This window comes from Theobroma cacao, chromosome 8 (assembly GCF_053813885.1).
Source record: "Theobroma cacao isolate CCN51 chromosome 8, ASM5381388v1, whole genome shotgun sequence".
Classification (NCBI taxonomy): Eukaryota; Viridiplantae; Streptophyta; class Magnoliopsida; order Malvales; family Malvaceae; genus Theobroma; species Theobroma cacao.
Window position 1 is genome coordinate 6,026,916 of NC_142646.1, and position 123,744 is coordinate 6,150,659.

At 33.1% G+C, this 123,744-nt stretch overlaps 14 protein-coding genes and 1 long non-coding RNA gene across 19 annotated transcripts; 9 read left to right on the forward strand and 6 right to left on the reverse strand.

Annotated features, from left to right (window-relative positions):
* Positions 1-7,152: 7,152 nt before the first annotated feature.
* Positions 7,153-16,904, reverse strand: LOC18592269 (Pleckstrin homology (PH) domain superfamily protein). 2 transcript variants are annotated; one of them, XM_007018899.3, is made up of 10 exons: positions 15,881-16,904; positions 15,432-15,788; positions 12,395-12,494; positions 11,427-11,872; positions 10,939-11,094; positions 9,801-9,968; positions 9,581-9,721; positions 9,204-9,434; positions 8,877-8,990; positions 7,153-7,669 (listed from the first exon to the last, which is right to left on the reverse strand). In XM_007018899.3, exons 1-10 carry the CDS (start codon positions 16,466-16,468, stop codon positions 7,502-7,504), a joined length of 2,469 nt encoding a protein of 822 aa, XP_007018961.3. In that variant the 5' UTR covers positions 16,469-16,904; the 3' UTR covers positions 7,153-7,501. The 2 variants fall into 2 exon arrangements, with proteins under 2 accessions (XP_007018961.3, XP_007018960.3); XM_007018898.3 differs by having other exon boundaries at positions 11,427-11,875.
* Positions 16,905-28,124: 11,220 nt separating this feature from the next.
* On the reverse strand, positions 28,125-34,009 carry LOC18592271 (biotin--protein ligase 2). Of its 2 annotated transcripts, XM_007018903.3 has the most exons (10): positions 33,796-34,009; positions 33,450-33,720; positions 33,291-33,352; positions 32,996-33,144; positions 32,579-32,699; positions 32,006-32,161; positions 31,408-31,453; positions 30,240-30,306; positions 29,463-29,539; positions 28,125-28,423 (listed from the first exon to the last, which is right to left on the reverse strand). In XM_007018903.3, exons 1-10 carry the CDS (start codon positions 33,929-33,931, stop codon positions 28,381-28,383), a joined length of 1,128 nt encoding a protein of 375 aa, XP_007018965.3. In that variant the 5' UTR covers positions 33,932-34,009; the 3' UTR covers positions 28,125-28,380. The 2 variants fall into 2 exon arrangements, 1 of the variants encoding a protein (XP_007018965.3); XR_001929127.2 differs by lacking the exon at positions 31,408-31,453 and having other exon boundaries at positions 33,796-34,008.
* A 1,100-nt stretch (positions 34,010-35,109) lies between these two features.
* Positions 35,110-41,007, forward strand: LOC18592272 (histone-lysine N-methyltransferase ASHR1-like). Its single transcript, XM_007018907.3, has 14 exons — positions 35,110-35,512; positions 35,695-35,840; positions 35,922-36,056; positions 36,157-36,211; positions 36,316-36,434; positions 36,955-37,043; positions 37,123-37,204; positions 38,091-38,195; positions 38,302-38,392; positions 38,471-38,590; positions 38,835-38,941; positions 39,328-39,397; positions 39,791-39,854; positions 40,522-41,007. Exons 1-14 carry the CDS (start codon positions 35,413-35,415, stop codon positions 40,679-40,681), a joined length of 1,443 nt encoding a protein of 480 aa, XP_007018969.3. The 5' UTR covers positions 35,110-35,412; the 3' UTR covers positions 40,682-41,007.
* A 260-nt stretch (positions 41,008-41,267) lies between these two features.
* Positions 41,268-44,381, forward strand: LOC18592273 (histone-lysine N-methyltransferase ASHR1-like). 2 transcript variants are annotated; one of them, XM_018125442.2, is made up of 4 exons: positions 41,268-41,461; positions 43,261-43,400; positions 43,808-43,947; positions 44,124-44,381. In XM_018125442.2, exons 1-3 carry the CDS (start codon positions 41,356-41,358, stop codon positions 43,904-43,906), a joined length of 345 nt encoding a protein of 114 aa, XP_017980931.2. In that variant the 5' UTR covers positions 41,268-41,355; the 3' UTR covers positions 43,907-43,947; positions 44,124-44,381. The 2 variants fall into 2 exon arrangements, with proteins under 2 accessions (XP_017980931.2, XP_017980930.2); XM_018125441.2 differs by lacking the exon at positions 44,124-44,381 and having other exon boundaries at positions 41,269-41,461; positions 43,808-44,104.
* A 2,288-nt stretch (positions 44,382-46,669) lies between these two features.
* On the forward strand, positions 46,670-51,828 carry LOC18592274 (histone-lysine N-methyltransferase ASHR1-like). Its single transcript, XM_088809209.1, has 13 exons — positions 46,670-46,847; positions 47,520-47,662; positions 48,830-48,964; positions 49,505-49,559; positions 49,655-49,773; positions 49,904-49,992; positions 50,083-50,164; positions 50,284-50,467; positions 50,546-50,677; positions 50,884-50,990; positions 51,202-51,271; positions 51,375-51,438; positions 51,509-51,828. The coding sequence occupies exons 1-13, from the start codon at positions 46,739-46,741 to the stop codon at positions 51,654-51,656; spliced, it is 1,437 nt and encodes a 478-aa protein (XP_088665335.1). The 5' UTR covers positions 46,670-46,738; the 3' UTR covers positions 51,657-51,828.
* Positions 51,829-53,318: 1,490 nt separating this feature from the next.
* LOC18592275 (histone-lysine N-methyltransferase ASHR1-like) lies at positions 53,319-57,297 on the forward strand. Its single transcript, XM_007018911.3, has 13 exons — positions 53,319-53,485; positions 54,047-54,192; positions 54,728-54,862; positions 54,976-55,030; positions 55,112-55,230; positions 55,458-55,546; positions 55,637-55,718; positions 55,813-55,996; positions 56,073-56,204; positions 56,342-56,448; positions 56,655-56,724; positions 56,828-56,891; positions 56,964-57,297. Exons 1-13 carry the CDS (start codon positions 53,377-53,379, stop codon positions 57,118-57,120), a joined length of 1,449 nt encoding a protein of 482 aa, XP_007018973.3. The 5' UTR covers positions 53,319-53,376; the 3' UTR covers positions 57,121-57,297.
* A 7,356-nt stretch (positions 57,298-64,653) lies between these two features.
* On the forward strand, positions 64,654-68,080 carry LOC18592277 (histone-lysine N-methyltransferase ASHR1-like). The gene is made up of 9 exons (XM_088809047.1): positions 64,654-64,761; positions 65,051-65,139; positions 65,230-65,311; positions 65,482-65,665; positions 65,745-65,895; positions 66,006-66,120; positions 66,392-66,461; positions 66,566-66,629; positions 68,011-68,080. The coding sequence occupies exons 1-9, from the start codon at positions 64,654-64,656 to the stop codon at positions 68,078-68,080; spliced, it is 933 nt and encodes a 310-aa protein (XP_088665173.1).
* A 1,998-nt stretch (positions 68,081-70,078) lies between these two features.
* Positions 70,079-76,530, forward strand: LOC18592278 (histone-lysine N-methyltransferase ASHR1-like). Its single transcript, XM_088809048.1, has 14 exons — positions 70,079-70,208; positions 72,347-72,489; positions 73,263-73,397; positions 74,077-74,091; positions 74,320-74,374; positions 74,470-74,588; positions 74,722-74,810; positions 74,901-74,982; positions 75,109-75,292; positions 75,368-75,497; positions 75,695-75,809; positions 76,082-76,151; positions 76,248-76,311; positions 76,383-76,530. Exons 1-14 carry the CDS (start codon positions 70,079-70,081, stop codon positions 76,528-76,530), a joined length of 1,479 nt encoding a protein of 492 aa, XP_088665174.1.
* Positions 76,531-80,869: 4,339 nt separating this feature from the next.
* LOC18592279 (histone-lysine N-methyltransferase ASHR1-like) lies at positions 80,870-82,351 on the forward strand. The gene is made up of 7 exons (XM_007018917.3): positions 80,870-80,912; positions 81,005-81,147; positions 81,431-81,571; positions 81,681-81,735; positions 81,833-81,951; positions 82,037-82,125; positions 82,210-82,351. Exons 1-7 carry the CDS (start codon positions 80,870-80,872, stop codon positions 82,349-82,351), a joined length of 732 nt encoding a protein of 243 aa, XP_007018979.3.
* A 366-nt stretch (positions 82,352-82,717) lies between these two features.
* LOC148761135 (uncharacterized) lies at positions 82,718-83,235 on the forward strand. Its single transcript, XR_016027856.1, has 3 exons — positions 82,718-82,798; positions 82,899-83,005; positions 83,213-83,235. It is a non-coding gene; the product is annotated as an uncharacterized LOC148761135 (long non-coding RNA).
* A 1,571-nt stretch (positions 83,236-84,806) lies between these two features.
* Positions 84,807-90,575, reverse strand: PPK1 (putative protein kinase 1). Of its 2 annotated transcripts, none has more exons than XM_007018918.3 (6): positions 90,244-90,575; positions 89,512-89,889; positions 88,287-89,266; positions 87,405-87,605; positions 86,041-86,202; positions 84,807-85,706 (listed from the first exon to the last, which is right to left on the reverse strand). In XM_007018918.3, the coding sequence occupies exons 1-6, from the start codon at positions 90,386-90,388 to the stop codon at positions 85,137-85,139; spliced, it is 2,436 nt and encodes an 811-aa protein (XP_007018980.3). In that variant the 5' UTR covers positions 90,389-90,575; the 3' UTR covers positions 84,807-85,136. The 2 variants fall into 2 exon arrangements, with proteins under 2 accessions (XP_007018980.3, XP_017980819.2); XM_018125330.2 differs by having other exon boundaries at positions 88,287-89,335.
* A 2,701-nt stretch (positions 90,576-93,276) lies between these two features.
* LOC18592281 (uncharacterized) lies at positions 93,277-95,121 on the forward strand. The gene is made up of 2 exons (XM_007018920.3): positions 93,277-94,110; positions 94,432-95,121. Exons 1-2 carry the CDS (start codon positions 93,417-93,419, stop codon positions 95,061-95,063), a joined length of 1,326 nt encoding a protein of 441 aa, XP_007018982.3. The 5' UTR covers positions 93,277-93,416; the 3' UTR covers positions 95,064-95,121.
* Positions 95,122-101,789: 6,668 nt separating this feature from the next.
* On the reverse strand, positions 101,790-110,327 carry LOC18592283 (O-fucosyltransferase 10). Its single transcript, XM_007018923.3, has 10 exons — positions 109,730-110,327; positions 108,766-108,868; positions 108,355-108,422; positions 108,027-108,115; positions 107,745-107,942; positions 107,296-107,500; positions 107,029-107,196; positions 103,943-104,110; positions 102,876-103,066; positions 101,790-102,594 (listed from the first exon to the last, which is right to left on the reverse strand). The coding sequence occupies exons 1-10, from the start codon at positions 110,153-110,155 to the stop codon at positions 102,432-102,434; spliced, it is 1,779 nt and encodes a 592-aa protein (XP_007018985.1). The 5' UTR covers positions 110,156-110,327; the 3' UTR covers positions 101,790-102,431.
* Positions 110,328-114,405: 4,078 nt separating this feature from the next.
* On the reverse strand, positions 114,406-118,388 carry CCP2 (ubiquitin-fold modifier). Its single transcript, XM_007018924.3, has 4 exons — positions 118,202-118,388; positions 117,998-118,095; positions 116,516-116,548; positions 114,406-114,610 (listed from the first exon to the last, which is right to left on the reverse strand). The coding sequence occupies exons 1-4, from the start codon at positions 118,267-118,269 to the stop codon at positions 114,543-114,545; spliced, it is 267 nt and encodes an 88-aa protein (XP_007018986.1). The 5' UTR covers positions 118,270-118,388; the 3' UTR covers positions 114,406-114,542.
* Positions 118,389-119,296: 908 nt separating this feature from the next.
* On the reverse strand, positions 119,297-121,210 carry LOC18592285 (Pathogenesis-related thaumatin superfamily protein). Its single transcript, XM_007018925.3, has 3 exons — positions 121,100-121,210; positions 119,971-120,634; positions 119,297-119,543 (listed from the first exon to the last, which is right to left on the reverse strand). The coding sequence occupies exons 1-3, from the start codon at positions 121,146-121,148 to the stop codon at positions 119,405-119,407; spliced, it is 852 nt and encodes a 283-aa protein (XP_007018987.1). The 5' UTR covers positions 121,149-121,210; the 3' UTR covers positions 119,297-119,404.
* Between the last annotated feature and the right edge of the window lie 2,534 nt (positions 121,211-123,744).

Genomic DNA, 123,744 nt, shown 5'->3' on the forward strand with positions numbered 1-123,744 from the left:
ATTTTTTTGCGTTGTTGTCTAAGACATGTCGAATTATATTGACCTTTCAAAGAATAATATCTTGAAACATTAAACCCTTGGTGTTTTTGAATATTGAATTAATCATAATAATTTTTAGGAGTGACCAAATAAGTGGATGAGTGGTTTAATCCACCATACTTAAGGACTCAATGGACCAATCAATTTTAAAAATTTGATCAAATATAAAAGAAAATCAAACCAATCAAATATAAAATTGGTTTGGTTGTTCCGATTTTAGACCAATGGATCAAAATTTTTGTCATTTTTTTTACAAATTATAATATTAAAACTTATAAACTTCATTCATAATTATATATACATGAAATTAATGATATAACTTATATGTTATAATATTTTATATCAAAATTTGTATAAATAATAATTAATTATAAACAATATGTTATGAAATCTAAGATGATGGCTAATAAACTTATTAAGTGTAATCATATAAATAAAATTTATTAGAAGTTATAGCAATGCTTATATATAAATTAAATATATGTATATATAATATATTACTTTCTTATATATATATATATATATAATTAATGATACAAATTATATGTTAAAATATTTTTTATCAAAGTTTGTATAAATAATAACTAATTATAAATAATATGTTATAAAATCTAACATGATAACTAATAAAGTTATTAAGTGTAATCATATAAATAAAGTTTATTATAAATTATAGTAATATTTATGTATAAATTAAATAGATGTGTATAATATATATATATATATACAATTATATATATTCATAACAATTTATATTACGAGACATTATTAAGGTGTAATAATTATAACATATTAATATGTAAGATATATACTATCATATATTATAATATTAACATATAATCTAAATCATTTAAAATATATAACTTGTAATTTCATATAAATATAGATTTATAACTAAATAAATAAATAAATAAAACTAATATTAAATTACTATGATTATAATTTGTATATGTACATATAATACCTTAATATATGCTATTAATTAAGTTTACTCTCAATTCTTCTTAATATATATATATATATATATATATAATATTTTATATATTAATGTATATATAAATATATAAAAAATTAGTTTGATTTTTTGGGTGGATTGGTCCAAAAATTTTAAAATCAAGAACCAATCAAAAAATCAATTAGACCAATAAGATCAAACAATTTTACTCAAATCACATTTAGTTTGAGTGGGTAATTAATCTGAATTGATTTTACTCATACCTAATAATTCTCATAAAATTAAACTAACATATCTCGATGTTCATGAGTTTCATTGTGTTGATAAATACCGTGGAATTTATTGAAAATTCCCTTTCGATACTCATCCTAAGATAAGAGAAGTGAAGGGCTAGGCTCAACATGTTTGTTAATCTTTTTTAACTCATTGATTTCATCGTCACTGCAAAAGTATAAGATGCATGTATTTTAAATAATAAAACCAACGACTCTCTAAGACCTAAGACCATGTTTAAGGGGCCAAAAAAGAAAGGCCAAAGAGGAAAGAAAAATGTGGAGGAAACTGAAAGGAAAAGGACAAGCAATTGGAGCACGGCCATAGCTGGCTGTCAGCTGTGCATGGAACATGAAGACCTAACCAAAAACCGCAACAATTTAACATTAAAAAAACACGGAAAACAGAATCAAAAGGGTCCCTTGAGATGTTAGACTTAGACAATTACAACACCTAGATATCGATCAGATAGATTAGGCAGAGGTTTTTAGATCACAAAAAATTAATTGAAGTCTTTCGAGTGGTGAAGACAAGCTCCTAACTGGTCCACCATGCATGTGATGATCTTTTCTTCTTAATTTTATTTTTCTCCCACTCTTTTATCTTGTAACGTTGAGTTGCTATTGTTAAGGCAAGAGGTCACCAACTATTAGTCACAAGGCAAAGCAAAGAAAATGTATTCAGGGTCCTGTCAGGCGACTGGTTAATTAATTAGTTGTTTTCATGTGAGAGAGAGCGAGAATTAGACCGTTTTAGGGTTTGGAACAAAAACAGCTGGCGGTGTTCCCTCATCCCTGCCTGGTCTTGCTGGACATACAAGAAAACTTTAAATGCAAAAGGTTTTAATTCAAGGGTGTTGTCCCTGAATCATGACCCGAAGATAATTTCTTCTTCTCTCAAATGAATTGATGTTTTCGTAGTAGTGATGAAGTTTTGACGTATGCATCAAACCTTTCAATTCTCAAGAAAGATTTGTACATCTCTATTCCCAATCCAACATGATTGAGCAGTGCAAGTTTGTTTATGTCTGGACCTGAGAATATAATTTTGAAACAATTTATGTTTAAAATATATCTAGGGAGAGATGGGTTCAATACACTTTTTTAGTAATAATCTTAGCTACATATGAAAATGAAAATGAAGCGACAGCACCTCAATTGATTTTCAATTGTTTTTCTTTGGTTGTTGCTCTAATATTTTAGATATTATCCTGATGCTGCTAGTATTTATTTGGTACAGTGACTGATGCTGATGACTTTTATATTTTGTTCTGGGTGTGATTTTAATCTAATTTTGATGCGGTTAGTTTTATATTTTGGGTGCGGTCTAAGTCTGATTCTAGTACTAAATGATTTTTATTTATTTCGTTTGGTAAGGCGTTCAAATAGTTTTTTATTGGAACGTTGGTTAACTTGTTTTTGATTTGTTTAGTTTTGGCATAGATATGATTTTGTATTTATTTTTTATATATAATTAAATGAAATCATTTGATTGTGGATAAAAAAAATCTAAATTGATGTAACATTTGCTTTATTTAATTAGATTTGACAATTCATGTTTTTATATTTTAAACATGTTAGATATGATTAGACACGAAATATAAACACGACAAAAATAATATTTGTGTCTTAAATCTGAAACATATATAAAAATACGTTTAATAATCGTGTAACACAATACGATAAACACATTTATTAAACGTGTCAATATACGACACGATACGATTAATAACACAATTATATAAAAATATTTATAATTAAATATAAATTTATTATTTTAATTTAAAATTAATCATTATAAAAACAATTATAACAAAATAAAATATTTAAAAATTAAATATAATAAAATTAAAAATATTTATTAAAATAATTATTTAAAATTATTTAAAAAAAAACTAAAATAGTATTTGATTATTAAATTTTAATAAGTTGATAAACTTGTTATGTATACACATTTAAACACGATAATACGATGTGTCTTAACATATCAAATATGATTATATACGAAACACATTAAGGTTAAATCAAAATCTGTTTAACCCTATGCCTTATCTTATTGTGTTAATGTGTCGTGTTCAAAATTACTAAAATTATGTTTAGTTGCTAATATTAGTATGGTAGCAATTTTTTTTCCTTGAATGAAAGTAAAAGAATTCAAACTCAATAATATTCTTCAATACTATATTTGAACCATAAAATCAAAGATTTTTGCTGGCCTAAATTTTTTTTTTAAATTAAATTAATGGTGTTAAAAAAAAAAGCTGAAATCCATGTATGTGGGATTTCTTCTTTTCTTTTTGTTGGTTTGATATTATATTACAAATTTACACGTGTAATAAAATTGTTGGATGCTTTTAAATTGAACATGCTAATAGTCAGACACCCTATGATAAAAATGCATAAAAAGGATGACTTGTCGATCCTAATGGTTGGGCACTTTGAAATCTTCTCATTCGAGGATCATCTCTGCTCTTAACCAATCCTTTCAACAAGATGTTGAAAGCCAAAGCCCAAGCAACCGCGATCCCATCACTGTCGGGAACAAATTCAATACTAGTCGTAAATATATATTGACAACAATGCTAATTTTCAATTACAGTAATTAAGTTACGGATAATGCTTGTCTCATTGCAATGATTCTCAAAAGTTCGTAGATAGTGAATTTCATTGATGTTTTCCTTTTTTTGTAATTAAAATCTTTTTAAAAGGAACGAGAAAATAAAAATAACCGTAATTATATGAAAATAGAGGATTTTTATTTTATTAATAAATGATTCAAAATAATAAAAAAAAAGGTGACAAAGTTGGTAAAGTTAAATAGTTAATGTTCTCTTTAGGCATGACAAGTTAACAGTAAAATTTCGTGATAAAAACTCATCTAGAACATTAATGATGAATGATATTCGAACATCAGATTTAAAGATGAATACAAATATGTTTTATGTCAAAATAAATAAATAAGTGATTTGTCCCAGTTAAGCATTTTGAATAATGCAATTTGCATGGGAAGTGTGAAGATTCTTCCTCAAAGGGGAAGTTCTGATCGATTTGGCATGTCAAATTTAGAAAGGGAGTCATTTTCTATGGTCAGAGAGAGAGAGAGAGAGGGGTAAATTAAGAAACATTTTTCACATCAAACACCAACCTTCCCAACCATCTGCCCACTTTTTTTAGCATCCCGTAACTTCGTCTTGTAATCAAGCCCAAGTGTGCCATTTACGTGTAAAAGAAAAACAAAGCTCAGTTAAAGACGACTCACTGCCTGCTCAGTGCTTAATCAAAGGTCACTCTCATAAGTCATAGCTGTATATATAATAGAGGAGAAAGTGAATATTCTCTGGTTGGATAGAATCGTTTCATTGTCTTTTGTGGCTCCAAACCGTACTCCTCCTTCCCGCTTTCCTTCACGCTTCCATCCCAGCTGCCTGCCGCCATTGTTTCTTTAGGTTCTGCTAACAGGAATCAAATTATATGTTAATTACCGTATTTAATATGATAATTTTTCTATATACTTTGAGTGTCTAAATTTGCTATTACCTTTTGGTTGAAAGCAATTCTTAGGGCGGTTTGTATCAGTAGTCCTTTTCTCTTTTTGAAGCTGTTGTCTTTTTCTTTTTTTCCTCCTTATAAACATTACGTATGTGATGAACTCTTCGGCAATCTAACATAGTAGTTCTATACCAGGAAAAAACAAAGAATATCTAAATCTAATTAATACCTGGCCTTGTGTAGTGGGGTTATCAGGTCATATTGTATAAGATTTTTAGTAAAAGAAATTAGAGAAAAAAAATTCCACCAATTATTTGGATATATATCTTAAAACGGCAGTTAGGTTACTGTATAAAAAGTGTTAGGAAGATTCTTTTTTGGGCTATTATTGAGTTAAGAAGACGATATTTTAATCCAAACTTAAAAATATTTTAGAGTTTAAGATAATGAAAGATTTCTAATGTTAAATCTCGAGATAAAAAAAATGAGATTAACGGATTTGAAAATGGTTATTTCTTATGTTGTATAGTTAAATAGTATAATCTAATGGATATTTATATTTAAAAAGATAAAAGATTTACGAGTGATTACATGCTGTTTTTTTATTTTTTATTTTGTAAGTCACAAGATAGAACTTAGTGAAGGTAATAAAAATTTGAGATATTGATGATATTTATAAAAAATAAAAATAATTATCTCTTATTATTATTATATCCTTCCAAGTGAGCCGCGACCAACTCAAAATACCATAGCTGTTCAAAATTCCAAAACCCATCTGCAAATCATGTTACTTTACACGTGATTGATGGAAAATCCAAAGAAGTGCATGTAAATGTATGTTTTGTATTTCATAGGAATGGGGTTCGGCTAGATGTTGATACCAGCACTGGACGGTCACTCAGTACTTGTCAGTGAAGAGCCCAACATGAGCGACCGACCCAGCCACCAAATGGCGAATGCTGAGTCGAAAAGCCACCCTACAATCTATGCTTACTGCCTGCACCCAACACTCAAAAGCTGATTCTATTTTTGGATTCATTTTTCTGTCTTTAAAATAGGAAAAAACCCAATTGACAAATTTTATTTATACGAACATAAAAAAGAAAAAGGGCAATATGAAGTCTGAGACGAGATGACGTAACAAAAACCGGCTCGCTCGTTTGCCGGATCCTTCAAGTAGCAGCTGAGGGAGTTTGTTTTAGAGGGATAAAACAACTGAAAAGGGAGAAGCACCAATCAAATCCAAAACGAAAATCGGATTCTCCAGACGTTTTTCTTCACATTGTTGGGCTAAGGGAACAGAGAGAGAAAGGGGGTCCCCTTGTCTTTTTCTTATGAAACGTGATTGAACGGTCAAGATTGATTGGACGGTTAGAGATCATGTTTTTGGATACGTTTGGTCACCCATCTGTCATCGTCTATCATTTGGTTTTTCTTTCTTTTTTTTTTTTAACGAAAGAAAAAAAAAATCAAGGAGCAAAGAACATGGCAGCAGAACAACAGCTGGGGATCTTCCTCTGTCAGGAATCAGAATACAAATCCCCATTGCGTCAGCATGTCAAAAAAGATTTGATGGGGTTTTAAAACTTTTAAAGCCTTGAGCTGAGCCCATGTATTTTCTACTAGCGGGGTCAAAAGACCTACTCTTTCATATATTACCATCCCTTTAGAATATGGTAGTAACAGAAACAGGGAGATTGATTCTGCACTCTGAAATTCTGGAAAAAGGAAATGAATAGGGAGGAAAATGCAGTATAAATTTATGATTTGGTGGAAGATTTGCTAGCTAGGCCCAGCTTAGTTATGTTTCGAAACTGAACAGCTGTTGGGTTTTCAGAAATCATTATCATGAGGATGGGCAATTCTTTCAAGTTTCCAAGACAGTGAACAACTTAGACCAAAGATTTAAGTTGATAAACATTGGGGCTGTCTGTGTTAATCCACAGGTTTCTGCGGGACATTCCATGAAAGGACAGGTCTCAGACCTGTATTGCTGCTAAAAAATTTGTTGTTTCTGTTTTTTTTTTTAATCAAGAAACAAGACATTAACCCCTGCACTCGGACTCTGTGCACTGTGCAATTCAATTCCTCCCCACTCAAGTCTCAACTACTAGTTTAGTTTTCTTTGCTGGATATTTTGATTCCACTCGACTGAACTTGAGCAATCTCAAGTTTAAACAGATTTTATTAATAGGCTTGTCCATAAATATTGATTAAGTCGGGGGATTATATATTTATGTAATAGAAAAACCCAAGAACATAAGAATGCAGAAGAATGGAAAAGAGTGGTATCAAAAATGAAAAATAAATCACCATCATAATCAAAAACCAAGAGTACCATATGCTATTGTTTTTTCTACCAATAAATGTCGGCGAAATGTACTTCGATGCTGAGGGTCATGACGAATGATTATGTTATCTCATTTAAACTTTACTTTAGAGAAAATTTTCTTGTATTCTCTATCAATACAAGTCTCTGTTTCTTTTTCTTTTTGTTTTTTTTGGTTACAATGAAAATTCCGCAATTGTAACCCAATTCTTGGGTCACACTCAAATCATCAGATATGAATTGAGAAGCAAGAGGATTGGGAAAACATTCTTCTTCTATTATTTTCTAAAACCCCTTTGAAACTACTTACATTGTTGTCATGGGTCATCCCAAACTCGTTGGCCCAGTGGATGTGTGCCCCATATCTCGTGAAAAAATTGAAAAAGAATCAAGAAGGAAAAGATAGGCAACTTGCACTTAGTCAAGGAGCTGATCAGAAGGGATTTGGCCAAAAATATCAGGACATGAATCCCACTTTCCCTGCTCTCTAGCCTCCCAATATCCACCAATATAACGGTATGTGTCACTGCCTTTGTCCTTTGCAAACCACCTTGGCTTCCAACCTCTCTCTTGCATCTTCCGAGCCTGAACCCCAATCCAAAATGTTACAATAAAAAACTATTTGATAAATCCTTTATAGCAATCAACAAAACAAGCACAGCTTTCTGCTAGACACCTCAGTAGGGTTTTCCTAATGGCCTAACTATAATTTACCTGCAATATATCTAAACGGATAACATGCATCATAGTAATGCTTCAAAACAAATTACAGTAGCAATAGTGCTTTAGATTTTGAACACTGTTTCGTTAATTTATAAATCGAGATACTGTTACCTGAATTCCAACACTAAATAGGAAAGTTACAGCAAGTAACCTAGTACTTCATTTGATCTTAGTGTGAGATTGCATTATTTAGCGGAAAACTACTGCTCAAAATGCACTTAGGTTGACTTCTAACTGTCTTGCTGCACAGATATGATCACAATAGTGTGATTTTCTTAGTAATCCACAACAAATGATTATCTAAATTGTTTTCATGTGCATAGTCTAGGATAAAATCTCTGCTTATGCACCTGCATACCTAAGATTGGAATAAAAAGTGATCCTACGACATGGTTACACCGTCCATGCTTAGTGAAACTTTACACTGATTGGCAGTCCTACTGACATCCTAGTTAGCAGTTGGGCCAGTTGCTAGATTAGTTATGAGACAACTTTCAAGAAGATGTCTTGCAAGCCATGATGGTTTCCAAAGATAATGTAGCGCACCGGTTTCTTAATGTATCAGGCTATTAAGTTCCAGAATATTGTGACATTATCAGAATTTCTTATTATAAATTTCACTTATTGGACACTACATGTTTGGCTCAGCTCATATATTCAGAACAGATTGAGAGAATTTAAATCATCAAACAGTGATATTATTCCTGCCGCTGCTATGCCTTCACATGCATCACTCATGGTTTATAATTTTAATGTACGTTATTAGTATTTACCACTTAGTTTTAAGAAGCTTTGGCATGTTCATGTCATTAACCTTTAATTCTCAACTAGGAGTCTAAAACTTGGAATGAGCAATATCAACTTTGGTTTGTGTATTTGCTTCATACTTTCCCAAAAGAACCAAACCAAGAAAACATTTCATTGTGATCTGTGTTCCTCACCAACCAACACATCCTCCACATGTTCATAATAAGTCAGTAGTTCTTTTAAACTCAAACTCATGCTTAGCCAATTTGTCCTATCAACACATGGAATGGACCACAAAGCAGAAATGAAACATAAAACTTACCTGCCGTTGTCGCTGCTCCAACCGCAACTTCTCTGAATTTGCCATTTCATACTCCCCATTTTCCAGATACCTTTGATCAGGTCTCAGCCTTGAATCTGTAGGAGGTAACTTTTCCTGCATACATAAGGAGATCCAAATGAATGTCTCAATTAATAACCCAAAAATGCAATGGAAACCAAACTGATATATATATATATGAAAGTCTGTGCATGCCTCCCTGTGCCTATGTAAGAAGTGACATAAATCAGAATGGAAGTTTCATACCACCAACTTAAGGCATTAGATGGGTACCGAGTTTAATCCAATCAAAACTACTATAATAATCACCTTCAGACCAGGTGTGAGCTCATTCAATGTGATGGCAAAACGAGTTAAGTTATATCTGGTGGCATATTTAGGAGGCTTGCTCCGCTTCCAAAGCAAACGGGATTCTGATAAAGACTCTTGACCTTTTCCCTTAGCAGAACAATCTCCATTCACATAATGCATGCTCTCATCCCATTTTCCAAATAAGGTAGCCACTGTCCTTCCATTCCTATCTTGTACTACACCGTGTACCTGAAGATCAAAAATGTTTTATAAACTGATTAATGTCGATGATGGTTGAAAAGAGGATAATCAAACAGTATTATAATTCCATGAAAATAAGAGTTGTTAATAAAACATTGAATAAAAAGATTATTTTGAGGAAGAAAAAAGATCACCTGGTGAGGGTTTCTGTCTATGATAGATTGCTCCTTGAATTTCAGCTTACATGAATATTCACGATTCCCCTCTATTCGCATGGTACCATAGTGATCGCAGTACAACTTTCCCAGTATGAGATTGTATATTGATGTTGTAACCTGGCAAAAGAAAGTCAATTTCCAAACTGGATACTACAGATACATATATATATTTCTTCTTTAACTGTAGGAGTTATACCTTACTCCACTGGAACACTTCTCCATCATCAAACTCCAAGGTCAAAACACCAACAGGATCCAGCTGAATTGAGCGACCCCAAAATTTGCTCTTTAAATTGCTATCACCCCACAATTTCCATCCTGTACCCTGACAGTGACATGCTACAATCATAGGATGATGACTGACCTGACACCAAAAACCTAATAGTTATTGGCAACTTCATAGGATGAACTCTGGAAAAAAAAATAGTAAGCAGTATGCTGTTCTTTTCCCAGTACCCAAACACTGTAACAGGTATCAATGCCTCTCCAATAAAAAGAGCCACTAGCTTTACTACTTCTTAAAACTTGCATGCATAAGTTAATGTTTTAAGATCATCTATCAATTATACTTGTTTCAAATTATGAGGTTCAGAGTCGTCAGCACACAGTCCTCTTTCCCTTCCCTCAGTAATTTGACAATTGTGAGGCTGACTCCAATGGATAGGAAGCCATTAGCTTCATTCATACTTAGGCACCCAAACAATATCATTTTGATTGACGATCTACCAACTGTGCTACCTTATTCCTTACCACCCTATTTATTTGGTCTGCTAAAGTTGAAGCAAAAAGATTTTCTAAAAGGTTTTCAACTAAGCGAACAGTTGTTTCAGTTTCAGCAAGTTTTTCTATGAGAATCTAAGACAAAAATAAAAAGGAAAAGAATGAGAAGAAGAAACAAAGAAAGGTAAGCCAAGAGAGGAAATCCTCTATCTGTCTTTTCTACGCACCAAAGGAGCAATAATGTACTAAATTTATAAAGATCTTGCAGTATGATACATCAATTTTGACATCAGGCATTGGAAAGTAGGTTGAATTTCACATCATTGTAATAACCAGGTGAACTGATTTTGCATAGAACGTAAAAGATAAAATGCAACATTCTTATGTCTGAGATTTACACGTGAAAAAGGTTTTAACTTTTGCGCATATTGAATTTGATGTTAAATCGATATTCTGAGTTGACCAGGTGAACCATGCACATTCTTCAGTCAAAACATTGACCACAGAAGCGATGTTGATATGCTTTGAAGATTGAATGACAATGTGTTGTAAATGAAAAAAAAAAACAAAAAGTAGACATAAAGGATAGACTGTCTCCTGAGTATAGAACAAACCTTCTCTGAGAAGAAGCGTACGCCTTTATCTGGGAAGTCAGCCTCATATGTTTCCCCCAATAATGGATTAAAGGGTTTGCAAATTCTTCCTTCTGTTGAAGAATATCCAGACACAGCAAATGCAGCCACATTAAGAATTCTCATGAGGCTATTGCCCTGCAAGTTTATGAGGGAAAATTCATCAGTTTCAGGGGAATCTTGACGAAAGATTCAGATTGTCAAAGTTTAAGAAGGAGTGAACTGCTATAAGCATTGCAACTAGTCTTTTGCAAGGTCAAGTATGCAGGCGTATGAAATAAATAAATAAATAGCCAAAACAGTTGTAAAAGAGAGAAAAGAGTAAAAAAAAACCAGACAAAGGCAAGATGTATAACTAGATTAAAGAAGGAAGTGGTATGGTGATACAGAAGTTGCAGAATAGAACAGCTTCATATTGCAACTAATGCTCTGTTTTCTCAAACAAAATAATATGGAGTTCTTAGACTTACCCTTATTCCCCATTCATGCGCACGGTCTAGCAGATATGAATATTCCAAATCCTCGAAGCACTTTTGAAGAGAAGAAAGAGGCTCATTGAAGTAAACAGGAAGACAAACTTTTGTAAGGTCTTTCCCAATATTATCCTTAATCATTGACCAAAGACTTACACCCTTCTCCTTTTCAACTGGGTCAGGCAACTTTTTCCGACGTTTAATGTAAGGAAAGTTACTTCCAACTGATTTGATGGAAGGATCGATGTCATCTTCAGAATCAAAAGCATTAAGACCATCATCATCTGAAGAGAAAGATGATGTCCGGAAATCAGATCCGTTGCTTTTGAAAGAACTTGATGATAAAAAGTCACGAGTATCAAAGAAAGTGTGGTCATCTTCATCAGTTTCTTCTTCAGCAGCATCAACTCTTTCATTATCATCATCTGAGTCGGTTACACTTCCTTCTGAGCATGAATTTAAAGCAAGCAAAAAGAAAAAAAAAATCAATGAAAGATAGTGATGCTATAGAAAACAATAAAACAATAACAGACTTGAATGCAAATGAAACCAAAGAAGTCAGCATAAGCAATATATATATATCCAAGTAATAACAAAGAAAAGGCACAAACATGAACCAACTAATATTTTAATAACATAAAATGATGTCCTTCATTCGAATTTAGGTTGGCAAGTGCAGTTTGCCAAGCAACAATCAAAAAATGTGAGCTATAAATAAAAACCACATCAAGATAATATATGAACCTCCCCTTAGCAAGTATTATAAGTTGTCTACATAAAACTATAGGTAATGCCTGGGAACATTTCTGATAGAACAAAAAAAATAACTTCCTGAACTAATAGAAAACTGTGAACACTGATCATAACCATCAGCCACATATCTCAGCATATAACAAACAGTCCAGCATAAATTAGCCTATGGAACCAACAGAGATAATAAATAGTTTTACTGCATAATATCTTACCACTAGACTTGTCTTGCCTTATTATGGATGAAGCCCCTTGATCAGTCAATTTGTTTTGGCTCTCGTCAACCACTGTATTCTCCAAATCAACTTTTTCTGTCTACAAAAAAATAAAAATAGCAGTTTCTTAGCAGAACATTGCAAAAAGAAGTAAACTTTGTTTCAGAAATTCATCTGTAGGGATAAGAGCAATTAATGACTGCAGTAAGTAGCTATAGTTCACTTTAAAGAAGTAAAAAAAAAAAAATCTGAATCACAGATAAAGCCCAGTGCTTTTTGTGCATGCATGTTGCTGTAGCAACAAAAGACAACGATTTTCACTATAGCAAATAGTAAAATGAAACTCGACCAGGTGTAACATAAGCCTTACAACTAGCAGGACTCTTAGATTCTAATGAATAATGATATAGCTTCAAAACCCAAGACAAAATCTACATATACCCCTCAACATGCTTATGACCATCAACTTGTAGTGTTGTCACCCTCTTGACAGGCAATTGATGCTTCATCCATTGCATAATACCAGATGCCCCAACTATAGGCCATACAACAACAGAATTGTAGAAATAGCAAAAGGGTACATTTAAGGCCTGCTTGCAATGCCTAGCTCATAACAAACTATCAAGAGTTAACCTTTTGTTAAGCATTAACTCAAAGGCCAAAGCTGAAGTTAGTAAGCTTCCAATTAACTAACACTATGTTTGGATAGAAGTTGATAAAAGAAAGGAAAAGGAGGGAACGGAGAGGTTTTTAAAGGAAATGAAAGGATATATGTTTCCCTTGTTTGAATTGATAAAAATGAGTAAGGGAAAGGGAGAGAAGGAATTATTAAAATCCCTTGTTTGATTAATGAGTGGAAAGGGAAGGAAATAGTACACCATAATGTATTTTGCAATTATATCCTTCTATATAAAATAACATCAATTCAATTATGTTAAGAAATTTATCTTTTCTTTTTTAAATTGTTTTCCTTTGCAATTTGTGAGCATTACCAATTATTTAGTTAAGAAAAAAAATTCAATTTTTTTCATGTCAAGAAACAAAAAGAAAAATCCACTCAAAGAAAGTATACATGTATAAAGCAGAGGTAAGAAAAAAAAAAGAAGGTAAAAGCAGAGAGAGGCAATGAAAAATTACAAGTTTACCAATATAAAATTAAAAAGTTGCAGGGGATGAGATCAAGGGAGAAAAAAAGGATAGCAATGACTAGCTAAGGTGTTAGGAAGCTTTTAAAGGTCGATTCCTTGGCATTAAATGTAAGTAATGAGGGTATACAGACTTTTCTTTATAAAAAATTTTCCTATCCCCTCCTTTCTCACAGATTTGGGAATAATATCTACTCCTTTTAAGGGAAAAGGGGGTTTTTGACAATCTCTTCTTTTCCATCCTTGTTTTTTAAAGTAACCCAAACAAGGAGAGGGGTTCCTACTTTCCCTCCCCGCCCCTCAATCGAAACATAGATTTAAGGTACACGCTTCTACTCTTCAACAGGGGCTGCAATGCACTGTTACTGAACAAGATGGTACAAAGGTTTCCTTATTCAGCTCCATTTTACCCCAAATGTACCACCAAGTTCAGGGAGAGAGAGCAAAAGGAGATTCTTTTCTTCTAAAAGGAAGGGCAAACCTACAAGACAAGTATACATGCAAGAAAATGGAAGTACTTAAAGCTGACCCTGGTGACTAGATATTTGAACATGCTGGCATTTCAAAGTAAAACCACATGAAAGGGCACTCCATAAAAGAGAGAAACTCTATCCTTAATCCCCCCACCAACTCACCAAAAACAAAAAGCCAGCAAGATATTCAAGCATTGGACATTTGCTGTGTACTTAATGCTACTTGGTCAGAAGAATACTCAGTTGTGATTAAGCATATGAACTGCTTCTCAAAGAACTTAAAAATTCTTCCATCGTGAAGCAAAAACTTTAGAGTACTTAATGGCTCGTACACAGCTTATGTCCTCTTCTCCCAGTAACCTGCCCCAAATATCACTGATCCAACCACCACCAGCACAACTGCTACTGTCACCACAATCAATGTCATCATCAAAATTGCTACAAGCCCCAAACAAATGTCTCACAATTATTGATATATATTTATCTTGAATTAACCACAATACCACTGATGTTTAAGTAACTACCTCAAAAGACAGAGACATATTAGATTAAACAGCTCTCAACTTCTATGACATAGAGTATAAGCAAGAGGCAATACTGGCAACAACAAAAAATAAAAAGGCATATTAACAGAGAGCTTCAAAATTACATATTGCCTTCAGTGGGAGATAAGTCAGGAAACTAAATTTTTATTTCCATTAAAATCAAAATTTCATTATAATATTCCCTCATCTAATAATTCAAACTAGCATTCAAAAGACATTTATGGTTAGACAAACACATAACCCTCAGTCATCTCTACATATCATATATTTCTGCAACTGCAACATTAGAAATGCATTTAAAAATTGTGAACAGATAGTTCGTTTACCAAAATTCTTCTATAAACATCAAAAGATGAAAACCAATGGCAACCCTTCATGGATATACACACTCTTTCTAGGTACCTATAAAGAAAAACTACCGGTCCTGGTCTCAACAATATCCAATCTGCCCATTGATGGATTTCAACAGTCAACCAGAATCAACACCAAGTGCTTCCTATATCTATCAAATAAATAAAAGAAAAGAAAATTAAATGGTAGATGACATAATCCTTCAAAATTACAAATACTTCTGAAATTTTATTTGAAATATTATTAAATGTGACCTCTGATTTATTGACCTAACATACAAATCCTACATCAACTAACCCTTCTCCGGTTAAAATTCAACAAATGCCAATCACGAAAATATACAATTACTATATCCTAAAAACCACACTCCTTCATAATTTCTATACAAAAGCATAAAATAAAAGAATAACGAATCAATATAATTGTTTCGAAACAATCAATCCATTTCAATTCAATCTTTTTTTTTTTGAATTGAATGATGATTGGCAGCAGCATATTGTTTTCAAATTTTGCTAGCATGTACCTCTAACTGACGCAAGGTATCGATGAGAAGCCACTGTTTCTGTTTAAGCAACAGCAGCTGGCTCTGCAACGCCGCGAATTCGCTCCTCATGATCTGTTCGCTATCTTGGATAGCCGATTCGCTTACCCCTTCCATCATCAGCCGTTGCCTCAACTTCTCCGTCGAAACCGCCACATTGTCCACCGGAGCCATGAGCTCGCTATTGGACATCCTAGGGAACATATCCTTAACCGCCTGAAGCGCCTCCATCCACGCCACCCGATCTTCCCGCGTCTCGGCTCGTAAATGAAGCCTCTTCGTTCCAGTGAAGATCGAGAATCTCTTATCATCTGATCTACTTTCCCTGATAGAGGAAACCTGAGAAAATTTCAAAAATCAAATCAAAATTGTTTTTCCTTTACCCTTTATCTATTTATTTATTTTTGGTTAATCATTTGTCTTATTTGGACCTTGAGGTGGACTTCACCGAAGGGTTTGCGACGGGTGAGGGGATGATGAGAAATGGAATTGCGATGGCGGGAGATAATACGGAAAGACTCTTCGCCGATAACTTTGGATCCTTTTTCCGTTTCTTGGCTAACAACGATTTTATCAGGTCCGTGGATTTTGTAATAAGATAAAACTCCGTCTTGCAAAACGAACCATCTGGGTCTCCAACCTTTCCCGTAATTCACCCATTTGTAAAGCACTCCCGATATCCCGTTCCCTACGATGTCGTTTATCTTCACATCTACTTGCGGCGGAGGAGCCGGAGCCGTAGCCGGCAGAGCGTCTCTTCCCAACAACATCCCGTTTCTCAGGCTCAGCCGATTCAAATCCATGCTATTACTACGATGATGGTGCGGATCATGGTTTTGATTGGAGTGGCACTGGATTTGGGCCGTCGATCGGGCCGAGTTGGATCTGGTGGCGGGAGCGGAAGAAGAAGTGGTCGTTATGGTTGTTACAGGAAGAGGAGGCATGGTGATGACGTGGTCGGGTAATGGTTTGACCGGGGAATGATCTGATACGGTGGAAACACAGCAAAAAGGATGCATAGAGGGAATTGGTTTTTTTTTTTTAATAAAGTGAAAGAATGGGAAGATTCCGGGATTGAGAAAAGCTGCCGTGGCGACGGAGCACGGCGGATGAAGTGAAACTTTTCATGCTTCTATCTTTTCCTCTTTTGAGTTTTTGGATTGGCGTTTTGAGAAAGAGAGAGCGGAGACTTCCCCTTTTTTTTTTTTTTTTTTTGCGTGAGAACAATTTGCGGAAGACGGTTACAAAATGATACTGAAAACGACAGCGTTTGTGGAAAGGAATGGCCGTTGCCGAGAAGCTCGGCGGAGTAACCCGACAGAGAATCCGGTGAGCGTGATTACTGGTTAGGTTGGGTAAAGACTCGCTCAACCAAGACGCAACAAATTCATTGATTTTTAAGCTAAAAACCAGAGGAAAATAAAAACTCGATAAGTAGTTTAAATATGAAGCGGTCGTTGGGGAAATATAAGTGCGGAAGATTTTACATTTTCATTTAAAATTTAAAAATCAAATAAAAGGGCTACTAGAAGGAGGGGTTTGATCGAATGTGGTAACAAGTAGGGGAAGGGGGAGCCGGCGGCGCATTGAGAGCAAGACAAGTGGATGGAAGATATGACGTACACGTGGCGAGAGATGACTGGTGGGGGAATATTGACGGGAACTGAGCTGAAAGTAGGCTTTTGAGGGTACTAAGAAGGGAAAAAAGATGGTCTGGCTTAAATAGATGAAGGTTCGGTTCCGGCTAATAATGAATTTGATACGTCGATCAAGGACGCTGATTGCTGCTGCATGACTACGCTGAGTGGTCCTGACTTTATGCTTCCTGCAGTAGTACACGATCCTTTTCACAATATATATGTATATATTCTTGGGTACTTCCTCCTTTTCTTCTCATTTTGTGAGGTAAACCTCCCCAAAGTCAAATCTTTAATTAACTACAACTCGATGTCAAGTTAATTACAATTTGTTGGGCTTGACAATAAGAGACTATTTCAAGCCAGACGTTAATTTAAAGATCATAAATTTGGTCATTCTTGCCAACTACCATATTGTTTAATTAGTAGCCATAATTTCCAAATAATAATTGCAATTTTAGTAGCCATCATGTTCATACTTTCCTTGTCCACCCATCGCTGGCATTGTAATTTTATTATAAAAAGAAACAAAAAAAAAAAAGAAGTTTGATTTTCCAAGGGCATTAGAATTTAACCCAAATAAATTCAAAGGATGTTGAAACAAAAGCAAAGCACCAATTCTTTTGAAATCTCATCAAGGTTGCATAGAAACTGTGGGGTTTGAATTTCAAATTGAGCACGTCCAATAACAGGTGGATTACAGTAGTTTAAAAACTACATGATTGGTGTTTTTTCGCATCTGCGTCAATATCTTGGCTGGACTGCAAATGAATACGGCCTCTCATTTGTGGAGGGCAGCTTTGGCTGAACATGAGACTGCTTCTGCTTGACCCACTCAAATAGGCACAAAACCACCACCCATTTCTGTCCAATCTTTTCTTTTTCTTTTTGAATATATATATATATCACTTGAGTGATGAGGTACATATTTGTTCCTCAAATATTTAATATTAATTTTCAATTTTTTGTATAGCTAGTCCATTCCTACAAATTTTAATTAAAAACATAATCAGTATTTTAAAAACGCAATAAGGGTATGACAATAAAGTTTAGAGCATATATCTCTCTTTAGAAACCTAGTATCTTCTAAAGGGCAATGTTATGTCATTAGCAATTTCACATCAATGCATAGTTAAGGTCATTTCATAGGGAAGTGTACTTCAACCTAAGGACTGAGACCTCGCATATGTACATGTCGAGGTTACTTTTGATTCATCAATGAGTTAAAAAGACAAGGATGCTTTAAATTCCTTACTCGATTCAATATTGGAAATAAGGATATAAACAAAATGTGAAATTCTCAAATAATTTAAACTGCTTTTAAAAAATATGATAAATCTTTAAATTTTAAAAAGTAAATTAAAATTCATAAGAAATTTATTTATTTACGTAGTCTTTATTCGATCTCTAAGTCTTGCATTAATGAAAGGTTTAATGTTTTTGAGGAAAAAGGATAGAGACATTATGCCTTGAATCAATTTACAAGATGTCCAAATTAAAAAATTGCCATCAGCATGGTATTCAAAGTCAAACAAACCTTATAATCGTACCAAGGGATGACAGTAAGCATACCAATCTTGTAAGGCTAAGCTCACCAACTATCAATGAGGCTAAATCTTATATATCGGATGCTTGAGTACAGATGTGCATGTGAGCTCGAGGCCATGATGTAATACATTGTTGGTCATGTGTGCCCATTTTAGATTTGGAAGAGGAACTATTAATAGTAAACTATATAGTTAACTTATTCTTTATCCGCAGCTCCCCTTATTTGCTTCGTTGATTCATTTCAATTTTTCAAGAGTGCCATTTAACAATGCATTAAGATTTAACTTAATTCACAAAAACCCACAAAAATTAAAAATGAAATTGCTACAAAAGAATCTCATTGGGCTCCACCTTTTGGAATTGCATTGTCTACTTTGCAAGTTAAGCAAAACAGGGATTAGGACCCACTAGACATGCTTGATATCCAAGGGAAATTTCTCTTTAAAAAAAAAAAATTATTAAAAAACAAAAAAGCCCAAAAGTTTGGCCCACCATGTTAAGCTGCTTACGTGGCAGTGTAGAATAAGGCAAAAGAGCGGAACTTTCGGGGAGGATAAATTACATAACAGTTCGCAGTAGAAAATCGAATTCGAATTGTCATACTCAAAAGAACACACACCGAAAAAAAGAGAGTCAAAATAAACGCGAGGCGGAGTAACGCGTGGCTGTGTCCCTCTTTGATTGCAATGACTTCACGGCGCTCCACGTCAGGTGCTGCTCTTATAATATGTCGTCACCAAGGTTTATCAACTTTTTAGCGGAAACGGGAAACGGAGAGAATGTTCTTCTCTGCTTTCACCTGTAGGACTGTACGGGGGGGCTATGGCGAAAATGGCAGTACCAGTTAGGGTAGGATGCCCTAAGAGGAGGCTTTATAAGGCCCAGAATTTTTGTTATTTTTTTAAATTTTTGTTCTTTTCTGTTTGTTTTGAGTCTAGCGACTTGCCCGTACTCTTTTTTGTCTCTTTCTGCTTCTCTCTTCGGAAATTTTCCCTCTCAATCTTTTTTTATTTTTTTATAATTTAGCAAAAAGTTATCGGGTTTGAAAGGTTTGGCGTTGCCCCACGACACTCGGGGCTTCTCTCGGTTTTAGCCGCTGTAAGCACAATTGCACTGAGACAGCAATCCAACTTCCATTTACATTACAGCTTTTACGAATAGGCGAACAGCTAGCTGTTGCAACGTGTTGAATGCATAGCTGATGCCTTTTCGTTTTGTTTCGGCTGATCTAGCCGTTGCCTTTCACTCGGTGGTTTGTTTGTTGTAGTCTTGGATTCCATATTTTATAAGTTTATAATCACTTACATTAACTTTTCCCACTAATTTATTTAGTCTAATATTTTATTTTACCTTATTCTATTTATAATTCAAAGTTTGCCTCATAATACAATATTAAGATTTTTTTTCTTGTTCTTTTACTCATAAAATATTTTTACCTGTTTTTCAAAGGTAAAAAATAATTAAAATTATAAAATTTTCTTTGCTATTTTCTTGTATATGCAAACAAATTAAGGAATCTTATTTTCCTTTCCCTTAATTTTTTTTATATTTTTTCTCTCAAATTTTTCTTGAACCAAACAAGGCTTTAAATTAATGTCATAAATTTTATTTTAATAAAAAATTTATATAGGTATTTGGATATCATAAACATTTCTTTTTAAGCTTGAATATCATAATTAAACGTGATATGAAGGTTCATAAACTTCAAAGAGATATGTTTGACAAATGTGTTCGATCGCCAAATCGTCTATTCAATATTATCTTAAAAAAATTAGTACTGTTGCTTTATTTTTCTTAGACAACTTTGCTTGCGACAAAGGAAGTTTAAGATAATAGTAGGCTTAGTAAACATTGTATCAAGTTTGACCAAAAAAAAAAAGAAGAAGAAAAGTCTATGGAATTAGTCCTACTCAATGACTATCATTATCTAATGATTGTTGAAGCAAGAAAATTTTAAAGCAATGGGATGAGAGGGTTTTAGCATTTGGTAGACAAGGTGAGCTCATAATACATATCCAACCAATAATGTAATTATATACGCATGTTACGTATTGAAATAAATAAAATTTAAGTAAATTTATAAATTATGAACTCACATTTTCAACTTAAATAATATACATGATAAATAATAAAATATTTTTATTTATATATTCAAGACTTATCTTATTTATTATTGATGTAGGATCTGTTACACGCGTGCAAACATGTTTATGTGTGTGTCATGAGAAGAAAAATTTTAAATTAAAATTGCGTTAATTTTTTTATTAAATTATAAAAATAAGTAATTAATAAGGTTCACTTAAAAGAGTCATTTTAGCAAAACAAATGAACAGAAACTAGGAAGAAGCCATCATTTGTGACCCAATTAGGTAAAATAAATGACTACTGATTAATATGCAAGGAACTTATCCACCTATGTTGAAAATTTAGTGTAAATGAAACAACCGAGATAAGACCTTGAAACCAGGAAGCTTAATGAACTTTTCCGATCTAGTACTATTGTAAAACAAGACAAACAATGATCGGTACTATTGAGAAATTAATAAAACTATAACATTTGAAAAGCATTTGGAATGTGTATAAATTCTAAATTGGTACATATTCGAATAATTGCGTGGATGCAACAACTAAGACCCTGTTTAGGATATATAAGCTTCGATCAGTTCCAACCACCAAAGTGGAAAGCAATTCGATCTGTACATGTATTAGGTATTGGAATATTTGCAGACACCCTTTATTTTATTTTTTTGCAGTTATTCACAAATGTCACAGGCCACAACTAGAGAAGTCGTGTATAATTTTATATACACTAAAATTTATTATAGTTATAGATTAATTCTCATGTTAAATTAATTTGGAGAGTTTTGACTTATAATATCAAACTTCATTATGAATGAAAGGTTTAACTGTATTTAAATATTTAATTTAGTGATTGGTGTATGTTTATCTTGTTCAACAAATATAATATTCAAATTAAAACAAAGTTTCAACTTAACTAGCTGATCACGTTTCTTTTCGTGTTTATTTGCCTCCACTGCATAGGATTACCCCCAAATCATTCTCCAACTAAGAAAGGTCGTGGAAATTAACGTCCTAGTGCTTTTATTTAGTGGGAGACTTTGAGCTCAAGGTTGATGCTGTGGTGATGATTCTTTTATGCCGCTGTGCGTCTGCATCTGATTGGTAGACTTATTTCGGTATTTCTATAATTGGTATCAACTGCAGATTAATGAATGAGATTTGTCTTCGTGGAAAAGTGGCAATTAGGACAAACAGTGGGAACAACCGCGATAAGTTTCTATCAAAAACAAAAGAAAAAACCCATGATAAGTCTCCCATTTTGGATAGGACCAAATACTCCCAATGTGAAAAGTCTCCTTTAGACCATGTGTAAAGTCTGCTACTTATTTGCTGGTTATTCCAACAAATATTGTTCTTGATTTCAATTCTTCTGAGGTACCAACGTTTCAACGCAACTTGTTATTGTGTAAAAGAAGAACCAAACTTCCAATTAACGATCAAGATTAGATTAAACGTGATAAATTAACAGCATCCGATACGAACAAAATAAGTTGGCAAAAAGAATTTTTAATTATTATCATCAAGTGAGCATTGATTAATTAATAGAATGAAACATTGTAGCATACGTTTTAATGTGCACAATATGCTAGTTTAAATCATAAAGAATATTAATTTAAGCAAATTTGTTGAAATCTTTAAATTGGTATACTGATATCAAAAGGTCACAAAAAGTATAATATTAAACAATTAATATTGAAGTGTCATATAAAAACAAGAAGACAAATTAATAAAGGCTTACGCATTTGCTAGAAAGAATAAGGAATCTCCTTTTTAAACGATCCAATGATTTTTCATAGATAATTAGAATTTTAGCAATATTTTTAACCGAAACCATAAGGAATATTATTTTTGAAATACGCATAAGTTTTTTTTTTTTAATTTTTATTATTACTGTGTCATTTTCCACTACACGTGTTGAACCGTCGCTTTTTCTTTCGCTGTACAACTAGACGACGACGCACTGATTGTTAACGTGTACCGGAACACAGAGGATCACGGATAAACCGCGTTTTCTTGTTTTATTTGTCTACGTGTTTTTACGTGAGTTTTGGGGTTTTGACCGGAGGACAGTCAAAAAAGTGGCAGATGCTGATCTGGATAACACGTGGACGGCATTCACGAAATCATGATGGCGTCTGGTACCCAATAACTACTATGAACCGTCGTCGTGAACTGTAGTATACAACTTGGCTTTTCTGAATGCCTGATCACAGCGTCTGGTGCTCTGTGTTGTCGGCACTGGTACGGTGATTGTGTCGTTTGGAGGTGTACTGTGTACTTCCTCCTCAATGATCAAATGGTTAATTTCCTTCACCAGCCACCGTTGCTTCCACACTACTGTTTCCCCAGTGTCAAACAAATTTTCAAGACTTTCCATGTTCCTTGTTAGGCTATATCGAGGAACAGATGCCCCTCACTCCTCTTTAGATGTAGAGTTTCGGTTTTTAAATTTAAAACGTTCGAAGGTATCACCGTATAATACCTTATAATGAAATGGGTTTTTGTATTTCACCTTAATAAATACGATAATATTATCACGTCAAATAGGAACATAGATGAATAAATAAATAAATCAATAATATATAATTAAAAAAAATTTAATATAAAGTTGAAAGAAAGCTATATATGTAATCTTAAAACTTGTGAACTTTAAAAGCTTTTTTTATTGAAATAATGCTTGATTAATGATTTTTAGGATGTAATATTTTTAAAAAATTTAAATTATTTTAAAATTTTAAATAAATATTTATTTTTTTATTAAATTCAATTAAATTTTTATACTTTTATTTTGAATCAAATAAACTTTTTATTATTAACAGTTGATTAATTATAATTAATTCAAATATTATTTATTATTTTATATTATATGATAATAACGTGACATATTGACATGTTAATATTATCACATGACATTTTTCACTTTTCATGTCAATGTTGCGTGGAGGTAAAATGATAAATAACGCTAAGTATATGTTCTTATTTAATTTAAAAAAAACAAATAAAATTTATTGAATTTAATAGAAAAATAAAAATTTATTTCAACTTTTTTAAATAGTTAAAAAACTTTGATAAATAAAAAAGAGATAAAAAAAAGACGACAATTGCTTTATTTTGGCAAGTTCATCATGACGATAAGAGAACAAGTTCACCATGATGTGTCGTGGCAGCACGAAAATGCATGCATACGTCTTTATTTCTTTAATTAGGTTTTTGTTGATACCTTAATGACGACCCAAATAATTAAGAAACTAGATATAAAAACTAAGGGTAGATTGTTTAATTAATTGCTTATCCAATACAGATAATTGAGGCATCAAAGATTAATGATTAAAATAGTATACTCTTTTTGACAACATTTTCTCCCAATGGAGAGACTAGATAATAGTCAATTCTTATTTATTGCACGAGATTGAAGATTTTGTCTCTTCATTTACAAAGTTTGCCTCCAACATTTTATAACAATAAAAGGTACAATGATGGAGATATGGGTAAATATTATGTTCCAAAAAGATTATAATTGGATTAGCTTTTTATTTTTAAATAAAAAATGAAATCAGCAGCCATCATCTTTATTTATTTAATTACTTTTGAGATATTGTCACAGGCATTCCAAGATTCATTATTGCTTTGGTAATGTATTCTCAAAAGATAACAAATTATTCAAATATGTCATCCACAACTCCAACGTATCTATACTTGTGGTTTTGTGCACGTATTCTATGGCTTTTATAAATGAAATCAATTTTTGTGAGCAAAGTTCATGCTGGTCGATTAAAAATTGATGAAGAATCTTCAAACTTTCGAGCACATTATTCTTTTTTTTTTCTCTTTTGTTACGCATATTAATTGATCTAACGTTTAAAGTATGTTTTGAATTTTCTATCTTTGGCCAATTTTCGTAGATTTTGATATGAGAATTGAAAGTTTGAAATCTAATTCATTGAGTATGATTTATGAACTACATATATACATTTTGAGTGACGTAGAAATATCTTTTGAATGATACATATTGAGGTTATTTGTTGCAGTGTAATAGTACATGATTAAAAAAAACACTAAATCATTATCAAAATCGTAAGATTATCATCTAAACTTGACTCGTTTAGATTTCAAGTGATTTGAGGTGAAATTTATATGAAAATCCATTAAATCTTAGTATTCTCATTTACACCAAACAAAAAACAAAACCCTAAGATGATTAAAAATAATTTTTTAAAAATTTTAAAAGATAAGATGTAAAATTTTGGAATTCTAAACTTTTCAAAAAATATATATATATTAAAAAATTTTAATACCAAACGATAATAATAAAAAAAATTAAATAAGAGACACAAATATAAAGAAACAAAAATAGTAAATATGAATAGGAGTAGTGATTAAATGGAAAAAGAAGAAAAAAGAGGTAGGATGTTGTCCCAAAATTAATCACGAAACATGACATGATGCACCATCCACTTTTTTTTTTTTTTAATCTTTTTTGATCATTAGTTTGATGCCGATGCGATCATCTCTTTGACCAAACCCTTCCCCACTCCCTAGTCCCTCCCGCTCATCACAGTTCAATTATTCCTCTAGCCTCCTTTCTTCGTTGGAAGAAGAAAAGAGAGAGAGAGAGAGAGAGAGACAGAAAATCTGTGCATGCGTGCTCCATCGCACGCAAATTCATAAGGATTTGGACAGAGAAAGAGAGCAGAGTGTTTTTTTTTTTGTTTTTAAAAGTAAAATGGGGTGTGACTGGGCACAGTATTTGCATTTCCCATTCTTATTCTTTTATCATTGGGTAAGTTCATGCATTTTCCTCGACTTTTCATCATTGCACTTCCATTATCCCACGTAAACCTTTGTTGTCAAACCCAAGTCAATTGGGATTGTTCAATTTTTTATTTAGAATTATATAAAAAATTTATTAAAAATAATCATATAAAATTATATATAATAATAAAAAATTAAATAAATTAAATAAATTAAATAACCCAAGTCAATTGGAGGTTTTTTTTATATAAATTAAACAAATTAATTAAAAATTTTAAATCTATAAGATATGATAAATCATTTAAAAGTTTATATACATGATATGTGTAATCATGTTAAGAATATCTCAATAATCATATCGACAATGATATTTAAGACTTTTACCAAACACTTTAATCATTGAAACTTGTAGACCATAACAAAAGTTATATATATTTTTGTATTTACTCTAATTTATGGTGTTCAGTACAGTAAATGTGCATATTCAACTTTAGATGTGAGCAAATATCAAGGAGAGAATGATCAAATAAGTCCAATCATCTGTCATGCTTTATGGTGATAAAAGTGTAAAGAATCCTAAAAAATAAAGGGTCTTGACTCTAATTACCCCATGCCACTAGGTTGGGTCAAAAAGAACTTGGTACTTATAGCTTGATATCCATGCATTTCTTTCTTTGGCAACATTTGAAACAAAGTTAGGTAATAATTATTAAGAAGATTAAGAAGAACAATAACCGTTAGATCAAACTTGAACTAATCCATAATGTGAATGCCATATTTGGTATTGGTGTGTAGTGTTACAAGTAATGTAAAATGTGAAAGGAAAGAGCTTTGATTTCTATCTATGATACTCCCATATTGCAGCATCTTTTTTACTAGGTGTAGCCCACTCTTTTCCAACCTTATTATTCCATGCTCTAAGGTCTAAAGCTATGTTTGGGTCCACCATGGGAGCTCACCATGTGATTGCCTAAAGAATGTTTGACTGGTCTTGTTCCTTTCTTCAGCAGCAGAGAAAGATCCATGGTTAATTCGTACCACATTTTTTTTTTCTGAGGCTCAACTTCTCTGTTACTTTCTCCTTCTCCAATCCCCATTTTGTTTTTCCCGCTGGTTGTTTATTCTTTTCAGTACATTCTGAAGCATGATTATTATCATTATGATAATTAATCTGTTGAGTCTTGACCCAATCCATCTCACTTTACCTTTATTAATTAGAGTAGTGTTCACCGATTAAGTGCCTTTCTTCTCTATAATCCTTTTTCACTTTCTGGCAAAACAAATTTAGAATTGTATGCTAAAAGCCTTTTCATCTCTATCAATACATAGCATGACAAAACCAAAGGATGTTAATGAAAAGAAAAGAAAAAGTTCTGAAACCCTAAATGTAGGCATTAACAGCCTACTAAATGGCATCAAGATAGCTTTATTTAACTCAAAATCTTATTTTATCCGCAAATGAAAGTGGATCCATGTTAAAAGTAGTAAAAAATACCAGGAATCACTTTTGGTGAATTTTGGTTGAATTTCCATGGAGTAAAAGCCCACAGCCATAATTATTAAATGTGGATCATGTGCTTTCTTCAATTTTACAGCTGTTGTTTTACTCACAGTTCAGAAAAAGCAATATATCCCAGATAAAATAAAATTAAAGTAAATTAAAAGCCATGAAAGTTACAACTCATTTCAATTTCATCACCCCTTTTGGAATGGAAGAAACAAATCAAAGATACAAGAGGGGAAGATATCATTTTGATCAGAAAAAGAAATTGATAAAAAGCACCATTTGTCACCATCATGAATTTACCCACATGATTTGGCTGTAAGGCATTTGTTTGTTTCCACAGTCACAGTTTCTCAACAGGCAGCCAAGTATGACAATCACAATACAATGTTGACTGTGTGGTGAACAGCAAACAAGCTCTAAACAGCAAGACACAAACTTTATTTATTTTTATTTTTTTGGTTATTAACACGATAGGTTCATGCCATATCATCCTACCATGTATAAATGTTGGGTTACAACTCATTTCATTGCATGCAAGACAAGCTGGAGGCAGACAAAAGCTGCAAAGCTTAAGAGCTGATGTGTGTTGTTTTTTTGTACAAATTTGAGGGACCCCTAAACTCTGGGGAATGAAAATTGAACCTAAAAGCTCTCGTGAACGGCAATGGAAACATATGACACAAGCTCGTTTGCAGCGTTCTCAGGATGACCAAACCTAAATATAATTCCATACTGATACTGTAATGGAGACAATTTGTGCTGTATGGACCCCTTAACAATGGCCTGCGGGCATTTCCAATAATATCGGGTTGAATTGCTAAGACATTTTTGTTTTGATGTAAGAAGCCCATGTCCAGGCTAGGTTTGGGGCGAAGGAAGAAGAAGGGGGGACCGGGAGTGGGATGGTGGGTTGAGCAAACACGGAGGCGATGATGGGACAAGGTACCCACGACCACAGGACAGACAATGGGGTCGGTTTATCAGGACACTGATCCACTTAAAATAATCCTGTCTTTTAAGTGATCCTAGATATACAGCAAATCATACAACTATTTATTCTCATCAACATACAGGCAGCAAAGAAGGCACCAAATTTCTAACAAATGATTGACAAATTGGGCATAGATTTGAATTCAAAATTGCATGAGATTTGTTCTATACTCACTGTCCATTACTCAAATCTCATCTAAATAACAAAACCAAAGACTTGTGTAATATAAGTTTGACCCAGACCCAGATCTCATTCAAATAAAAATTATATTAAATAAAAAAAATGGATAACCTTTGGAGAATAATGACATAAGTTGAAAAACCACATAAAAAGAAAAGAAAGAGAGCATCCTGTGTTTGGCACATGTTACAACATGACAGTTTGCCTCCCGTTGAAGGTGCTGTGGAATGTTCTTCATTCAAGTTTTCTCCTGACCAGTCCTTTGAAGAAGTCAAAACTGTGGCCACATGAGAGGCGATATTTTTTAATTACAGCGGAAAAGAATCGTGAAACTGATATGTGGAAAGTACGCGGAAACTTCTACTACTGCCAATGAAATGGGTGCCTTGCCAAGTGTTATATTCAAAGATGATTAGAACAAGGGAATCTAATGCTCTTAGGATGCACCGAATCAAAGCATATTCTTTTTCCACCTTGTGAACTTGATAATCTAAAGAAACCGTATTTAAAAATGTGTAATTAAAAAGGTTATCATCCTCTGGACTTGAAAGAAAATGAAACTCCTTGTGCACTGCACGCATATGTATACATGCATGCATGTTCATACTTTAAAAACCTTCCGATACATAATTTTGTATCCTTAAAAATTTAGTAATTCATGAATCTTTCATATCAGTCACAATCCAAGTCCTAAATTTCCAGGTGGTCATACTCCTGCTTTATTTTATTTTATTATTATTATTTTCTTTCTGAGAGAACATACTATACTATTGCTCAATTTAGCATTGACATGCTTGCTTAACATTGCAGAGAGAGACAGTTTTTCACCCGTTTTTCCAGTCACTACTGGCCCATTTTGCAAGACGGAGCCAGAATTCGTGGACCATATATTTACTTTTGGGCCATACAAGTTGGATTGTCAGAAATCTTGCACCATTCAATGGCTTTTTGCTATCCGTACAGACAAGGAGCAGAATAATTTTTCAGAAAGTGGTGACTTGTTTTGATTAACGAGGAAATCAGTGTCAATAACTTGGTGTCTTCCGGTGTTCGCACACTATCCGATTTTAAAGGAAGCCATTAAAGCTTCCGGGAACCACGTGTAGCATGTTTATCACCTCTTTCCACAATAATTAATCTTTTGTTTTCTTTTTGGATGTTCTTACAGGTGGCTAAATTAGGCACTACCTATAAATTAGAAAAATGAATTCTGAACTGTGTTAATATTTTCTTTCCAGCTACTGGATATATATTCTAAAGCCCTAGATGGGGAGATGTCGCAACCTCTGCAATAAAAAAAAGTAAACGAAAGATACCTGTTTCCATCAGGATGAAGTTCACACATTTGATAGTCATCACCAATAGCTAACAAATAACCTGAGGATGTCAAACCCTGCAAAACAAAAAATGAATACTACTTCTAACACACTCAATTACAAGTTACAGCATCTGCAATAAGAAATTATGTTCACTTTAACATGTTTGTGTAACAAATATTGCCACTCAACAATAATTCAGATTGATATTACAAGTTTTTCTAAGTTACTACAAGATCATTGGCTATACCCTTTACACTAAGAATTTCCATTCTCTTCTCCCACAGATATGCGAAGGCAAAGACTAAAGCTTGAGAGAAACAAACTGTATATTCTGGTCTGAAATTTGAAATGAAGATGCTCTTCAAGGCATTGTTTACTTTTACCCAAGAGACTTTACAAGAACTTTTCCTAGATGAAAAAGACAAATGAATTCTTGACTAGTCCTCCCTCCCCCAACAATCAATAGAAAAATTATACATTAAAAAGAGAAAAATGGATAAAGATGCATAGTATGTTCTTTCACTAAGCTAATTGACAATTATTTACTTTCGAGCACACAACAAAAATCTTCAACTAGATAATTATGGAAACAGAAGATTTCCCATCATACGTAAGAAGACAGAAAATTTAAGTACGAACTTAAAAGATTTAATCATTTAGCAGGTCATTTTATTTTCTTTTACAATTATACCCGCAAGCAGACACCTGCATATGCAAATGTCAAGAAAGGACAAGTCAGAAACTTATGCAGTAAACCTTTCAGGTCTGCCATACCTGGATCGTGACCACATTTTCCACAATTCTATCCTCATTCTTTTCCTGCACAATAACTCTCTGCCCACTGCATGGCCAATTCAATATAAAATAAACTCACATACCTATAAAAACAGCTTTAGAATATATATGCATGCCATAAATGATGGAAAAGTTTCATCTTAGTAGGGTTGCTTCAATTAAGAAAAACAAAAAGCTGGCTGTACAAACACACACAGGGAACTTTATTAAAGTTAATGAAAAAAAGATCAACATAGAGATACACACATTAATGCTAAAAGGCTGTTCAAGTTGAATTTAATTCTTGAGACAAGTAACTTCATCAGCTTCTATTGACTTAATGGTCATAGAAGAATAAGTTGACCACAATTTTATTCTTTGGACAAGATGGCATCCACATGAAAACCTCTTTCTAAAATATTTCTTCTTCTTCTTCTTCTTTGTGCGTGTGTGTACGCGTGGGGTGGGGGGGGAGGGAGGGATAAGTTCTTTAATCTCTCTTGGATGGAAAATCCTGCAAGGTAGGCAATTCCGATGCAAGAATCCATCTCTATCACATTCAGGCAGCCACCTTAATGCCCCCACTTGTGTTACAAACTTGCACAACCAAGTTCAGCAAAGGATGGTTTACGTAGGCATACATCTCTTATCTTTAAGGTTTAATTAATGTTTTCGCTTTTTTTTTTAATAAGTGATTAAGGTTTAAGGTTCTCCTATATATTAGGAAAGCTTAGGATTTTATTAGAATTCATACTGATGTAACCAAAGGCAACTGCTCATGCAATAATAAAAGACTAAGGCTGACAAGTGCAACAGCAGTCCCCTAAATCATTAAAACAACCACTTAGTATAAAATGCTAAAGGTAAAACTGCCAAAGCCAGTCTCACAGGCCCACAGTTCCAGGACCCTATTTTGATGGGACCATAAGTAGCTAATAATCCCTTTCCTTACTCTATGAAAACTAAAAAAAAAATTAATAGATAATACACACTAAAAGAAAGATATAAATTATGAAAGAAAGTTCACCTATGGAGCCATGTTATATAGTAAAGCGCTGGGACCATAACTAGCTAATAACACCTTTCCTTGCACTATTAAAACCACAAAGGTTTTTACTAGATAATACAACACATAAATGAAAGATGAAAATAATAAAAGAAAATTCACCTATGAAGCCATGTTCTATAGTAAAGCTCCTCTAGAGTTTGAAATCCTGCATGTTATGTGACCCCCAAAAAGAAAACTAGAAGTTATTAGTGGTACTGAAAGCTATGCAACACAATTAATACACATTGATAAATATGGTATATCGTTTGTCTAAAACAGATTCCCAATTTGTTTCACAACTTAGACAACAAACATTCTAAATTGAAGATATAGGTTCCACTTGATGAGTTGTCAGTGTATCAGAGAAAATGAAGGGGGAGGGGGGGGGGGGGGGGGGGGGGGGGGGGGGGTTGATAATGGAGAATAATGTGTATGCATTAGAGGGCAGAATCAGGAAGATGCAGCTGCTGTCTCTTATTCACAAAAGGTGATCCAAATTCCACAACCTATAAGTAATTGAGAATTAATGGTAGCACCAATGACCATTTTCCTAGCATTTCAGTGAACCACTGTCTGTTGGAAACTTATGGAAATAGTTTTAGCATGAGAATGAAAATTGCACAATGCTCATTTTAAGAACAACCAAATTCGACAGAGTAAATGCATATTTACACATATGACCCAGGAGATTATAGAGAGAACCAAAAGAATGACTCACCTTGATTTAAGAAAATATCATATAACATCTCAAATTTATTAAAGAAGGCAGCCATGATATCTTCTCTTCTAAATTTGTTAGAAGTAGTAGACAGCTCTTTTAATACTGCATTCAAGCATGTCGTTGGTTTCTCATTATCAACATTCAAACCTACACCTGCAAGAACATCCAGTGATTTGTAAGCTTCATCATGCACATATGGTATATAAATAAAATAAGGCCAGAAAAATCCTATTTTCAAATGCAGAATGTGCTTCGATAGATCAATAGTCTACCCATAGTGAAGCAAGAATTTTCCATGTGAAAGCAGAAGCAAGGATGCTGCTGCAAATGCCTGCACAGGTGCAGTGGCATAACAGAGCTACTGGGGATTGAAGTCAATATATTTTCAACTTATGAGCATCTTCAAAGATAAATAATCAACTTTCAAGAAAATTTAAGGGTCTCAGTCCCTCAAGCTTAAAATTTATCAGTGGCTCTGCCAGTGAATCTAGGGATTTAAAGATACAGACAGAAGCATAGATAGTCACACTGAATTTGATTATTGGCACTCAAAGGAATAAGTACTTTTACCAGAACTGACATTGAACTTCTTTGATTTATATGTTGATGTGCAGAGAATGCCTCCAACTTTAAGGCCATTTAAGTACAGATCATTTGGCCACTTGATTCTAACATCAAGACATGGGAAGCCCTGAAAAGATTTTTGGAAAAAGAAGTCTATCAAAATCTAAACTTCAGGTTCATACCAAAGAATAATTTGCAAAATAAGAATGGCAACAGATGTGAATTATCAAAGAATAATTAACATTTTCCACTCTTCAGCTTCGACTTGGTAATTTTCTAAGATGTGCACTCTAAGTTAAACCTTTGAATTTGAAGTTGATGCATACCAATTATGGACTATACATCCTTTTCATTCAATGGCATTCATCTTTTAAGGAAAAATAAGTCTTTATCGGTAGTAAAAGGGAAAGAAGAAAGGCTTACTTCCCGATCGCAAATATCCTTTATAGCCTCCGTCAGAGCTAGAGACACTACATATTGTACCAAAGGCACAATTTTTCCATCCTCCATTTCTAAAGTAAATGAAAACATAAGGCATCCCCTCGGAGACTCCCACGCATTCTTGGACCGACCTGCAAAAATCTCGAAACATTTACAAAATCATATTCATTAATACCAAACCAAAAAACTTAAATGCAAGATTCAATTTTTAATAATTCAAAATTATTATTTACTGCTGTTTTGGAGCCTCTTGAAGTAGCAACCAAACGAACCTTACCTCGCCCTTTAAACTGAACATCAGCTACACAAGCTGCACCAATTGGAAGCTCACAAAAATTGCTGTTCAAAGCAAAAAATAAAACTTTAGCATTCACGAAATAACAAAAAATTTCAAATAATTTCGATTTTTTTTTTGGCCGATCGATTGTTCGCTTACTGAGAAACTACGTCGTGCGTGGAAGGCAACCGCGGGGACCAAATAAGATTCCGACCGAATCGGTTAGTCGAGAGTGAATTCAGAAACAAATTGACATTAAAAGCCTCTTCACCCAATTGGAAATTGCTAATCTCTGATTGTAAATGAGTTGAAACTTCGCCGCCGTTTGGAAGCTTAAGAGCGTTGTTGATTTTTAATGACTTTGCAATTTCGGTTTCGGAAGATGATTTGCCGCATAGAAATAGAGCAGAAGGCGAGCTCGTCTCCATGGCTGAGAAAAAAGAGGGAAAGTGATTAATTAAGGATTAAAGGTAAGATGAAGGCTTTAAGAGAGCAAGAAAATTACCTGAGGCTGCGACGGAGAAAGAAAGCCTTGACGGGGTGTGATTTTTCAGGGAGAGGACTGAGAAAGAAATATGGGGAGAAAGTAAACGGAAACGGCTGCTTACCAACATGCAAAAAATGCTTTGGCAAAGCCACATGGAAGACTGGTAGTTCGACGAAGATTTTAGTGACGTGAGAGGTTTTAGGACTGAGAAAATTATGAAGGGTGTTATTACGGGGATGGTCGAGGAATTGGCATCACAGACGCCTTTGAAACCGCAATTTTTAGTAGTGGATGAAAGACCTGTGAAATCGGTCAGCGGAGGAGTGGCTGTGACGCTAATTTTCAATGCGGCTTGTCACTGAATAGTTACGGGATTGTACGAGACCTTCCCGCCAAGGCCTGCAAGGCCAGCATGGTGGGCTGGGCTCCGGTCAAATTGGCCCAATTGATTATTTAAAATTTTTTTATCATATGCAATAATGAAATATATATTAAAATCTATTTTTTATGGTACGTGTAATTTTGTTATCGCCTTAAAAGGGGTATATTAAGTTAAAGATATTTTTTTAGTTAAACTTAGAAAAAAAGAGAGAAAAATAAAGAAGTAATAAATGATTAAACTAGGTTTATTGAATTTTAGGGACGGTAATGGGTAAGTAATTATTATTTGTTAAGTGCCTTAATCTAAACTATATTATTTGATAAGAAATCTTACAAATATCTTATTAAAATTTTGAATTGTTATTGAAATATTTTAAATATTATTTATTAAATATTTAGTTAAAATGAATTTGAATTAATTTTTATGTATATTAATAATGAAAATTAAATTAATAAATAAAAGTTAGCTTATAAAAAAATAAATTAAAAATTAAAATTATATTTAGAATAAATAATAAATTTTAATAAATATATAAATAAAAATTTAACATTAAAAATTATTATTTTATAATCAAATTTGGAAATGGGTATTTTAAAATTACTATTCAAACCTATTAGAGTAATAATTTTATTATTTGAATTCTACTCAAATCTAATTATATAATATCTTGATTTTATTTAATATCGGTTAAAATAATACAAGATACTTTATTACAAAATATCTATTTACATCTGTATTTTTTATCAACATGCAAAAAATTTATACATTTTAGTAACATAATTGCTCAAATATAGGATTAATAAAAAAAATACATATGATTACATCACACATAAATGTAACACCTTGACTTGAACCTAAACTTTCTCCAAAAATTATCATCTTTTATCACTTGAACTATGTATATAAATACTAACAAAAAGTATCAAGATCATAAGTCCACATTTAAAACCAGAAAAAAAAAAGAAAAACTATCATCTTATTGTTGTAATTGCTTCTCCATCGGAAAATTAGTAAAACTTCAGAACCGCCAGAGAAGAGGGTGTATCGTCAATTTAAGGCCCCGATTTCCAAATTTATATATCCTAACGATGCCGTATTAAGTATGTTTTCCCCCACTCCTGTTTACGAGAAACAATCGCAGCAGTAAATTTTCTTTTGATGTATAACGCCGTAGTAATTACGAGCGAACCAGCTGGATTAGTCCTCGTTCGTCAAGAACAAACCTTCCAGAGCTTGCGAGTTCTTGCTTGTTCATGGAGCAATTGCAGGCTTCTCTTCAAGCTCGCGGCTTAAGCGTTTCCAACCTCCCCGATAAAGGCCGGTCTCTCGTCACCACCAAGGATTTCTATCCAGGTTTTCTTTCCGCCAAATTCAAAAAAAAAAAAAAAAAGAAAAGAGAAAAACTCTGTAAATTTGATCAATTAATCTATCAATAGCCTGGGAATGCGATAAGTTTTTTAAAAATATTCTATGTTTGTTTTCAGTAAAGTGCAGAAAAAAAAATGGAAAATTTAAAATGCAGCTTTGATTTGCAGGAGAAGTAATTATAAGCCAAGAGCCATACGTTTTCGTGCCAAACAACTCCTTAACTGAATCAAGTTGCGATGGATGTTTCAGCAAAAGCAATCTCAAGAAGTGCTCGGCTTGTCAGGTTGTTTGGTACTGTGGGAGCACTTGCCAGGTATACCGTGTTTCAACTCAACTAATTGAATTTCTCATCGAATCAGTTGAAAATTATTGATTGGTTAATGTCTATTTACAGAAGCTCGAGTGGAAGTTGCATCGACTGGAATGCCAGGCACTTGCTAAGCTTGACAAGGAAAGGAGGAAGTCTGTTACGCCTACTATCCGGATGATGGTGAAACTTTACCTTAGGAGAAAATTGCAAAGTGAAAGGGTAATGGGGCTGGTTATTATTGTTTCATATGTGACAATTATAAGTTATGAGCTTTTTTTCTTTTCTGGGGTATTATTTAATAATTCCTTAAGATTTCCAGGTCATCCCTGTTACTGCTATAGACAATTACAATTTGGTGGAGCAATTGGTTTCTCGTATCCTTTCTTTATCATTGGATTTAGTCCATTTTGGTAGAATATCTTTTCTGATTTATAATTCTGCTGCTCAACTATTTTGTTTAGCCTTAAATTCGGGAAAGACATGTTGGATATCGATGAGAAGCAGCTAGTGTTGTACGCACAGATGGCCAACCTTGTTAACTTGATTCTTGGGTGCCCTGACATCGACATAAAAGAGATTGCTGAAAACTTTTCCAAGGTCCATCTTTGAGTCAATTTAAGCTAATGTCTTAGTCATTTATTATATTTGAAGCATAATTACTTGAAAGCATTGTTTTTGGTATGGTTGCCCTTCCTCCCTCCGTCCAAGAAAGAATACGTTATATCTAGGTACTATGGGAGCAGTCTTACATTTCTTCCATGTGATGTTTCTCTGTTTAATCATTAAAATCTCTTCTTTTAAATTTCAAAACAACAGGAAGAGTGCAAGCTTATGTTGAAACCTGAGGCTTACTTAAAACAATTTGCAGAAAGGAGCAAGGTTGTCTAAGTTATGTTGTAATTTGATGGATATTCAATCCAAAGTTCATGCAAAAGTACGAATGGCCTAAATAAGCAATCTGGGAATTTATTACAGTGTAATTTCCGGTTTCTTTTAAATTGCTCTTTGTCACGTAAATAGTCTCTAATTCTTTCACCAAAGTGAGGAAAAAATCTTAGCAATATCTTTCTACACTAGATAGACAGATATACTGATCTATTGATTCTGAAAATTGCAGATTGCATGTAATGCACATACCATTTGTGACAGTGAATTGAGACCCCTGGGGACAGGATTGTATCCTGTTATTTCCATTATCAACCACAGGTAATTATGCTTACAGATTCATGCAGTATGGTTTCCTTTCTAGTGATCTTTGATTCACTAAACAATTCCCCTGCTGTAGCTGCTTGCCAAATTCTGTCTTGGTATTTGAGGGAAGGTTGGCTGTAGTACGTGCTGTGCAACATATACCCAAAGATGCTGAGGTGAGAAATTTTTCATTTTACATTTTTTTATGCTAGGAACTGATGTATTAGGATGTCTTCTTCAGATTAGGGGTCAAAAAATGGTTAGTCTGTTTGTCAAATATATAGAAGAACACCCTGTAGTAAGGTTCAATTTCTTGGGAGGCCAAGTTTGGTCAAGGGCAAGCTAGAGCTTAGAATTATTTTTGTTATTTAGTTACTTTAAATCATACCTGTCATCTTTTCTTCTTATGTGGAGCTTGTACCATCATGATGTCTGTGAAGATAGCACCAATACGATTTAAATGATTTGGTTTTTCTGTTATGTTTTAATTATGGCCTCAGTATTTTTTTTCCATAATTCTTTTATTCAATAATATCATTACATGGTGCTCCCACAGCTTGTAGCTCTGCCAGCTATTATTGCAGATTTATTCTTTCCAGTTATGTGAAGTGATAGTAGGCTTAGTTTTGCTCTATGTTCTTTCTTTTCTGGATCATACCTGATAAACCATCAATGAAAATTTCTGGATGTTGTCTTGCCAAAGCTAGGTTATGCATAGGGCTAAAATGCTTGCTCACGGTGGAAAAAGGTTTCTAGATGTTCAATGGAGAGCATTTCAGCTTTTAGCCTTGTAATTTATTTGTGGCGCAATGCAGCTGCAATTTGTTATGACATCTATTTTATGCTCTTTCTCTTGGAATCTCATTGTTCTTTTCTTTGCAACTTTTATCTGAAGCTTGAACCAGCTTCAAGCTGAATACTAGTCTTATGACAAAGAAACAGAGAGGAACTACTAGAGCATGTTCAAGTTTCAATTAACCATAGATATTCCAGAAGATATAATTAGAATAATCCTTTGATATTGCAACTGAATGTGCTATTCCTTTTCTTGTATTTCCTAAGATATTGATCAGTTATATAGAGACTGCTACAAGTACCATTACTCGGCAAAAGACTCTCAAAGAACAATACCTTTTCACTTGTACATGTCCCTGCTGTATCAAAGTGGTACTTGCTCTATCACATTTTTTATTCTTTTAGCATGTAACATATTTGCTTTTGGAATGGACATTTTTCATTTCACTGATTAATCGGTGCTTGTATACTGTTGAAGGGTCAACATGATGATATCCAAGAAAGTGCAATTCTGGAGGGTTATCGGTGCAGGGACAACAGATGCAGTGGCTTCTTGCTTAGAGAATCTGGTATGTGACAATATGTAATTAAAGCCACCCAAAATGACCTACACAAAATTTTACACATTTTGAAGTTTGGATATGCAGATGACAAAGGATTTGTTTGCCAACAGTGTGGCCTCACTAGAAACAAGGAAGAGATAAGAAAGAAATCACGTGATATCAAAGCATTGTTGGACAAGGCTCCTAAGTCTACTTCCTCTGGCAATATCCTTCTCTACTTTTTTATGTCAAGGAACTAATCACCTTTGGTGGTACTTCAATTTTATAAAGTTGAAATATAATTTTGCAGTTGGTTACTTGTTTTGATATTCTAATTTTAATCTCATTTCCGATGCCACTGTTTGAGTAAATAATTTTGTCTTTGGTGAATTAATATCATCTGGGAACAATGTTTATGTGCATTCATAGAAAGAAATAGATGAAATTTGATTCTTAACTTAAAGTTCAGATCCCCAGGATGCCATGATTTTGTATAAAAATATTGAAAAACTCCAGAAAGAAGTATGCCATCCTTTTTCAATCAGTTTGATGCGAACTTGGGAAAAACTTCATGAGGTACTTCCTTGAGTCATGTTGACATCTTAGAGCAGAATATAGGTTGAAGAAACTTATGCTTTTCTGTGTGCATGTGTGTGTGTGTGTTTTTATGTCTATCTATCGATTTCTCTTGGTGTAATCAATCTAAAGATGATTCAATTTTGTATAATAGAGCGTCATGATTCTTACTGCTGATTTGTTTTTTATCATCTAATGGTCCATGTAAATATGTTTTTCTTTGTACTTTTGATCTGATGAATGGCTAACTAAGTTTGAAGCTAAACTGAATGCAATACTTTTTTTTCCTGTTCTGTCAAACATCATTTGGTAAAATAATATTGGTTTTTTTGCAATATTAATTGAGTTGACTTGTGGTTCTGATAAAAATGGATCAATTCATGCAGATATTAGTGCAGCTGGAAGAGTGGAAAGAAGCTTTGACATTTTGCAGATTAACCATTCCAGTGTATGAAAGTATGTCTTATTTCAACTTAAATCTTTGACAAGAAACTAATTACACATCTACTTACGTTGTTCACTTTTCTCACTTGTCATGGTATTCGGAGGGGGAAGAGACAAGAAACTTTAGTTTCGCTTCCTCACTTACAACATAAGCCAGATGCATCAAGATTTTTTTTTTTCTTTTTCAATATCTCATGAGTTTAGCAACCCAATCTAGTGGTTTTAATCTATAGGAGTAACCTAAAAGTGCATTCGTAGTCCTAGTTCACACCTGTGATGTTTTCAATTTGGCCTGAAAACTCCAGTACAAGTGTTGATAAAATTTAGCCTAAATTAGATACAGTTTAATGTTCCTGAGTTGAGAAATTGCTTGCATCCTGAACTTACCTTTCTGTTTCATTGCAGGGGTCTATCCAGGATTTCATCCTTTACTAGGATTACAATACTACAGTTGTGGAAAGCTTGAGTGGTTAGAAATTTTCTTGACTTTGTTATTTTCTTCATTCTCCAGTGCACTTCTTTCTTTCCCCTATTTTTCTTTTAAAAAATATATGTTAATTCCTTAAAATACTTATCAATTTTATAAAATAGACAGAATCCATAACTTGCTTTACAAAGTTGCCTCTTGGGACCTTATAACGGCTAAACTACTTTTGTGTGCCTAACATGAATGTGAAATCCACCTCAGTTCATTATCTTTATAGCTGTGCTCGTGCAGGAACATAACCAAAAATCAGTAACTACATCACTCTGATCGATTGGTTAATGACATGGTATTGTTACTTATAGAGTTCTGTTAAAAGCCACAGTGAAAGTATCTTTTAGCAACTTTCCTTGGCCCTGGCAAGCTTTATGCGAGGTCTTTTAGAGGAAAATATCCATTCTTTTCATTGTAGGTTGAGGCTTTGGAAACAGCTTATTTAAAAAATGCACTGGACAGTTGTTTTATTGATCTTTCATGGGTCAATGAGTGGGCATGAACTGCCTGCATGACGTTCCTTTAATGAAGATTCAATCTGGGCTGCTTGAATCATGAAATTGGCAACTTTCACATCACCTCAACCCTCCCCTTGATATGATTACTGATATTTTTTACTCTTTTGAATCATAAACAACTTTGATATTAATCACGGCAGGTTGCTTGGAGAGACAGATGACGCTATCAAATCATTGACCAAGGCAGTTGACATACTGAGAATCACTCATGGGACAAACACTCCATTTATGAAAGAACTCTTGATGAAGTTGGAGGAAGCTCGTGCTGAAGCTTCTTACACGCTTTCATGTAAGGAGTAGTAAACTACTTCACTACTGTCATTAGCATTGTCATCATGTGAAGCATAAAAGTTGCATCTGGGAGTGATTCAGTTGTTCCGTCGGTTCGATAGTCGGAAGCCATGCGTTTGGTTTTCCCCGAGCATGTTCGAGTGGATTAAGTTTACAAGATGAAAAAAGAAATTATCTTATTTTATATATCTGAAAACCTATTGAAAAAAGGAAAAAAATTATTTCATTTGATGATGAAATTTTTAGTAAGATTCAGTTGTATTAGTGCTGTTCTACGTTTATAATCAAATGATTAAAGTTTGTGATATATAGTGACTCTCTTTTGTTGGCCAGAATATATATGCTAACTCTTGAAAATCTCAAATCTAGGGTGACATTTAATTTCTAATAAAAATGTATTAACAAGCAAAATCAAGGGTAACAGCCGTTATCTCCCTCTTGTAAGTTGTAACCAGCATCTGACAGCCGTTAGTTTTATGATTATTTTACGATCCGACCATCATTGATTTACAAAGCTCCTCTTAGCTGTCACTGGCCCCAAATAAAAAGCACCGTAATCCTATCATTTCTAATCTTTCTCTTCCCATTTTTTTTACATATATTAATAGCAAAGAGGAAGCTCCCTGGTTTTTCTATTTTCACTTGCGAATTCCTATGAGAAAAGAGTATTCGTCGTCATTTCAATGGAGAATTTGGAGTTGCAGGATTTTCCTGAAGCTGAAGGGTTAAGCGTTTCTTATATTCTACCGAAAGGGCGTGGTCTCTTCGCAAAGAAAGCTTTCATTCCAGGTTCTTCTCTCTCCTCTTATGCTTGGTTTTTCTTAGTCAAGACTAGAGAAATGCTACTTCAAGAAAGTTGAAAATGTTGTTATGTTAATTAGGAAGCTTGTGTTTGCTTGTTACACAAGATAATTACGACTCAACGAGAAGGAAAGCGAAAAAAATGTTAAACTTCACTTCAGACGACTCAATAACTCAAATGTTTTAAACAAAATAATCAAATAAAGCCTTTTATTGAAATGAAGAATTTTTTTTAAGTTTTAAATAATTACATTTATATTTTTGATTTGATATATTTAAATATATATTAAAAAGTATAAAAAATATTTAGTTATTATAATTATTTTATAGTTTTTAAATAATTAATATAAAATCAACAATCAAAATTTTTAATTCAAATAAATTATCACATAACATAAAGATAATATAACAATATAATATAAAATCTAAATTAAAGTAAAAAATTTACAAAGATTAAAACAATAGTACCTAATTGTTAAATGCTTATTACATATCATAGATAAAACTCATGATTTTATGAAAATAATGGCACAACAGATTTCTTACATATTTTTTTGAGAAAAATTAAAGTTAAAAATAAGCAAAAGCAAATGAGGGAAGATGAGTGGATATTATAAATTGAAAAAAAAAGATAATTGGTTTTATGTATAGGGAATAAAATAGTTATTAGAGATCATTAAATAAATCTTATTGTTAGTTGATTGAAAATAGAAAAAATATGTGAGAAAAAAATAATTATGGGAGATTATTAAATACATCTTTTTGTTAATTGATTGAAAATAGAAAAAATAATAAAATTAATAGGATTGTAGGAATTGGAAAGTAATAAAAAATTGAGTTTGTTAGGTACATAATTAGAAAAGTGAGAGAATATGTTATTTTATTAATTATTTTAAATTTTTATATATTTTTAATAAAAAATAAGATAATTAGTTCAGAATTAATAAAAATGTAGAAGTGAGAGAAAACAAATATTTATTAGACATGAGAAAATAGATAAATAATTTATTAATTATTTTAATATTTATATATTTTTAATATAATTAATTATATTATTATAATATAAAAATATAAACTTTTTTAAATTTGAGAACTAAAGCCCTTGCTTATTGCTTAGGTGGCTTTAACCAAAGTCAGGCCTTGCTTCACCTTTTGCATTAAAAAGGCAAAAAGAAAGAAGAGTTGTCTTGCATGGAAGAGAAGTGGAAACGTGCCCAGAAAGGAAAAACAAAGGAGTTGTATTGAATTAGACAATAGTTTTAGGACGTGAATATTTGGTTTTTTTTTCCCTATTTTTTACTCTTTTTTTGTAGCTTGTCAATGATCTTTTCTTTTCCTTTTACTGATCTTTTTATGCCTTGAACTCTTGGTGATCTATTATTTTGTTTATCATCTAGTGTATCAATACATTAAAACAAAAATGTAGGTAAATTATTTCCTTATTTTGATGAATCTTGCTTGCAGGAATAAAAAATGCATGTTTATATATATGTTTATATATGTGTATGTATTTATTAATGTTTATGTATATATACGTATGTATGTCATACATTTATGTATAAATTCATAGTAGGCCTGGGGATGTACATTTATGTACATGTATGTGTACTCTCATGTATACATACATCTCTGTATATGTATTTAGTTGGCATGGGGATTAGAACTTAATTAAGAATATTTATTTTGAAGGTGAACTGGGGCTACTAGCACCACAAGAAAAGGGGATACACTTATTTTTGATGTGCACCTTCATGTTTCCTTATACTAGTGTAACAACTGCATTTCAGGAGAAGTGATCATCAGGGAAGAGCCATATGTTAATGAATCAGCAAGCCCCTTTCCTGTATGCAAGGGATGTTTCGAATCCCAGGGCCTTTCGAAGTGTTCAGCCTGTCAGTTTGTATGGTACTGTGGTAGCGAATGCCAGGTATTTTATTTAATTTTTTTTCTGTTTTGTTTAATTACTTAAGTGTTGATGCAACAAAACTTTGCCTTAGGCAAATTCCAGCCTATGGGTTATGGTTCTATTTAGCATTCGCTCACCAAGTGCAATGATACCCAAGAGTAGATAATGTTACATGCACAAAATTGAGAATTGTAATCTCGATGATCAGTAATTATTTAGGGTATTTAGGGAGAGCAAGGATAGAGACAAGTGTTATAATTAGAGAGAGAGCCGTGTTCACAATGAATGCCTCACCTTTTTATATCGGTGACAGATCTTTAAGATAGTGACACATGTCTTTGTTTCAAAGGGATGAAACTCATCCTTAACTGGTGGAATGGATGTGCGTTTTGTTTATTCTGAATATATTATTCCTTTTTTTATTTCAGAGGCTTGATTGGAGGTTGCATTGCATAAGCTTGAATATCGTGCCTTCTCAAGGATTGACTAGGCGTGGCACTATTTTGTTACACCTGAGATACGTGTAGTGGCAAAGCTCTACCTCCGGAGAAAGCTACAGAGTGATGAGGTAAATGTTTTTTTCCCAAATTAGGCCTATTTATCTACAACCTGCTGTAATGGTTTGATGACTCTTTGTACTGAGACTTTGATTAGTTCGTACTTTATGGGCATTAATGTTGGGTGTATATATCTATCTATCTATAGAGAGAGAGAGGCTTGTTGATTTTCCATTGACTTACACAGGCTTTTGCGTTTTGCAAACACATAATTTGAAGTGTACTGCCAGGGGGGAGCTGTCCTACATCCATGCTTGACAATGCCTTCTCAATACACAAGGCATGAATTAACTGTTTCTATGTCAATCTTTAGAATTAGTAACATGACCTGTTTTAAAAGGATTTGCCAAAAAATCCTCTCTATATCAATATCAACAGGAGTGTTAAAATGCAAATGCTAAATGAGAAATCAGATACTGTTTTCTTAGCAATATATCAAGTAATGAATTATCTGTATGCAGGGTTTTAGCAAAGAAAATTGGTTTTTGCTCTATAAATTGAGAAGCATAAATTGAGAAGGTCCTTCTAGCTCCAAAACCTAATGCAAAAAGATGTGTTAGTGTCACCTGATACATTGAATAAAATATATTTGATATTATAATCACCTTGAATAAGGCTGCAAACCCTTTAGCTTTCAACATTCCTGTAATGTTTCAATCTCTTATCTGGTGTCTGGGACATTTTTATCCGACACTCAATGCAAACTGATTTTGTTCAAATTTTTATTGCTTTACCTAGCAACCCCCTTCCCGTACCCAAACAAAAATATAGTCCGCAAGGATTCCCAAGGGCTATCATTTTTCCATTCATTAAGATTATCTGGCGCATTACTCATTTGTGTATGAAAAATACAGTCGACAAATTCTCTATGCAAAGACCATGTGAAGCAACTTAGGATGATTTATAGGTTGGATCCTTTATCTTCATCACAAACTGATAATGAATTATGATACTTGTTATTGGCATGACAGGATCCGCATCCAAAGCTTAAGTGCTATAACAGTTCATATCTCAATTAGCATGCAGTGAAAGATAAATTTACGTCTGATAGTTATTGCACTTAATGCAACTTGAGGTTTATCTACTAAGTGGGAGGAGTCTGCAGTACAGCTTTTACTGCAGCTGTAGAATGTGAGATTTGCTGAAAAGCTAAGATGGAATTGGTTTAAATTCCTTAGGCCCAGTGATTCTTTTCCTCTTAATAGATATATACCTAATAGCTTCTTTGGTTGAATATTATTATGTGCCCGAAACTATCGAGTTTTCCTCCTCCCCTGTTTGAAACATGACTTATGAGATGTGAACAAATCTTGTCAAACATCTTACTAGTAGATTTGTGGTTTGGTAATAAAAATTATGATATTGAGTTTCATTTTGTTCATAATTTGGTATATTGGCTGATCATCCCTTGTGGCAAGCTTCTTGACAAACTTGGTGATGGCATAAGTCCAGGAAAATCTCAAGACTTTTTCTTTTTTCTCATAGCATAAGCAATGTTAAAACTTACTTCTGCTTTAAGCGGTGAGCTTATCCAACCTCGCTTCTGTTGTATATTTTCACTTTGCTCCCATTGATGTCAAATTCATGTACAGTAGTCAATGCTGCATGCATTTTTGCTTGATTTAATACAGGTAAAATTAAAAAATAAAAAATAAAAATCTATCTATCACAAAAAAAATCACTTGTTAAAGAAAAAAATCAAAATTGCCTCTGGTCGGAGGAGATCTATCTATCACTTATATATCTAGACTTGCTTGTGTTTAGAAGAATTGAAAATGTATTGTTCTATATTAATTTTAAATTACGAAATTATGTTTATTTATATCTTTGTATTTGGATGTTTGAAAATATTTCTTTAAAAAGGATCTATTATGTCATTTTCAAACAATAATCCATTTAAGGAATTTCGTGTTCATCACATTCTTGAATTACTTGTGAATATTTATTTTTATTTATTTATAAATAACAATTATATATACATACAAATGTTTTTGAAATGTAAAATTTGAAATACAAATTGTTGAAATTTTATAATATTATTTTATAAAATTTTCAATACTACTAATTTTGAAAAACATATTTTTAATGACTGTTATTTAAGAGAATTAGAATTCTTATTTATAAATTAAATAAATCTCATTAATGCTTAAAATAAAAATATTTATAATAATAGTCATTCAATATAATTATAATTAAAAAAATTTAAAATGACAATTTAAAAATATAATAAAGAAATAACTATATTTCATCAGACAAAAGTTTTATCCATATCAATTACCCTCTAACAATATTACGTACTATTTTAAATAATTATTATTTATATAATAATTAAAATTATTTAAGATAATGATTGACAATTTCAAATTATTTGTAACTGTCTAGGTTAGAATTTGACACAACTGTCAGTCTATCACTATCACCGATGTCGGACAGCGGTTTGTTTTATGAGTTTGTTACAATACGAGTATCATTAGTTTCCGAAGCTCTCTAACTATAATTTCTAATCTCTATCCCCGCTCCTCCTTTCTTTTACATATTATAAATAGCGAAGAAGAAGCAATTTGAGTTTGCTAAACGAAAATTAATTATCAAGGTCCTCTCGCTGTCGTGTCTCAAATCAACAGTACCGTAATCCTATCATTTCCACTCTCTCTCTCTCTCTTCCCCCTCCCCTTTCTTCTTTTACATACTATAAATAGCGAAGAAGAAGCTCGCTGGCTTTATTTTCACTTGCGAGTACCTCCGACTCTGAGAGAGAAAAAAGAAAGCAAGAAAGAAAAGAGAGAGTTAGTTATCATTTCAATGGAGGATGATGTGGAATTGCAGAGGTTTCTTGAAGCTGAAGGCTTAACCATTAAGACTATTCTACCGAAACGGCGTTGCCTCTTCGCCACCAGAGATTTTATTCCAGGTTCTTCTCTGATCTTCTTTGTTTTTCCTTAAAAATTTTTGAAGCTTTTAATTTGCTTGTTATACGAGGAAAAGGAAAGTGAAAGGAAGGGTTAAACTTCTTTTTTTGCATGCAAGCAACAAGAAAAAAGAGAGTTTGTGTTTGTTACCTTTGCAATGCAGACTTGAACTTGATTTGTTTTCTTGCATGGAAACAAAAGAAAGAAGAGAGTGAAACATACCAGAAAGAAAGAAAATGAAAACCCGTTAAACTGAACCTGACTATTCATGACATTTTCTTTTCTTTTTCTTTTTTTATAACTCTGTTCAAGGTAGTTTTATGATCTTTTGTTAGCATCTACTAATGTATTAGTTCATGAAGGTACTTTTTTTTTACCCTTTTCTTATTCTTCGAAGTTCAAAATATGTATAAGTATCCTTTCCTTATGCATGTAAGTATAAAAATAACATTTTATTCATTGGTATATGTGAGAGTATGTGTGTGTGTGTGTGTATACATAGATATGTATGTAAATATGTAACTAGGTAATATGTATGTAGTTATGGTTAGTGAGGGAATATATGTTTGTATGCCAATAATTCATTTATAGCTACGGTAGAGAATACAATTATTTTTGGTATGCACTTTCTTGTTTTCCTAATTTTGGTACCAGTGGTAACAAACACATTTCAGGAGAAGTGATTATGAGGGAGGAGCCTTATGTGTGCATACCAACAAGCTCTAATCCTCTATGTCAGCAATGCTTTAAATCCGATGGTGCCCTTTCGAAGTGTGCATCTTGTAACATAGTTTGGTACTGTGGTGTAGAATGCCAGGTATATCTTTTTAATTTTGTTTCTGTGCTGTTTTATGGTTAAATTCCAGCTTTGGGTTATGGTTCTATATATCATTTTCTCACCAATTGCAATGATCCATCTTTCTCTGTGGAGGGTCACATCAGATATATAAACACAAGTAAAATTTGGATTCTTTATTAGAACTTTTTTTCCCAATTAATGATGCTAAATACCAAAAAATAAAAATTATAATTAATCTTAGAGATCATCATAGTATTCGTCTTTTGTGGGATCAATATAAGTTTTTAACAAAACTGTTAAGCATTTTTATCACACGTTTGAGTTGTAGAAACATTTAAGCTTAGTGCAACAATATTGAAGAAGAAGAAATCTGGAACAAGAGTATATTATTTAGGTTATTTGCGCATTAAGTTAGGTTAGACTAAGTTATTTTTTACTTTACTTGTATTTCAAGAAAGTTTGAGTTGAATTATTTTTTTATTTATTTAAGAATTGTAATAATCTCACATGGGAAAGTTAGAAGACTCTCTTTCTTAAGAATAGTTATATAAAACCCTTTTGGCTTAATTGTTAGACACATTCAAGTTAAGAATTAATAAATAATATTTTTTTTAGTAAGTAGGAATGTTTATTTAGATTTTAATATTTTTGGTTTGACTAACCAAAATAGGATTTTGATCATTATTCATTTTAATGGAGTTTCTAACCTCGTCAAAATTGATATTTGCCTTAGTGGGATTATTAACCTTGCCATGATTAGTGTGTTCACAACACCCGACGTCAAAATCAGAGAAAAGAAAAGCTCAAAAGCTTAAGAAAGTAAAACAGAGAGATACTTAAAGTAATGGTATCAGTACCATTTTCATTCATTAAGACATATATATACATGAAGTACATTGCTTGAGTTTCAGTAGTACATATCCATACTCAAAATCAACTAACTACATACATAGCCATACTTTGCTGACATTAAACAGTTTAGCAAGTAAACTGTCACACTTAACCATCAGAAGTATGGTTGCCCACCAAAACCTTTGACTTTGCTTTGGTCTTCGAAGCAAGCCTTACATCAACAAAAACGCAGGAGAAGAACAATGAAAACGGAATTAATGACTTAGAAGATAAAAGTAAGTAGTGGGATTTGTGTTTTGTTTATTCTGAATATATATTGTTCTCTAATTTCAGAGACTTGATTGGAAGTTGCATAAGCTTGAATGTCGTGCCATCTCAAGGCTTGAAAAGAAGTGGCAGGAGCTTGTTACACCTGAGATACGCCTGCTGGTAAAGCTCTTCATTCGGAGAAAGTTACAGCGTGATAAGGTAAATAACTTTTTATGTAATGGCTTTTCAAATTTGGCCCATTTATCTGCAACATGCAATAGTATCATGATTTGGATGACAGTTTACTTGTTATTTTAATAATCCTTGATAGAGAGGTTTATTGATTCGCCATTGACCTACTCGGGCTTTTGCCTTTCTGCGTACATGTAATTTGAAATGAACTGCAACCAAGCAGTTGTTGTTGAATATCCTGAATGAGAAAACAAGGCATGGGTTACCTGTTTCTATGTAAACATAAGAGTGTTGAAATGCATATACTGAATGAGAAATCAGATACTGTTTTCTTAGCAATATATCAAATAATAAATTATCTATCTCAGGGTTTTAGCAAAAAAAAAAAAAAAGAAAGAGTTTTCTTCCTATTTTATCATCTGCATTCTCAATAAATAATGCCTATTCCATGTAAAATTAGAAATTCAGAAATAAGAATTTAATGCTCTCAACGAGGAAGTAAAACTAATAAGCATACTGAACTAAGTATAAATATTGAGTTTCATTTGTTCATTTGTGTACTAGCAGGTCATCCCTACTACTCCTATAGACAACTTCAACTTGGTGGAGGCAATGATAGATCGTATCCTTTTTTGTTTGCTGATGTTCATTTGTGGTTTCATTGCCACGCATGTGCTTAACAAATTCTTATGCTTCACTTAACCTACTTTTGGGAAGATCAATATAAAATGGAGATGAAGAAATTGGTTGCGTATGCGATGAAGGCTGAAATTGTCACGCGAATGCTTCAGCAGCCTGACCTTGATCTAGACAAGGCAGTAAACAACTTTTGCAAGGTATTCTAGATTAGCAATATTTTTTGTCATGTTCTTAGATTCTTAAATTAACCAGAACAGATCTCCATGTAGAAGATTGAGGTTCTGATCAGGTCTTCTCTGAAATTCAATTCTTTCAATTCTAATGCAGGTTTCATGCAATGCAAATGCCATCGTTGACATTGCAATGGAGCCACTGGGAATTGGACTGTATCCTGTCATGTCTATTATTAACCACAGGTAACTGATAAAACTGATTAACGGCTTTTTTTCAGCTCGTGATTTCTTTTGGGCTTGCTCTTTACGGGTTTAATCATTTTGGGATTACAGCTGCTTGCCCAATGCTATTTTGGTTTTTGAAGGAAAACTTGCTGTACTTCGTGCTCTGGTGCCTGTGGAGAAAGGTGATGAGGTAATATATGTACGCAATGAGTTTGAAGTTTTCTGCATTTTAAGTCAACATAGAACTTGATCCAGTACTGCTTCTTCATGACTAAGTTGTTGTTGTTGTTGTTATTGTGTTTCCATAAGGTATTGATAAGTTACATAGACCTTGGTCGAACCACCAGGCATCGACAGCACGATCTTAATGCAAAATACCATTTTACTTGCACATGTCCCCACTGCTGTAAGTTTGCCGAAATCAATGATCAAATTTTGGATGCTCTGCGATGCAAGCGTGGCAAATGCGATGGTTTCTTCGTTAATAAAGATAGTATGTCATATCAATGCTAGCTAAACTGTTTTCGGTAGATCTAGAGCTTAATTGATCTTTCTCCATTTGGAGATGCAGGATTTTACAGTCATGACCAGAAACTTGAATGCAACAAATGTGGACTCGTCAAGACTTTGGAAGCGGAAAGACGTGCAAAGGGGAAAATAGATCCACTGTGTGATAAGGGGAAATCGGAGTTTTTTTCTGGCAGTATCCTTCTCCATTGTTTGTATATAAATAATAAATATTAGGAATTCTTATATCAATTTGAAATATTATTTCTCCTACAGCATGTTACGATTTGTTTTGCTCATATTTGCATTGATTTTGTCTTTGTATACTTTGGCAAATATGTTAGTGAAGCTAATTTGCAGTAACACGCTCAAAATAAAAGTTGTTCTTTGACAGTGTTGTAGATTTTCAGGAAGCTCTGTCTACTTTAAAGAGGGTTGAGGAAGCGACCCTGGATGTTTTCCATCCTTCTTCATTCAGTGTGATGATTGTCAGAAATTTACTTACAAAGGTAGCCTTTTTAAGCAAAGGAGTAGAGGTTTTTGGACCAAAAGGAGTTGAAAAAGCCTTTGTTTGCTGACTTCGGTGCCATTTGAACAACATAGTCAATAGTTGAGAGGCTTAATTAGATGAAGAAATAATAACAGGAACAGTCTTGTCTTGATACTCAAAGCGTGGACCATTAAGATTTGATATTGTTTATGCTATTTTGTGCTTTTCAGCTCTATATGAAGACAGGAGATATACAAGCAGCGCTGGAATGTTGTAGATTGATAACACCAGTGCGTGAAAGTATGTCATTTTCTATCCTTGTACCTGAATCTTCAGTTTAGTTACTTTGTTCTTTGTTTAAATTTCTTATCCAACATTCCTGCCCTTTTATCTTTTTATACAGGACTATTACAAAGAAACGATCCTGTTCTTGGAATGCACTACTACGTACGAGGGAGGCTTGAAGGGTTAGAAAATTTTCTGTGTCTCCATTATCTTCAATATTATGAACATAAAAGGGTTGTTCGTTTATTACAGGGCTAAAGGGAACGAAGAGGATGCTATCAAGTATCTGACCAGGGCAGGTTATATACTGCGAATTACTCATGGGACAAATTTTGCTTTGGTGGAAGAGCTTTTGAGCCAATTGGCCAAGGAACAAGAGGGAGGTCCTAGTGGATTTTGATGTATGAGCAATGCTTGCTGAGCCATTTCTGTGATGCTGTACGTTTGTGTACCTAAACAGCTCGCTTTAAACATTCTTTGATCGGTTTTATTACCATTTTTTCATGGATTGTTACTTATAGAATTCTGTTAAAAGCCTCTGTGCATATTGACATATATGACACCTAACAGAAAAAGGGGACAAGTCCCTAAAAAATAATCACATGAGCATAAGCCAAGGATATACAATTAACCCACAAAAACTGAAGTTGTATTTATTTAATTGTATGATGTGTTTGAATTTATAGTTGATAAGATTTTCTTAACCATGTTAAACATTAATGCACATTAACATTGAATATTGTTTTAATATAGTCATCAAATTAGATTTTTTTTAAAAAATAAAATACATTCAAATTCTTAAAGTTTTATTTTAATTCAGTTCAAGTACATTAGATTTTAAAATAGATATATCTTATCCCAAAATAATCAACTTAGCATGTCTCATAAGTCTTGTTATTAATAAAGTCACATGGATTATTATATGATATCCGTATTACTCCTACATGAAAAAAGGAAAGAAAGGAAAATATAATTTACATGGAATATAATGGATATAACTCAACAATTTAAGAGAGAAATCACTTGTTAGAGAGAAATAAGTTGAAATTTTCTTAGAAAAATAAATTTTGTTGATAATATTTGAGTTTGATATATTGGTTTTAAATTACAAATTTGTGTTTATTTATATCCAATGTTTGAAAACATTTAAAAAAAATCAATTATGTCTTCTTTAAGCAGCAATTCGGTTGCTTCCATCATATTTCTTAAATTGCATGTGAATTTTTTATTTTTTAAAATAATAGTTATATATTCGTATAACGAGTTATGATTCCATTGAAGTAGGACAAGGTAACGCAATCTTGACAGATTAAATGTGGATTGCCTTTAACGATAGCCGTGAGTTAATAATGGAAATCGAGCTGCGTCAAAATCCGGTAGCCTGTACCTAGACTGGACATCCCTAAAGTTGGGTCTATTTTGTACGGGGTTTATCTAGCACTTCTTTTATTTTCTCTTGTACTCTTAAAGTCCACATGCTTATTTGGCACCTAACAATAAAAATTACATATTTTTTATAAAAAATATATAAATATTTACGAAATGTAAAAGATAATTATTGTTGAAAAACAATTAATTTTTGAATAGTATATAATTAAAATTTTATAATATTAATTAATAATACTAATTGAATAAAAAAATATTTATTGGTGAAATTCATTCAATGTAATTCAAAGTTTCATTTACAAATTTTTTCTTAATGCTATATATTACCACAATAATTTTCCTCTCCAAAAATGTAGTAGAAATAAGTAAACATGCAAATCCCAACGTGTATATGTTCTGATACATTTTACTACCAATTGTAAGTTGTACGTGTCTAGTTCATAATTTGACACAGCTGTCAGTTTGTCAGAATCACCGACGTTGGATAGCCGTTGGTTTTTTAGTTTTCTAAACGATGGTTAATTATCAAGGTCCTCTCACTGTCCTGTCCCAAATCAAAAGTACCGTAATCCTATCATTTCTACTCTCTCTCTCTTCCTCCTCCCCTCTTTCTTTTACATACTATAAATAGCGAAGAAGAAGCTCGCTGGCTTTATTTTCACTTGCGAACGCCTCTGACTCTGCGAGAGAAAAAAGAAAGCAAGAAAGAAAAGAGAGAGTTAGTTATCATTTCAATGGAGGATGATTTGGAATTGCAGAGGTTTCTTGAAGCTGAAGGCTTAACCATTAAGACTATTCTACCGAAACGGCGTTGCCTCTTCGCCACCAGAGATTTTATTCCAGGTTCTTCTCTGATCTTCTTTGTTTTTCCTTAAAAAATTTTGAAGCTTTTAATTTGCTTGTTATACGAGGAAAAGGAAAGTGAAAGGGGAGGTTAAACTTCATTTTTTTTGCATGCAAGCAACAAGAAAGAAGAGAGTTTGTGTTTATTGCCTTAACAATGCAGACTTGAACTTGATTTGTTTTCTTGCATGGAAACAAAAGAAAGAAGAGAGTGAAACATACCAGAAAGAAAGAAAAAGAAAACGCATTAAACTAAACTTGACTATTCATGATATTTTCTTTTCATTTTCTTTTTTTAAGGTACTTTTATGATCTTTTGTTAGCATCTAGTAATGTGTTAGTTCATGAAGGTACTTTCTTTTTACCCTTTTCTTGTTCTTCAAAGTTCAAAATATGTATAGTGTATATATACAGATATGTAAGTAGATGCATATGTATGTAGTTGTGGTTAGTGAGGGGATATACGTTTGTGTGCCAATAATTCATTTATAGCTACGGTAGCGAATAAAATTATTTTTTGTTTTTCTAATTTTGGTACTGGTGGTAACAACCACATTTCAGGAGAAGTGATTATGAGGGAGGAGCCTTATGTGTGTATACCAACATGCTCTGATCTTCCCGTATGTCAGCGATGCTTTAAATCCGGCCGCGCCCTTCTGAAGTGTGCATCCTGTAACATGGTTTGGTACTGTGATGCAGAATGCCAGGTATGTCTTTTTAATGTAGTTTCTGTGTTGTTTTATGTTTAGATTCCAGCTTTAGGTTATGGTTCTATATATCATTGGCTCACCAATTGCAATGACCTAGCTTTCTCTGTTGAGGGTCATATCAGATAGATAAAACACAAGACCAGAAAATGAGAATTATAATTTTTTTTTAAGGGCAGGAACATTTCATTGAAAGAGCTGGCAAGGGGGTTGCTAGAAAAAATGCAGAGAGGGTAGAGAAATATCCCTTCAGCTGCCAATCCCCTGTTACAAAGAGACCTAACAGGCTACATAATTCAGCCACGAAAAAGCAACAAGTCCCCTGTTATAAGGGTCCTAAATGGCAACACAGTTCAGCAAGAAAAACACAGGATAAAATAATCATAGTAGTCATCTTTTGTGGGATTGATATAAGTTTTTATGAAAACAAAGGAGGAAGAACAATGCAAAATGGAATTAATGACTTGAAAGATAAAAGTAAGTAGTGGGATTTGTATTTTGTTTATTCTGAATATATATTGTTCCCTAATTTCAGAGGCTTGATTGGAAGTTGCATAAACTTGAATGTCGTGCCATCTCAAGGCTTGAAAAGAAGTGGCGGGAGCTTGTTACACCTGAGATACGCCTGCTGGTAAAGCTCTTCATTCGGAGAAAGTTACAGTGTGAAAAGGTAAATAACTTTTTATGTAACTAATGGCTTTTCAAATTCAGCCTATTTATCTGCAACTGTAATAGTTTCATGACTTTGAGGACGGTTTGCTTGTTATTTATGTGTACTTGCAGGTCATCCCTACTACTCCTATAGACAACTTCAGCTTGGTGGAGGCAATGATAGCTCGTATCCTTTTTTGTTTGTGGTTTCATTCCTGCGTATGTTCTTAATAAATTCTTATGCTTTACCTAACCTACTTTTGGGAAGACCGATATAATATGGAGACGGAGAAAGTGGTCGCGTTTGAGATGAAGGCTGAAATCGTCAAGCAAATGCTTCAGCAGCCTCGGTTTAATCTAGACGAGGCAGTAAATACCTTTTGCAAGGTATTCTAGATTATATAACTTTTGTAAGGAGGTTTTGACCGTGCTATTGCTATGTTGGAAGCATAGTAATGAGGAAACCAAAATATAATTATATAACTACATTGCGAATAATTTTTTTTTTTTTTATGTTCTTAGATTCTTAAATTAAACAGAACGGAGCTCTGTATAGAAGATTGAGATTCTGATCAGGTCTTCTTTGAAATCCAATTCTTTCAATTCTAATGCAGATTTCATGCAATGCACATGCCATTGTTGACATTGATATGGAGCCACTGGGAACTGGACTGTATCCTGTCCTGTCTATTATTAACCACAGGTAACTGATAAAACTGATTAACGGCTTTTTTTGAACTCGTGATTTCTTTTGGGCTTGCTTTTTACGGGTTTAATCATTTTGGGATTATAGCTGCTTGCCCAATGCTGTTTTGGTTTTTGAGGGAAAACTTGCTGTACTTCGTGCTCTGTTGCCTGTGGGGAAAGGCGATGAGGTAATATATGTAACAAATGAATTTCGAGTCAACATGTTTGATTATTGTTTGATAAGGTCAAGTACTAAGTTGTTGTCATTTTGTTTCCAATAAGGTATTGATAAGTTACATAGACCTTTGTCAAACCACCAGGGATCGATGGGACGATCTTAATGCAAAATACCATTTTATTTGCTCATGTCGCCGCTGCTGTAAGTTTGATAAAATCGATGATCAAATTTTGGATGCTCTGCGATGCAAGCATGGCAAGTGCGATGGTTTCTTGGTTGATAAACAGGGTATGTCATATCAATGCTAACTAAACTGTTTTAGATAGATCTAGAGAAATTGATCTTTCTCTATTTGGAGATGCAGGATTTTACAGTCGTGACCTGAAACTTGAATGCAGCAAATGTGGACATGTCAGGACTTCGGAAGCGGAAAAAAGAGCAAAGAAGAAATTAGAACCACTGCTTGACAGGGCTGGATCGTATTTGGATAATCTCAGTATCCTTCTTCATTGTTTGTATATAAATAATAAATATTATTTCTCATACAGCATTTGGAGATTTGTTTTGCTCATATTTGCATTGATTTTGTCCTTGTATGCTTAAAACAGAAGTTGTTCTTTGACAGTGTTGTAGATTATGAGGGAGCTCTGTCTACATATAAGAAAATTGAGGCAGCCACCCTGGATCTTTTCCATCCTTCCTCATTGAGCGTGATGCTTGTTAGAAAATTACTTACAAAGGTAGCCTTTTTAAGGATGTTATTCTCTCTGGAAGAAAAGGAGTTGAAAAAGTCCTTTTTTGGTGACTTGGATGCCATTTGGACATCATAGTCAATAGATGAGAGGCTTAATTAGATGAAGAAACAGTAACAGGAACAGTCTTGTCTTGATGCTCAAAGTTGGACTTTTAAGATTTGATATTGTTTGTGCTATTTTGTGCTTTTCAGCTCCATATGGAGACAGGAGATATACAAGCAGCGCTGGAATGTTGTAGATTGATAACACCAGTACGTGAAAGTATGTCATTTTCTATACTTGTACCTGAATCTTCGGTGTATTTACTTTGTTCTTTGTTTAAATTTCTTTTCCAACATTCCTGCTCTTTTATCTTTGTATACAGGACTATTACAAAGAAACGATCCTGTTCTTGGACGGCACTACTACCTACGAGGGAAGCTTGAAGGGTTAGAAAATATTCTTTGTGTCTCCATTATCTTCAATATTATGAACATAAAATGGATGTTTGCTTATTACAGGGTTAAAGGGGACAAAGAGGATGGTCGCGATTATCTGATCAGGGCACGTGATATACTGGAAATTACTCATGGGACAAATTTCCCTTTGGTGACAGAACTCTTGCATTGTGAGAGAATTCTTGGACACCTTGGCCAAGGAACAAGTGGGAGGCCCTAGTGGATCTTGATGTATAGATGAAAATGAATACTTTACTTACTGAGCCATTTCTAATCAAATTTGATGACAAAGTTGATTCCCCTGCTTGCATGCATGAGTGACAAAGTTTTTTTTTCCTTTGAAGCATAAGCAATGCTGTATATTTGTGTACCTAAACAGCTAGCTTTAAATACTCTATGATCGGTTTAACCACCATTTTTTTTCATGTATGTTAAGAATTATTAAAACCCCATTCTTATAGTTCTAACAAATAGTGCTTTAACATGTGAATCTCATCTTTTCACCATCCTCACCATCATATTCAACTACAGAAAGCTCAAGAGTACTAAATACAATTCAAAGGACTATCATGCAGCAAACTAGAAGAAACATAAGCAAAACTGATTACTTTTGCCAGCAAAATGGTAAGTTATTTTGGCACCAATAACTTGCACCAAGAGGTTTCTTTTACATTAGAAGAGGACCAAGGTTTCCAGTAGTACTTTGAATCAATAGTTGGAGAGTACAATGAGCAACGAGTACCCGTGAATCCCTTTGGATGTTGGTTGTATCACTCATTATGGCTTTGGCAATACCAAAATCAGTAAGTTTTAGAGAACCTTTTACAAGAAGGAAATTGGCTGGCTTCAAGTTGGAGTGCGCAATACGTTCCTCGTGTGTAGCGTTGACAGCTTGAAGTATTTGCTTTGCTGCAAATTGCTTCAACAAACTAATGTAAATATTCTGCTTTATTGAATAATACATAATAATATGAAGTAAATATTCTGCTCTTGCGGCGAGCTATAAAATTATCTTTCAAAGGTGACAGATCCCCTTCCCCTCCCATACCCCCACATTGGACAAGTTAACTCCAATGACCCTAAAATTTTCCAAACTGCAGAAAATAAGAGATAATTAAGTTCCACAGCATATGAACAACAAATGGCCATGAAATCAGTCTGCATATCAACCGCCTACTTAGAGCAACAATATCTCAAAACCTTCATTGGCTACAAAGTTAAAGGCCCCTAATTGAAGCATTTTAGTTCAGCATGAATAAAATGACCGACATGAGTGTCTATTTAATATAATAATAGCAAATCCATGAAATGATTGCTGGTAGATTTGTGTTGTTGGTGAACAAATTGAAACAATCAAAAAGGATAAACTTTTTAGTGTACTGGAAGTAAACAAAGGACAAAGGTTGGAACGAGGTACCTCATAGTCTATTAACTGGATCATGTTATTCTGTTCCTTCAACCTGTTTAAATATTCAATTTCCTAGCAAACCCATATGCAGTAGCATAGTCACGACCTTTGAGCTTGATTTTCTCAATTGCATATATTGTACAATCTGATGAAAAGACTTTGTGGTTGTGGACCTCACTGCTTCCTCCACTGCCTATCTTTCCAAGCCTTTGATACAGCTTTCCATTCACTTTGAAGAACAAGTCAGGAGCATAATTCCAATTCCGATTCCGAGGTGATGATGCTCCTTTACTACTTGGAACCTTCCCCTGCTTCTCTGCTTTAGAAGGCTCTAACTTGACATCTGAAGTCAAGTCTTTCGACAATGGAGCCTGAGATTGTATATTAGTGACATCACCTGCAAAATCTTGCCCTTTGATTGACTTATCATACTGAGGACAAGGATCAGGATCCTTTAGAAGTTCAATTTTCATTTGCCAGGCTTCCTTCAGCGGCTTGTGATTGATCTTGACGAGGCAGTAGAGAACTTTTGCAAGATATTCTGGTTTAGTAATTTTAGTTTACTGATTTTAGTCATTTGTTGTAGAGAGGTGCATGCTGCTATGTTAGAAGCATAGTAGTTCCTTAATCCGGCAACTTAAAAATACACTACTGAGGGTATCATAAAGAAGGCAAAATTGTAATCATATAAGTACAATGCCGATAATTTTTATGTTGTTAGATTCTTAAATGAAGTCAAACTTTAATTTCTCAAATTGGATGAGGATATTCTTTCAATTGTAATGCAGCTTTCATGCAATGCACATGCCATTTGTGACATGTAGTTGGTGCTATGGAGCATGTGAAGGAAGGTGATGAGGTAATATATGTTTATTTCTTTTTGCCCTTCTTCACCTTATGAAGTAAGTTTTCTGCAATCAAATTAGATATAAGCAGCATGCCTGATGATGAGATTAACTAGTCCACCATCATTTGCTTTTATGGCATAAGGAATCAATAAGCTACAGAGACATTGCACTTAAGTATTTGGTTTATTAGTTGGTACATGATTTATCTCTCAAAAATAGTAGAATTCGAATCCCTTTTTCTCAAATATAAAAAAAAAAGTTATATAGACACTGATAAAAGCACCATGTTCTAGCATGCTCTCCTAGAAAAATATTATTTTGGTTGCAAATGTCTCCGCTTCATATTAATGTTGAAATTAGGGATGCTATACGATGCAAGAATGCCGAATGCAATGGTTTCATGGTTTATAAATACGGTATGTCGTATCAATGCTGAATTGTTGTGGATTAGATCTAAAAATTAATTGATCTTTCTATGTTTAAAGATGCAGATGAGGAAGAGGACTTTGCTTGCTTCTGTTCCCTCTGCATTAAGTTTGTATGCCACCAATGTGGAGACTTCAGGACTTTGGAAGAGGAAAACAAAATAAGGCGGGTAATAAAGTCACTGATTGACATGGCTACTTCGACCTTTGGCAGTATCCTTCTCAATAGTTTGTATTTGAATCAGTTCAAACACAATAGATATATTACCCCAAAATATTATCAACTTAGCATGTTTCGTAAGTCTTGTCATTAAAAAAGTCATATAGATATTATATGATTGATATCCATATTACCCCTACATGAATAAAAGAAAGGAAGAAAAATATAATTTACACATAATATAATGGATATAACTCAACAATTTAAAAGAGAAATCGCTAGCTAGAGAAAAGTAGGTTAAAATTTCCTTGGATTGGAGGAGATCTGCCCGTCACCTACATCTACACTTGCTTCCTTGCTTGTGTTCAAAAGAGGTAACATAAATCTGATTTTAGGGTGAGATTTTACTTATTTATATATATATATTTAATAATTACATAACATAAATTTAGTTGATAATATTTGAGTTTGATATATTGGTTTTAAATTACAAATTTGTGTTTATTTATATCTAATGTTTGAAAACATTTCCCTAAAAAAAAATTAATCATGTCTTTTTCAGGCAATAATTCGGTTCAAGAATTTTGCTTCCATCATATTTCTTGAATTGCATGTGAATTTTTATTTTATTAATAAAATGATATACACGTATGTTTCTAAATGCAAAGTTTGAAGTATAAATTATTGAAATTTTATAATATTAATTTATAAATTTTTTAATACTATTAAAATTTTAAAAAATTTAATAAATGTTATTTAATATAAGTAAAATTCTTATTTACAAATTAGATAAATCTTATTAATTATTAATACTTAAAAAATATTTATAATGATAGTCACTCAATACAATTATAATTAAAAATGTATAAAATGACAATTTTAAAATATAATGAACAAATATATTTATTTCATTAATCAAAAGTTTTACCAATATCAATCTATGTCTATTATTATTACATAAAATTTTAAATATTAGTTACATAATATTTAAAAATTATTTACGATGATGATTGACAATTTAAAAATATAATAAGTAAAATTATTCATTTTTATCAATCAAAAATTTTTTAATACTTGTGCTTTTATATGTACCAGTATTTATTGTTCCCTGAAATACATGTGAATATTTATTTTTTTATTTTTAAATAATAATTACATATAAAATGTAAATATTTACAAAATGTAAAATTAATTGTTTATAAGTAAAAGATAATTATAGTTGAAAGACCATTAATGTTTCAATAATATATAATCAAAATATATTAAAATTAATTAATATATAAGTTATTATTATGAATATATGTGAATATCCATTGTATTTATAACATCTAATGTATCTCTCTATATCCAATATACATATTTATGTTGGTACATACATCCTTATCTCCTAGTTTCATTTAGTGTATGTACATTTCTATTTATTAAGGTCATCCCCTCTATTTAGGTAAATCCATATAGTTAATTAAATTAATTTATGAAACTATGATTATTAATTAACTTGTAATGTCTTTTAATATATCTAGTTTATATATTGTGTTATTTTATAAAAAATATAATTACTATTATATATGTACTAAAATATTTTTAGTATATATATACTTTAAATATAAACATATTTACTTTCTATTTTGTGTTAACATTACAAAAATTATAACTTATAAAATTATTAATTACAATATATGTACCTTTTTTATATAAACTTATAATATATATATATATATATATATATATATATATATATATATATATCTAAAGGGAAGTTGTGAGATTAGAATAGTTTTTAAATTTAGGGTTTTTTTAATTTTATGAAATTAATGACAAATGCATATAGTTAATTAAATTAATTAATGAAACTACAATTATTAATTGACTACTAATGTCTTTTAATATATATACTTTATATACATTGAGTTCATTTATGAGAAATAAAATTACTATTATATATATTAAAATATTTTTAGTATATGTACACTTTAAAATTAAACATATTTACTTTCTATTTTGTGTTAGCATTAAAAAAATTATAACTTATAAAATTATTAATTATGTTTGAGATATTTGTTATTGCTTATTTAAATTTAAATTTTATTATTTGTATGTTTTATTAATTTAATTATTAGTAAATTATAGAATATGTAAGAAAAATATTATTGTATATGGATACGGTTATGGATTTGGGTTCGAATAATTAGATACCCATGAATAGTATTTTAATAATTTTTTTACATAATCGAGTTTTTAAACGAATTAGGGTAATTATAAGATAGTGATGATGCATTAGAGTTGGAGTTAGGGTGGTAATTTTTAAAAATGTTTGGATAGTTAATAGGGTTTGGGTTTTTTTTATTTTTTATATGGTTAGGGCTCGGATACCTCAAAATTAGCGAGTACCCTACCCGTTGACAACCCTACAATGAAATAAGAAATGAGATAGAATATCTTCTTGCATTTTTACTACTTTTCTATAATATTCTCTTTCAAAGTTATATGTCAAACAATTATTCAATATTATTAAATTAATTTTTTTTGGTGAAAGTTCATTCAATGTAATTAAAATTTTGGATAAAATACCTAAACTTTTTTAGTTTTAACCAAAATTTCATGCAAGTTCATTAGTTTTCAAAATAGATAATAAAACCCAAAAGTGTAAATATTGTTAACTGAAAATATAAAATTACTTAAATGCTTTTTTTTTCTCATGCTTTTTTTCTCTCAAGCAATGTGGTCGGTTGGTGGTGCTCCCATTCATTGATCGATCGCCCCAGAGCAAGTGCTCCCCTCTCAGCTTCAGAGAATTTTTTTTACAAAAGATATAAAAATTTTTAAAAATTAAAAATATAATTTATATAATAGTAATTTTTAAAATTAATAAAGAATAAAATTATTCTATTAATATTGTTATATTATCAAACTAATGAAAACATTAAGAGTTGGCTGAATACTAAATTTATGTGTTCAATGGAAGATATTTTTTAAAAATGAATTGTCAATTTTGAAAATTAATAAACTCGTGTAAAATTATAACTAAAGCTCAAAAGATCTAAGTATTTTACCCTAAAATTTTTATTTACAAATTGTTTCTTAATGTTATACGTTACCACAATAATTTTCCTCTTTAAAATTGTATTAGAAATAAGTAAACAGGCAAAATCCGACGTGTATTTATTCCTCTACACCTTTTTCTGAAAAGTAACCTCCTCTTGTAACTTGTAACCGTTTAGTTTAGAATTTGACACAATTGTCAGTCTCGTAACCATCAATAACGTCTGACGGCCGTTGATTTTATGAGTTTGATCGGATGATAATTAGTTATCAAAGTTCTCTGTCATGTCACTAATCAAAAAGTACCGTAATCCTATCATTTCTAATCTCTCTGTCTCTCTCTCTCTCTTCCCCCCTTCCCTTTTTCTTTTACATATTATAAATAGCGAAAGCTTTATTTTCACTTGCGAATACCTCCAACTCTGAGAGAGAAAAAAGAAAGCAAGAAAGAAAAGAGAGAGTTAGTTATCATTTCAATGGAGGATGATGTGGAATTGCAGAGGTTTCTTGAAGCTGAAGGCTTAACCATTAAGACTATTCTACCGAAACGGCGTTGCCTCTTCGCCACCAGAGATTTCATTCCAGGTTCTTCTCTGATCTTCTTTGTTTTTCTTTAAAAGTTTTTGAAGCTTTTAATTTGCTTGTTACACGAGGAAAACGAAAGTGAAAGGAAAGGTTAACTTCATTTTTTGCATACAAGTAACAAGAAAGAAGAGAGTTTGTGTTTATTGCCTTAACAATGCAGAGTTGAACTTGATTTGTTTTCTTGCTTGGAAACAAAAGAAAGAAGATGCGTATTAGCATCTGGTAATGTATTAGTTCATGAAGGTACTTTCTTTTTATCCTTTTCTTATTCTTCAAAGTTCAAAATAGGTATAGTAGATGCGTATGTATGTAGTTGTGGTTGGTGAGCGGATATATGTTTGTATGCCAATAATTCATTTATAGCTACGGTAGGGAATACAATTATTTCTTGTTTTCCTAATTTTGGCACTGGTGGTAACAACCACATTTCAGGAGAAGTGATTATGAGGGAGGAGCCTTATGTGTGTATACCAACAAGCTCTGAGCCCCTATGTCAGCGATGCTTTAAATCCGATGGCGCCCTTCTGAAGTGTGCATCGTGTAACATCGCTTGGTACTGTGGTGCAGAATGCCAGGTATATCTTTTTTTTTGTAGTTTGTGTGTTGTTTTATGGTTAGATTCCAGCTTTAGGTTATGGTTCTATATATTATTTGCTCACCAATTGCAATGATCCAGCTTTCTCTGTTGAGGGTCATATCAGATAGAAAAACACAAGACCAAAAAATGAGAATTATAATTATTCTTAGTAATCATCATAATAGTCATCTTTTGTGGGATTGATATAAGTTTTTGTGCAAACAAAGGAGAAAAAACAATGAAAAATGGAATTAATGACTTGGAAGATAAAAGTAAGAAGTGGAATTTGTATTTTGTTTGATCTGAATGTATATTGTTCCCTAATTTCAGAGGCTTGATTGGAAGTTGCATAAACTTGAATGTCGTGCCATCTCAAGGCTTGAAAAGAAGTGGCAAGAGCTTGTTACACCTGAGATACGCCTGGCGGTGAAGCTCTTCATTCGGAGAAAGTTACAGTGTGAAAAGGTAAATAACTTCTTCTGTAATTTATGGCTTTGCAAATTCAGCCTATTTATCTGCAACTTTAATAGTTTCATGCTTGTTATTTATGTATACTGGCAGGTCATCCCTACTACTCCTATAGACAATTATAGCTTGGTGGAGGCAATGATAGCTCGTATCCTTTTTTGTTTGTGGTTTCATTCCCGCGCATGTTCTTAATAAATTCTTATGCTTCACCTAACCTACTTTTGGGAAGACCGATATAATATGGAGACGGAGAAAGTGGTCGCGTTTGAGATGAAGGCTGAAATCGTCAAGCAAATGCTTCAGCAGCCTCGGTTTAATCAAGACGAGGCAGTAAACAACTTTTGCAAGGTATTCTAGAATAGCAAGTTTAGGTTTACTTAGTTTAGTCATTTGTTGTAGAGGTCCCTTTTGTATCTCAAATGAAGCTGCCGCACTAAACTGTTTTAAAGGTTGAACCTGAAAGACAATAGATGTTTCAAGTTCTGCAGAGCTGTTAGGAGGTTTTGATCGTGCATATTGCCAATAATTTTTTTTAATGTTTTTAGATTCTTAAATTAAACAGAACGGAGCTCCGTGTAGAAGAATGATGTTTTGATCAGGTCTTCCCTGAAAATCATTTCTTTCAATTCTAATGCAGATTTCATGCAATGCACATGCCATCGTTGACATTGAAATGGAGCAACTGGGAATTGGACTGTATCCTGTCATGTCTATTATTAACCACAGGTAACTGATAAAACTGATTAACGGCGTTTTTTGAAGTTGTGATTCCTTTTGGGCTTTCTCTTTACGGGTTTAACCATTTTGGGATTATAGCTGCTTGCCCAATGCTGTTTTGGTTTTTGAGGGAAAACTTGCTGTACTTCGTGCTCTGTTGCCTGTGGAGAAAGGTGATGAGGTAATATATGTAACAAATGAATTTTGAGTCAACATGTTTGATTATTGGTTGATAAGACCAAGTACCAAGTTGTTCTTCTATCATGATATGAAATGAATTCTGCTCTTCGAAAAAAAAAATGAAAAAAAAAAAAACCAAGTACTAAGTTGTTGTTATTTTGTTTCCACAAGGTATTTATAAGTTACATAGACCTTGGTCGAACCACCAGGTATCGACAGGACGATCTTAATGCAAAATACCATTGTCTTTGCTTATGTCGCCGCTGCTGTAAGTTTGACGAAATCGATGATCAAATTTTGGATGCTCTGCAATGCAAGCATGGCAAATGCGATGGTTTCTTGGTTGATAAAGATGGTATGTCATATCAATGCTAGCCTAAACTGTTTTGGATAGATCTAGGGCCTAATTGATCTTTCTTTGTTTGGAGATGCAGGATTTTACGGTCGTGACCAGAAACTTGAATGCAGCAAATGTGGACGTGTCAGGACTTCGAAAGCGGAAAAAAGAGCAAAGGAGAAATTAGAACCACTGCTTGCCAAGGGTAGATCGGATTTTGCTAATCGCAGTATCCTTCTCCATTGTTTGTATATAAATAATAAATATTATTTCTCATACAGCATGTTGAGATTTGTTTTGCTCATATTTGCATTGATTTTGTCCTTGTCTGCTTAAAACAAAAGTTGTTCTTTGACAGTGTTGTAGATTTTCAGGAAGCTCTGTCTACTTATAAGAGGGTTGAGGAAGCGACCCTGGATCTTTATCATCCTTCTTCATTCAGCGTGATGATTGTCAGAAATTTACTTACAAAGGTAGCCTTTTAAGGATCTTATTCTCTCTGGAAGAAAAGAAGTTGAAAAAGTCTTTGTTTGGTGACTTGGATGCCATTTGGACAACATAGTCAACAGATGAGAGGCTTAATTAGATGAAGAAATACTAACAGGAACAGTCTTGTCTTGATACAGATTGACTTGCTACTCAAAGTGTGGGCTAATAAGATTTGATATTGTTTATGCTGACAGTTATTAGTATAAGCTGAAGCCTTTTCTTAAATCAGAAAGTTTGCTACTTTGTGCTTTTCAGCTTTATATGAAGACAGGAGATATACAAGCAGCGCTGGAATGTTGTAGATTGACAACACCAGTACATCAAAGTATGTCATTTTCTATACTTCAGTAGGAGATATATTGTAGTTACTTTGTTCTTTGTTTAAATTTCTTATCCAATGTTCTTGCTTTTTTTTATCTTTTTATCCAGGACTATTACAAACACAAGATCCTGTTCTTGGAATGCACTACTACGCACGAGGGATGCTTGAATGGTAAGAAAATTTTCTGTGTTTATCTTCAATATTATGAACAAAAAAAGGATGTTATTTTGGCATAGTATATTACAGGGCTGGAGGGAACAAAGAGGATTCTCTCAATTATCTGAACAGGGCAGGTAATATACTGCGAATTACTCATGGGACAAATTTTCCTTTGGTGGAAGAACTCTTGATCAACTTGGCCAAGGAACAAGAGGGAGGTCCTAGTGGATTTTGATGTATAGATAGAAAGGCATACTTGCTGAGCCATTTCTGTGAAGAGGTTTTTTTTTTTTTTTTTTTTTTTTTAAGCATAAGCAATGCTGTTTGTGTACCTAAAAGAGTTACTTGATTCAATTCCAATATGCCAGGTTTTTGGTACCGCTGGAGTGTGATATACAGAAAATAACTAGTGCTAAACCTCCATTCTTATACTTCTAAGAACTAGTGCTTTAATAAGTGATCAATCTCATCCTTTTTACCTTCCTCACTATCATATTCCACTACAGAAAGCTCAAGGCCTTAATCTAAAGGATCACCATATATATATATATATATATATATATATATATAGAATGCATATTTGAAAGCCAAAAGTAAGTTTCATTGCATTCATACAAGAGTTCTAAGTAAAACTAATGCAGAAACAGATCAAGAGTACTAAATACAATTCAAAAGACTCTCAAGCAGCAAAATAGAAGAAACATAAGCAAAACTGATTACTTTTGCCAGCAAAATGGTAAGTTTTTTTAGTATCAATAACTTGCACTAAGAGGTTTCTTTTACATATTAAAAGATTGCTTGAATTTCATTGTGAAGCCTAGTAGGAAAGAAGTACATGTAGGGGGAAAAACCACTAAGAAAGAATTGTCAGGTTTGTACTATGAAAGTGACCACATGAAGTATCCAACAATTGCTTGTTTTGTCCTTATAAATTCAGTGTGCTTGTAAAGCAATACATTGTTGGACAATCAATTATTTGGTCCAATTTGCTAGATTCTATGTTGAATCGATCTGTATGACCAAGGGAGGTTAATGGCAGTCGATAGGCATTTGTTCCGTCTATAAGTCAGTAACTTGTTCAAACATTCGTGGGGGCAATCCCAAGTCAGCTCCGTGGGACTGAAGCACAGAATTTTTATGCTGTTAGATTCTTAACTGAAATCAAATTTTAATTTCCCAAATTGGACAAGGATATTCTTTCAATTGTAATGCAGCTTTCATGCAATGCACATGCCATTTGTGACATTGAATAGCGAAAGTGAGATTTCAATTGTAGTTTCTATTATCTTCTATTATTAACCACAGGTAACTGATATAACTAATTAATGTTTTGTTGAACTTGTGATTTCTCTTGCGCTTGCTCTTTACGGGTTTAATCATTTTGGTATTATAGCTGCTTGCCAAATGCTGTTTTGGTTTTTGAGGGAAAATATGCAGTAGTTGGTGCTATGGAGAGCATGTGAAGAGAGGTGATGAGGTAATATATGTTTATTTCTTTTTGCCCTTCACCTTATGTAGTAAGTTTTCTGCAATCGAAATAAATGTTAGCAACATGTCTGATGATGGGATTAACTAGTCCTCCGTCATTTTGCTTTCATGGCATAAGGTATCAATAAGCTACATAGACACAGATAGAAGTACCACGTTCCGGTAGCAGGCTCTCCTAGAAAAATACTATTTTGGTTGCAAATGTCCCCGCTGCATTAAAGTTGAAATTAGGGATGCTATGCGATGCAAGAATGATGAATGCAATGGTTTCGTGCATGGTTGATAAATACGGTATGTCATATCAATGCTGAACTGTTGTGGATAGATCTAAAAATTAATTGATCTTTCTATATTTAAAGTTGCAGATGAGGAAGAAGGCTTTGCTTGCTGATGTTCCCTCTGCATTTAGTTTGCATGCGACCAATGTAGAGACTTCAGGACTTCGGAAGAGGAAAGCAAACTAAGGCGCATGGTAAAGTCACTGATTGACATGGCTACTTCGACCTTTGACAGTATCCTTCTCAATAGTTTGTATTTAACTATTATTACTTATATCAGTTTGAGATATTAACACTACAAAAAAAAAAAAAAAAAGTTGTTCGTTGACGGTGTTAAAGATGTTGAGGAAAAGCTGTCTACTTGTAAGGTGATTGAGAAATCTATCATGAACTATTACCATCCTTTGTTCATTCGACCTGCAGCTGATCCGAGATATACTTACTAAGGTATTCTTTTCAAAGATTTTATTCTTTTCACATTTCCTTCATTATCAGTAAAGGTTTTTGGATGAAAAGCCTTTGTTTGCTGACTTTGTTGCCATTCATGTCAAATTCATGTATACTTAATGGTGCATGCTTTTTTGCTTGATTTAATACTTAGTATAGGCAAAAATAATATAAAATAAAATAAAGATACCCATATTTTCCTTCACGGATAAAATCACTTGTTTGAGAAAAAGAAATCGAAATTGCCTCCAATTAAAGGAGATTTATCTGTTATTTATATCTACACTTGCTAGCTTGCTCGTGTTCATGCTTGTGCTTAAAAGAGGTGAAAATGTATAGTTCTATATTGATTACATAAACATAAATCTTGTTGGTAATATTTGGGTTTGATTTATTATTCTATATTGATTTTAAATTACAAAATTATGTTTATTTATATCTCTGAAATTAGATGTTTGATAATATTCCCTTAAAAAGAACAATTATGTCTTTTCAAGCAATAATGCACTTTAAGAACTTTGATTCCATCACATTCTTTACTTGTATGCGAATATTTATTTTTATTTATTTTCAAATAACATTTATATATATGTACAAATGATTTTAAATGTAAAGTACAAATATTTTTAAATACAAAGTTTAAAGATTATATCGTTGAAAGTTTATTATATTAATTTATAAAATTTTCAATACTATTAATATTAAAAGATCTTTTTTGATGAATGTTATTTAATAGAAATAGAATTCTTTCTTAAAAATTAAATAAATCTCATAAATACATAAAAAAAATATTTATAATGATAGCATTCAATATAATTATAATCAAAAATATTTAAAATGATAATTTAAAAATGTAATAAATAAATAAATATATATTTCATCAAACAAAAGTTTTACCAATATCAATTAATATCTAATAATATTATGTAACACTTAAAAATAGTTTAAGACAATGATTGACAATTTCAAATTATTTGTAACTGTCTAGTTTAGAATTTGACACAATCACCAATGTCGGACTGCCGTTAGTTTGATGAGTTTGTTACAATCCGACCATCATTAGTTTTCGAAGTTCTCTAACTATCATGTTCCAATTCAAAAGCACCGAAATCCTATAACTAATTTTTCTTTACATACTATAAATACTGAAGAAGAAGCTCGCTGGCTTTATTTTCACTTGCGAATACCTCTGACTCTGAAAGAGAAAAAAAGTAACCTAGAAAGAAAAGAGAGTTAGATATCATTTCAATGGAGGATGATTTGGAGTTGCAGAGGTTTCTTAAAGCTGAAGGCTTAACCGTTTCTTCTGTTTTACCGAAATTTGATTACAATGGGGAATGTATGCGTTGCCTCTTCGCCACCAGAGATTTTATTACAGGTTCTTCTCTGATCTTCTTCATTTTTCTTAGTAAAGACAATGTCTTTATAAGTTTAGGAAGCTTTTAATTTGCTTGCTATACAAGGAAAAGGAAAGTGAAAGAAAAGGTTAAACTTCATTTTTTGCATACAAGCAACAAGAAAGAAGAGAGTTTGTGTTTATTGCATTCACAATGCAGACTGGAAATTGATTTGTTCTCTTGCATGGAAACAGAAGAAAGAAGAGAGAAAAGAAAAAGAAGATAGTGAAACATACCAGAAAGAAAACGCATTGACTAGACTTTTATTTACGTATCTAAGGTTTTTTTTTTTTTTTTATGGAATTCTATCCGTTTGAAATTCTTGGTGGTGTGGAAATCTGGTGATTTAGCCATTATTACAAAAGGAGTGATAGGGTGAGTTAGGACTCTTGCAACCACTCGCAGGAACAGAGTGCTATAGCGTGACGGGTACTTTGTTTGATGAAGGAGGGTGCTTAAATAGTTATTACTTGAGGATTTAGCAGAAGGATATTGACAATTGGACTGTCAAGAAACCAATATATACTGAAGGGGGCTGCTGGTGGGTCGGCTATGAGATTGGCAAACTGATTTCAGTTCACATGGATTTATTTTATTTTATTTTTCTTTTCGGAAGCCTTGGCTTGTTGAAACTTTATGGGATATGGGCTAAGTATGGTATGGAACCCCTTTGGCATGTTATTGAATGAAGCTTGTTATGAAGGGCTGAATATATAGTTGGAAAATTGATTTCATGGAAAGTGCTATGTTGTATTGGTTGGTTTTGAGCGTCTATGCTTGGAAAACAGGCATGATTGATGGGTTGATTTGTTAATTCACAGCTGAGGGAAACAAAAACATTAGGATGTCTTGAGATTCTGATTTGGTTTGCTTTAAGTTAGGCTTTGGAAGCATTTGAATTACAAAAGCTGGGTGATTAATTTTGTAAACAAGAGGAGAAGATAGTTTTAATTTTGTACAGGGAAGGGTTCTTTTTGTCAAGGGTGGCTTTGGATGTCTTGCATTAGGAACTGATATGTTAGCATGATTCTTTGCACAGGGGACAAAACAGAAGGAAATTTTGTTCGCTTTGATGGGGCTACGGTATTGAGTAACCCCTATCATTTGTGAAATACTTTCATGACTTATCAAAAAAATTTTCTTTTCTTTTTCTTTTTTAATAACTCTGTTCAAGGTAGTTTTTTTATCTTTTGTTAGCACTTAGTAATACATTAGTTCATAAAGTAGTTTTTTTCCCCTTTTCTTGCTCTTCAAAGTTCAAAATATGTATAAGTACCCTTTTCTTATGCATGGAGGCATAAAAATAACACTATATATCATAGTTATTATTATCGTATGATATGCCACGATACAAGTAGAAAACGATACTTATTTATAATTGTATTACATTTGATCAAGTATCGAAAACGTATCATACAATAAACAATACTACAATATGAAAGCATATCGTATGATACAGTCGATATATTTTTTTATAAGTTTAATTCTAATTAATTATTAAAAACTTTATTTTTTATTTTTTTTAGTTGAAACGTTAAAAATTATATTTTATGAGTTTCAATTTTTAGATTTTAAACAAAAAAAAAAACTAAAAAGATTGAATTCCCTTTTAATTTTAACATAAGAAATGTTTTTTATTTTTTAATTAATAAATTAATATAAAAAATATATATTTTATTTAAAAACTTATATTATTAAGGAATATGTTAAAAGTTTAAATTAAAAAAATAATCATCTTTTAAGTTTACATCTTATAATCTTCAATTCTATTAAAAATATAATATTTTTTTAATTTTTTTATTTTATATGTATAAATATTATTTATAATTAATTTTAAAAATTTTTACCGTATCTTACAATACGATACGATACTTGATACTAAAAAATAAAATTTCGATGCACGATACGTATCTCAATTTAACAACTACACTATATATGTATGTATGCATAGGTGTGTATGTAGGTACATATGTATGTAGTTGTGGTTAGTGAGGGGATGTATGTTTGTATGCCAATGTTTAATTTGTAGGCTATATCTATGGTAAGGAATACAATTATTTTTGGTATGCACTTTCTTGATTTCCTAATTTTGGTACTGGTGGTAACAACCACATTGCAGGAGAAGTGATTATGAGGGAGGAGCCATATGTGTGTATACCAACAAGCTCTGATCCTGTATGTCAGCGATGCTTTAAATCCGATGGCACCCTTTTGAGGTGTGCATCCTGTAACATAGTTTGGTACTGTGGTGCAGAATGCCAGGTATATCTTTTTAATTTTGTTTCTGTGTTGTTTTATGGTTAGATTCCAGCTTTAGGTTAAGGTTCTATATATCATTTGCTAACCAATTGCAATGATCCATCTTTCTCTGTTGAGGGTCATTTCGGATAGATAAACACAAGTCAAATTTGGATTCTCGACTAGAACCTTTTTTTTACAATTAATGATGTTAAATACCAAAAATTGAGAATTATAATCAATCCTAGAGATCATCATAGAAGTCATCTTTTGTGGGATCGATACAAGTTTTTGTGAAAACTCTTGAATTTAAGCATTTATATCACGGTTTTGAGCTGTAGAAACATTTAAGCTTACTGCAGCAGCATTGAAAAAGAAGAAAGTAGAGAAAAGAAAAGCTTAGAAAGTAAAACAGAGAGAGATACTCAAGTAATGGCATCAGTACCATTTTCATTCATTAAGAAATATATTTTCATGAAATACATTGCTTAGTTTCACCTAGTACATATCCATACTCAAAATCAACTAACTACATACACAGCCATACTTTGCTGACGTTAAACATTTCAACAAGTAAACTGTCACACTTAACCATCAGAAGTATGGTTGCCCACTAAACCTTTGACTTTGCTTTGCTCTTCAAAGCAAGCCTTACATCAACAAAACAAAGGAGAAGAACAATGAAATATGGAATAATTAATGACTTGGACTATTGTTCTCTTTGTGTAACAAGATAAAAGTAAGTAGTGGGATTTGTGTTTTGTTTATTCTGAATATATATTGTTCCCTAATTTCAGAGGCTTGATTGGAAGTTGCATAAGGTTGAATGTCGTGCCATCTCAAGGCTTGAAAAGAAGTGGCAAGAGCTTGTTACACCTGAGATACGCCTACTGGTAAAGCTCTTCATTCGGACAAAGTTACAGCGTGATAAGGTAAATAACTTTTTATGTAATGGCTTTTCAAATTTGGCCTTCTTATCGGCAACTGTAATAGTTTCATGATTTTGAGGACAGTTTGCTTGTTACTTTAATAATTCTTGATATAGACTAGATCTATACATCAATGATAGACCAGTTTGTATACACGTAATTTGAAATGAACTGCAAGCAAGCAGTTGTTGTCGCATATCCATCCTCGAGAAAGTCCCTTCAGAAAACAAGGCATGAATTACCTGTTTCTATGTAAACATAAGAGTTTTAAAATGTAAATACTGAATGAGAAATCAGATACTGTTTTCTTAGCAATATATCTAATAATAAATTATCCAGCTTATCACAAATAAATGATAATAAAATTATCTATATGCAGGGGTTTAGCAAAAAAAAAAAAAGTGGTTTCCTTCCTATTTTATCATCTGCATTCTCAATAGATAATGCCTATTCTATGTAAAATTTGAAATTCAGAAATAAGAATTTAATGCTCTAGAGAAGGAAGTAAAACTGAATCAGCATACTAAACTCAAGTTCAAGATATAGTCTACGCATTCTCTATGTAAAGAACATGTAGAGCAACATAGGTTGATTTTATAGGTTGGATGCTTCACTTTGTCTTTAGCATAAACTAATCAGCTTAGGTGCTATGACAGTTCCTTGATTACGATTGTTACTGCAGTGGATGGAACTTGAGGTAATGATGAGGTAGAGGAATTTGGTTTTAATTCCCCAGGCCCATTGATACTTTTCCTCTTAATAGATGGATACTTATTACTTTTTTGATTGAATATTACCATGCGAATGAAACTATCAAGCTTTTCTTCTTCCCTTTGAAACATGACTTATGTTGTCAACACACCATGTTAACATCCTTACTAGTATAAAAATTGAGTTTCAATTGTTCATTTGTGTATACTGGCAGGTCATCCCTACTACTCCTATTGACAACTTCAACTTGGTGGAGGCAATGATATCTCGTATCCTTTTTTGTTTGCTGGTGTTCATTTGTGGTTTCATTCCCGCGCATGTTTTCAATAAATTGTTATGCTTCACCTAACATACTTTTGGGAAGACCAATCTGATATGGAGACAGAGAAATTGGTCGAGTATATGACGAAGGCTCAAATCGTCAAGCAAAGGCTTCAGCAGCCTGAGCTTGATCAAGACGAGGCAGTAAACAACTTTTGCAAGGTATTCTAGATTAGTAACATTTTTTGTCATGTTCTTATATTTTTAAATTAAACAGAACGGATCTCCATGTAGAAGATTGAGGTTCTGATCAGGTCTTCTCTGAAAATCAATTCTTTCAATTCTAATATTGTAGCTTTCATGCAATGCACATGCCATCGTTGACATTGAAATGGAGCAATTGGGAATTGGACTGTATCCTGTCATGTCTATTATTAACCATAGGTAACTGATAAAACTGATTAACGAATTCTTTTGAACTTGTGATTTCTTTTGGGCTTGCTCTTTACGGGTTTAATCATTTTGGGATTATAGCTGCTTGCCCAATGCTGTTTTGGTTTTTGAGGGAAAACTTGCTGTACTTCGTGCCATAGCGCCTGTGGATGAAGGTGATGAGGTAATATATGTAAGAAATGAATTTGAAGTTTTCTGCATTTTGAGTCAACATGTTTGATTATTGGTTGATAAGATCAAGCACTACTCCGTCATGACTAAGTTGTTCTTGTTATTTTGTTTCCACAAGGTATTGATAAGTTACATAGACCTTGGTCGAACCACCAGGTTTCGACAGGACGATCTTAATGGAAAATACCATTTTACTTGCTCATGTCCCCGCTGCTGTAAGTTTGCTAAAATCGATGATCAAATTTTGGATGCTCTGGGATGCAAGAATGGGAAATGCGATGGCTTCTTGGTTGATAAATACGGTATGTCATATCAATGCTAAAATTGTTTTGGGTAGATCTAGAGCTTGATTGATCTTTCTCTGTTTGGAGATACAGGATTTTACAGTAGTGACCAGAAACTTGAATGCAACAAATGTGGACTCGTCAGGACTTCGGAAGCGGAAAAAAGAGCAAAGGGGAAAATAGATCCATTGCTTGCCAAGGGTAGATCGGATTTTTCTTCTGGGTGTATCCTCCATTGTTTGTATATAAATAATAAATATTAGTAATTCTTATATCAATTTGAAATATTGTTTCTCATACTACATGTTAAGATTGGTTTTGCTCATATTTGCATTGATTTTGTCCCTGTGTACTCTGGCAAATATATTGTTGAAGCTAATTTACATTAACACACTTAAAATAAAAGTCGTTCTTTGACAGTGTTGTAGATTTTCGGGAAGCTCTGTCTACTTATAAGAGGGTTGAGGAAGCGACCCTGGATCTTTTCCATCCTTCTTCATTCAGCGTGATGATTGTCAGAAATTTACTTACAAAGGTAGCCTTTTTAAGGATGTTATTCTCTCAGGAAGAAAAGGAGTTGAAAAAATCTTTGTTTGGTGGCTTGGATGCCATTTGGACAACATAGTCAATAGATAAGAGGCTTAATTAGACGAAGAAATAGTAACAGGAACAGTCTTGTCTTGATACAGATTGACGTGCTACTCAAAGTGTGGGCTAGTAAGATTTGATATTGTTTATGCTACCAGTTACTAGTATAAGCTGAAGCCTTTTCTCAAATCAGAGAGCTTGCTATTTTGTGCCTTTCAGCTCTATATGAAGACAGGAGATATACAAGCAGCACTGGAATGTTGTAGATTGACAACACCAGTCCATCAAAGTATGTCATTTTCTATACTTCATTAGGAGATATATTGTAGTTTCTTTGTTTAAATTTCTTATCCAATATTCTTGCTCTTTTTATCTTTTTATCCAGGACTATTACAAGGACACGATCCTGTTCTTGGAAGGCACTACTACACACGAGGGATGCTTGAATGGTAAGAAAAGTTTCTCTGTGTCTCCATTATCTCCAATGTTATGAACATAAAAGGATGTTCGTTTATTACAGGGTTAAAGGGAACAAAGAGGATGCTCTAAATTATCTGATCAGGGCAGGTGATATACTGGAAATTACGCATGGGACAAATTTTCCTTTGGTGAAAGAACTCTTGATCAACTTGGCCAAGGAACAAGAGGGGCATCCTAGTGGATTTTGATGTATAGATTGAAATGCATACTTACTTGCTGAACCATTTCTGTGAAGAGGTTATTCGATAGTTTTTTTTTGGAAGCATTAGCAATGCTGTATGTTTGTGTACGTAAACAGCTAGCTTTAAACATTCTTTGATCGGTTTAACCACCATTATTTTAATGTATGTTAAGAATTCCTAAACCACCATTCTTATAGTTCTAACAAATAGTGCTTTAATAAGCGAATCTCATCATTTTCACCTTCCTCACCATCATATTCCACTACGGAAAGCTCAAGGCCTCAATCTAAAGGATCATCATATGTATACAAACTATATATCTTCAGCATCAAATATAAATATTATATATATATATATTGTATTTTTGAATTCAAAAGTAAGTTTTATTGCGCAATAGCCTCTCCCTCTTGTATAAAATCACTTAATTCTTCGAAGAGAAGCCATGTCCATGCTGTCATTGTTACCAGTGATGCTTTTATATATAAAAGACTGTGAAATGTCAAGAAGCTACATATTTGGGAAAAAAATCTGTATTAAACATTCTAAATCATATACAAGGGAAAGCCAGCAATATTTATATGCTGGTCAAACCGTAAACCATCAAGTGAAGGGTAAAAGAGTAATATAGTTAAACTAACTGTACTCTAATCAATGATTAACTACACATTAAACAAGCTATGGTAAACAATAAATTATAAAAAAAAAAATTACATTATCACTCCCCTTCAAGATGGGTATTATAAATATTCTTGCGTAAAAATGAATGAAATGGTCTCGATTGCAATCCTTTGGTGAATAAGTGTTCTAGTTGTAATTTTGTTCATAAATAGCAGAGTTCAATAATTCTTTCAACTATTTTCCCCCGAATAAAATGGCATTTCATCACTATACGTTTCGTTCGTTCATGAAAAATAAAGACTTTTTCAAATATGAAGAACGAACTGATTATCACAGAATAACTTCATTGCACCCGAATGTTCCATATTAAAGTCGTTGAGCAAATATGGCAAGCATATTTCTTCACAAGTTGTTACCATTGCTTGATATTCAACATCTATTGAACTTTTTGCTGCTACACTTTGCTTCTTAACCTAGTATCTCGGCACCCAACCCAATCACTATCGTTGTATGCTTGTAAACACAAATCAGAATTAGCAGAGAACAAAACACCTCGACTGGGTGCTGCTTTAGGATATCTCAAAACTCGAAATGCTGCTTGTAAATGATTCTCACTAGGTTTGTCCATATACTGAGAAAGTACATGGACAACATAGGGCGTCAGTGTATGCCCTAGACGCCAATCAGATTGGATTAGAGTTTCAGGGTAAAATTTGGAGAGATTCCAACTTCAACGTGAGATGGCAGGTGACGGAAGAAGCAATGGACCGCGACGGTCCGACAGCCTGAAACTAGGCAAAATTGAATTCTACATAGAGAAGCTCTCAGTCTGGAGGGAGAAAGAAGGAACAGAAAAGAGGAGGATTAGGCTAGGTTCTCAAATGTGAGTTTACATAGGTTAGCAAAACAATGCCGTTTAGGGTACAGAAAGAAATTAAAAAAAACAAAAGGAGAAAATGGTTAAAGCTATTACGTGAAACGGTGCCGTTTCAGAAGAATTGAATAAAATTCTAAGCATCAAAACAAGTATGTGTGTAAAGGGGTGTGAGTTATATTTTGCTCTACTTTATTTTGTTACTTTGTTTAGTATCTATTTTCATTCTTGTTTAGTATTTACTATTTAGCCTTTATTAGTTTGGTACTAATGGTAATACAGTAAATAATGTGTTTAGTTTATAATATTTATTTAGAGTAAGAAATAAATACAAATAGGTACAAAATTAAAAATTAGATCAAAGGGTAGACAATATTAATTTAAAAAAATCATGATTTAAAATTACAGAAAAATGTAAGCAAAATAATTTTTTTAAAGATTATGATTATAACGGGGAAAGAAAATAAATAAAAAAAGATAAATTAAGTTAAAAAAATTTACAAATGATTATTTTTAAAGTTTAAGAATAATAAATAAAAAGTTTTTAAGACTAATATAAAAATAAGATTCACAATTATTTAAACATAAATCTTTGAAATGAACATTTTAAGAAAAGTTACAAGTAGTAATTTTTTTAAAAATTTTCAAAGTAAGAATAATTATGAGACATCGCCATAAGTATTGGAAGGTAATCTCATAATTAATTTTTACAAAAAGATTTATTTACAAATAATTATTATAAACATAAAAGATAATAATAAATAAATATTTAAATTTATTTAAATTAAAATATAATATCATAATATTCATAAAATTAAATAAATATATATAAGTTCTTTGATGATAAAATCTCGAGACTTGTAAGAGGAAAACAAGTTGAAATTTCCTTAGATTGAAGGAGATCTACACTTGCTTCCTTGCTTGTTCATGCTTGTGTTTAAAAGAGGTGAATATGTGATTTTAGGGTGAGATTTTACTTACTCTTATTTAATGATTACATAGCATAAATTTAGTTGATAATATTTGCGTTTGATATATTGATTTTAAATTACAAATTTGTGTTTATTTACATGTAATGTTTGAAAACATTTCCCCAACAAAAAAACCAATCATGTCTTCTTCAAGCAATAATTTGGTCCAAGAATTTTATAATATTAATATATGTATAAATGCTTATAAATGTAAAATTTGAAGTATTAATCGTTGAAACTTTATAATATTAATTTATAAATTTTTCAATATTATTAAAAGTTAAAAGTATTTTTTAATAAAGATCATTTAATAGAATTAAAATTCACATTTACAAATTATAAATCTTATTAATACTAAAAATAAAAATATTTGCAATGCTCATTCAATACAATTATAATTAAAAATATACAAAATGACAATTTAGAAACATAATGAACAAATACATCTATTTTGTTAATCAAAAGTTTTAACAATATAAATCCCTGTCGATTACTATTACACAGAATTTTAAATATTATTTATATAATAATTAGAAATTATTTAAGATGATGATTGACAATTTTGAAATATAATGAGTAAAAATATTCGCTTTTATCAATCAAAAAGTTTTTTAACACTTGTGCTTTTATACATATATTGTCACCTACAATACATGAGAATATTTATTTTTAGTTATTTATAAATAATTATAAAAATTTACAAAATGTAAAAGAAAATTATAGTTGAACAACAAGTAATGTTTCAAAAATATATAATTAAAATTTTATAATATTAATTAATATATAAGTTATTCAATACTAATAGAATTAAAAATATATTTTTATGAAATTCATTCAATGTAATTCTAATTTTTATTTGCAAATTTTTACTTGATGTTATACATTACCACAATAATTTTCCTCTCTAAAAATGTATTAGAAATAAGTAAATGTGCAAATTCCAACGTGTATATATTCTAATACACTTAACCACCTATTATAAGTTGTAACCGTCTAGTTGAGAATTTAACGCAGCTGTCAGTCTGTCACGATCACCAACGTTTGACAGCCGTTGGCTTTATGAGTTAGTTATGATCGGACGATAATTAGTTATCAAGGTTCTCTAACTGTCATGTCCCAAACCAAAACTACCGTAATCCTATCATTTCTAATCTCTCTCTCTCTCTCTCTTACCCCCTTTTCTTTTTGTTTTACTTATTATAAATAGCGAAGAAGAAGCTGAAGTTTATTTTTACTTAGGAACAACTCGACTCTGAGAGAGAAAAAAGAAAGCAAGAAAGAAAAGAGCGTGTTAGTCATCATGTCAATGGAGTATTATTTGGAATTGCTGAGGTTTCTTATACCTGAAGGCTTAAACATCTATACTGTTCTACCGAAACGGCGTTGCCTCTTCGCCACCAGAGATTTCTTTCCAGGTTCTTCTCTGATCTCCTTTTTTTTCCGTGAAAAGTTTTGGAAGCTTTTAATTTGCTTGTTATACTAGGAAAAGGGAAGTGAAAGGAAAGGTTAAACTTCATTTTTGCATACAAGCAACAAGAAAGAAGAGAGTTGACTTGAACTTGATTTGTTTTCTTGCATGGAAACAAACGAAAGAAGAGAGTGAAACGTAACAGAAACAAAGAAAAAGAAAACGCATTAAACTGAACTTCACTATTCATGATATTTTCTTTTCATTTTCTTTTTTTATAACTCTGTTCAAGGTAGTTTTATGATCTTTTGTTAACATCTAGAAATGTATTAGTTCATGAAGGTACTTTCTTTTTACCCTTTTCTTATTCTTCAAAGTTCAAAACATGTATAAGCATCATATTCTTATGCACGCAAGCATAAAACTAACACTGTATGGATGGATACATGTATATATATAGATATATGTAAGTAGATGGATATGTATGTAGTTGTGGTCAGTGAGGGGATATATATGGGTATGCCAATAGTTCACTTATTGCTACGGTAGGGAATACAATTATTTTTTGTTTTCCCAATTTTGGTACTGGTGATAACAACCACATTTCAGGAGAAGTGATTATGAGGGAGGAGCCTTATGTGTGTATACCAACAAGCTCCGATCCCCTATGTCAGCGATGCTTTAAATCCGGTGATGCCCTTCTGAAGTGTGCATCCTGTAACATCGCTTGGTACTGTGGTGCAGAATGCCAGGTATATCTTTTTAAATGTAATTTTTGTCTTGTTTTACGGTTAGATTCCAGCCTTAGGTTATGATTCGATATATCATTTGCTCACCAATTGCAATGATCCAGCTTTTTCTGTTGAGTGTCATATCAGATAGATAAACACAAGATCATCTTTTATGGGATCGATATAAGTTTTTGTTAAAACAAAAGAGAAAGAACAATGAAAAATGGAATTAATGACTTGGAAGATAAAAGTAGTGGGATTTGTATTTTGTTTGATCTGAATATATATTGTTCCCTAATTTCAGAGGCTTGATTGGAAGTTGCATAAGCTTGAATGTCGTGCCATCTCAAGGCTTGAAAAGAAGTGGCAAGAGCTTGTTACACGTACACCTGAGATACGCCTGATGGTAAAACTCTTCATTCGGAGAAAGTTACAGCGTGATAAGGTAAATAAATTTTTATGTAATGGCTTTTCAAATTTGGCCTATGTATCTGCAACTGTATTAGTTTCATGATTTTGAGGACAGTTTGCTTGTTGTTTATGTATACTGGCAGGTCATCCCTACTACTCCTATAGACAACTTCGACTTGGTGGAGGCAATGATAGATCGTATCCTTTCTTTTTTTTGCTGATGTTCATTTGTGGTTTCATTGCCGCGCATGTGCTTAATAAATCCTTATGCTTCACCTAACCTACTTTTGGGAAGACCAATCTAATATGGAGTCGGAGAAATTGGCCGAGTATCAGATTATGGCTCAAATCGTCAACCACATGCTTCAGCAGCCTGAGCTTGATCTAGACGAGGCAGTAAACATCTTTTGCAAGGTATTCTAGATTAGCAAATTTAGGTAGAAGATTGAGATTTTGATCAGGTCTTCCCTGAAAATCAATTCTTTCAATTCTAATGCAGCTTTCATGCAATGCACATGCCATTGTTGACATTGCAATGGAGCCACTGGGAATTGGACTGTACCCTGTCATGTCTGTTATTAACCACAGGTAACTGATGAAACTGATTAACGGTTTTTTTTTAGCTCGTGATTTCTTTTTGGGCTCGCTCGTTTAAGCATTTTGGGATTACAGCTGCTTGCCCAATGCTATTTTGGTTTTTGAGGGAAAACTTGCTGTACTTCGTGCTCTGGCGCCTGTGGAGAAAGGTGATGAGGTAATACATGTAAGAAATGAGTTTGAAGTTTTCTGCATTTTGAGTCAACATAGACCTTGATCAAGTACTGCTTCGTCATGACTTAGTTGTTGTTGTTATTTTGTTTCCGTAAGGTATTGATAAGTTACATAGACCTTAGTCGAACCACGAGGCATCGACAGGACGATCTTAATGGAAAATACCATTTTACTTGCACATGTCCCCGCTGCAGTAAGTTTGCTGAAATCGATGATCAAATTTTGGATGCTCTGCGATGCAAGGAGGGCGAATGCAATGGTTTCTTCGTTACTAAAGACAGTATGTCATATCAATGCTAGATAAACTGTTTTGGGTAGATCTTGAGCTTAATTGATCTTTCTCTGTTTGGAGATGCAGGATCTTACAGTCGTGACCAGAAACTTGAATGCAACAAATGTGGACTCGTCAAGACTTCAGAAGCGGAAAGAAGTGCAAAGGGGATAATAGATCGACTGTGTGACAAGGGGAAATCGGACTTTTTTTCTGACAGTATCCTTCTCCATTGTTTGAATACTTTGGCAAATATATTAGTGAAGCTAATTTGCATTAACGCACTTAATATAAAAGTTGTTCTTTGACAGTGTTGTAGATTTTCAGGAAGCTGTGTCTACTTTTAAGAGGGCTGAGGAAGCGGCCCTGGATCTTTTCCATCCTTCTTCATTCAGCGTGATGATGGTCAGAAATTTACTGACAAAGGTATCCTTTTTAAGGATCTTATTCTATCTGGATGAAAAGGAGTTGAAAAAGTCTTTGTTTGGTGACTTGGATGCCATTTGGACAACATAGTCAATAGTTGAGAGGCTTAATTTGATGAAGAAATAGTAACAGGAACAGTCTTGTCTTGATGCTCAAAGTGTGGACTTTTAAGATTTGATATTGTTTATGCTATTTTGTGCTTTTCAGCTCTATACGACGATAGGAGATACACGAGCAGCGCTGGAATCTTGTAGATTGATGACACCAGTACATGAAAGTGTGTCATTTTCTATATTGGAGTTACTTTGTTGTTTGTTTAAATTTCTTATCCCATATTCCTGCTATTTTATCTTTTTATATCCAGGACTATTGCAAACACTAAATCCTGTTCGTGGAATGCACTACTTGACACGAGGGATGCTTGAATGGTTAGAAAATTTTCTTTGTGTCTCCATTATCTTCAATATTATGAACGTAAAAAGGATGTTATTTTGGCGTCGTTTATTACAGGGTTGAAGGGAACAGAGGGGATGGTCGCAATTATCTGGTCAGGGCAGGAGATATACTGCTACTTACTCACGGGACAAATTTCCCTTTGGTGAAAGAACTCTTGATCAACTTGGCCAAGGACCATGCGGAGTTGGCTAAGAAACAAGAGGAAGGTCCTAGTGGATCTTGATGTGCAGATGAAAATGTATACTTTACTTGCTGAGCCATTTCTAACCAAATTTGATGACAAAAGGTGATTCCCTCGCTTGATTGCATGAGTGACAAAGTTTTTTTCCCTTTTTTTGAAGTATAAGCAATGCTGTATGTTTGTGCACGTAAACAGCTAGCTTTAAATACTCTACGATCGGTTTTTTAACCACCATTTTTTTTCATGTATGTTAAGAATCCCTAAATCGCCATTCTTTTTTACCTTCCTCACTATCATATTCGACTACAGAAAGCTCAAGGCCTCAATCTAAATGATCATCATATATATATATATATATATATATATATATATTTGAAAGCCACAAGTAAGTTTTATTGCACTCATACAAGAGTTCTAAGTAAAACTAATGCAAAAACAGATCAATAACTTGCAGCAAAATAGAAGAAACATAAGCAAAACTGATTCATTTTGCCAGCAAAATGGTAAGTGTTTTCTAGTATCAATAACTTGCACTAAGAGGTTTCTTTTAAGTTGTAAAAGACTGCTTGAATTTCATTGTAAAGCCTAGGAGGAAGAATTACATGTAGAGGGGGGAGGGGAACCACTAAGAAAGTATTGTCAGGTTTGTACTATGAAAGTGACCCCATGAAGTATCCAACGATTGCTTGTTTTGTCCTTATAAATTCAGTGAGCTTGTAAAGCAATATATTGTTGAACAATCAATTATTTGGTCCAATTTGCTAGTTTCTATGTTGAATCGATCTGTGTGACCAAGGAGGTTAATGGCAGTTGTTAGGCTTTTGTTCTGTCTGTAAGTCAGTAACTCGTTCAAACTTTCATGGGGGCTTCCCAAGTCAGCTCTGTGGGACTGAGGCACAGAATTTCCTGGTAAAACAAGAAAAGATAATGGGAAAAGATTTTTAGGAGTATTACCAACTCAACATGATTTTGGAACATGCTGAAGAAGCTGGTAGTAACAATTTGAACAAATGTTAGCCTCGATGGTCACTTTTGCTTCTTTTTCGTTCTTTTCTTGCACCTTTATTGGATTGAATGTTACATAATTTTTATTTTTTTTTTTGAAAATTAAGAATCATTCATTCCAGAGAGGTAGACCAAAAACAAGAAAATGCTACTACCAGCTTGGATGTAACATTTATTGGATTGAATGTTACATAATTAAACTAGACAATGCTATCATACAAACGTTCTGAACCTAAAGGATCAGTTGAATTGACTCTTTGGACTGCCCACATCAATTCAAAAACAGGCTGATACATTCATGAACTCGCTGAAGGATAATGTTTCAGCTATCCAAGAATACAACTCCACGATGGTAATTTTTACATATTATTACAAAAGGACTGAAAATGACCTTGATCTGGCATAATTGCTGGTAGGCCAAAAAAATCCTCCCACGTTTACAACACTTAAAAACTGCTATGGCTAGCTGCTCCCCGTGTTTACCAACTCTTACCCTGGCTTGCTTAGATGTTCCTGGAGCTGAAAGCAAAGCTTTGACATTTGAGAGAGCAACCTGCATTCTTGTTCTTGGGATGTTAGTGACTGTGACGTTATCTGTGACATTGGGTCTCTAAGGAGTTGAGTGAGCTGAGAACATAGTACCAAAGCGTCTTGATTGTTGCCACATGCTTTCTCTATAAGCTGAAGCAGTTGACAGCTTTGGTCTTGAGAAAAAGATGGTTCGGGAGGAACAGGGGGAACAAGAAAAGGGTGTTTAAGTAGCTGCGGAATCCTCCACCTCTCATTGCGATCCCATGCAAGACATTTCTTCATGAGATCAAGAAGCCATGGGTTAGAAACTGGACCATATGTTATCTCATGGTTTGGATCTGTTATAACTTTGAACTTAGACCAAAAAGACTTGTACTCAGCAAAAGGGGTCCTCCCATAAACCATTTGGTAAAGTATGCACCCAAGGGACCAAATATCTGAAGGTCGGCCACATTTTATAGTATTTCCATTTGCATCACTCTCATTGCACATGAATGCCTCAGGAGACATGTAACTAAGAGTACCCACCTACAGTGGAAGGATACAAAAGCTTTATGAATTCCGTGACATCAAGCACTCTTTTTTTTACCTAGTGATCAACCACTTGCAAATAAATTTTAGATACGATACATAATGTTGCTACACAGCATATATAAGTAGCAGTATCTATGTCATAATAAATGTAAATAAAAGTGCATTCACCATCATTATCTTGAAAACCATCAAAGTTCTAAACTGATAAGAACAGTAAAATTGAATAAGCAACTGTAAAATTAAAATTTTGATTAATTAAACTATAAGGACCAAGGTTTCCAATAGTACTTTGAATCAAAAGTTAGAGAGAACAATGAGTAACGAGTACCTGTGAATCCCTTTGGATGTTGGTTGTATCACTCATTATGGCTTTGGCAATACCAAAATCAATAAGTTTTAGAGAACCTTTTACAAGAAGGAAATTGGCTGGCTTCAAGTCGGAGTGCACAATGCGTTCCTCATGTATAGTGTTGACAGCTTGAAGTATTTGCTGCAAATTGCTTCCAACAAACTAATCTAAATATTCTGCTTTGTTGAATAATACATAATAATATGAAGCTAAGACTACATGAATGGCACACAATTTTAAACAAGATAACATCAACTATCCCTGTCTTCAATAAGAAAAAAAAAAAAAGTCTAAATCAACTCACTGAAGAAGATGACAAAAGGCATGCAACTTCCCCTGATGGCAGATGTGGAAGTCAAAAAAGAATCTTGAGGAACATGGAGAACATAAATACATAAAGTACAAAGACTCTGCTTTCGTTTTTCCAATTATAGTAAAATAATAATTGGAAATAAGTCCATATTTTTCTTAGGGTGACACTTGGAGCAATGGTAGGTTTGCTCCATTGTGACCTGCAGGTCACTGGGACAAGTTGCCAAAATAGCCACAATTGCACAAGGCTAAGGTGTGCAGATCTAACCCTCCCCAGACTAATAAGCATTACAGTTCTGAACATTCATGAACACAAGAAAACATCATCACTCTTAGCACTTGAAACCTGTTTGGGCTGACTAGAGCTGTTGAAGTAAAGCTTTACGACATGTGCTATCATGTTAAAATTATTTGAAACAACTAAAAGTATCTTTGCATGTTTAAAGCTTTACTGATCTTCTCTAACAACATCTCATCACAACTCTTTTCAGAAATTCAATTTTGAGCTTCTGAAGTAAAGCCTCCAAAAGCTCCTTTTTAGGTTTTACAAAAGCTACAAGTTGTTGTTCAAAATCCTCATTTAATCCAACTTTAGCTTTCTGTTAGCATTTGCTACTCCAAAGACTGGGGCCAAGCATCACCTCATGGCATGTGCATCTCTGTGTCTATTTTTTTTGGAAAAAGACCAAAGGCAAAAGGGGGAGTAAAAATAAGAGAGAAACTTGATTCCCAAAATATAGGAAGCTCAAGAAAGGCTTGACAAATTGAAGTAAAAGCTAAATAAAAATATGCAAACACAAAGAAAAGGACACAATCAGAGTCATCTCTAAAATATAAAATTATTAGCCTCAACGTAGGAATGTATATTTAGGTGGACTGCCACTAGAGAAAGCACAACATGACCAAGCACAACTATCCAGCTGCAAATTAACTTTCAAAAATGTTATCAAATGACTTAGAAGATGAAAACATATAATGTAAAAAAGGTATCATTAGCAACAGAGACTCAAGATAAGGGATAGCTTTAGAACCTGCCAGTAAAATCGAAGCCAGTTCTCATCTATAGTCTGATTGGAGCTACCCATTTCCTTCCATTTCTGGGATAGCATGTGAGCCAGATCAATTTCTCCATATTCAAGTACCATGTATAGATAGCCATCATCCTTAACCCTGCCATCTTTATTTGACATGCAACCATTCATGACTTCTCGAAGCAGATTCTTATCTGTCACCTAATATCAAGAAAGACTATTATTAAATATTCCCCACAAGCTTTCAGGCTAAATCCTAGCAACAAGAAAGCTTCACAAGATTTAACACCAAAGTTCAAGTCATTTATCGTAATAATATGATATACATTCTCACCAATTAAGATCTACTTTTACATGCATGGGTGCCTTAAGGAATTTTTCTTATGTTCACTATGGACCACTTGTCAGTGACATTGTATGTGCATTTCCTTACATCATAGCAATTGTGGTGAGCTAACAATTATCTTTCAAAGGTGATAGATCCCCTCCCCCTCCCATGCCCCCACATTGGACAAGTTAACAACTCCAACAGCCATAAAATTTTCCAAATAGTCATAACTGCTGAAAATAAGACATTATTAAGTTCCACAGCATATGAACAACAAATGGCCATGAAATCAGTCTGCATATCAACCGCCTACTTAGACCAACAATATCACAAAACCTTCATCGGGTAAAATGTTAAAAGATCCCTAATTGAAGCATTTTAGTTTAGCATGCATAAAATGACCGACATGAGTGTCTATTTAACATAATAATAGCAAATCCATGAAATGATTGGTTGTAGATTTGTGTTGTTGGTGAACAAATTGAAACAATAAAAAAGGATAAACGTTTTAGTGTATTGGAAGTAAACACAGGACAAAGGTTGGAAAGAGGTACCTCATAGTCTATTAACTGGATAATGTTGTTCTTTCCCTTCAACCTGTTTAAATATTCAATTTCCTGGCAAAACCCATATGCAGTCGCATAGTCACGACCTTTGAGCTTGATTTTCTTAAGTGCATATATTGTACAATCTGATGAAATGACTTTGTGGACTTCACTGCTTCCTCCACTGCCTATTTTTCCAAGCCTTTGATACAGCTTTCCATTCACTTTGAAGAACAAGTCAGGATCATAATTCCGTTTCCGAGGTGCTGAAGCTCCTTTACTACTTGGGACCTTCCCCTGCTTCTCTGCTTTAGAAGGCTCTAACTTGACATCTGAAGTCAAGTCTTTCGACAATGGAGCCTGAGATTGTATATTAGTGACATCACCTGCAAAATCTTGCCCTTTGGTTGACTTATCATACTGAGGACAAGATTCAGGATCTTTGAAAAGTTCATTTTCATTTGCCAAGCTTCCTTCTTGCTTTTTGGACAAGTCAAATTTCTTAACCTCCTCTTGAGCATCCTTACCAGAGGTAGATGCCTGAGCTGCAAGAGCTGTTTGATCAACTAACATTCTGTTCATTTCCTTAGTTGAAGGAAATGGTTGCTGCAACATATCTACTTGATTTACAAGTTGGTGATTCACATCAATATCTCCTAGGGGTTCTTTTGCCACGTGAGAACCTCCTTCAGAATGAGAATGAGAGCAATAAGTTGTCAGGTTAAGCATTGGAGCTGAAGATGAATGTATAGATGTTGTGGTAGCACATGATGACCCCACAACTGAAGATTGAGTGAGGGGTTGCCCTAAAAAGTTTCTTAACTGATGTAGCTGGTCTTGAATAATTGTAGTTCTTTTTGCCAGAGAAGAGATTGCACCATCAGACTTCAAATTGATTTCAGATTCTGTGTTCCGAAAATGCTGGTGCTTAGACTCATTATTTACCACAGCTTGTGCTTCTACTTGATTGACTGTATCCCATTCCATTTCTGTCAAGGCAAGTGAACCCATATGAGATGATAAGTTCTCCAATCCAGTGGCCATTCCATCATGGGCCCCTGCAGATTAAATGGGAAGAGGAAATACATCGCGAAGCATAGTGACAAATTCAGGAACTAAATATAATGAGCTATAATTCAACTATGTTTGTCACAATGTCGCAAAAGTATGGTGGCAAAGAAGAGCCTAGAAAAATGCAGATTAGCAATTTAAAGAGCATTGTAAAACATATTACCCTGAGAACTGACATGGTGTCCAGGTAAAAGCTGAACCTTTCTTTGACCATCAACATGTTGAGATTCTACATCCCGCAAAGGGATCAGATTATTCTCTTTTTGATCAACAACCTCCTTAGGTTGATCTCGATCCACATCAAATGGGTTGAAATTTTCATCAAAGGTTTTGGTGATAGTTCCCGTAATAGAAGGTGGTGTAATGGACGCATCTTCTTGAGATTCCCCAGCAATAATTTTGTCCTTGACTAACTGACCATGACTCAACGAAACACAATCCCGAGACTTGTTAGTATCAATATTAGCACCCACATTTCTGGAAGCTGTGCGCTGGGGAACCACCATTCGTCTAGGCATTATACCATTCGTCTGCACCGTACCTGGAAACCCCTCAAAAGTTCCAACGTAAATTTACATTTGAACCAATCGCATCATGTCATTAGCTAACAAAATTCATCCAATATTTCATGATTTTATTCATTGACAAAACCATATGATCAGTATAAGCATAATTAAATACTAAAACCAAAAACGCACCCTAAATGTCTAATTCCATTAAATGAACTTAAATAGCTTGCTTGAGACCAATATAAACCCTAACTAGGTAAAAGGAAATCAAGAAAAAAAGTAAATAGAAAAAACCCTAAATGGAACTAAATTTAAACAGTAAGCAAAAATTTGGGCTCATACAACAGTGAAGAACACTAAACTTGAAGGAGAGAGATGACGGATACCGAGAGAACGATGGCGTTTGAAGGCGGCCTGGACATCACGGATGAAGCCGGGCGGGGAGGAAGATGATGACGTGGAGGATGACGTGTACTGATTGGGGATCGGGCGAGAGGGTGGTGGGACCGGAAGGTTAGCCTCCCTGTCCATGGCCGGATCTCAACGGCATTTCCGGTCTATGGAGAGAAGGGCAGTTGGATGGAAAAAAGAAAGAAAAATAAAATTGAAGGATAGGAGCGGCGGGAAAGAGAGACTCAATCGGGTGACGTTAGGGTTACCGTAGTGTCGTCCATGAGAAAGAGGAAGCGTTCGGAGAAAGTGGAGGGAGTCGAGTGAAAGTTTTCGAAGTTTTGAACGGCTTGTTGGCGCTCTCATTTTTTCTTTTAAAAAAAATAACAAAATTATTGGATGGGCCATTGGGCCCATTTTCTGCTGGGAGCCTTTCATAACAAGAAATTTTCCTGGGCTTCCGTCGTACTAATTTTGGTTCGTCTGAAAGAGCCCATAGAACCTTTTAAACCAACCCAAACAAAGACATTCCTTTATTATGAGGACCTAAATCCCCAAATCTTTTATGGGCCACACCTAAGAACGGGCCTACCTTTGTTATCATTTGGATTAAATAAACGTTCAATTGCTTCTTTGCAATAAACATAGACTTGGACGGATGAATTTTTTGACAGTCCTTAACCATAATCCGTACAGCATGTGAGCTAAAGCGTTCAGTTAAGACATTTATATATGTTCATAAATAGATAAATTTCCGTATTCAAAATGTATTGGTGATACAGCAACACTCTTGCTTTAGCTTTATGCCCACAAACAAATCCAAGCAATGAACATCAGCTCAATGCATTTGCCAATTAATAACTTTGTGATAATACAAAAATTATACATTAATTAATGAATTAAATGTTCAAGTATATTTGAAATATATTTGAAATTTAAATACACTTGAGATAAAATTAAGACTCTTAATCACAAAGTTAAAGTTTCCATTCGTATACACACAAACCAACGCTACAAATCATCCTTTCCCAGCCAAAAGCTTCCCAAACGTTAATCAACAGCCAATTTTGGAGTCGTTAGGTTCTCCCAGTTTCTGAATCTGAACTTCCAATGCCAATCCACTTTTTACCGCCAACGGTTAGTCGACTGCTGGAGCTAGCTTTGTTAGTTTTTTTTTTTTTTTTTGAATCACTAGTATTTCTTTTAAGCTTCTCACTTTTGAATGCTTTCTCTAATGTTTGCCTTTAAGGGTTAAAATTTTGAAAAGCAGATGCAGAAGATATAATTAATTCCTAAGGAATATGGTATAATAAGTTGCTGGAGAGTATTCTTTTGGTTAATAAACAACACTAGTAAAGCTTTATTCCAGGGGAAGTGTGGCATAATTTTGAGGCAAAAGGAATCAAGCAGCTTTTTCCCTTGAGAGGGACCATAATGGTGTAATTAGTGAGCGTATCTTGTTGTTGGTGTTAGAGCACTCAGCCCCAAAAATCCCATCTTGGGGTACCCTACAAGACACCCCTTGCCCAGATCCCATCTGCACTCCTCTCCTCTGTCCATTTTCCCCATTTAATATCTCTGCATTTTTCGCTCAAGCCAATGAGAAGAAAATAATAACTAGTGTAATTTGTTCATACAATTTGAAATTTAAATATAAATAAATCGCACTAAGCTGAACTGTTGTATAAGCAATAGTATATAATTCATATCCACGTTACAATGTCTAATGGGGTATTTTAAAAGTATTAAAAATATAATTAAATATCGTTAACTGAAAATTAATTATTTATCAATAAAATTAAAATTATATATATTTATATATAGAAGTATTCAATGGTCAAGCTACGCTCAAACTTAAGACCCGACTTGACTACGAGCGAGAGTTGGTATAAATTTTCATGTCCAAGTCGGACCCACTTTTGATTATATTATTTTATTAATAAATAATATAGTTTTTTATTCAATTTTAATTTTAAAAGTATTAAAAAAACTATTAATATAAAAATAAAATATATTTTTATTTTATTATAAACTAGTAGTAAAATAGAAGAGTCTGGGCTTGGCTTTAAAAATGAGAGGCTCGATAGGTCCGACTTGACCGACCACAGACATCTATCAATAATGTGCAAAAGAACTCAGACAATACACTCTTAAGAAATTTTCTTAAAATTAATAATATTATAAAGGAATAGAAAATCAATTATTGTACTTTTGAGATTCTTTTACAGAAACACGTTCAAAAAACGAAATGTAAATGAAGACTGACAGGGTTTAAAGAACGATTGATCTTCGTATCGATATGGTTGTTAATGTTTGAAGAAAGCATTTATAAGCTTCAAAAGATGGTTTAGAACAGCTATTCACAAATGATTATGACTCTTTTCAAAGATTTTGTAATTTTTAAAGATAAAAAATCACTTCAATGGTTTTGATGTTTCACATTTTTTCACCTTTAGTTAACTATCATAAATATTTAATCCCTTAATTTGATTTTTTCATAAATTAATTACTCACTTAATTGACGAACTAATGAACTAACTTATTCATAAACAAATTTTAAACTTAAAATCTGTTGAAAAGTTCAACACTTAATTCTCATGAAAAAACTTAATGTTGGTATATTATAAAAATTATTTTTACAATTAATAAATGTATACGTATGTGTATATATATATATAATTCGCAGCTATTCATTTTGTAAGTTACCGTAGGCTGGGATGAACATTTTTTCTTATTCGACAATGCATGCTGTGTAGGGTAGTTACATTTTTTTTTCTTTTTTATTCCTGATAATTACATATTTAACATTTTCCTGGTTATCCCTTTCCTGCTACTGGGGATTTATCCATCGGAATCCCATTTGAGTAATTTGATGCTGGGACCCACTTTTGTTTCTTGTCTAGATGATCCAGGTATCTACACTGGCAATCAACGGACGGTAAGTTACCATGAGGCCTACGTAGAGGGAGCAATTAATTTATAAATAAATCCAATTTGCTAAGAATAGCCCCAAAAAGAAATACTTTCAAATCTGAGCTCAAGTCAGTAGGCATCTTCGCAGCTGTTTCAGCTACATGTCTCTGACGGCAGTCTATCTCAGATTCTGATACTAGAACCCATCATTTTGTCTAGCCCAACTAATTTCACCGAGTAGCAGATCTCCTGAGAAATGGCTGGACCTACTCACCAAAGAAAACCAACCAAGGAAACTCACCAAAACCAAAAGAAGCGGCCTCAGAAGAATGACAAACCACCCTCTTGGGCAGTTGTGAAAGGCCTTTTCTTTGGTAAACATCCCCAACCACAACAAGAGCAACAGCAGCAGCTGCAGCAGCAACAAAAACAACATCAACAGCAACAAAAGCAAGAGCAGCAGCAACAGAAGCAACAGCAGAAGAAGAAGCAAAAGGAGAAACAACCAGAACAAGTGATGGAAGAAACTGGCAAGAAATGCAAGAAAATGAGGTGTTCAGGTTCATTATGTAGCAACACTAAGGTCATGCACAGGCCTGAAATAGCTTCCCCTGAAGTCCACAAGAAAAGGGCATCACTTGGTTCAAGTAACAATGATGCCTCTAGCAGATCCATGAAAGCCCCTCTGCATGAGCTCAATGGAGTCGTTTCTTCTACTAATTCTTCACTTTCTGTATCTTCAGCATCAGCCTCCTCCGCTGGTGGGTCTTTTAGAGGAATGCCATTTAGGAGATTCTCTGGCTGTTATGAGTGCAGAATGGTGGTTGATCCTGTTCTTGGAATAGCCAGAGATCCTTCCTTGAGGGGTAGCATTTGTTCCTGTCCTGAATGTGGTGAGATATTCATGAAAGCTGAAAATTTAGAGCTTCATCAAGCTATTAGGCATGCAGGTAATTCATTTCCCTTGAAATCTTCTCCTCCCCTATCTTAGCACATAAACCTCTTAAAAGTTTTTTCCTTTTTGTTAGCTAATTAACAAACTGATTCCATTCCTTCAGTTTTCTGTTCATATCTCTTCTCTTTTCTTTCTTTTAAGAAAGTTTACTTGTCTGACTATTATAATATTGATCCTTTTTTCCCTTTCATTTTCCTCGCCTTTTTCTTTTCTAGTAACGTCAATCTCAATTTCCTGTTTATCATAGTAATTATGAATGTATCGATAATAAACATCATAATCCGATTTTTCTGTCTCTGGGCTTGTAAATCCACAGTATCTGAACTGGGTCCTGAGGACACGAGCAAGAACATAGTGGAAATCATATTCCAGTCAAGCTGGCTAAAAAAGCAAACACCCATCTGCCAAATCGATCGCATCCTTAAAGTCCACAACACCTCCAAAACCATCTCCAAATTCGAAGAATACCGTGATTCCATCAAATCCAAAGCCACCAAGCTCCCTAAGAAGCACCCACGTTGCATAGCAGATGGCAATGAACTCCTCAGGTTTCACTGCACCACTTTTGCATGTTCACTCGGCCTCAACGGGTCCTCCAACTTGTGCACCTCAATCCCAAACTGCAATGTCTGTAGCATTATAAAGAATGGTTTCAAGGTTGCTCAAGAACTCAGCGGAGGTTCCAATGGGAAGGGAATCCTGACAACGGCAACCAGTGGCAAAGCTCATGACATGGCAGCTGGAGTAGAAGAAATTGGGAATGACAAGAGGGCAATGCTTGTTTGTAGGGTGATTGCTGGGAGAGTTAAGAAGAGCATGGAAGGTAGCATGGAGGACTGCGACTCAGTGGCTAGTGCTGTTGGGGTCTACTCCAATTTGGATGAGTTGTATGTGTTTAATCCCAAGGCCATCTTGCCTTGTTTTGTTGTTATCTATAGGGGGTTTTAGTGGGGTTTTCACTATTAACTTTCTGATCTAAGGGAAGGTTTTTCTTGTTTTCGGATAATCGATTTGCGTGGCAAAATTAAATCTTTGATTTGCTAAAACTGCTACTATCATGTGGAGATTTTTTGGGGGAATGGTTTAGATCCACGTGAGGTAGAAGATCACTGTCATGGGTTGGGGGGAATTGTGGGCTTGCCCTGTGGCTGTGGGTCGACAATCAGCAATAAATTTGTGGGGGAAACTTCGGAGGGAGGAGGAGGGGGTGTTAGATTTTGAACGGCGACATGATTTCTCAACCCAATACATGGCATTAATTGTACATTGGGAGAACACTAGCGCATTGGATGAATGAATGCTGAACCTTGTAAATGGTTTATATCTCTGTTTCTCTTTTTCTTCAGGAAAAAAAAAACATTTAACTTGGGATTATGAAGTGAAATTAAAGGAGAGAAGAATATGGAGTGACCAACTAGAACCTTCCCATATGGCACTATAATAGATAAATTATAGTGTAAAAGTCTGTTTCTGCATTTTTTTTTTCAGAATTTTTAATGAAATCATGTTACGGATAAAATTTGTTGACTTGACATTCATAATTTTACAAATTTAAGGTGAAGTTGATGACGTAGCATTCATAAACAAAATTGTCCAAGTTTTTGTATACATGTAAATCATCATGATTTGAGTGGAAAAGCCTAAAAAAGCTATTGAAAGGTCTAAATTTATATATCATCTTAAATTTATCTTTTTCTCATCGTATTATATTTAATATCACGCAGCTTTAATCAAAAAATTTGTTGATGAAAAAATTAGAAAAAAAAGCTTCATATCATCAAAATTCATTGTAGCATGGATCTGGTCTTTCTAATGCATAACGTTCTCAACTCTTGTATAGATTTTTTTTAGACAATTTTAAAAACACATTCTTTTACATGAATTTGACGTAGTTAAGATTTTATTGATAAAATGCACTTTTCACAAAAATCGAACTCTAATTGATAAAAAAAAAAAAAGAAAGTTTTTTCCTTATCAATTGAATTAATCCATGTGATGAGCCCATTGATGGATGTACTTATCTACATTGCCATGATGCATTTAAACCACATGGATCTCATCACTTGTACATTCACGGCGTTCACAATATATATAAATCTCATCAGGAGCAGGACAGGCACATTTTTCAAAATTGAAAATAAAGTTAGGTTGATCTTTGATTTTCCACCTTGCGAGAGTTCTTAAGTTTAAACATTTGATTCTCTTCATGTAGATTCAATCATCAAGCTTCTAACTTCTTGTTTGGAACCATAAAATATGTGTTTCTAGTCAGACAAAGTTTCCCAATCATCGATGAACTAATTAACAGATTTCGTTAATAAATTGCGTACAATCTTAGAATAACTCACCAAGTGGGACAGTCTTGACAAAATATTAGTCCGCACCCATACCTTTCTTTCTCCTTAATGGGGTATCAGTTTTTCCTGCATCAATTTCCGGGGATTCCATGCCATTTGCAAACGCCAAATTTAACAAAACATTGCACACATTTGGAATTTGGAACAGTATTTTGTTGTCCATGCTAGCTGGGCCTGGTGTGTCTTGTCATGATCAGGTTTTTGTTGAGTAGTGTCAAAAAAATAATGTAGGTTTTACTGCATGCAAGGCATTACTGAAGATGCTTTCAGTTTGTCTCTACAAGTTCTGTTAAATGGATGGTTCAGTTCAAGGACATACAGAAGCAAGGCAAGTTTTAGAGACAGCGCCACCTCCCCCGACTTCCTCTGTCCGTACAGCGTGCGCTAGTTTTTTGTTCTCTGCCTTTGTTTTCTAGCCTGTTTACTTTGCATTAACGGTTGCCCATGTGTTGTTGATCTGCGGCCTGTGGGTACATGACATCTCTATATATTTCTAGATTTTCAATCTTTTGACTCTTGTTTTGTACTCATTATCTCATGATTTGAGTTTTCTTGATGTTCGATAATAATAATAACAAAACAAATAGATATGCTGAGCAGCCAAGTATGGGCTCAATAAGCTCTTGTGGAATACTATATTCATAAAATCTTCCAATTTCTTCACTAACATTGGAAAAGGCAACAATTCTTTTTTATTGGAAAACCTCTTACGATGGCCGTGGAAACTGTCTGCACAGCTTTGATAAGTGGGTACTTTTCTTCTCCTTCCCAAGGATATTATAAATCTCACAAGCATGGCGGGATCAAAAGCAAGATTTGAATCCTACTTATGTAATCTCCTCCCACAGTCCTACAAGTACATACTGTGGTTCATACATGAACAATAAAATCATTGAAAAAATGTTGAAGGAAATCAATTATAAGTTGAATTCGCTCTAACCAAAAAAAAAAAAAAAAGAGTAGTGATTAAGAACAAATTTGTCACTATACCCTGATTCAAAGGGTAAATATTAGAATATGATGCTTTTTTTAAATTTGGAAAAAAAGAGATTCAAACTTAATTTTTTAAATAAAAAGATATACGTATTTATCATTAAATTGAATACTTAAATGAGAAAAAAATTAGTTGTTTTTAATAAATTTCATAATCATGATAGTAACCACTAATTAATGTGACCTCAATGTAGTTCATTAAGTAAATAATTGAAAGCATGACCAACATGTTGAATTCACAAAAAAATATTATATTAAGAAGACGATGGACTAAAGGCAATCCATCAAAGCTTATCACATTATAATCATATATATTGTTATTAATTGATTTAGTTTCATGTCTTGGCAAAGGAAAGATTAGGGCCAAATTTACCATTGTATTCTAAGCCAATATTGGATGTTGTCACTATATTTTGATTTTAAGTGATTCAGACATAATTTAATTAAAAAATAATATTCCTTTTTAATAAATGAAAATAAATATAAAATATTAAAAAATTGACATGGAATTTTTAATTATAAAACAATAAAACTTAAAATTTCATTTTTCTTTCTCATCCTTATTCTGAATCAATCCCCCTTTTTTAAAATAACAATGTTGACTTCGAGTACAGTGGTGAATTTGACATTAATCTCTTTCTCTGCAAAGAGGTGGAACGAAATCAATTAATAACAATACATATAAGACTACAATCCTTTTTTTTTTAAAATTCAGCATGCGAGTCATGCTTTCAATTATTTATTTAAATAACTACATTGATATCATATTTAATTAGAGTTCATTATCATGATTATACAATCTATTACGCATAATTATAAAATGAAATTCTTTGTATTTAAAAATTTGATTCGATAATAGTTATATTTATCTCTTTACTCAAAAATATATATGCGCTTATGGTACGTCTTTAATTACATTAGGTCTTCACTTCATCGCTTTCTATACACTATTATCTGTACTATAAAGTATATATTTTGTGTGTGAATTCAGCATGTGAGTCACGCTTTTAATTATTTATTAAAATTTTAATAACCTGTCCTTCTTTTATAATAAATTATTTATTAAATTAATTAAACTTAAATCATATTTAGTGATATGATTATGAAGTCTATTAGGCATAACTATATAAAGAAATTTTTCGCATATAGACATTTTACTTAATGATATTTCAATTTTACAATGTAAACATTATGTGAATAGTAGGAGTATTACTCTTAAAAAGAAAAAAATAAAAAAACCCACTTGAACTAGATGTTTTTTGGGTACATAAAATTTGGATTAGATAGTTATTTGTACTAGCCAGTTGCTGGCATATGAGTCAGGTTTGGCGCCAAAGAATGAGGCATAAGGAATTTCTCCCATGCAACCTTTGTGTAGCTTTTGTACAGAGCTTTGATAATTTTTTACAGTCCTTGAGAAGAGTAAAAGGGGAGGCACAACACATGCTTAAAGGAACGCTCAAGCCCTATTTCCATCAGCTACACTCGAAGAGAGAAAGAGATAGAAAGATAGTAAGAAGAAATGATTGGAAGGAAAAGAAAGCAACGTAACATGAAAGAAAATAAAGACAAAGCAACAAGCGTGGCAGAGAGGCCTTGCTAAACAAGAGTCATGAGAAATCGGGCTATTGGCACCTTTGGCAATTCGGCATTAACAGTGGGATTGGAAGGTGGGGCTCAATGCCTGACCTTGGTGGATCCCAGCCATGTTGCTCTTGTTTGGCTCATGTCTGTTGGGTCACAGTCAATGGTTGGACAAGCCTTGACCGGCTTATCTTTCCTCTCACTGGAGGACATTTCTCCTTCCGGACAAGATTTGGGGCCAATTATTGAGTAAAGTCAAGCTTAGCATTGTCGTACTCAAAACAAAAATGGAACTATGCATACTCAATGAGCAGGTGCCCCCTGAAAAACAAGCGTGAGATTCAAGGTAAAGAATCGAATGGGAATTAATTAAGAGAGTTGGAAGGGAGAGAATTACTCATTTTGGGGTCCTTCACTTCTCAACAGTAAAAGATCAGACAGCAGCGCAATTAAAAAAGTTTTCTCTTTTTGTTGCACACATGAAGAAAAGCAATGTAACATTTCCTGTAATTTGTTTATGCATTGAATTCGAAGGCCATTTTTTTTTTTTTGTTGAAATGCATGCACAGACTGAGAACAGAATCTTTTCATTAAATTTTTGCTTCAAGATAATTTCAAGCACAGTTGGAAAATGAACATCTACTTTACTGAATGCTAGAAAGGGTAGGTGTATGTAGCCGAGCAGATTCGAATTATTGGAAGTTGCATTTCCTTGCCAGGATTTCAGGCAAGTTCGTGTTGGCAACAAAGAAAACCTAAAAATGAGAACATTTAATTGATTCCTACAGTTCTTCACTGCCTGACGTATTCTTTTACCAGTTCCAACATTATCTTTTGAACACATATTCAGCTAGTAGAGCTGGTTAGTTTAAAGTGTACATTGTGAACTGTACTTGCAATAGTAAGCTCCTCCACTGGATAACGTAGTTCTTTGTGTTATACTCTATTTATACAGCCATTTATACATTAGAAATTAGCCTGCATAAATTTTGTCACAGGTAACCAGCAGTTGGCAGAGAATAAGAACAGAATCTGGAACATTGGCGATGTCTCTACTAATTTTAACAAAGAGCTAATTATCTGATAGAGATCATCCCAACGGTGCTTCTGCAAAGTGATATTATTGGCTACAGCTATCCGGGAAAAAGAAAAAGATGGTTCTACTCCTTCAGGTTTTGGTTAATTCCATTTGTTAGGTAGCAGATATTGACTCCAGTTTCACCATGCATGATGTTTAACAAAAGCAGGAATTTTCAATTGGGAAGCTCAATCGAGCTCTTTCCAACCTGGTGTGAAACTAGTTCCTTCTCAGCTCTCCTCACTAAACGCTATTGCACATTCCCAATGTCAGCATCAACATTTCAAAAGTTCATTGTATCACTACTTTCAGGCGTTCTCCAATGAGGGGACCTAGTTTATATTTTGGCCACAAACAACCATGTTACATGTCAACAATGCTGAAAAATCAACTTCATCATGTTTTGATAAATCAATAAGGGAGGTTAATATAACCCCTTCTGATGCATCAATGCCACTCTTAAATTAAGACAGAAAGCATGAACGCAAAACTTTCAGACTGCCGGAAACAAGAAATTGATCCATATGAAGAACCAAGTTCGCCAAGTCTATCAGCATTACGCAAGACCAAAATATGAAGTTCCGTCTCTGGTAGCCCTACGAAGTAGTTCCAACAACGTCTTCAAACAATATTGTTTCCCAGATTTGCACATGGCTCTATTACAATGCTTCCAACAACATTTCTCTTACTCAGTGCCAGATGTCACAACTCGTAACCAAACTGCAGTTGAGGACTGACACCTGAGTGTCAAGTTGAGTAAAGTGATGCAGACTTCCATCAGTGAAATACCGGAGAATCAAAACATGCGCAAAAGCAAGAAATTATCAGTTATCCAGATGGGCAACGGATATTCTTTAATTCAAGCTTTTCCACTAGCCTAGCAGCCTTGGCTGGACCCAGAAAATAAACCATTTATCTCTGCAACTCGAACGCCATGTGTGCTGTATAAATCAATATTCCATCTGTTGACACCCTTTTTTTTTTTCTTGTCAGAGTAATTTAAGGTAATTTTGTAATAATCATGTGGCCTAAATCAATATTAAATAATCAATTAATTCGGCTTCAATTTAGGCTTTGGAATATATTCTTTTCATTTGGGCCTATTTCACTTGTGCTTACTCAATTTGGGCTCCCTTGGATTTATTTTGTTTGGACTCGATGGGACTTTTTTCTTGTTTGGACCCATTTAATTCGGCTTATTTGGACATGTCTTGTTTGGGCTTAGTTAAATTGAATTTACTGGATTCGATTCACTCCAAATTATGAGTCATGTAGTGTTTTAAACTAAAAAAAAAAACACTAAACGAAACAAACTCTTATATGTTCCTGCAAATTTCAAGCCCTTGTGCTCGAAGATCAACTATAAATCGAAATTGAATCTTTATAATGAGTTTAGGTGAAGTTTAAAATTTTATTAATGATAAATTCAATTATTTGCCTTTTTATTTTTAAATGAAGTGATACAAATAAAACGCACATGTTACAAATACTAAATCAATAAAAAATGAAATAAATTTTAAATTTTCCAATAAACTCACGACAAGTGTTATCAAAACATAATTAAATCTTCATTAATGCAAAATACTGAACTAAGATGCAAGATCTCTCTTCGAAGTTAATGCAAACCAGAAATAAAATCTTCTTCCATCTAATAAACATGTCTTGTTTCATTCACCTTATGAATGGAGAAATTATCTTTCATTACATTCATTTAAGGCGCACTTAATATTTTGTAAACAAAATCTTTGACGATTTGGATTTTCACCAAAGACAATGCAAAGCCAGTCTTCCGGGCCTGTAGCCATATCAAAAAATTTTCACGATACAGTACTAGAAATTCTGCAAAACTTCCCCCGTAAAAGAGCAAGCGTGAAATCTGTCCTGCTTCCTGCTATAATGTTGAAGCTAACTATGAAAAAACAAAAGAATCATGTCAATCCCGGCTCATTTGATCAGGCTCTGCAAATCAACCTCCATCTTGTTGCTTACATCCGCACTGCAAGCAAAACAACATTTGCATCTTCGGGTAAAACCAAAAGCCCATTGTCGAACAAGGAACTTCTGGCGTGATCAAAACTGGAGAACCTACACACTGCCCAACTAAACTGCAATCCCTATCTGCCTTTGCATATCAGGTAGCACAACAATGGTGTAGGACGACCATGAACAGAGGGTAAATGCAGCAATAATACACTTTGGAAGTATATGATTGATGATAGATGTGCAATGGAAGCCCAGATGAAGTATGAACTTTGCTTGTTATCTTGTAGACTCAAAGTGGGTAAAAAGAATCAATACTATCAGTTAGAGTGTGGAATTATGTGAATGCTGGAGACACGCACATTCTGGCAAAGGATATGTGTATATGGAGGTCTTTCTGTTGAATTTTTTGACTCTGGGCACCATCATCCCCTTGCGATCATTTTCTGCAAGCATTACTCTCATCTCATCCTTAAAAGCTTTCCAACTGCAAAGGGAGAACATAGATGTTTTATACCTATACAGAAGTGAGACAAAGAGAACATGCATGTGGCACTTGACAGAACCCTACAGATATGTATAGAGACCTATAAAACTACTCCATTCTCCTAGGATATTTTCAACGGACCACTATTTATACAAAGCTTAAGTCCAAGATATGTACTTTTTTCAAAGTCCAAGATCTTTGAACTTTATAACTCTGGCCCGTAATCCAACATGGTTGCATTAGCAAGGTCTTGTTACTCCAGTAGTTCAGAGGATAAATACCTGATACCCATGTCTTGCAGCAAAACCACAAGCTTGCGTTTATCAGGCTTGATAGTCTTTGCATGTCCATAAAAAAGAAATCTCCGGTGGCCCATCAAAAAATGTGGAAAATTTCCACCCTGGGTTGTCACAAACACCTCACTAAACAAGCTTACTGTGTAGTCTAAAGCTGCCAGCCTTGAGGAATACCCCTATCAAGAGAAAAGAAAAAAGGATGTTAAACAGATGTTCTGAGGGTTTCCTCCCTTATAGGATAAAATATTTTATCAATTTAAGTCAAACTTGTTCAGAGATCAGTCATTTCGTAGGTCATTCAGTTGACTTGTTTGCGTTTTCAATTAGACCAGGAGGCAACCACAAAAACTGATCAGAGTCAAAGGAGTAGGCAATGAATAGGATAAAATTGCTTTGTTCAATTCTGTTTAATCAATCACTGACAAGAGGACAAATGAAAATGAACCTTAAAGATGTAGCTGGATGTTCCAGTTTCATAAAGAAAACCTGATTTAAAAAGAGAGATTAAAACATTGTGGTCTAAGTTGTCTAAGTTCTCCTTATAATTACTGTTGTTAAAACAATTAGTGGTGGCGTATAAAATAGTTGAATAGTCATTCCTAAGTCTCTAAGCAAGAAGTATATCAATAATTTCATTTAAGGAAAAATTTTCTATCCAAAGGCTTAATACAGGCCATTTCCATAAGAATGTGAGGCTAAGTGTAGTTATTATAGCAATTTGAAAACGCTTGAAAAACTAGCTCGATTGATCCTACTACAGATAATCTATATGTGCTCTTAATAAGACCAGATACATATGAAGTATTTATTCAAGGAGAAAGCAGACTAAGATGTGTATAACTGGAACTAGTAATTTAAGATTCTATGTTTAGTGTTTAGATGAGACAAACGAAGATCTTCTGCTCATGTTGCACTCCTGAGTAGTCAGAATACAGAATAACAGAACTGTTAATGATATCTTATGGGAAAACTAATTCACTTACAGGGGAAAAAAAATATCCACAACATGCTGCAAACCTTAAATATTGTAAGAATGGTAGCCCGGCATTTACCTCAAAAGGAGCAAGCTCATCAGGAGCAGCGAGAGACTCCTTGGTGTAAAGAAGGGGAAACATCTTTAGCAAAGGAGCTAGATGTTTTTCTGCCTGGTAAATTTTCCCTGAGGCTAAGTAAATTGAAGTGTTGTTGTCAAATCCCATACCACGTAGCATCAGTCCAACCTATGGTGACCGGAAAAACATTGTGCAGAAAGAGTTATTATTTGCCACAAATGGACAGAATATATCATAAGTCAATTATAAAGAAATGCAAGGATAAGTTGAATATGAATTCCATATTGCATCGAAAAGATTTAACAACTTAGAGAATGAAATACAACGCCAATGAAATAATTACCATATTTTAGTACTATTGGAATATGGTGCATGCTACTAGACATAGGCAGGGGCGGAGCGTCCCTTTGTAATGGGAGGGCCATGGCCCCCCCAAACTTTTTGAAATTTTTTATATATTATATATTTTTTAATAATTTTTCAAAATAATTTGTTATTAAATAATTAACATAATTAAAAAATAATAAAATGATCTTACGAGCTCATTCAATTTTACTCAAATTCTTAATTTTTTTAAATTTTTTAAGTTTCTCCACTCAACTTTTTCTCTTTTTTTTTTATCCTTGTATTGTAAAATTATAAAAAAGTAAAATTTTTATTTAATTTTTTCTATTTATATTATTATTATTTATATTTATTTATTTTTTCAATTATATTCTATTTGCTCATATATTTTAAGTTTTTATAAATTTTTTTAAATTTCTATGAATCATCAACCACATTTTTTTTTGTTATATAAGTTATATCTCCTATTTGTTATGGTTTCTTTTTCCTATTATGTGAATTTTATTTTTAATGATTTTAATTTTTAAAAATTAAAAAATTATTGTATATGTAATTCTCAAATATAAGTTCTAGTATTGCATTATTGGTTGTTGTTCAAATTTTCACTAATATGTTATTTTTTATTAATCCTAATTATATAAGAAAAAAATTATCTTGAGTATATGTTTTTAATGTACTTTATGTTTTATATTTAGTTGAAAAAAAATTATCTTGAGTATAAAAAAAAATTATTAATTCTGTATATCGTATTTAATTATTTATAATTTATGCATTATAGTTTAATATTTAGTATTACAAACTTAAATATAATAAAATGAAAATATTAGATATTGACAACATTAATTTTTTAGTTGTTTATATTGAAAAAGATAAACTTCAAAACAAAATGGATAAGTTTCTACAAATAATTTAGTTGTTTATATTAAAAAAGATATTACCATCGTTAAACAAAATTTTCCTAAAACACTATTATAAGTTTTTTTCTTTTTATTTCTTTAATTTACATGTTATATAAAATTATTATCTATTATAAATATTTTGATTATTAATAATTAAGTTTAATATATTAACTTTAAAAATTTTTAACTTTTATTCTTTTTAAACTTTGGCACCTCCAATAAAAATTAACTAACTCCACCCCTGAACATAGGGATTTCATTTATGGTTTGACCAGGATAATGCATTGAATAACTAGAATACGAAAGAATCCTGAATCTATTGTGTCCAGCAGCATTTCAAGAAACTAAAAAATTCAAAATAAATACAACAATAACAAGGCACTAAAGCATGTTCCCACTTGCAGAATTCATTTTACAATAATTGTGGTCAAGGATGAAAGACCTGATCTAATGCTGCTTAGGGCAGAAGTCAGCTAGTCAATATAGGAAAGAGATCCAAATACGAAACATATAAGCTACACCAAGAAATGTAGGAAGCATATGTAATATAGGAACACCTAAGCCTAATCCTGATTGTTATGTAGGATTTTGTTCTGCCTTTCAGTTCTATTTAGAGTTATTTTACTTCAATGGGTCACCTCGTTTTCCATACAGCTTCAAAGTTTAAACTAGGACTGGCTTCCTACACCCTTGTAGCACCTCAAACTAAATAATTGATAGAAACACGAATAAAACAAGGTGAAGAGCTCATAAATTTGTATTGCAATTCAAAAGCGGCCTAATAAGTTCAAAAGCCTAAAACGAAATATTCAAATGAGACTTTTTTTAATGAAATTAAAAATAATTATTAAAATTTTATTCTTCTAACTTTTAGATATGCAAAATTTTTAATTAAACTTTTATAATCAAATTCTTCTAATATTTTTTTTTCAATTGATAATATAACCAGTCCATGTAATCTTTCCTGAGACATTATTGATCTTAAATAAGATTTTATTAATTTTAATTTTGAAAAACATTCTTTTTCCTAAAACAACACTTACTGAAATTGTTAACATTATTCTAAAAGCAATTTATACATTTGAAAAAAAATCGAATCTTATTATATGATTAAGTATGTCAATTAGACTGTTTTTTTCTTGTATAATTTCTTTTAAAATTTTTAACTCTGAAAATAAATCTAAACCATCAATATCAAAATAATTATTATATTTTAAGAAACATTCAAGATTAAGACAATATTCTTTCAAACTATTATCATCTAATGACCTCAACTTTTTTACCGTTATATAGAAAACCAAAAAAATAATTGATTTTATATATAAAAAAAAAATAACTATTGAAAATCATTAAATGAGTTTATTGAAAATAAGATAGATAAATTAAAAAAAAATAATTGTTGGAGATGATTAAATACATATAATTGCTAGTTAATTGAAAATAAAAAAATATAATTAAGAATTAATAACATTCTAAAAATAAAAAAGTGATAAAAAATTAATATTTATTAAGCACATAATTAAAAAAGTGAAAGAATAAATAATTCATTAATTATTTTTTACTTTTAAATATTTTTTTAATTTTTATATATTTTTAATATAATTAATTATATTATAATTATTATATAATTATAAATTCTCCCTAAATTTGGGGTCTCTCCAAATTGGGGCCTAAAGCCCTTGCTTGGGTGGCTTCACCCAAGGGCCATATGCAACTGCAAGTACAGCATGTAGCCTTTTCTTTAAATAGTATGGTTCCAGAGCCCCAAAAAGTATTGAATGAAATGTTTAAATAGACTATACTTGGAGAAAGCAGCAAAGAGATTGAACTTTTATTAGGTACCTCCACAGGGGTTAGAGGACATTTTCCTTCAACTCGATTGAGAGCAGGTAAGATGACAAGACCTCTTCGTTTAAACTTTCCCTTCCACCCTTTTTCTCTAAAAGAATCCATTTCGAATTTTTCAGCCTGTCCTCCATCATAAACACAGCATGAAAAGGCCACCATATCCTAACAATTGAAGAGGGGTAATTAATCGGCATATTAGGTTTCTTTGGGAAATGAATAGCTTGCTTTAGGTAAGGGCCAAAAAAAGGATTAGCACCACACCTGCTCAAACCTGAGGTGGACAGAAACATATTTTCCCCCACTCCTTGAGCTCTTCTCAATCATCCTATTAACTAGTTTCTCAGCAAGTGTTGATATAGGTAGAGAGAATTTCAACGCTTTATAATTGGCTACGCATCTTAGCAACTGAATATGAGGTGGGACATGCATTGCCAATCTATTAGCAAAGGGCGCAATGCGGATAACTCTGCATCAAACATATAACCATCACAACCAAATTAGAAGTATACTTCAGAAAATTTTTGGTTAAATATCAAGTACAAAAGGTATTTAAATACATAGGAAAAAAATTGTTTTTATTCAAGAATCTGCCCACTTCAATTCACAGCTTGCTTATATAATAACTATTTCATTATATTAAGAGAATAAACAAATCCATTTTATTAATGACAAATAAAAACTAGAACTGGAAGATATAATATGGCACATACCCTTGATCCTTCAAAATGGGATGAACAACTTCCAAGTAATAATTTACAGGAGCCCAAGCTTGGACTCGAAGATTTGGAATATTGGACATGTTGTGATCATATTTGTCCATCAATGCCTCAGGCAACTCCCTAACCACATTTACATAACCTTTAAGGTTGTCTATGAAGTGATCCTCATCGTATATATCCCCAAACTGACTGCAAAATGGGTAAGCTTTTAAGCATCAGGTTCCGCAATATCCTTAAGTTAAATTTGGACATGATGAGTCAATGACGGTATACCTAGGATCATTCCAAACACTGTTGAGTTCAAACTGAGGAATAACTAGTATTGCATTTAAAAGTCCAGCTACAGCCACTGCATTGCATATCTACAGAAAAAAAAAATGTAATGATGTTTACATGCACATGACAGAACAAAGACTTTGATAATCAGATAAGCAATATGAAGCATTAAGCTTTATGTGCCATAGCAGAATCAGTATGTGGTATTCAGCTGTCAAATTCTGAGAATAAAGCACATCAGTTAAGTTTAAAAAATCATAAATTAAGTTAAAAAACAGCTGAAAACCAAAATGTACAAATCTCGTAAAAGCAGACAATTGCATACCGCAGAACGTTGTTGGTTAAGACCACCATTAGCATCAACGATCAAATAACCGCTAGAGCCAGGAGACTCTGAAATTCAGTAGAAATATTAAATTATCATACAAGTCTGAGCCCATTTCCTCTCCTTTCAAGCATTAAAATGTCAAAAAACTAGAGTGACAAGGATTAGAAAGCATCTGCAAGGGTGGGGTTAGATGAAGTCTAATGACTGATTTTCTCAATGACCAGAAAATGGAAAACTCACATAAACATGGTGGTAACAACTTTTATGCTCCTACCCCACCCTTTACAAGTTATCCCTAACATGTAGTAATAATCACCCAACAGCAGCTCCTGAACTCCAATATTAACAATTTTTGAAACTGAAGGATCATAGAACTCTAAGAGAAAAACCATCTCAGTAAGAAATTACCGATCATGCTAGTTCTGTACAAGGAGAAATGATTTCTAGCCATCAAATTTGGACAAGGTTTTTGTACTTTCAGCCTTCTTTTGTATTTCCACACAGAGGACAACTGCAGCAAGAAGAAGCATATTATTGCAGCTTATTACAGAAGGATCTGGATCCTATCAGAGGGACCCAACCCTCAAGGAGAAAAGCCAAGAACATGATGCATTTCTGATCACTATGTAGAGTTAATAAGACAAACAAAGAATGTCAAATTAGATCCATCTAGGTCACTATCCTGTTAATGCTGAAAACCTCGAGTTTTTTTTTTTTTCAAAAAAGTAGAGTTTGATATTTCTGTTGTAACCAAAATAGCCAAGTGCTATAATAAAAGTCTAAATGGAGAAATGAAAATTAAAGATATTTGATTTTGGGCATAAGCAAAAAAATGCAAAATTTCATATCAATATCATTTTCCAAGTAGAAAGTTCAAAACTCCACTAATCAACTTATCTTCAAGTCCTTTGCTTTTCCCATCAAGCTTCTTTGCTTTCTCATTTCTTGATCAATTTCCATATACTACCAGTTTCTGCTTTATCCAAGAAACCAAATTATTTTATGATAAATTTTATCTTATGTCTAGTCAGCAACCAATTAGAAAAGAGCACTCAAATAAAGACTAGCTAAACAATTGATCATATAACTCAAATCTGAACCTTTAAATGGAAAGAATTATAACTAAAAAACACTCAATATTTCCAAAATTAAAAAAAAAAAAAAAAAACAAAAACCGTCCATTCACATAAAAATTAAGATCCTCTCAAAAAACTTAACCTTTATAGTCTAAATCTAGCAACCAACTTCACCATCATAAACACCAAATGCAGCCATCACAAAGCATATACAAGCAAGGCGAAAAAAAAAAATTTTAAGAAAAATTTAAAAAAAATATATAGGAAAAAAGAAGAGAGAAGCTGGAGAAGAAGACCTCAAGAGCTGAAGCATTATCAAAGCGAATATCATCCCAAAGCCTTCGAAAATTCTCATGGCTACGGTACACTGATCCAGGAACAGAAGCATAGCCCAAAAGCCCAGAAAATGGACCGACACACATGAACAAGCCCGAAATGTACAAAAGCGGCAGCACCAACAAGTACCGGAGATTCCGCCGGAAGTTCAGGCCGGAACCAAGATTTTCACGGCGGACGAAAGAATGGGTCTTGGAACGCAGCCTCCGGCGGCACTGGGATAGGGACGGAGTGAGACGCGGCTTCGGGGGCGAAGCAGGTGGGCTCGGAGAGTTGCTGTTGGTCCCGCTACTGCTCTCGCTGCTGTAGCCATTGCTTCCACTGTTGTTGTTGTTGTTGTTGCTGTTGCTCTTGGGTTTCATGGAAGTGCCAATGTGAGCTGCCATGCAAAGAGAAACTCAGAAACAAAAAGAAACAAACGATGATCTTTTTCTTTTTTTTTTTCTTTTGCTTTTTCTTTTTCTTCACTTACTTTTTCTCTGTTTGGTTTTTTCTGGAGGTTTTGAAGTGCTGTTTGTGTCTGAAACTCTGTGAAGAGTGAGGACTAATTTCAGGAGTTTTTTTTTTTTTTTTGTATTATTACTTCTTAAAAGTAGTATTATTTTTTGTTTTGTTGTTTTCCACAGAGATAACAGAGAGAGAAGCTAGGCTGGCGTGGCTTCAACTGAGCTATAATATTTTCTTTACTGAGCTATAATTAGACTTTAACAGTAGATTAACACTTACCACAAATAAACAACTCTTTAAATTTTTAATTTTTTATTAGCTAAAATGTAATTTATCTAAAAAACTTCAACTTTCAAATCTTCATAAAATGTCAAGAATATCCATAAATTAAAAATGTTAATAGATACTTGCATTACTCGAGTCCATTAAATAAAATTAAAATAACTTATAGTTGAATTCGATAATAAAATTACTAATCTTCTCGAGTTTGAATAGTGATTTTAAAATATTCATTACTTAATATTTAATTATAAATAATAATTTTTAATATTAAATTTTAATTATATATTATTTTTTATTTATAAATTCTTTACAAATAATTTAATATTTATTAAAATTTATTAATTGTGTTTAAGTCTTATTTTAATTTATTCTTTTATCAATTAATTTAATATTCATTAATAATATACATAAAATTTTATTTTAATCAAATATTTAACGAGTTTAGGTATTTAACTAATAATACTTATAATATTCGAGTATAGATTGATGTAACAAGTATAAAATTTAATTATGTATTTATAAAATTTGGATACATTATTAAATAATAATATTTGAGTTTGAATGCTTTCCTCATTGATATCTTATCATAAATCAAATTTAGCGTAAATAAATTGGATTTATGTAGAAACTTAATACCTTCCTTAATTGTCAAAATATATCTTTTAAAAAAATTTGTCAAAATATAACCACAACTTGAGCCTTTTCTTCTTCTATATCCAAAGCCAATCCCCAGCCGTAATAAAGATCACGTGATTAATTAATGGAATAATGTAATGTTCTCTGATTAATGGAAGCAGTGAATACAAGGGAGAGGGGTGAGGGTGGCAGAAACGGCTACAACCGACAGCGATTGCTGTGCCTCGGGCTCCGCTTCGGTAATGTTAATGTGAATGTAGGTGGTATAATTGTGTTTTGGACGGTTGCACCCTACCACCGCTGCCGGATTGACCATGAGCTTTTTCCAGTGTCCCTTTAGGCACTTTTAGGGACCTCCATTGCTCCAGGCATGGATTGGAACTTTCTCCTATCTCCATTCGTATCTTTACCGCTTCCTGTTGTGGGATCCTCACCCTATCGGATCCTTCCGCACTGGGATTTGGATTGTGATTTTGTGTGACCCATTTTCTTTTGAAAAGATGATAAAGAGAAATTTAAAATTAAGTTATAAATTTAGATAGTGGGTAGTTATGGATTCTAACTCTGTCTGAATATTAATACTTATAACGTAATTTGAGAGTTGAAACAATTGATTTATTTTCAAATATTTTATAATTAAAAATTGTTTATACCAATGTATTTTCATCAATGGACATTCGTTACTCAACTATAACATGAAGGATAAAAAACCAAAAGAAAAAAAACAAAATTGAGGATAAAATTAAAAAAATAATAATAAAAGGTTGATGAGCACTGAACCCCCTGGTCCATAGTGAGACCGGGCACCTAGGTGCGGCTAGAGTGAGCCAAGCCGGCCTAACCAAACTTTTGTACGGCACGATTGGCCCTCAAAAGTGCCAATTGCACCGTGATGAGTGCGGGGAACGGGGCCTAAGAAAACACAGTTCAGATCATGGTCATCGTGTCACTCTCACTATCTCAGTGGAGCCCTGCATCCCATCCAGTGACGACAAAGACAGATGATATGATGCCTCAAAAAGCAAAAAAAGAAATTGAAAATCCATATTTGTAATAGAAAAGAGCAAAATAGGCAAGTGAAAAGGAGCAAAGGACGTGCCACGTGGAGCCATCACATGGGGCAAACTGTGAAAAGACACAACAGCAGGAGCCGAAAACTCTTCCGAGACATCCGCTCTATCCGCTATCTTGGGATCGCACGATCCGCAGCTGGACCTTTTAAATTTACCGATTTACCCTAACTTTTATGAATGTTTGTTGACTCAGTGAGGCCTTTTCCGTAAATTCGAGTTGAAAATTCCTTTTACTTCATATTACTCCCTTCTTTTTTTTTTTTTTGCTTTAAAAATCTATTTATATTCTGTAAGCAACGATTAACAGCTTACATCACCTGATTATTTATTCTGGTATCTTGGTATGAAAAGATGTGATCTTAACATATTATGAGTTGTACAAACGGATAGCCCACTCGTGTTAAAAAACCGATAAGTCAAAAATAAAAATAAAAAATCATTTTGACTATGCATAATTGTCAACCAAGTATGTGCTTAGTAAATGAATCATGCTGTAAAAGATAATTAATATATAATAATTAACTGAGTCCAAGTATTATGGACTTAACATCGTTTTAAATTTAAATTGCGACATTAAAAGACTTAAATTCAAATTATTAATTAATTTAAATTTTATATAGATAAATTATTTTCTTTAACGTTTGATGCTCGTAAAATAATTATGGCATCAAATTGAATTATCTTAGCATCCAGAAAAGTTTATAAAATTACAGATAAAAGAGAGAATATTGTGTGCTAGCACATGAATGATTTCTTTTTATATGTCAATTGACTTTCTATTTTAATCCTATATGTTTTTCCTTTTTTTATCAGCAAGAGCTTGTAAACCCAACAAAACTAATCCCATTCCTTTGGAAAGAAAGTGTAGAGGAGATCTTGATCTCCTCCCCAATATGAGATCCGTTGAAGTGCTTGTCTCAGATGTGGGCTCTTGTTCGATGTTTCAAACTCTACCGACTATATCATTTGAGCCAGAATAAAAAAAAAAAAAAAAAACAGTAGTTGGGGAACTGCCTGGGTCTACTCTCCTTAAGTAGGCCAGTAGATACACTAGTATGGAGACGTAAGTTTATTATAACCAAAGAGCTCATTCATTGTTCTTCGTGGGTTAATTTTCTTTCTGGCTACATTTTTTGAAAGAGACTAATAAGAGAAAGAATAACAGCCCTTTTATTAAGTCTAAATTATTTATAGATTTATTTTAAAAATGATTTTTAAAGTGCATTTTTAATTTTAAAAAAATCATTCGGATTTAATTTTGTATGCATCTATTATTAACGTTTAAGTAGAATTATAATTTTAGAGTAATTTCTAAGTACAATAAAACTCCTAAATGCTTTTGTCCTTACTTTGCCTAAATTAACTGACCAGAAACATTTATTGTGCCCATGGTGGACCAGTACCTCATTTACAACACCCACTGGCAGATAATGGGTAGAGGGGAAGCAGTGAGCAGACTTTTCTTAGGTGTTAGGTGGCTTTGCTTAGGAACTGCTGGCAGCATCCCCTTGATTTATCAAAATCGGAACACCAACTCCAGCGCCCTCATTGTGGTTTCCAATTATTAAGCTAAGAATGAAGAGTTAAAACACATTAAATTTCTCTTTATTGCTGTGCTGGGCGGAAACATGCTCTAACCAGCCCTCCCAAATAACTAAGATTTTGAATTTGTTAAACACACCAGCAACAACTTTTCTTTGGTTCCATCAGCTCCCTGTTTTTGAAGCCACAAACTAGAAGCAACTTTGCTGTCTCCGGATATGGAGTTCGACCACAATTCAGATTGAAAGGCAAAAGCTTCAATCGTCCATTGCCATTGGCCTTCAATCTATTAGAGTATTTTCGGGCAACTCTGGCGTGAAAAAAGCCACAATTGAATTGGACAGAGACGCACTTTGGCCGATTGATAGCGGCAGACCATCATTAGCGGTGGAACAGCGTTTTTATTGATCAAATATAACTCATTTATCTGCGGTGGTTGGCAGTAGCCTAAGAGAACTAGAACGAGTTCGCTAAGTAGAACTTATCCCGGGAATATACTTGGGTGACTCCAAAAGGCCCACGAATGAATTCCTAAGTTAGCAATTTTCTAAGTTGTAATTCTTTGCATCTTTGTATTTATTTGCTGCGGTAACTTGTTGGAGGGCAATCAAAAACAGAAGCAGCACAAGAAAAAGGCATAGTACTACCATTCACCATACATAACATTAATGGTTATATATTATAGCTCTGTTCTTCACCTGAGTAAAAGTACAAAGATGCTAACAATATGGATCCATAATCAAAGGTCATAACAAGTCTTTTCACTCTGATAACAATGAAGTTTTTTCACCATTCAAAAGGCTCCAACCCTGTCCCGGGGTATCAGGCGAAGTTCAGAACCATGTTTGAGGAAGACATTTCCTGACAAAGCCAATTAAATTTTGTAAACATAACTTGTAAAGGACATGTGCAAAACATTTTCATTGTTATAAAAGGTGAGTAAAATCAAACCAGACCAATTACTTATTAAAATCAAATGTGATTTGAGTAAAACGGTTTAGTCTAATTGATTCATTGGACCAATTGATTCAAAATATTTAATCTAATTGATTTTTTATTCGGTTCTCGGTTTTAAAATTTTTAAACTAATCCATCCAAAAAATCAAATTAATTTTTTATAATATATTTATATATAATATTTTTTATATATATTAAGAAGAATTGATAGTAAACTTAATTAATAGTATACTTAAAATATATTAGTTTATTATATATACGTATACAAATCATAATCATAGAAATTTAATTTTAATTATATATATATTTATTTATAAATTTATATTAATATAAAATTACCAATTATAAAATTTAGATGATATAGCTTATATGTTAATATTATAATATATGATAGTAAATATCCTACATATTAATATTTTATAATTATTACACTTTAATAATGTTTCGTAATATAAAATGTTATAAATATATATAATTATATAAACATTATATATATATATTTAATTTATACATAAACATTATTATAACTTATAATAAATTTTATTTCTATAATTACACTAAATAATTTTATTAATTATCACTTTAGTTTTTACAACATATTGTTTATAAATAGTTATTATTTATACAAATTTTGATATAAAACATTATAAAATATAAATTATATCATTAATTTCATATATACATAATAAAATAATACATATTATATATATATATATACATATATTTAATTTATACATAAATTTTACTGTAACTTATAATAAGCTTTATTTATATGATTACACTTAATAATTTTTTTAATTATCATCCTCATTTTTATAATATATTGTTTATAATTAGTTATTATTTATACAAATTTTAATATAAAAATTAAAATATTATAACATACAAGTTATGTCATTAATTTTATATATATAATAAAGTAATATATTATACATATCTATATTTAATTTACACATAATTTATATATATTATAATTATAGATGAAGTTTATAAGTTTTAATATTATAATTTATTAAGAAAGTGATAAAATTTTGATCCATTGGTCCAAAATCAAACCAACTAAACCAATTCTATGTTTAGTCGGTTTGGTTGTTCTTTATGTTTGGTCGGTTTTCTAAAAATATTTGGTCCATTTGATCCTTAAGTATGACAGATCAAATTACACAATTCACCCATTTACTCACCCCTGCCAGCTTGTATGCAATTAAAGAATAGGAGAAGATTGGACTCACTAAATTAACGGAGGATGGACATGATGAGACATAGTACACTATGGTAAAATAAAGTCCATCATAGATTTTCGTATTACTGAGCATACTTTGCTAATTTGCTATTCTCAGCTTCCATCAATCATAAAGGTTAGGCATGACGAAGACAGATAGGAAAAGCAAGGACATAACTGATATTCACAGCATGAAGCTTTTCTGAAAGTCTGGAATCCATCAATCATAAAGGTGAGGCATGACGAAGACAGATAGGAAAAGCAAGGACATAACTGATATTCACAGCATGAAGCTTTTCTGAAAGTCTGGAATAACAGCTAATAACTTGCAGAGGAAGCCAGTCTGCCTAAATGATATAAAATATTCCTAATTCTCTTTGGCAGATCCTAAACTACTATTATACACCAGGTTCCCCAAAAATCAAAATGCAGATGCTTAGTCAAAAGCCAGTATGGATCTAATCTCAAGAATAAATTTAAAGAAAACACATAAAAGAAGAAAGGTAAAATTCCACGAGACTAGATAAGGAGCAAAAAAAATGACACTCTAAAACAATAAAACTAGTTAACAACAAGTACAAGCGTACCTGCACTTTGCTGAGGATTGATTCCTACACCATCTGTATTCAAGAAAGACATAAAATTCAATTAACAATAAATTCAAATATAAACTAATCTATGAATTAGGATGAAGATATTTAGATATCTAACATCATAGAGTTCACATGTCCGTCTGTTCGCAATTATATATACATTCATATTTAACATTGCAGATTGCAACTAGGCTTATTAAAAAGAAATTATAGAAATGAGGGAGCCAAAGCTGTTTATAAATGTTATATTTCACAATGATTGAATTAACTCATAATGTTATTTTGCTTTGACAGTACGCTACCTAGATGACTAATACATCCAAACATGATGTAACTTTTCATTGTTTTGTTCAATTATTTGAAGTTCAAAAAACTTACTCGGGCACTAGCAACTTAGTGAAGACCAACTCAGACTCTCTCTTTATATCTAAGAATCTAGATTCCAGATCCATGTTTATGAGCTCAAAAAGTCAAATGATCCTTATGAGAACCAGGTCTCATAAATTATAATGAGTACTGCCCCCTAGCTGGAATTTGAGAAAGTGAAGGACAACTTATTGACTAACAGATGCAAAGTTCAACCAAAAGGGGAGGCTCCATTTCAAACATGGAGAAATTTTCAGAAGTTTTTAATGGGTTTCTCCAGACCATGCAATATCTTTTCGTTATCTTTGCCAGCTGGATAATTTTACTGATCTAAATGAATAACCATATCTACACAAACTACAAGTACATCTCAATGATGGAAAGGTCCACCTCTATATGACTTCGTCACTACATATCAATAAAACCTAGCGCCCTGTAAATTGCATATCTAGTCGCAGCTAGGAAGAAAAAAAATTGCACATAAAGAGACAATGCATCCCCTTTCATCATAGACCATGAATTCTCAAGCAATTAAAACAATGTCTGCAAGCACTAACAAGCATATGCTAACTGGTTTCGCAGACCATGTGTCTACTGTTTCAGGATCTGGTTAGGAATGCCAAATTGGGAAACAAGGACATACAGCAAAGAACAAAAAGATTGGCCTACATGAGAAACAAAAAAAAAATTGAAACAACTTCATGGAAAATTTATAAAAAAAATGCACTCGACAAATTTTCAAGACAAATTGAGAATTTTTTTTTTTTCTTTTCCAACACCCATACACTATCTGTCCAATTCTACCAAATTATAAAACTCAATAAACTAATTTATCACGTATATTTTTAAATATTCTTTAGTACGATAAATTCTGTCTAATTCATCTCATTTATATGGAAATTCTTGTTTTTTTCCCTAAAAAAAGAAGAGGACAAATTTGCTTATCTGAGCTTGTTTCCACCTCTAAATTCCCAAATTCTGTATTTAACAAATAATATATAATGAATTAATTAACTGAAAATCACATGCAAAAAAAATAGTATTAAACAATCGATTAAATTAATACTTCAAAAAAACATCAAAAGAAGTCCGACGACAGAATTGATTTACCATTGGTGATGATAGCGCTGGTTTGGGGAGGGACTTTGAATTCCTCGGCTGCGAATTTCAAGACAGCTGTAAACGGGGCTGCTTCAGGAACGCTAAACCTGCAATTTCGATAATTATATAATAATAAATCGAGATTAATAACCAAAAATTGAGAAAATCAAATCAAGCACTCGAACAAAAAGGGGCAAAAAATGGAAAACTCACACTTTGAAAGGGAGCTTTGGATCGGAGGTAAGAGTGACTTTGAAGGACACTTTTCCACCACTCGCCATTTCTCCCTCTTTTATTTTTTTATTTTTTTTCTTTTACAGATTTCTGAAATTTTTCGGAGATAGAGAGAGAGATCCGATTGTATATATTTTCGTTAGTTATTTCTTTTTTTTTTTAATATCATGCTTGTTTATTAGGCCAGTTCTAAGATAAAAAGTCATTAGAAAGGGAAAATGGACTTGGAATGGGCTCTAATTTATGAGCTTCGCCCTTCAATCTATGGTTCATTTTTATCAATACTCAATTAAAAATCTGGATTTGACCCGACCCGATCTAAAAATTTAATTATATAAATTACAATACACTATTACAAATATTTTTAAGAAAAGGAAAATCCTTAATATTACAAAATAAGCTCAAAATTAATAACATATTTCTAAAATCAAACAAAAAATAACAATTAAAATTTGAAATAAAATATCAACCATAAAATCATAATATTACATTGTCAAGTTTTATATTTCAATGCCTAAGAGGAATCATATCAATATTATATTGTTAAGTTATTACAAAATCATAACATCAACTAAGATATTGAGATAGTCGATGGATTTTACAAGGTTCAAATCATAAAATTTGGAAGAATTTAAATTTTTCAACGCGTTTTAAACAGTTTTTTTCGAGCCGGGTAGCCTTATCCATATCAACTAATATATAAATGAATTTGAATATCGAGTATCTTAACTCTCAAATATGAACTTTATTAAAATTTGTATTAAATATTGATTTTACTATTCAAAACAATATTAATCAAGTTTACTCGTATAAAATAAAATATAATTATCCATTTAGATTATTAATTTTACTATTCAAAACATATTTGTATGACTGCATTTATTTATAATTATCAAAAACCGTATTAATCAGGTTTAATCGAATCGGGTACACAATAAAATTCCATTAATTGCCTTTCTTAATCTTGACTTGAATCAATTAGATTTACGAAACAGAGTAAAGGGACAAGAAAAGAATATTTAATTAATTTACATAAGAAGTAATGACATTAGTTGTTCAATTTTGCTTCTCAAATAAAAGAAATTAAAGAATGAATTATATTTATATACCGTTATACATTCTTTGCCATGTTAGAGAAAAAAAAATCGTTGTACTATTTCCCAAAACAAAGATTGGTTTTTCTTATAGTTTGAACCACAGGCTAGCCACTAATAGCAGTGCAAGCATAGCAGACCACCATGTTCCCATCAATGGATTTGTGCCATTTGCTTTGTTCTTGCAGATGAGCTTGTGATCATGGTAAGTGCATACCGTTTGATTCCTTAAATGAACAAGAAATGTTTAATTCATAAATGGTTAATCAAAGGGAGACTAGCTACTAAGATTTCAATCCAAATATGTCAGCAGAACATACAAAAAAGAGGACTTAAAAACACATGAAAATAGCTTTTAAGGGTTACTTAATAGGAGATGCATTTCTTTGACCAGGGTCACCAAGAGATGATAAAATGGGTGGGCTTCATTAGCTTTGGGTGATTGATTATTCATCAATCCTTCCTTTCTAGGATGGAAAATCCACTTGACTTAAAGTTGCAATTATTTTAGCAGCAATAGACTTCTCTTGATATGCTAGGTGAAATGAATGAAACTGAATTTAATCTAGCATCAAACTGGTTAAGATCTCTACTTGTTAATGCTGTTTATCCAAGTCATAAGACCTGAAAGATTAGGGAAATGGATATACCAACCTGGTTGAGCAGAAGGTGATCACATAATCTGGTCCAGAACATGTAAAAATACTGGTAGGATCATCATATGCATAACTATATGCAGTAGGACATGCAGACTTGAACTTCTTGGAATAATATGTTGGTTGACAAACCACAGGGTTCCCATATAGCCCTCTGCAGCAATACTCATCGGTGTTGAATATGTCGCAGGCGCTTCGGCAAGCTATAACCTTCCCATTGGCCTTCACACTCAGCTCGGAGGGGCAACTTTTCCGCAGGTCTGAATCACATCCTGCAACGGTGCAGTTTCCCCTACCATTGATGGGTGTAACAGCTAGTGGCAAATTAAATCCATCAACTAGGCTAACATCGTAAAAATCTAATTCAGAAAGGGTGAATTCAGCAAGTGATGCTGGGGTTTTGCCTGAGGCTGAACACTTAAGGGTGTTGCCACAGTCCGCTGTCTGGCATGGACCATTGCCATTTTTGTCAAACTTGCAACCGGTTCGACCCCATATGCGGCCACTCCAACCTATTGGGGCTTGAAAGACAATAGATTGGCCAGGTTTTAGTGCAAAACCTCCACCGTTAAAGTTGTCACCAGGGGTTATTCCAGGCCAGATTGTTTCCTTGCAACTGTTTAGTATGGTGAAGATTCTTGCACATTCATACATTTTTGGCCCTGCCAAGTCCAAGAAAAATTAAAAAGAAGACCAGTAGTTGATATCTGTATAAAAAAAATGAGAGGGAGGATGAAAGCATGCATTTCCAGTTAAAATTCATCATATGACTTGCGTATAAAGTAATGCATGTGTTAACAGTAGAAAGAGGAAAAAGGTGCAGATCGAAATGCAAGTGTACGATCAACTAGGAATTTTACTTACTAGGCAATATCTCAATGCAGTCATAGAAGAAGGGAAATGCAGTAAAATGGTTTCCAATAAGAACGTGACAAATGTTACTGTTACAATATTTTCATCTTTGTGCTATATAAGAGTCTGAGAATTGAACCTATAATATATCCTTATCTAAATTCCTTCCACTCTTGTCTTCACAATTCACCTAAGCTAAATCTAAGAGACTATATTTCATTAAATTATTGTAGCAAATGAGAGAGCTTATCCAAAGAATTAACAGAACTAATTACCTGATAAAAGCATTGCCATTACCAACACAAGCGGTGAAAGCAAATCCATCTGTTAATGCCTCGCTCTCTCTCTCCCTCTCTCTCTCTCTCTCTATGTAGGGGGGGTCTTTGTACTGAGTCATTTGAAAAATTATTGCAGCAGGCATTTAAAGCAATAGGGGGTGAAGAATACGTGCGGAGGAAGGGCGGGAATAGTCAAAACCCGAAGCATTAACTACATCAAGACGGCTTTTCCCCAGAGGCTACATGATTCTTTTCCTAATCCTTTCCCGCAAGTTTATTCAGGTTCCAATTCTCTTTCACTTTTAATGCCCACCATGGGCCGACAGAATCTGCCACATACTGATGCCTCATTGGTTATAGCCTATCTTTACCATCAAATTTTTTTGACAATCCTGTTTTTTTCTTTCCTCTTTTTGGGTAAGTATTAATTTTCGGACACCCTAGTTCCACCAACATCGGCATAATGTGATCGAAAAGGAAAAACAGTATTCACCTCAGTTCTTCACTTTCTCTTAGAAGTGATCTCTTTAACAAAACCTTAAAAGAAGATTATATTATCCTAGTATTTATATGCAAGGTTTGGTGATATTCATTTTTGTATTTGTATTTTGAGGGAAATCAATATATATTTATTATTTTTGCATTACAAATTTTGATGATTATTAATCTTTTATAACATTACACTCAAACATTTGATCCAATAATAAATATACAAATTATCTTATCCAAAAAATTAAATTTGAATTTCTTTTCTACAAATCAAAGGATATATAAAACACAGTATTTCCTGCATGCACCATCAAGATGCCCATAGACCTTATTTATTAGAAAATATCAATATGTGGTTGACATTCAATACTTTTGCAAATGCACTTAAAAGCCTCTCGCATAGATCTGTCATGACTTCCTAAATTCGGGAAGATCTTCTGGCTATGCAGGCAAAAGCTCAACCAAGTAAAAGGAGCTTAAAGGTAGGCAAAGCTGAAAAGGAGCTCCTCTAATTTACAGCTTCTAATCGTTAAAATTCTGTGAGCCATGTGGCTATGAGTCAGTGTGACGGGAAGATTTCATGTCAAGAAAGCTCTGTTTCTAATACTATACATATCCTTAGATATGATTTGGTCGGCAATTGTTGTCACGTTTGCCTCTTCTTTTCTTCACCCAATTAGCTGTTCAGATATTCTCACTGACGAGTACAAAACTCTGCTTTAGTCGAAAAAGAAACTGCACTGCAGCAAATTTTGTATAACTATTTTTTCTCATTCATTCAGGGGTGAATTATTTGTTATATATCCATGTATCTATCTCACTTGGTACGTTTCAAAGACAAACATCACTGCCAGGTTTTGGGGTTATAAGCAAAGTTTTCACAGCTCCTAACGTCAAAATTTTATCCTCCTTTGACGTTACAAAGGACCCATTGAGATACAAATATTTATGAGCCTGCTATTGCATTTGTAGTCCCTTGCTCAAAGTCAAAGCCCAACTGAGGCTACTATAAATCTTTTATGGGCTGATTGGGGACAGAATATCAAGCTGCGGTTTTGGATCAACCTTTGCGATGGAGCCTGTAAATCAAGCTCATCTAAATAAATTGCTAGAGAGGTACATAAATGAGATGAAAAATAAAATGAAAAAAAGTGAAATAAACCATTAACTTTATAGTACTTGAACGGAAAAAGCAATACACATTTTTCTTTTTGATTCTTGTGAAACACTTCAGCTGGAGTGCTGGTTCTTATGGGACCATTAACCATTAGCTTTAGTACTTTGAGGACCAAAATGAAGATGATACCGATCTGCTTTGGAGTTTGGAGATATCATCAAAATATGAAACTCAGTGCAGTTTTCAAAGCACAGTGCTGACCTTGAACTTTTGGAGAAAAAGAAAAAAAAGAGGCCAGAGAACATGGAGCAATGGCTGTTGTTACCCAATCGTTGGCTGGACCAAGCTAGATTCTGGTCAGAGCCCATCCACGTTCGATGGGCCATGATGATAAACCAGTTAGCCTATGATTGATCCCAAGGCAAAAAGGAAAATTTGGGTGATGGGGTTTCAATTCAAGTATCTAGTTGCACTTGACTTGGCATATCACAATTCGCAGAGAGAGTAGGGTTTTGTATCACAGTAGATGTAACATGGGCTTGGACAAGGATCATCATCACACCATAATTCAAGGTAAAATAATTGAAACACGATCGGAAACTCGATTGCTTTTCAATTTATCTGATTGGTTTGATCAAATATCGAAGAAGAAAAAGGAAAAGAAAAAAGGCATAGATAGATCAATAATCATGCATCTTTAAGTACGTGGGACAATGCAGCCATTGAAAAGCTTTTTCCACCCAAAGGTATTCTTTTTCCAGGTAGAAAATTGCCATTCATGAATTTAGCATGACATCATTGAAACATAAGCAACTGTGAGAGTGAAGTGCCGTACTTAGAGATTTCATGATTATCCATAATTGCGTTACTTTTTATTATCATTCACCGTTTATAAACTTAGGATCTCCAGAATTTCAAAGGTATTTTCCATTATTCAAGTCAAGTTGCACAATTACATGATTTGTATGAAACTTGTTTTCCGACGAGGAATCCATGGGTTTAATTGTCCACATCCCATCTAATTTAAGGTCCCGTA

Coding starts and splice junctions, on each gene's coding strand:
- LOC18592269 (XM_007018898.3), bottom strand. CDS start 16,468: ATGCATCCTTTTTGCTGTGTTTCCACCGTATCAGATCATTCCCCGGTC. Junction 11,876..12,394: donor AAGGCAAGACAAGTCTAGTG/GTAAGATATTAT, acceptor ATTCATGCTCAG/AAGGAAGTGTAACCGACTCA. Junction 9,435..9,580: donor TAGACAGAAACCCTCACCAG/GTGATCTTTTTT, acceptor TTTGATCTTCAG/GTACACGGTGTAGTACAAGA.
- LOC18592271 (XM_007018903.3), bottom strand. CDS start 33,931: ATGTGGCTTTGCCAAAGCATTTTTTGCATGTTGGTAAGCAGCCGTTTC. Junction 33,353..33,449: donor ACGCACGACGTAGTTTCTCA/GTAAGCGAACAA, acceptor TGCTTTGAACAG/CAATTTTTGTGAGCTTCCAA. Junction 32,700..32,995: donor AGGATATTTGCGATCGGGAA/GTAAGCCTTTCT, acceptor AAATCTTTTCAG/GGCTTCCCATGTCTTGATGT.
- LOC18592272 (XM_007018907.3), top strand. CDS start 35,413: ATGGAGCAATTGCAGGCTTCTCTTCAAGCTCGCGGCTTAAGCGTTTCC. Junction 38,196..38,301: donor GTCCCTGCTGTATCAAAGTG/GTACTTGCTCTA, acceptor ATACTGTTGAAG/GGTCAACATGATGATATCCA. Junction 38,393..38,470: donor CTTCTTGCTTAGAGAATCTG/GTATGTGACAAT, acceptor TTGGATATGCAG/ATGACAAAGGATTTGTTTGC.
- LOC18592273 (XM_018125442.2), top strand. CDS start 41,356: ATGGAGAATTTGGAGTTGCAGGATTTTCCTGAAGCTGAAGGGTTAAGC. Junction 41,462..43,260: donor AAAGAAAGCTTTCATTCCAG/GTTCTTCTCTCT, acceptor ACTGCATTTCAG/GAGAAGTGATCATCAGGGAA. Junction 43,401..43,807: donor ACTGTGGTAGCGAATGCCAG/GTATTTTATTTA, acceptor TTTTTATTTCAG/AGGCTTGATTGGAGGTTGCA.
- LOC18592274 (XM_088809209.1), top strand. CDS start 46,739: ATGGAGGATGATGTGGAATTGCAGAGGTTTCTTGAAGCTGAAGGCTTA. Junction 47,663..48,829: donor ACTGTGGTGTAGAATGCCAG/GTATATCTTTTT, acceptor CTCTAATTTCAG/AGACTTGATTGGAAGTTGCA. Junction 50,468..50,545: donor TTTCTTCGTTAATAAAGATA/GTATGTCATATC, acceptor TTGGAGATGCAG/GATTTTACAGTCATGACCAG.
- LOC18592275 (XM_007018911.3), top strand. CDS start 53,377: ATGGAGGATGATTTGGAATTGCAGAGGTTTCTTGAAGCTGAAGGCTTA. Junction 54,863..54,975: donor GAAAGTTACAGTGTGAAAAG/GTAAATAACTTT, acceptor GTGTACTTGCAG/GTCATCCCTACTACTCCTAT. Junction 55,031..55,111: donor GGTGGAGGCAATGATAGCTC/GTATCCTTTTTT, acceptor ACTTTTGGGAAG/ACCGATATAATATGGAGACG.
- LOC18592277 (XM_088809047.1), top strand. CDS start 64,654: ATGGAGACGGAGAAAGTGGTCGCGTTTGAGATGAAGGCTGAAATCGTC. Junction 64,762..65,050: donor CAGTAAACAACTTTTGCAAG/GTATTCTAGAAT, acceptor ATTCTAATGCAG/ATTTCATGCAATGCACATGC. Junction 66,630..68,010: donor GCACGAGGGATGCTTGAATG/GTAAGAAAATTT, acceptor TTGGTATTATAG/CTGCTTGCCAAATGCTGTTT.
- LOC18592278 (XM_088809048.1), top strand. CDS start 70,079: ATGGAGGATGATTTGGAGTTGCAGAGGTTTCTTAAAGCTGAAGGCTTA. Junction 75,498..75,694: donor AGATCGGATTTTTCTTCTGG/GTGTATCCTCCA, acceptor GTTCTTTGACAG/TGTTGTAGATTTTCGGGAAG. Junction 76,152..76,247: donor GACAACACCAGTCCATCAAA/GTATGTCATTTT, acceptor CTTTTTATCCAG/GACTATTACAAGGACACGAT.
- LOC18592279 (XM_007018917.3), top strand. CDS start 80,870: ATGGATATGTATGTAGTTGTGGTCAGTGAGGGGATATATATGG. Junction 81,148..81,430: donor ACTGTGGTGCAGAATGCCAG/GTATATCTTTTT, acceptor CCCTAATTTCAG/AGGCTTGATTGGAAGTTGCA. Junction 82,126..82,209: donor ATGTCTGTTATTAACCACAG/GTAACTGATGAA, acceptor TTGGGATTACAG/CTGCTTGCCCAATGCTATTT.
- PPK1 (XM_018125330.2), bottom strand. CDS start 90,388: ATGGACAGGGAGGCTAACCTTCCGGTCCCACCACCCTCTCGCCCGATC. Junction 89,336..89,511: donor ACACCATGTCAGTTCTCAGG/GTAATATGTTTT, acceptor TTTAATCTGCAG/GGGCCCATGATGGAATGGCC. Junction 86,203..87,404: donor GGCTTCGATTTTACTGGCAG/GTTCTAAAGCTA, acceptor AGCAATTTGCAG/CAAATACTTCAAGCTGTCAA.
- LOC18592281 (XM_007018920.3), top strand. CDS start 93,417: ATGGCTGGACCTACTCACCAAAGAAAACCAACCAAGGAAACTCACCAA. Junction 94,111..94,431: donor TCAAGCTATTAGGCATGCAG/GTAATTCATTTC, acceptor GTAAATCCACAG/TATCTGAACTGGGTCCTGAG.
- LOC18592283 (XM_007018923.3), bottom strand. CDS start 110,155: ATGGCAGCTCACATTGGCACTTCCATGAAACCCAAGAGCAACAGCAAC. Junction 107,197..107,295: donor TCCACCTCAGGTTTGAGCAG/GTGTGGTGCTAA, acceptor TTCAATTGTTAG/GATATGGTGGCCTTTTCATG. Junction 103,067..103,942: donor ATGAGCTTGCTCCTTTTGAG/GTAAATGCCGGG, acceptor TTCTCTTGATAG/GGGTATTCCTCAAGGCTGGC.
- CCP2 (XM_007018924.3), bottom strand. CDS start 118,269: ATGGCGAGTGGTGGAAAAGTGTCCTTCAAAGTCACTCTTACCTCCGAT. Junction 118,096..118,201: donor CCAAAGCTCCCTTTCAAAGT/GTGAGTTTTCCA, acceptor TCGAAATTGCAG/GTTTAGCGTTCCTGAAGCAG. Junction 114,611..116,515: donor CAATCCTCAGCAAAGTGCAG/GTACGCTTGTAC, acceptor TGGCTTTGTCAG/GAAATGTCTTCCTCAAACAT.
- LOC18592285 (XM_007018925.3), bottom strand. CDS start 121,148: ATGGATTTGCTTTCACCGCTTGTGTTGGTAATGGCAATGCTTTTATCA. Junction 120,635..121,099: donor AATGGCAATGCTTTTATCAG/GTAATTAGTTCT, acceptor TGGACTTGGCAG/GGCCAAAAATGTATGAATGT. Junction 119,544..119,970: donor ATCACCTTCTGCTCAACCAG/GTTGGTATATCC, acceptor TGTTCATTTAAG/GAATCAAACGGTATGCACTT.